This window comes from Macaca nemestrina, chromosome 10 (assembly GCF_043159975.1).
Source record: "Macaca nemestrina isolate mMacNem1 chromosome 10, mMacNem.hap1, whole genome shotgun sequence".
Lineage (NCBI taxonomy): Eukaryota > Metazoa > Chordata > Mammalia > Primates > Cercopithecidae > Macaca > Macaca nemestrina.
This window is the reverse complement of record NC_092134.1, coordinates 28,137,668-28,276,986: the sequence shown is the minus strand read 5'-3', so window position 1 is coordinate 28,276,986 and position 139,319 is coordinate 28,137,668. Positions and strand designations below refer to the sequence as shown.

Below are 139,319 nucleotides of genomic sequence, written 5' to 3'. Positions count from 1 at the left end.
TATGTTGAGTTTGATACCTCTATGAGACATTCAAGTGAAGATACTGACTCTGTTTGAAAAATAAATCTGCAACTCAAAGTAGAGATCTGGATTGAGATGAATCAAAACTAAATTTTAGGAGAGCATGTATAATGAACTGTTCATAAGAATTTAACCTCTAAACTTCAGAGAAAACCTGAGCAGACCGGGTGTGGTGGCTCACGCCTGTAATTCAGCACTTCTGGGAAGCCGAGGCAGGTGGATCACTCGAGGTCAGGAGTTCGAGACCAGCCTGGCCAACATGGTGAAACCCTATTTCTACTAAAAATACAAAAATTAGCCAGGTGTGGTGGCATGAGCCTTTAGCCCGGCTACTCAGGAGGCTGAGGTATGAGAATCGCTTGAACCTGGGAGGTGGAGGTTGCAGTGAGCCAAGATCACGCCACTGCACTCCAGCCTGGGTGAAAGAGTGAGACTCCATCTCAAAAACTGTGGGGAAAAGAAAGAGATCAGCCTGTTACTGTGTCTATATAGAAAGAAGTAGACATAAGAGACTCCATTTTGTTCTGTATTTGAGATGCTGTTAATCTGTGACCCTACCCCCAACCTTGTCCTTGCAAGAGACATGTGCTGTGGTAACTCAAGGTTTAATGGATTTTGGGCATGCAGGGTGTGTCTTTGTTCCTAGAAAAGCTAGGTATTGTCCAAGGTTTATCCCCATGTGATAGGATGAAACAATGCTGCTAAAAGGTTTATCTCAAGGCACAGGATTTTCCTTTAAACTTATTCCTGTCACAGAGATCCTTGTTCTTATGTCTTACTGCTGATTTCCTCCCTAAAAACAATCCTATTGTCCTGCCACTCCCTTATCTTTAAGATGGTAAAGATAATTATCTATAAATACTAAGGGAACTCAGAGACCCAGCGTGGGTCCTCTGTAAGCTGAGCGCCGGTCCCCTGGGCCCCCGCTTGTCTTTCTCTATACTTTGTCTCTGTGTCTTATTTCTTTTCTCAAGTCTCTCGTTCCACCTAACGAGAAACACCCACAGGTGTGGAGGGGCAGGCCACCCCTTCAAAAACAAAAACCTGAGCAGAAGCAAAGGGAATCTAATATTTACTATGTATGAAACACTTCGCATAGATGATTTTCTTTAATCCTGACACTCTATAAAATGATATTATAATCTCATTTTAAATATGAGGAAACCGAGGGTTAAATCCTTGCTCAAAGTTACTCAAATTCCCAAGTCCTACCTCAGACCCATTAAATAAGAATCTCTGTGGGTATTTCTGGTGATTACTGAGGTTCAAGAACCACCATGTGGCCTACTTAAAAGTGGTCCCACAAACCATATAAAATGCCCATAAAGAAAATTAACTAGAGAAAAACCATCATTCAGGGGACATGCAGCCCATGCAGCCAATGTTCCAGACACATGTGCTAGCTTCTGCCCCTACCTCCATTATCAGTGCCCTTCCTGGGAATCTCTACAATATTCATTTGTTCGTTCATTCAACAAGTAGCTATTGTGGGCCTCTTTTGTGCCAAATATAAATCATCATTCATTCATTTATAAATATTTTTTGAGCACTCAGCTAAATGCCGTGCTCTGTCCTATGCTCTGGGAATACAGTATTGAACAACATAAAGCAATGCCTGCCTTACGGCGTTCATGTTCAAATGGGGAAAGACAATAAACAACTAATAAATAAGCAAATATATATCTAGGTATATGGTGATAACTACTATGAAAAGAAATAGAGTTAAAGAGTTATTACTGAGAGTTTGGGGGCAGGGGTGGGGAAGGTGTGGAGAGGAGTGGGGACTGTTTTATATAAAGTAATCCAGGGAGACCTTGATGGCTTGAACAAAAAGGAGTGAGGGAGCAGTAATGATATCTGGGGAAAGTACAGCAAGCACAAAGGTCCTAAGACAGGAGTGTGTATGTTGTGTTTAAGAGACAGCAAGGAGTCTCCTGTGACTGTAGTGAAGTAATCAAGTGGTTGAGATGAAGCAAAATTAAATTTGCAGGCCAGGTGCTGTGGCTCATGCCAGTAATCCCAACACATTGGGAGGCCGAGGTGGGTGAATCACTTAAGGTCAGGAATTCGAGACCAGCCCGGCCAACATGGTGAAACCCCGTCTCTAACAAAAATACAAAAATTAGCCGAGCCTGGTGGTGCGTGCCTGTAGTCCCAACTACTTGGGAGGCATGAGAATCGCTTGAACCCGGGAGGCGGAAGTTGCAGTGAGCCAAGATTGTGCCACTGCTCTCCAGCCTGGGCAACAGAGCGAGACTCCAGGAATAAAAAAAGAAAAAATTAGATTTGCAGATGCAGTCAGAGAAGTGGCTAGGGGCAGCGCTTGCAGGCCATTGGCTTTGACTCTGAGCAAGGTGAGGGCCACTAAAAGGATCTCAGTGGAAGTGGCCCACTCTGGCTTAGGTTTCAGTGGGATCACTGTGGAGAGCCAAGTGCGGAAGCCAGGGCAGAAGCAGGAAGACCCCTGAGGAGGCTTTTGTAATAATCCCAATGAGAGGGATGGTAGCCCAGCCCAGGGTGGGCACTGAGGAAAAGCACTGGACTCTGATACATTTGTTTGAGAGTAGAGCTGAAATACAGGATTTCCTAATGGATTAAATGTAGAGTTCAACAGGGAGAGAGGAGTTAATGATGCCTCCAAGGTTTTTGGCTCAGGCAGCTAGAAGAATGGAATTCGCATTTGCTGCAGTGGAAATGACAGTGAGAATAAAGTCTTGAGGCAAGTATGAGATCACCTACTGAGGGCTTACTGTTCTAACCGCCTTGTCTCTATGAACTCCTTCAGTACTCATGACAACTCTCTAAGACAGGTACTATTTTCATTCCTGTTTTATAGATGCGGAATAGAGGCTTTACCCTACAATGTACCTCAGATTCCATGTCTGTAAAATGGGAATAATACTCCTGAGTTTACAGCTGCATTGCCTATCAGGGAAGCCAGACAATTAGATAAACAATATAATATCAACAGTGATGGTCGGGAAAGTCTGAGGGGCTATAGTTACACAAAACAGAAGCATCATTCCAAGTTTGGGGGTGGGGGCAGAAAAACATCAGGGAAGACTTCTAAGAGGATGTAATATTAGACTAAGAGCTAAAGAATCAATAGTCATGCTGCTGTGCTTTGAATGTATCCCCCAAAGCTCATGTGTTGGCAGATTAATTCCTGATACAACAGTGTTGAGAAGTGGGTGATTAAGAGATGATTAGGTCATGAGAGTTCTGCCCTCCTGAAAAGATTGTTATCTTGGGAGCGGGCTCATTATCACGAGAGTGGGTTTGTTATAAAACTGAGTTCCGCCTTCTCTTGCACACATGCATTTTTGCTCTTTCACATACATATGCGTGCACACACACACACACACACACACACACCCCGCTTTGTGATGCCTTCTGCCATTTTATGAAGCACCAAGAAGGCCATCGCCAGATACAGCCTCTCAATCTCAGACTTTCCAGCCTCCAGAACTGTGAGCCAAATAAATTTCTGTTCGTTATAAATTACCCAGTCGGTGATAATCTGTTACAGCAACTTAAAACAAATTAAGACACATGCTAAGAGAAATTTTAGGACTTGCGATAAGAAAGGAAGGAAAGAGTATTCCAGGAAGAGGGAACTGCTTGTACAGAAAAAAGAGAGGGGCGACTTTTAGTAATTGAAAGGATTTCAGTGTGATGTTTGTACTCTCTCAGAGCACCTTATTCATTGGTCCCTGCTGCGAGTTTTTCTCCACAAGTACATGGTAATGCTGAGGCACGATAGGTAGTCAAGGAAACGACCATGTTCTTGGAACGCAGCAACCATGGTGACTGTACGGCCAACACAGTCAGTATTCGCATTGGAATTGAGTTCATTCAAGCAAAGCTATCTTCAGTAGGGATTCTGCCTTGTAAAAAGCATGCATATTTTAATTTTACCTGTCTTCAAACTGACGCTTTGCTCAGTATAATAGTAAACACACTCCTGGGTGGAGATTTCAGATGCTAATGAGACATGCGACATATGAACAAGTATGACCAGCTACTGTGCGTGTGCACCCAGAAGACCACCCAGAACTTGCTTACTAGTAACACTTCTTCCCATCTCCTTATGAATAACCATGTAAGACTCTCATAAAGGGAGTTTCTCCAGCAATAATCAACGCTGCACCACCCTTACGAGCAGCCCACCCTGAATTCTCTCTCTCTCAGGGTGTACTGTCTATTTCTGCATGTAACTTTCAAAATACTCTTTTTCTTTTGCAATAAATTACTCTACGCCATGTGTCTCCTATTTAAATTATTTTAAATTAAGAAGCCAAGAAATGAGGTTCAAAACAGCTGTCAACAGTGCTTCAAAGGATTTCTGTTTCTGCTGTCCTTACAATGTATCTCTGAGGAGGCAGAAGTCCACCGTCCTTGAATGCTCACTGGGTCCCTGTTGTTCCTTAACCATGCCCACGAGTTCCTGCCTCCAGACTTTAGACTGTTCTCTTTAACTAGGACATTCTCTTCTCCCAGAAATCTTCCAGGATCCACACCCACCATGTGGACTTAAGGGTATCAGTCCTCTTTATTTCCATAACAGCCATTGAATAACATGATCAACTCTTTAAAATACCAAATCATAAAGGTTTGCTTATCTGTCCATTTCTCTACTAGGTTATCAACAGGTTCTTTATATCTCGGGCTAGCATGATGTTGTTAGCCCCAAGTGAATACTCAATAACTTTCCCCCTGCAATCAATGAATGGATACATTTACCTCCCTTTACCATTAGTGGTGCTGCTACTGGCATTTTGATTTTCTATTCTGGTTCTAGCAGAATTATTAATTTGTTTTAAAATCTTAACTATATATTACAGTATCTTGGCTTTCTTAACCTGATTTTGTTAGGTTTTTGCCAGGAGACATGATTTCCACAACACTGGGATGTTGAAGGCTAAGATATTTTTCAGGAACATATAGGCATTGACTGCTTTTCTGGGGGGTGAGAATGTGCGCTTCCCTATACTGTTTGGTTTAAGGGCTATAGAAACTCAGTATCTGATACCATTCCCTTAAATGGAGGCTCATCTATCCACAAAAAGACTTGTATAAAACTGCCGATAGCAGCTTTATCATAGTAGTACATAACTGGAAAGAACTCAAAAGCTCATCAACAGGAGAATGAAAAAACTAACTTGGGTATATTCATCCAATGCAATACTACTCAGTAATAAAATGAAACAGATTATGGATATGCTTAACAAAATTGTGAAACTCACTAACATTATTCTGAAAGAGAGAAGGCCCTGATAGTAAAAACAACAACAACAACAACATACTAGGCTTCTGTACCAAATTACCACAAACTTAGTAGCTTAAAGTAACACAGATTTTTTATCTTACAGCTTGGTAGGGTAGAAGTTCTAATACATGTCTCATTGCACTAGAATCAAAGTGTCAGCAGGGCTGCATTCCTTGTGGAGGTTCTAAGGGAGAACTTTATTCCAGCTTCTAGAGGCCACTCACATTCCTTGGCTTGTGGGCCCTTTTCTCCCTCTTCAAAGACAGCAATGTGTTAGGTTGGTGCAAAAGTAATTGCGGTTTATGCCATTACTTTCAAAGGCAAAAGCCACAATTACTTTTGCAACAGCCTAATAGCATTTTTGAGCCTGCTTCCATCCTCACATCTTTCTCTGCCTCTTTCTCTGCCTCCCTCTTCCACTTTTAAGGGCCCTTGTGATTATATTGGACCCACCCAGATAATCCAGGAATCTTTATTTTAAAGCCATTAGCAAACTTAGTTTCATCTGTAACCTTAATTCCTTCTTGCCCTGTAACCTAACAGGTTACGGAATCAGGACATGTACTTATTTGGGGATTGTAGGGAGCATCATTATGCCAACCACACTGTGTGATTTCATTAAGTTTTTAGAGAAGGCAAAACTCAGCTATGGTTTAAAAAAAAGAAGAAAAAGAAGAAAAGGGGAAAAAGAGAAAAAAAGACCAGGAGAAGGGAACGGGGAGGGGTGAGGGGAAGGAGAAAGAGAAGAAAAAGAAAGGTGATTGCCTTTAGGTGGGAGGAAATTGACTAGAAAAGCACATGAGGGAACTTTCTGGGTTATGGAAATATTCTGTATCATTAGAGGCATGTGGGTTAAACATACACATGGACTTATCAAAACTCATCAAATTGTAGATGTAAGATTTGTGCAATTCACTGTATGTAAATTATACCTGTAAAAAAAAAAAGAACTGTAAACAAATATTGATCTCTAGATTTGCTTTTCATAGTGCTATGTATGAGCAGGTCTGAAACTAGTTTCTGAGTATGCTGAATGACAGTAAGGTTTCCAGTGGTGTGCTGCTAAACTGGCTCTCTGGGGAAAAAAAAAAGCACACACACACCCCCACACCTTGATTTGTAGCATTGGCTAGTTGCTATGTTGTGAATAGTCCCATAGCTGATTTCAAAACCAGCTCGCAAAATTACAAACCTTTAGTAATCAGTCCTATGAGCTGATTGAAACTGGCATACATGCCGGGCGCGGTGGCTCAAGCCTGTAATCCTAGCACTTTGGGAGGCCGAGACGGGCGGATCACAAGGTCAGGAGATCGAGACCATCCTGGCTAACACGGTGAAACCCCGTCTCTACTAAAAATACAAAAAATTAGCCGGGCGAGGTGGCGGGCACCTGTAGTCCCAGCTACACGGGAGGCTGAGGCAGGAGAATGGTGTAAACCCGGGAGGCGGAGCTTGCAGTGAGCTGAGATCTGGCCACTGCACTCCAGCCCGGGCGACAGAGCGAGACTCCGTCTCAACAAAAAAAAAAAAAAGAAACTGGCATACCACTGCAGGTTTCCCCTTGTTTAAGTTTTAAAACATGCATTAATAGATATAGAAATATAGATATATGAGGAGATGAGTGTGTGTGTGTGTGTGTGTGTGTGCATGTGTGTATCTGTCTCCTTGCCCTCTGCAATGAGAAGACCTAAAAGTTAGGACATATTGGTAGCAAGTGCACATTTTGCTTCCAGATATCTCTTTCTAAATACCATCATTCTCCACTTGAAAAGGAACCAGTGTTCCTTGGCGAAAAGGCTAGTTCCAGGGCTGGAGTATAACAAAAGTACAAAAGGAGCTTGGAATAATGGATTGCACCAGAAATTAAGGAAGTGCTTAAAGAATGATGGGCATTGGCCAGGTGCGGTGGCTCACGCCTATAATCCCAGCACTTTGGGAGGCCAAGGAGGGCGGATCACTTGAGGTCAGGAATTTCTGGCCAACATGGAGAAACCCCAGCTCTACTAAAAATGCAAAAATTAGCTGGACGAGGTGCTGGTGTGCCTGTAATCCCAGCTACTCAGGAGGCTGAGTCAGGAGAATCACTTGAACCCGGGAGGCAGAGGTTGCAGTGAGCCAAAATTGTGCCACTGTACTCCAGCCTGGGTGACAGAGCAAGACTCCATCTCAAAAAAGAAAAACAAAAAGAAAGAATATAGACATATATAGAAAGGAGATATTTGCATACTGAACAAGTTCTACTTGGACAATTTTAGTACCAAGTGTAATAAAATTACTGTTGTATCAAATATAATAGTAATGGACTAAAGCTCATTAAATGAAGTTACATGTGTCAAAACTGATATAAATAAATAAATAAGTAAATGGGAGAACAGAAAGCTCTGCCTCACAGTGGAATATTAACTAACACATAAAGAACAAATAAAAGCATTAGAAAATCATTAGTAGATGGAAAAATTCAGGAGTGAAAGTTTGATAAGGGACAGGATGTTGACATATATCCCCACAAATACTTGTTAATTACAAAGAGGAAAGTAGTAATTCCTTACTACTTTCTTTTTTTTTTTTTTTTTTTTTTTTTGAGATGGTGTCTTGCTCTGTCACCCAGGCTGGAGTGCAGTGGTGCAATCTCAGCTCACTGCAACCTCCGCCTCCCGAGTTGAAGTGATTCTCCTGCCTTAGCCCTCCTGAGTAGCTGGGATTACAGGTGCACGCCACCACACCCGACTAATTTTTTTTGTTATTTTTAATAGAGACGGGGTTTCACCACATTGGTCAGGCTGGTCTCGAACTCCTGACCTCATGATCCACCTGCCTCACCTCCCAAAGTGCTGGGATTACAAGCATGAGCCACTGTGCCCGACCATGCCTTACTATTTTCAAGGGGGATTTGTAGTAATCACCCTTACCCATGTGATTAAAGTTAACATCACCAGTAATGAGACAAATCTACATCATGGGCCTCCCGATATGATGCAGTGAGAAAGACCCAGTATCACTTCTGTGGTATTCCTGGCAAAAATGTATAATCTGAATCTAATCATGAGGAAACAGCAGACAGACCTAAACCAAGGGACATTCTGAAAATTCTCTAGCCTATCCTCTTCAAAAATGTCAAAGTCACAAAAGACAAAAAGGATGAGGTATTGTCACAGATTGATGAGAGAAGACTGAGTGCAATGCATGATCTTATGTTGGATCCTGTACTTGGAAAAAATTAAGCTATACATGACGTTATTGAGACAATTGCAATTTGAAGACACACACTAGATTCCATGGTAGTACTATATGTTAAATGTTCTGCTTTTGATCATTGTACTCTAGGTATATGAGGATATTGTTGTACTTAGAATTTACACACTGAAGTATTTAGGGATAAATAGGCATAAAGTCTACAACTTGCCCTTGAATTTTTTTTTTTTTTTAAAGTTTGGCAGTAGGAAGAAAGAGATAGAAAGAACGAGATGTGATACAACAAAAAACAAACGGAGCACAATGTACCATTTTTAATCTATTTAAAAGGTATACAGGAGTTATAGTACTATAGCAACTTGTTTGTAAATTTGAAATTATATCAAAATAAAAAGGAACAAAATAGGGTACCTGTAGTGCCAGCTACTGAGAAGGTTGAGGTGGGAAAATTGCTTGAGCCCAGGAGTTTGAGGTTACTGTGAACTATCATCATGCCACTGCACCAGCCTGGGCAACAGAGGAAGACCCCATCTCTAAAAAAAAAATAAATTAAAAAAAAAAAAAATTGTGACAGGCACATAGCAAGCTTCTTTGGCAGGGCAGAGAGGTAAAAGCCCTACAAAGGTAAAAGCCAATGCGAAGAGGTAAAAGCCCTACAAAGATATGCCGTTTCTGTTCCTGTTCTCTGTAGTCACCTCTTTTTCCCATATTCCCTGTATTCTTGGCTAAATAAATCAGGAACTGATAGGCAGTGTGTAGGTGGTGTGTTTGGGCAACTTCAAAGGGAAAGACAGCTATTGTGACTATATGAAAGTATTCATTTTGAAATAATCTAGACCTCTCTGTCCCAGAGAGCAACTAGGGGCCCTGTAACGGTTTGTAATCAGAATATGTAAACTTGCAAAATGTTCTTAACATGAAATAGATAAAAAAAGGTAGTGTAGGATGAGGAAAAAGGAACAGTACAAACTGTACACAATTTACAGATGTAAAAAAGAAAGTTTCCTTGTAGTCCTCTCCCATTATTTAATTATTCTATGTAGTCTCTCTTCTGATAGTTTCTATCAGATTGTACACCTGTCATAAAACAAATCATCAGAATGCATCGTTATCGGCCTAATTATTCCTATGTCTCCTAAATACTTTTGAGGAAATGCTAGTGACCTAGCCCGAGATACTTTGTTTTGCTAGAACAAGATCCTGGAGAAGAACTACAGGGAATAAAAATAACTAAAACTGATTAAAATGGAACAAATACTGTTGATCAAAAACCAATGAATTATATAATAGGAAATTGTTCTCTCCTGCTATAAATCTGAATCTTTGTTTCCCCCCACCTCAAATTCATATATTGAGACCTAACCCCCAAGGTGATAGTATTAAGAGATGAGGCCTTTGGGAGGTGATTAGGCCATGAGGGCTCTGTCCTCAAGAATGGGATTAGTGTCCTTATATAAGAGGCCCAAGGGAGCTTGTTCACCCCTTCTGCCATGTGAAGACTCAGCAAGAAGGCACCATCTTCGAAGCAGAGTGAGCCCTCCCCAGACATTAACTGCTGACGCCTTCCTGACCTCCAAAATTGCGAGCAATACATTTCTATTGTTTATAAATTACCCAGTCCAAGATATTTTGTTACAGCAGCTTGAACAGAGTAAGACATTCCCCCTGGCCAGGCACCGTTGCTCATGCCTATAATCCCAGCACTTCGGGAAGCTGAGGCAGGAGGATCTGTAGAGGCCAGGAGTTCACGACCAGTCTGGGCAAAATAGTGAGGACTCATCTCTACAAAAAAAAAGAATTTAAAAAATTAGCCAGGCGTGGTGGCATGCCCCTGTTGTCCTAGCCACCCAGCAGGCTGAGGCGGGAGGATTGCTTGAGTCCAGGAGTTCAAGGCTGCAGTGAGCCATAATCACACCATTGCACTCCAGCAGCCTGGGCAACAGAGCAAGACTCTCAAAAAAACACTGCCCACCCACTTCCCTGTGCACATTCTCACCCTTTGTTACTAAGTTGTCATTTCTGATTCACTGATATTTAGCAGAATTGAACACCAGTCTTTTTTATGCCATGCCATGGGTGAAATTTTGAGGAAGAAATGATGCCCTATGCTATGTTCAAAATTCAACACTGAGCAAACTAATTTAAAAATTCCAGCACATGAGGCAGAGAATCAAGCTAAGTCCAGTTTAAGATGGCTACTCTTCAGAATAGTAGTCTACTAGAAATAAAATCCTGCTTCTCCAACAGTGAAAATATTATGTTGCTAGAAATCAAAGCATTTCTTTGACACAAATGTTTTATTTTATCCATACGATCAAAATAGGTTAAGAGCTAACCAAAATAAATGATTTGCACTATAATTACACCATAATTTTCAGCATTAATATACATGTCTCTAGAGATAAAACAGTTTTAATTGGCAAGATTAGGTAATTAAATTAAATAGATAATTGTTCCTAAGGGCCAGGTAATAGCCCTTTGAAAACTTACCGGCCTAAATACTCAGTTTGGTTAGTCTCCTGAAGATAAAAACTGAAGCTGAAAGATGAAAAATGACCTTTTAGAAAAACCTCAAAATTATCAGCCCAGAATTACAAATTGCAAATATTATTGTCTATAGTCGACCTATGGGTCGACTGATTTGCATATATGTTATAGTCTTTTTTTTTTTTTTTTTTTTTTTTTTTGAGACGGAGTCTTGCTCTGTCGCCCAGGCTGGAGTGCAGTGGCCGGATCTCAGCTCACTGCAAGCTCTGCCTCCCGGGTTTACGCCATTCTCCTGCCTCGGCCTCCCGAGTAGCTGGGACTACAGGCACCCGCCATCTCGCCCGGCTAGTTTTTTTTTTGTATTTTTTAGTAGAGACGGGGTTTCACCGTGTTCGCCAGGATGGTCTCGATCTCCTGACCTCGTGATCCGCCCGCCTCGGCCTCCCAAAGTGCTGGGATTACAGGCTTGAGCCACCGCGCCCGGCTATAGTCATTTTTATGGGCAAGCTCTAATCATATGAAACTGAAGCTGGACCTTATTGCCGATTGGCTGATTTCCTTGCATCCTCCCCTAAAGCTACAGCTCCGCCTTCTGGGTGGGATTAGTTCCCTCCCTGGCCAGCTGCAGGGGTGGGACCTGATTCAGATAATTCCACTTCCCTTGTCTCAGCTAGTTCAAGGGTGGGCCTATGACTCAAGTTGGTTACTTTGACATTTTAACTTTTAAATGCCAGTCTTATTTTACCTCATTTCCCTCAATTTCCTGAAAAAAGTTTCAATTTTTTTTCAAAAAGAAAAAAGAAACTCAGGAATGTATACACATATTGCCAATTCAAATTCAAGATTACAGGAATAGGGCAGTTACTTATTTTTTTTTTCTTGCACAAAATATCTGAGATGTGGCTGGGCGCAGTGGCTCATGTCTGTAATCCCAGCACTTTGGGAGGCCTAGACTGTGGGGAAAAGAAAGAGAGATCAGCCTGTTATTGTGTCTATATAGAAAGAAGTAGACATAAGAGACTCCATTTTGTTCTGTATTTGAGATGCTGTTAATCTGTGACCCTACCCCCAACCTTGTCCTTGCAAGAGACATGTGCTGTGGTGACTCAAGGCTTAATGGATTTTGGGCTGTGCAGGATGTGCTTTGTTAAACAAGTGCCTGAAGGCAGCTTGTTGGTTACAGGTCATCACCATTCTCTTAATCTCAAGTACCCAGAGACACATACAGGGCCAAAGGTCACAGGGACCTCTGCCTAGGAAAGCTAGGTATTGTCCAAGGTTTCTCCCCATGTGATAGTCTGAAATATGGCCTCATGGGAAGGGAAAGACCTGATCGTCCCCCAGCCTGACACCCATGAAGGGTCTGTGCTGAGGAGGACTAGTACAAGAGGAAAGAAGGCCTTTTGGCGGATGTTGGCAGTTAAGGTAGAGAAAAGCATCTGTCTCCTGCCCATCCCTGGGCAATGGAACATCTCGGACTGAGACCCGATTGTATGCTCTGTTTACTGAGATAGGAGAAAACCGCCTTACGGCAAAAGGTGGGACTTGCTGAAACAATGCTGCTAAAAGGTTTATGGAGATGTTTGCATATGCATATCAAGGCACAGCATTTTCCTTTGAACTTATTCATGTCACAGAGATCTTTATCCGTATGTCTTACTGCTAATTTTCTCCCTACAATGATCCTATTGTCCTGCCACTCCCTTATCTTTAAGATGGTAAAAATAATTATCAATAAATGCTAAGGGAACTTAGAGACCGGTGCTGGCGTGGGTCCTCTGTATGCTGAGCGCTGGTCCCCTGGGCCCACTTTTTCTTTCTCTATACTTTGTCTCTGTGTCTCATTTCTTTTTTCAAGTCTCTAGTTCCACCTAACGAGAAACGCCCACAGGTGTGGAGGGGCAGGCCACCCCTTCATAGACGAATGGATTGCTTGAGCTCTGGAGTTCAAGACCAGCCTGGGCCATATGGTGAAATCCTGTCTTTACCAAAAATACAAAAAATATTAGGAGTGGTGGCACATGCCTGTAATCCCAGCTACTTGGGAGGCTGAGGTGGGAGGATTGCTTGAGTTGGGGAGGTGGAGGTTGCAGTGAGCCAAGATCCTGACGCTGCACTTCAGCCTGGGCCCATCTCAAAAAGCAAACAAAACCCAAAACAGCCGGGCGCAGTGGCTCATGCCTGTAATCCCAGCACTTTGGGAGGCTGAGGCAAGTGGATCACAAGGTCAGGAGATCGAGACTATCCTGGCTAACACGGTGAAACCCCGTCTCTACTAAAAATAGAAAAGATTAGCCGGGCGTGGTGGTGGGCACCTGTAGTCCCAGCTACTCGGGAGGCTGAGGCAGGAGAATGGCGTGAACCTGGGGGGCGGAGCTTGCAGTGAGCCGAGATCGTGCCACTGCACTCCAGCGTGGGCGACAGAACGAGACTGTCTCAAATAAAACAAAACAAAACAAAATCTGAGATCCAAATATTAATATAATTATTTGCGTTATTCAAGAATACCCATATAGCAGTTTTTAAATAACCATACAAATAATACTACTAAAAATTAAGATGATTCAATTCATTGTAACAGCCAATCGACAATAAGGTCCAGCTTCAGTTTCATATGATTAGAGCTTGCCCATAATAATGACTATAACATATATGCAAATCAACCAACAAATTTCTTATATTTATATTCCTTTCAAATATCGTAAAATTTATTTTATTTTATTTTATTTTATTTTTTATTTTATTTATTTATTTTTTTTTTTGTGACGGAGTCTCGCTGTGTCGCCCAGGCTGGAGTGCAGTGGCGCAATCTCGGCTCACTGCAAGCTCCGCCTCCCGGGTTCACGCCATTCTCCTGCCTCAGCCTCCCGAGTAGCTGGGACTACAGGCGCCGGCCACTGCGCCCGGCTAATTTTTTCTATTTTTAGTAGAGACGGAGTTTCACCATGGTCTCGATCTCCTGACCTTGTGATCCGCCCGCCTCGGCCTCCCAAAGTGCTGGGATTACAGGCGTGAGCCACCGCGCCCGGCCAAATATCGTAAAATTTATAACAGTTTATCTTTTTTCATATTTTCCTATAACAGAAGCAGCTTCCTTCGCCCTGCATTGCTCTTCTTGTTCAGAGCCTGTCTTATGGCTATTGTCTATCTTTTTATACGAACTTTGTAATCCATTTTCTCACTCAAAGGGAAAAAATACCTGATGAGATTTTTATTAGCATTGTGAAATGTTCACAGACTACTTTGGGATATTGACATATTTTTTATGTTTGGTCTTCCATCTAAGACCATGGTGTATCTTTCTACTTCCTTAAATCTACTTTTTATCTTTCAGGAATGTTTTGTGGTTTTCTTGATGTGTGTTTTGCATGTTTCTTGTTAAGCTCATACCTAAGTATTTCACTTTATCTTATTCCTATTATAGATTTTCTCTTCCAACCTGTTTTCTTTTTTTTATTATTTTTTTATTTTTTATTTATTTATTTATTTTTTTGAGACGGAGTCTCGCTCTGTCGCCCAGGCTGGAGTGCAGTGGCCGGATCTCAGCTCACTGCAAGCTCCGCCTCCCGGGTTTACGCCATTCTCCTGCCTCAGCCTCCCCAGTAGCTGGGACTACAGGCGCCCGCCACCTCGCCCGGCTAGTTTTTTGTATTTTTTAGTAGAGACGGGGTTTCACCGGGTTAGCCAGGATGGTCTCGATCTCCTGACCTTGTGATCCGCCCGTCTCGGCCTCCCAAAGTGCTGGGATTATAGGCTTGAGCCACCGCGCCCGGCCGTTTTCTTTTTTTTAAAAGAAAATTAATTTTTTGTGGGTACACAGTAGGTGTGTATATTTATGGGGTACGTGATGTACTTCAATACAGGTATGCAGTGTATAATAATCACATTATGGAAAATGGGGTATCCATACCCTCAAACATTTACCCTTTTTGTTACAAACAATCCAATTATACTCTTTTAGTTATTTTTAAATATACAGTTGAATTATTATTGACTAAAGTCACCCTGTTGTGTTATCAAATACTAGGTCTTATTCATTCTATTTCTTTTGTACTTATTAACCATGCCTACCTCCCCCACGCCCTCCTACTACCCTTCCCAGCCTCTGGCAACCATCCTTCCATTCTCTATTTCCATGAGTTCAATTGTTTTGATTTTTAGATCCCACAAATAAATGAGAACATGCAATGTTTGTCTTTCTGCTTGGTTTATTTCACTTAGCATAATGACCTCCAGTTCCATTCACGTTGTTGCAAATGACAAGATGTCATTCTTTTTATGGCTGAATAGTGCTCCATTGTGTATAAGTACCACGTTTTCTTTATGCATTCATCTGTTGGTGGACACTTACGTTGCTTCCAAATCTTGGCCATTGTGAACAGTGCTGCAACAAACATGAAAGTGCAGATATCTCTTTGACATATCGATTTCCTTTATTTGGGATTATATACTCAGCAGTAGGATTGTTGGATCGTATGGTAGCTGTATTTTTAGTCTTTTGAGGAACCTCCAAACCATTCCCCATAATGCTTGTGCTATTTACATTCCCACCAACAGTGTACGGGGGGTTCCCTTTTCTCCGCATCCTCACCAGCATTTGTTATTGCCTGTCCTTCAGATAAAAGCCATTTCAACTGGGGCGAGATGATATCTCATTGTAGTCTTGATTTGCGTTTCTCTGATGATCACTGATGTTGAGCACGCAGCTTTTCATATGACTGACTGCCATTTGTATGTCTTTTTTTGAGAAATGTCTATTCAGATATTTTGCCCATTTTATTTTATTTTATTTTATTTTTTTTTTTTTTTTTTTTTTTTTTGAGACGGAGTCTCGCTCTGTCGCCCAGGCTGGAGTGCAGTGGCCGGATCTCAGCTCACTGCAAGCTCCGCCTCCCGGGTTTACGCCATTCTCCTGCCTCAGCCTCCCCAGTAGCTGGGACTACAGGCGCCCGCCACCTCGCCCAGCTAGTTTTTTGTATTTTTTAGTAGAGACGGGGTTTCACCATGTTAGCCAGGATGGTCTCGATCTCCCGACCTCGTGATCCGCCCGTCTCGGCCTCCCAAAGTGCTGGGATTACAGGCTTGAGCCACCGCGCCCGGCCATTTTTGCCCATTTTAAAATCAGATTATTAGATTTTTTTTCTGACAGTTGTTTGAGCTCCTTATGTATTCTGGTTGTTAATCCCTTGTTAGATGGGCAGTTTGCAAATATTTTCTCTCATTCCGTGAGTTCTCTCTTCACTTTATTGACTGTTTCCATTGCTGTGCAGAAGGTTTTAACTTGATGAGATCCCAACTTGATGAGATCCCGTTTGTCCATTTTTGCTTTGGCTGCCTGTGCTTGTGAGCTATTGCTCAAGAAATTTTTGCCAAGACTGATGTCCTTGAGAGTTTCCACAGTGTTTTCTTGTAATAGTTACATAGTTTGAGATGTTAGATCTAAGTCTTTAATCCACTTTGATTTTTGTATCTGGTGAGAGACAGGGGTCTAGTTTTGATGCAGAGCAGGGGAGCCCCAAAGTGGAGTTTAGCCTGCAAGTGTTCTTCATTTTGCCCAGAAAAGAATTCAAGGGCAAGCCAGAGGTAGAAGAAAACAGCTTTACTGAAGAGGCAGTGTTACAGCTCTATGACTGCTCCTGCAGAGCAGGGCTACCCCATAGGCAGAGGGCAGGAGTTCAGTGAAGTTTTGCAGTCATATTTATCTCCACTTCTAATTACAAGCAGATTAAGGGCGGTTTTTGCAGAAATTTCTAGGGAAGGAGTAGTAACGTTTGGGTCATTGCCATGGAAAGGGGCAGTAACTCCCAGGTGTTGCCATGGCAATAAGTTGACATGGCACACTGGTGGGCACATCTGATTGGAAAGCTGCTTCTGCCCTGGCCCTGTTTTAGTCAGTCTTCAATCTGGTCCAGTGCCCCAGCCCCACCTCTGGAATTGAGTCCTGCCTCCTACCTGAGTGTTATCTTCTACATAGTCTTCCTGTATTTTCAAACTGCATAGAATTTGTATGTATGAAAACTATTACTTTCTGTACATTTATTTTCTTTCCTACTACTTTACAAGAGTTTCTAGTTATTTGTAGCAGTTTTTCTGTTGCTTTTTTCCCCTAGATATGGGATCGTAACATATGTATATACAAATAGTGTTACTTCTTCTATTCCAATTCTTATGTCTTTAATTGTTTCTCCTTATCTAATTGTTTTGGCTAACACTGCCACTTCAATATTTAAGTAGTGGCAAAGATTGTGAACATCCTTGTCTTTCCTCTATAGACGTTAGCAGGAAAGCTTCTAGCGCTTCCCCATTGAGTTAAATGCTGATTTGGGGGCAGTGATATACATACTCATATAAAAATATATAAATATGTGTGTATGTATATTTATATACACAAAATATATATGTGTGTATATATACACAAAACATATATAAAGTGTCATTTAAATATATATATTTTGTGTGTGTGTATATATATACACATACACTCATATTTATATATATATTTTTTTAGGCAGAGTCTTGTTCTGTCACCCAGGCTGGGGTGCAGTGGCTCAATCTTGGCTCACTGCAACCTCTGCCTCCCCTTCCAAGTTCAAGCGATGCTCGTGCCTCAGCCTCCTGAGTAGCTGGGATTACAGGCACATGCCACCACACTCGGCTAATTTTTGTATTTTTGGTAGAGACGGGGTTTCACCCTGATGGCCAGACTGGTCTTGAACTCCTGGCCTCAGATGAACCACCCACCTCAGCCTCCCAAAGTGCTGGGATCATAGGTGTGAGCCACCTCGTCCGGCTGGTATATACATTTTATGATGCATAGTAAGTATCAGTTTTCATCTTACGGAATGTTGAATCATGTGAAATATCTTTTGGGTATCTATAGAGATAATATGATTTTTCTTCTTAACTCTTAAATTCATGAATTGTATTAATGAATATTCTACTATGTTAATAATTATATCAATATCCACTCTTGCCCTCCTGTAATAAGAACCACTCATTGTCAATCACTTATATTACAACTATTTTTAATGTGCTTTTGGATTCTGTTTGTTAATATTTAGTTTGTTGCATCAATATTTACAATTAAGATTGATTTGGGCCAGGCATGGTGGCTCATGCCTGTACTCCTAACATTTTGGGAGGTGAAGGCAAAAGAATCACTTGACCCAGGAGCTTGAAGCCAGTCTGGGCAACATAGCAAGACCCTGTCTCTACCAAAAAAATGCTTTTTTAAAGTTAGCCCTGCTTGGTGGTATGTGCCTGTAGTCTCAGCTACTTGGGAGGCTGGGCTCACTCGAGCTGAGTTCGAGGCTGCAGTGAGCTATGATACTGCCATTGCAGTCCAGTCTGGGTGACAGAGCTGAGGCAGGAGAATAGGGTCTGGAGGCAGGGAACCTAAGGCCAATTAATGCTGATTTCTAAGAACTGAGTCAAAAAGAAAACCTCACCTCTCCACACCCAAGTAACAAAGGATCAGAGGCTACTTCCTCTGCACTGCATCATAGATGAAAAATGGAAAGTACCTCTGATTGGCCCCCTCCTGCAACCAATCAGACTGGTCACAGGCCTCTCCTTTATTTACCTAGGGTATAACCAAGTAACCAATGGGAAACCTCTAGAGAGTAGTTAAACCCCAGAAAATTCTGTAACCATCGTTCTTCAGCTGCTTGCTTGAGCCTGCCCCTGCTCTGTGGAATGTACTTTTGTTTCATTAAATCTGTGCTTTTGTTGCTTCATTCTTTCCTTGCTTTGTTGGTGCATTTTGTCCAATTCTTTGTTCAAAACACCAAGAACCTGGATGACTAGTAGCCAAGACCCTCCACCAGTAACAGAGCAAGAACCTGTCTCTAAAAAAAAAAAAAAATAGTTAAGTCTGTCAGTGCCTCACCCATACTGCAGTGGCACTTACTATCTGGCACACATCTTCCCAACTTACAATGAACATCATTTGCAATTCTTTGCTTTCTTTGGCCAGTTAATTAGCAAGCAAGAAACGCTAGGAAATCTGCGCCCCTTAGGAGCAGCCCTCAACCAATGACTGACATGAGCTAATGGATAAAATACCTAGGCCCTCCCAAAATAACTCTGAGGCACCCAGTCGTTATTATTTGCCAGAGTTCCCCATCAGGAGGAACTTCCAAGTGCCCGAAGCAGCAGTTTGCTTGATAGTAACACTTTATTGGTCACCTTCCTTTCCAGGGTTCTCTTTGTCATTCTGGGCTCCCAAACTACTTGCACTTGAATTCTTGTTTCTAAGTTAGCTTCCAGGAAAACCCAAATAAACCAGGTTTATAATTTTATTTTTTGTACAATATTTGTGAGGTTTGGGTATCAATGTCATATTCATTTTTTAAATTTTGGAAATTTTACTTTTATTTTTTATACTCTAAAATGATTAAAGTAGCATTGAATTTGTCTGATCTTTGAAGGTTTGGTAGAAATCCCCTGTGAAACTCTCTGGACATGGTGTTTTTATGTGGGAGTTTTTACAACCTTCTCCATGTCTTCTATAGAAATTGGTCTGTTTAGACTTGCTACTCATACTGGGGAAATATATTTCTGGAACACTGTCCATTTCAAATGTTCTTGTGAAAGCTGATTATATGAAGTGAGTCATTCTTGTCATACCCAACTCAAATAGACTGGAGGTTAGGGGAGGCTTGGGGGTGTGAATGTCCCTACCCCCCACAGTGGGGGGAAGAGGAGGGATGGAAAGCATTCAGGATGCATAACATTGCTCCCAAAGTGTAATTCTCTCCAACTCCAGCTGCTGAAACTGTCAATTGTAACCTGTGACCAGTTCGGTTTTATCTACAACTGAGGAAATAACTTGCTGCAACTCTAGAACTAATTTTGCCCACTGCGGTCACTCACCAGTCAGAGCTTGCCAGTTCCCCAGTACCTTACTAGTGCCAACTAACTTTCCCAAAGATCAACATCTTTCCTTTTTATAAAACCTCCAACCTCCTCTCTGTTCTTCCGACTTGATACCGAAGAAACACGGTCTGCGCGTATCCCTGTATTGCAATTTTTTCTTCTCAAATATATCATTTTAATTTCAAAGATTGTCTCTGCATTTTTTTGACTTTGACAGTTTCATATAGGTTTTCAAATTTATTTGCACAGAGTTGTACAAAGTAGTCATTTAAAATTTTTTCCAAATTTTCTCTGATTTTATAGTTATTGTTCCATTATTATTTATTTAATGTATTTATGCCCCCAAACCTTCCTTCCTCCCTTTTTTGGTTTAGGTGAGTTACTGGCTTGTCTATTTTGTTGATTTTAAACATAATTAGCTGTGTTTGGGCACTGTGGTTCACACCTGTAATCCTAGTACTTCGGGAGGCCAAGGTGGGCAGATCGCTTGAGCCCAGGAGTTCCAGACCAGCATGGGCAACATGGCAAAACCCTGTCTCTACCAAAAAAAGATGTAAAAATTAGCCGGGCAAGGTAACATGGGCCTGCAGTCCCAGCTACTCGGGGAGCTGAGGTGGGAGGATTGCTTGAGCCCAGGAGGTGGAGGTTGCAGTGAGCCAAGATCATGCCACTGCACCCCAGCCCTGGAGACAGAATGAGACCCTGTCTCAAAAATAATAATAGTAAAATTAGCTTTTTTTTGCAGTTTTATTTTACTATTTCTTTTCGATGCAGGGATTGCTTAGTAATATGTTTTTACAGTTTTAGGCGGAAGAGACTTTTATTAAAAATGTCATTGTTTTAAAATTGTATTTAATTGTGGTCACAGAATATAACATATCCTTTGTATTTTTGGAATTCATTGAGATTTTCTTTGTGGCCTATGATATTTCTTTTTTTTTTTTTTTTTATGAGACGGAGTCTCGCTCTGTTGCCCAGGCTGGAGTGCAGTGGCCGGATCTCAGCTCACTGCAAGCTCCGCCTCCCGGGTTCCCGCCATTCTCCTGCCTCAGCCTCCCGAGTAGCTGGGACTACAGGCGCCCGCCACCTCGCCCGGCTAGTTTTTTGTATTTTTTAGTAGAGAAGGGGTTTCACCGTGTTAGCCAGGATGGTCTCGATCTTCTGACCTCGTGATCCGCCCGTCTCGGCCTCCCAAAGTGCTGGGATTACAGGCTTGAGCCACCGCGCCCGGCCTGATATTTCAATTTTGTGAATACTCCATGTGACTTCAGAAGGAAGTTTAATCTCTATTATCAGAGTTCAGTGTTCAATATATATTTACTAGATCTACTTTGTCGATTTTGTTTAGCTGCTCTAAATCCATACTTTTTTTTTTTTTTGTCTAACTAGGTCTATTCTTTTCTGAGAAAGGGTATTAAACTTCCAATTATTAGCATTTTTGCTTATTTCTCTTTTTATTCCTTTTACTTTCTGCTTTTTAATGGTTATTGCTGTGTTATTAGGCACACAAATATGAATGATGGTTGTCTTGTTTAGATCATGTCATTTAGCATCATAAAGTGTCTTTCTGTCTCTTTTTGAATTTTTGCTTGTCTAATAACAAAATTGTGCCTCCACTTTGTTTTTACTTGCATACGCCTACTTTATATATAACCACTCTCTCATTTGTACTATTTTATCTTTTATTTTAGATGAGAGTTTCACTCTTGTCGCCCAGACTGGAGTATAACGGCGCTATCTGGGCTCACTGCAACTTCTGCCTCCTGGATTCAAATGATTCTACTGCCTCAGCCTCCCAAGTAGTTGGGGATTATAGGTGCGCACCACCATGCCCAGCAATTTTGTGTGCGTGTGTGTGTATTTTTAGTAGAGACAGGGTTTCACCATGTTGACCAGGCTGGTCTTGAACTCCTGACCTCAGGTGATCTGCCCACCTTGGCCTCCCAAAGTTCTGGAATTACAGGCGTGAGCCTAGATGAGTCATTTCTATCCAGCATAGAATTGAATTTTGACTACTTCTCCAATCTGAAAATTCTTTTTCTCTTATAAATGAGTTAAGTCTATTTGCATGTAGTAATACAATTGATATGCTTCATCTCAGTTTTGTCTTTATAAATCATATGAAGTCTTTCCTATGAAGTCTGTTTTATTTGCTCTCCTTTTTCTGTTTTTTATTTTATTTTATTTTAGTATTTAGGAAGATTTGTATTTTGTTCTAATAACTTTATATGACACTATTCAGACTACTCTTATTTTGATATTGTCCTTTATCTTCCTACTATCAACAATATTAAAATTAGCTAGTAACCTCCTCTTTTCTGTCTCCCCTTGCCCCAAATGCCTAATTTAACTTTTTATTTCATTTTTTAAAAGCAATTTTTCTCTTCTCAGATAGTTTCTGCCTTCTCCCCATTTTTTATTTTTGTATTACATCTACATTATCAATACCTATAAAAATTAAATACTTTTTTTTTTTTTTTTTGAGGGGGACTCTCACTCTGTCACTGAGCAGTGGCACTGTGTTGGCTCACTGCAACTTCTGTCTCCTGGGTTCAAGCAGTTCCCCTGCCTCAGCCTCCCAAGTATCTGAGATTGCAGGCGCCCATGGCCACACCCAGCTAGTTTTTATATTTTTAGTAGAGATGGGGTTTCACCATGTTGGCCAGGCTGGTCTCAAACTCCTGACCTCAGGTGATCTACCCGCCTTGGCCTCCTAAAGTGCTGGGATTACAGGCATGAGCCATGGCGCCCGGCCCATTAAACACTATTCTTTCAAACTTATTCCCATTGTTTAGCGTCAATTCTACTGTAAAATGCTCACCACCATAACTGGGTGACTCTAGTTTAAGGTCTCTCAAGAGGTTGCAGTTAAGCTGTTGGTAGAGCTGTAGTTTCATCAAAAGGCTCAACCAGGTTTGGCTCACGCCTGTAGTCCCAGCACTTTGGGAGGCAGAGGCAGGAGGATAGCTTGAGCCCAGGAGTTTAAGACCAGCCTGGGCAGCAATGTGAGACCCCACTTCTACGAAAAATTAAAAAATCAGCCAGGCATAGTTGGCATGTGCCTGTAGTCCCAACTACTGGGGAGGCTGAGGTGGGAGGATCATTTGAGCCTGGGAGGTGGGAGGTTGCAGTGAGCCGAAATCATGCCACTGTACTCCGCCTGGAAGACAGAGTGAGACTCTGTCTCAAGAAAAACAAAACAAAACAAAAAAACAGAAACGGTTTCACCAGGTAAGGACCTGCCTCCAAGCTCTCTTACGCAATAAACTCATACAAGGAACTGACAGGATTCAGTTCCTTGTGGGCATTGAACTGAAAGTCTCAGTTCTGCCTTGGGTATTGGCTGGAGGCCAATCTCAGTTCCTTGCCATGTGGAACTCACACAAGGTAACTCACAACACGCCAGTTGGCTTCTCTCAGAGTGACAGAAAGCAGCAAAAACAGAAGTCAAAGTCTCTTTGTAGTCTAATTTCGGATGTAACACCCCATTACTTTTACTATATTCTATTCATTAGAAGCAATTCACTATATTTAGTCTACACTCAAGAGGAGGAGATTACATAAGGACATAAATACCAGGAGATGGGATCACTGGAGGCTATGCTGGAGACTGTCTGCCATATGACAAATACCTAGGAATGGAATTGCTGTGTCATAGGGTACACGTACATTTATAAGAAACTGCTAACCTATTTTCCCACGTGGTTATACTATTTCATTTTCCCTCCCACAAGGTATAAGAGTTCCCAGTTTCAAGGTTTCTTAACCTTGGCACTATTGAAACTTTGGCCCAGATAATTCTTTGTTCTGGAAGCTGTGCTTTGCTTTGTAGAATGTATAGCTGCATCTTGGACCTCTATGCATTAGATGCCAGTAGCTCCCTGCTGACTGTGATGCCCTACAATGTCTCCAGGAATTGTCAAATGTCCTTTGGGGCAAAATGACTCACAGCTGAAAACCACTGAATTGCCCCACATCCTAACCAACAAGGTATTTGTAATCTTTAGTTTTAGCCATTCTAATAGAAATGTAGTGTTTTTTTCATTGTAGCTTTAATTTGCATTTTTATAACGACCAATGACGTTACACCTCTTTCTATTTATTTTACATTTGTATGCCTTCTTGATGACGTATCTATTGAGCTTTTCTGCCCATTTTTATTGGATCATTTGTCTTCTTAATACTGAATTGTAATAGTGTTTATATTTTTCAGATACAAGTACAGTCATGCATCATTTAACAATGTTGGATACATTCTGAGAAATGTGCTGTTAGTTGATTTTGTCATGTGAACACGGGAGAGCATACTTGCATAAACCTAGATCCTATAGCCTACTGCACACCTAGGCTATACCGTGTAGCCTATTACTCCTAGGCTACAAACCTAGGAGCATGTGCAGCATGTTACTGGACTGAATACTGCAGGCAATTGTAACACAATGGTATTTGTGTATCTAAACATATCTAAACATACAGAAGGTACAGTAAAAAATGGCGTTAAAATCATATGGAAACACCTTTGAATATATGGTCCACTGTCGACTGAAATGTTACTGTGCGGTGCAGGCCTGTATTTCATTAGATGTAGGTTTTGAAAATATATTCTCCCAGTCTTGGCTTATCTTTTCATTTAGAGTAGCATGTTTCAAAAGCAAAAGATTTTAATTTTGCTGGAGAAAATGTATCCGTTTTTCTTTTTTTTTTTTTTTTGAGACAGAGTCTCGCTTAGTCGCCCAGGCTGGAGTGCAATGGCGCGATCTCGGCTCACTGCAAGCTCTGCCTCCCGGGTTCACGCCATTCTCCTGCCTCAGCCTCCCGAGTAGCTGGGACTACAGGCGCCCGCCACCTCGCCCGGCTAATTTTTTGCATTTTTAGTAGAGACGGGGTTTCACCGCGTTAGCCAGGATGGTCTCGATCTCCTGACCTCGTGATCCGCCCTCCTCGGCCTCCCAAAGTGCTGGGATTACAGGCGTGAGCCACCGCGCCCGGCTCCATTTTTCATGTATGTTGATAACTTTTATGTCTTGTCTTATTCCATTCCAGCTGCTGTAACAAATTACTATAAACTGGATGGACTACAAAAAATAGAAATTTCTTTCTTTCTTTTTTTTTTTTGACCTCCGAACTTTTTATTTTCCTCCTGCTCCCCAAAGGGTACCCTGTCTTCTGCTGGATTAATGCCTCAGAACTTTGGTGTCCTTCATCTCAGACAACACTTTGCCATCCACTATCTGGCGGGTGGTGGTCTTCTGGATGGTTTGCATGGAGTTGTTGCTGTCCAGGGCATCACCAAGATTGAACTCCTCGCCATCTTCCAGCAGGCGGTGGCAGGTCACGATCTCAGCCTCCATCTTGACCTTGATGTTCAGCAGGGCCTCATACTCCTGGGCCCGGCGCTGTCCCTCTGCCAGGGTCTGTGCCAGCTCTGATTCCAGATGCAGCAGGACCCCGTTGAGCTGCTCCATCTGCAGGGTGTGGCGGGCCTCCACCTCCCTCAGGCTGCCCTCCAAGCTGACTTTCAGATTTCTCATGGAGTCCAGGTTAATATCCAAGGACTGGACTGCATGTCTCAGCTCTGTGAGCGTCATCTCAGCAGCTCCAACCTTGGCGCACTGTGTGGTGACCACTTTGGTGCTCTCCTCATTCTTCTGAGACCAGTATTTGTCCAGCTCCTCTTGGTTCTTCCAAGCCAGCTCATCATATTGGTCCCAAATGTCTGCCATGATCTTGGCGAGGTCCTGAGATCTGGGGTCATCTACCTCCATGGTCAACCCAGAGCTGGCAATCTGGGCTTGTAGGCCTTTTACTTCCTCTGCGTGGTTCTTCTTCATGAATAGCATCTCCTCCTTGAGCGCCTCGATCCGTCTCCAGCTGTGGCCGAGTGACACTGGTGTCATCAATGACCTTGCGGAGCCTATGGATGTCACGGGCCATGGCCAGCTCTGTCTCATACTTGACCCTAAAGTCATCAGCAGCAAGACAGACATTGTCGATCTGCAGAACGATGCAGGCATTGCAAAGATCTGAGCCCTCAGGTCCTCAATGATCTTGAAGTAATGGCTCCAGTCTCTGACCTGGGGTCCCTTCTTCTCCAGGTGCTCCCAGATTTTGCTCTCCAGCTTCTGGTTCTTGGTCTCCAGGCTCTTTGCTCTGTACAGGTAGGAGGCCAGGCAGTCGTTCAGGCTTTGCATGGTCTTCTTCTCGTTCTGGATGCCTCCCATTCCTGCCAGACCCCCAACCATCCCCACGGCCAGGCCCCCAGACCCCATGCCGCCCAGAAGCTGGTCAAGCAGGATACGGAAATCCAGGAACCAGAGCCCCTGGTGCCTGCATAGACGCTGACCATGCTGCTGACGGGCCAGGCACCGTAGCTGGGCGCCTGGACAGAGCCCAGGGACCGGTAGTTGTTGAAGGTGGAGCGAGTGGTGAGGTTCATGGTGTCCGGGGAGGCGGGTAAGAGGACAGGACTCAGACTTTCCCGATGACCAAAAAGTAGAAATTTATTTCTTAACGTTTCTGGAAGCTGGGAAGTCCAAGATCAAGACACTGGGAGATTTGGTATCTGGTGAGGAAGAGCTTGCTCTCAGGTTCATAGATGGCTCCTTCTTGCTGCATCCTCACTTGGTGGAAGGGGCAAGATTGCTCTCTGGGGCTTCTTTTATAAGGACAATAATCTATCCATGAGAGCTCTGTCCTCATGACCTAGTCACCTCTAAAGGCCCTGTCTCTTAGTACCATCACATTGGCAGTCAGGATTTCAACTTATGAATTTTGAAAGGATAGTAGCATGTTTTATCTAAGAAAGTTCTGCCTGAATGAAGGTTACAAATATTTTCTCTTTTTTTCTAGAAGTTTTATACTTTTAGCTCAAGTTTGCCTTTCTGATCCATTTAGATTTAAATTACATTTCTGGTGTGAGGTAAGAGTCAAGGTTCATTATTTTGCATATGGATCCAATTATTCCAGACCATTTATTAAAAAGAGTACCTTTTCCCAATTATATTATCTTGATACCTATGTGGAAAATCAATTAACTATACATGTGTAGATCGATTTCTTGGATTTCTATGCTGTTCCACTAGTCTAATAGTCTGTCTTTACACCAATACCACTCTGTTTTGACTCTTGTTATCTTTATAATATGTTCTCAAACCAGACAGTGTTACGTCCTACAACTTTATTCTTCTCTGTCAGAAATGTTTTGCCTTTTCACTTTCATATAAATGAAAGTTCTTTTCATTTTCATACAAATTTTAAATCCATTTTCTCAATTTTTACAAAATAGCTTGCTGAGATTTTGACTAGACTGCATTGGGCCTATCTATTAATTTGAGGTGAATTGACATCTTAACAGTAATGAGTTTTCTGACCCATTAACATGGTATACATCTCTATTTAGCTGTTCTTTAATTTCTTCAACCAAGCTCTTATAGTTTTCACTGTAATCATCTTTCATATATTTTGATAATTCTATCCCTATGTATTTTGTGTTTATATTATGAATAAAATTATTATTATTATTATTATTATTTTTTGAGACGGAGTCTCGCTCTGTCGCCCAGGCTGGAGTGCAGTGGCGCAATCTCGGCTCACTGCAAGCTCCGCCTCCCAGGTTCACGCCATTCTCCTGCCTCAGCCTCCCAAGTAGCTGGGACTACAGGCGCCCGCCACTGCGCCTGGCTAATTTTTTCTATTTTTAGTAGAGACGGGGTTTCACCATGGTCTCGATCTCCTGACCTTGTGATCCGCCCGCCTCGGCCTCCCAAAGTGCTGGGATTACGGGCGTGAGCCACCACGCCCGGCCGAATAAAATTATTTTAATTTCCCATTGCTTGTTGTTAGCATATATAAAAATGGTTGATTATGTATATTGACTTCATATCATGCTACCTTCCCATATTTATTTATTAATTCTAATATTTTTTGTAGCTGGAACTTTGGAAAAAATCAATAAAACTGATAAACCTTAGGATTTTCTATATAGATGATTATCTCATTTGTGAATAAAAACAGTTATAATCCCTTCTTTCCAATCTTTATGCCTTTTATTCTTTTTCTTGCCTTATTGCAGAAGTAAAGACCTCTAGTTAATTGATAAGTAGAGGTGGCGAGAATGGACTTCTTTGCCTTATTCTCAAAATTAGAGGAAAAATATTTATGATGTTAGCTGTTGATTTCTCATAGATGTTCTTTATTGGGTTATGGAAATTCTCCTCTACTACTAGTTTGCAGAGAGCTTTTTTATCATGAATAGGTATTGAATTTTGTCAAAAGTTTTTTTGCGTCTACTGAGATGGTGATATAGTTTTTTTTTTGCCTCAGTTTGCTATTAGGATAAATCACATTGATAGATTTCCTAAAGTTAAAACAATCTTCCGGCCGGGCGCGGTGGCTCAAGCCTGTAATCCCAGCACTTTGGGAGGCCGAGACGGGCGGATCACGAGGTCAGGAGATCGAGACCATCCTGGCGAACACGGTGAAACCCCGTCTGTACTAAAAAATACAAAAAACTAGCCGGGCGAGGTGGCGGGCGCCTGTAGTCCCAGCTACTCGGGAGGCTGAGGCAGGAGAATGGCGGGAACCCGGGAGGCGGAGCTTGCAGTGAGCTGAGATCTGGCCACTGCACTCCAGCCTGGGCGACAGAGCGAGACTCCATCTCAAAAAAACCAAAAAACAAAAAACAAAAAACAAAAAAAAAACAAAAAAAAAAACAATCTTCCATTTCTTGGATAATTATACTTGGTAACAATATATTATCTTTTTTATACATAAAGAAATTTATTTACTAAAGTTTTGTTAAGAATTTTTGCATCTATAAGGAATATTGATCTATACTTTTCCCGTAATGTCTTTGTCTGATTTTAATATCAAGCTCACCTCATAAAATGAGCTGGGAAGTGTAATCATTTCTTTTATTCTCTGGATGAGTTTATGTAGAACCTCCATTATTTCTTTCCTAAAAGTTTCCTTTAACATATCAGTGTTGTGGCTGATGTTTTCTTTCTGAGAAGATTTTCAAATATGAAATTTTTAATAGAAGATATGGGGCTATTCAGATTACCTATATTTCTTTAATGAATTGTGGCAGTTTGTGTCTTGCATAGAATTTATATGTGTCATCTAAATTAAAAATTTTTTGCTAAAATTTTTCAGAATATTCTCTTATCCTTTTGATGTGTGCTGAATTTGTAACAATATTCCTCTTTCGTTTTTTTTTTTAACTGATAATTTGTGTCCTCTCTCTCTCTTTTCTTTTTTTTTCCTGATTAGTCCGGATACAGTTTATCAATTTACAGATTTTTTTTCCAAATAGTCAGTTTTGGGTTTTTAAAAATATTTTTCTATTGTGTTTATTTCTTATTTTAGTCTACTCTTTATTATTCTCTTCCTTCTACTTGCTTTGAATTTAATTTGCTCCTTTCTTTCTAGTTAATGCTGAAGCTTAGATAAATTTTTGAGATTTTCTTTTTAAATATAAGCATTTAACGCTATAAATTTTCCTCTTTGCACTGCTTTTGCTTTATCACACAAACTTTGATATTTTGTGTTTTCATTTTAATTTTGCTCAAAATATTTTATAACTTCCCTTGTATTTTTTGACTCATGAGTTTTTTAGAATTGAATTATTTAATTTCCAAATATTTGGAGGTTGTCAAAATATCTTTTTGTTATTGATTTCTAGCTTAGTTAAGATCAGATAACTCTGTATTATTTAAGTTTAGTTTAGTTAAGATCAGATAACTCTATATTATTTCAGTTATTTTCATGTTTTTTGACTTGTTTTATGGCCTTGCATATGATCTATGTTACTGATTGCTGTAAACAGTTCAAACAATGTATATTCTGCTGTTGCAGGGTCTGTATGTCAATTAGGTTAAGTTGGTTGATAGTAAGTCTTCTTTATACTTATTGGTTTTATGTCTACTTGTTCTATACCAATTTCTGAGAGAAGAGGGTTGAAGTCTCCAAAAGTGATAAAATATTTGTCTATTTCTCTTTTTAGTTCTATTAGTTTTTGCTTCTTATTTTATAAAGCTCTGTTATTAGGTGCAAACACAATTATTGTTATATCATCATGACAAGTGTATCTCTTTATCATTATGAAAAGTCCCTTTTTACCCTTGGTAATATTGTTTTGAAATCTATTTTGTCTGAAAGCAATATAGCTACTTCAGCTTTATTTTTGTTTAGTATTTGCATAGTTTATCTCTTTAAATCACTTCACTTTTACCCTAACTGTATCTCTCCAGTTAAAGCAAATTTCTTGCAGAGAGCCGACAGTTGGGTTTTGTTTTATCTAGTCTGTCAATTTTTTTTGCTTTACGTCTTAGAACAATTGCTATGGTCTGAATATTTGTGTCCTCTCAAAGTTCATATGTTACAATCCTAACCGCCAAGATGATGATATAAGAGGTGGGAACTTAAGGACGTGATTAGGTCATAAAGGTAGAACCCTTATGAATGGGATGATGCCCTTATAAAGCTGCCTTGTCCCTTCTGCCATCTGAGAATGCAGCAAGAAGGGGCCATCTATGAATCAGAGTGTGAGTCCTCACCAAAAACCAAATCTCCCTGTACTTTGGTCTTGCACTTCCAGCCTCCAGAACTGTAAGAAATAAATTTCTTTTATTTATTTATTTATTTATTTATTTATTTATTTTTTTTTTTGAGACGGAGTCTAGCTCTGTAGCCCAGGCTGGAGTGCAGTGGCCGGATCTCAGCTCACTGCAAGCTCCGCCTCCCGGGTTCACGCCATTCTCCGGCCTCAGCCTCCCGAGTAGCCGGGACTACAGGCGCCCGCCACCTCGCCCGGCTAGTTTTTTTTGTATTTCTTAGTAGAGACGGGGTTTCACCGTGTTAGCCAGGATGGTCTCGATCTCCTGACCTCGTGATCCGCCCATCTCAGCCTCCCAAAGTGCTGGGATTACAGGCTTGAGCCACCGCGCCCGGCCTAATTGAATATATTTTATGGCTTCATTTTTTTTTTTTTTTTTTTGAAACCGAGTCTCACTCTGTTGCCCAGGCTGGAGTACAGTGGCATGATCTTGGCTCACTGCCAACCTCCACCTCCCAGGTTCAAGCAATTCTTCTGCCTCAGCCTCCCAAGTAGCTGGGACTACAGGTGCACGCCACCATGCCCAGCTAATTTTTTGTAATTTTAGTAGAAACAGGGTTTCACCAGGTTGCCCAGGCTGGTCTTGAATTCCTGAGCTCAGGCAATCCGCCCACCTAGGCCTCCCAAAGTGCTAGTATTACAGGCGTGAGCCACTGCGCCCAGCCTATGGCTCCATTTTATCTTCACTATTGGCTGATTAGATATCCATCTTTTTAAATTTTTTTGTAGTTGCTCTAGTATTTACAATGTAAAATTTTAACTTGTCACCATCTATTTTCAAACCCTACTAAAAACACTTCACATAAAATATAAGATCCTTACAACATATATTTCCATTTACCACCTCCGTTTTCTGTGCTATTCTTGCCATACATTTTGCTTCTATATTTGTTATAAACCCCACGATACATATTTTTTTGCTTTAAACACTCAATTATCTTTCAAAGAGATTAGAAGTAGAAAAACTATGTTTTATATTCACCTTCATATTTTACAAAACTGCTCTTTTAGTTAACAACATAATTTTCTGGAAGGGTGACTAAATTCTGCCAGTGCATTTTCTACACTATCTTGGCAAGATATGAATGTCTTCATTTCTCATTTCTAAGTTATTCTTACAAACTAGCAGTGTTGATATAGTTTGGATGTGTGTCCCTGCCCAAATCTTGCACTGCACCACGTCTGGCCACCTTGCTCAGTCTTTCTTGCTCCTGCTTTGGCCTTGTGATGTGCCTGCTCCCCCTTTGCCTTCTACCATAATTGTTGGTTTCCTGAAGCCCCCACCAAGAAGCTTAGCAGATGCTAGCATCATGTTTCCTCTACAATCTACAGGATGATGAGCCAATTAGCCTCTTTTATTTATAAATTTCCCAGTCTTGGCTATTTCCTTATAGCAATGCAAGAACAGCCCCATTCATTTTGCATGGCGCTGTACCTGTGGGATACTTCAGATCTCAACCAACAATTCACAAAAGTGATTGAGGACATTTCCAGTGGCTAGAATCCAGGTTTGTCGAGGTGGTCAATCAATAAAACAGTTAATTAACAATTATTCGTTTGTTCATCTTCTTTTTGTTCTTTCATTCATCAAACACAGATTAATCATTAACTGTGTACCTATTACAAGCTCAGTGCTGGGAATGCAAAGGATCTCTAGATTTAATAGGTTTTAACTGGAAGTATGAGATTTAATAGGTTTTAACTGGAAGTAGGAAGATAGTGAAATAACTTTTAAAATGCATTAATCAGTGTTTTCTTCCTCAGTGTCTACTGTTATTTCTCTCATAATTCTTAAGGCCTAGGTTTTGTAACTTGGTATAATATAGTGTTATTTTATGATGATGATCATCATAATGCTGCTACCAGTGAGACGGGATTATTCCCTTGACCTTGACCCCCTTCATGGGCAGGAACTGGAATGGCTCATTTCACTCAGCCTGCTGCTTGCCACTCCTCACGAGAGGGAGCGTGCAAGTGAGTCAGGAACCAGAGCGAAAATATGAATGCTGGAACTGACCAGTCACTCCTCTCTGGTGAGAGCAGGCTGTGTGTGGGCTCTGGAGCAATGTCCCAGCCCCTGCCCTCATGGGCTCTTGTCTGGTATCCAGAAAGAATCAGGTCACATGAACAGATCGAAGGGTAGTATATGTGGAGGATTTTCTTGGGCAATGGATGTGGCTGTCAGTGGAATGGGGAATTGGAAAGGGAATGGTGGGGGAAGAAGGTGATCTTTCCCTGAAGCCACACCATCTGAAGTTGACCGCATTTATCTGTAGTCTCTGCTTGTATCCCCAACACTTAGCCATTTATATTGCTCTTCCAGCTGAAGTCTTTTTATGGGCACAGGATAGGGGCATGGCGGGCTAAAAAGGCAACATTTAGCTGAAAAATGGGGTCAGCTATTGTCACTTAGGGCCACAGTTCCATGCTTTAGAGTGGGGTTTAGCCGGGAGCCCAATCATTCTGTGTCACCAGTGCCATTACATACATTTTACTCCTTTTCTCTTTTATCCCTTATAACATCCCCAGGAAGTATTATTTTCCTGATTCTACAGAGAAGGACAGAAGCTCAGGGAGTGATCTGCCCAAAGTCACAACTACTATATAAATAATATGACACTGGATTTAATCCACTCCAGGCTGACTCTGGAGCCTCTGCTCTGTCAGAAATAAGCAGAAAAGATTGGTCCAAGATTTCTGCTGCTTCTGCTTTGAATCCTGTGTAAGAGGGGTCTGGACATACTGCAGGTGGTCAATAAAGACTTAACAAAGAGGAAAGGACACAATAGAGTGAAAAGGCAACCTATAGAATGGGAAAAATATTTGTAAATCATAATATATCCAATACAGGGTTAATATCCAGAACATATAAAGAACTCCTATAACTCAACAACAAAAACACAAATAACCAGATTTTAAAAATGGGTAAAGGAGTTGAATAGTCATTTCTTCAAAGAAGATACATAAATGGCCAACAAGCCTATGAAAAGATGTTCAGCATCACTAAATCATTAGAGAAATGCAAATCAAAACTTCAAGATATCACTTCACACCTACTGGGATGCCCACTGTCAAAAAGAAAGAAGCAACCACACAGAAAAAAGGAAATATTGACAAGGATATGGAGAAATCGGAACTCTTGTGCACTGTGGGAATGTAAAATGGTACAGCCACTATGAAAAACTATATGGAGGCTTCTCAACAAGCTAAAAGGTAGAATTACCCTATTATCCAGTAATCTTACGTCTGGGTATGTATCCCAAAGCAGTGAAAAGCAGGGTCTCTAAGAGATATTTGTACAACCATGTCCATTGCAGCATCGTTCGCAATGACCACGAGGTGAAAGCAGCCTGCACACCTGCTGAGAGATCAATGGTAAGAAAATGTGAGGCTCTAGAACTAGAAATACCATTTGACCCAGCCATCCCATTACCGGGTATATACCCAAAGGATTCTAAATCATGCTGCTATAAAGACACATGCTTACGTATGTTTATTGCGGCACTGTTCACAATAGCAAAGACTCGGAACCAACCCAAATGTCCACCAATGACAGACTGGATTAAGAAAATGTGCCACATATACACCATGGAAAACTATGCAGCCATAAAAAAAGGATGAGTTCATGTCCCTTGTAAGGACAGGGATGCAGCTGGAAACCATCATTCTCAGCAAACTATCGCAAGAACAGAAAACCAAACACCGCATGTTCTCACTCATAGGTGGGAATTGAACAATGAGATCACTTGGACACAGGAAGGGGAAAATCACACACCGGGGCCTGTTGTGGGGCGGGGGGGAGGAAGGGAGAGGGATAGCATTAGGAGATATACCTAATGTAAATGATGAGTTAATGGGTGCAGCACACCAACATGGCACATGTATACATATGTAACAAACCTGCACCTTGTGCACATGTACCCTAGAACTTAAAGTATAATAGAAAGAGAAAGAAAGAAAGAAAGAAAGAAAGAAAGAAAGAAAGAAAGAAAGAGAAAGAAAGAGAAAATGTGGTATATACATACAATGGCATATTATTCAGGCTTAAAAAAGAAGAGAATCCTGTTATGTGCTACAACATGTCTAAACCTTGAGGGTATAATTTTAAGTGAAATTTAGTCACAAAAAGACAAGTACTGTGTGATTCCACCTACATAATGTATCTGAAGTAGTCAAGCTCATAGTAACAGAAAGTAGAACGGTGGCCGGGCATGATGGCTCACGCCTGTAATCCCAGCACTTTGGGAGGCCAAGGTGGGTGGATCTCCTGAGGTCAGGAAACCAAGACCAGCCCAGTCAACATGGTGAAAACCCGTCTCTACACAAAAATACAAAAATAAGCCGGGCGTGGTAATGTGCACCTGTAACCTCAGCTACTCGGGAGGTTGAGGCACCAGCCTGGGCGACAGAGCAAGGCTGTTTCAAAAAGAAAGAAACAAAGAAAGTAGAATGGTGGTTACCAAGGGACTGGAGTAGGGGTAAATGGGTATAGTTTCAGTTTTGCATGATGAAAATGACCCAGAGGTCTGCCACCACTGAATTGTACAACTAAAAATGGTTAAGATGGTAGATTTTGTTACGTGTTTTTTCACCAATTAAAAAATAAATTTAATAAAAAAGGATAAAGAGGAGGGCAGCCTAATGTTATGCTCTTTATGCCCGAATTTGGCGAAATCGAGCCAGCTCTTTTTTCCTATGACAGGGTCTGAACCTTACTTTATCCCAGGGATAGGAATGGCCCCAGCTCCCGCGCAGCCTCCGGGCTGCACCACGCTCACCCCGGAGTCTCTCTCCGCTCCTTACTCCGCCCACCGCAGTTTCCTCCAATCGTGGCCCTCGCCCCGCCCCCTTACCCGAGCCTCTTTCCTGCATCCGGGCCTGAGAGGGCAGGCTTGAGGGAAGCATGGAGGTCCATGGCAAGCCCCAGGGTAGCGCGAGTTGCTTGTCGCCCACCCGGGACTCCTCTAGAGTCCCAGTGTCCAAGGAGCTGCTGACGGCGGGAAGCGACGGCCGCGGAGGTGACGGACGGGTGACAGAGGCATGGGCCGCACACGTGCGGCGGAGGCGGCGCGGCCGGTGCAGCCCGGGGCCTGTGGCTCCCTGTCCGTGCTCCGTACCCTCGAGGGGAGTCCCGGGGACTGCTGCGGGATTCCGGCGTGCTTTGCTGGCGGCAGGGGTGGGGGCTTTGGGGCGGGCACCCGGCTGCGGGCCCGGAACAGTTTCCCCAGCTAGTGGTTCCTATTCTACAAGGTAGTCAGCGCCCACCCTGCCTGGCGCCGCTGCTAGGCACCTCCCCTGCACTGAAAGCTGGGACGCTCTCGAACTCTTTTGGAGAAGGGAGGGCTTTTGGTCTGGCTGCCTGGGTCAGAGCAGTTGGCTGGTAGGGGGAAGCGGAGTAATATTATGCTAACAGTCTCTTCCTCCTTCACACCCACACCGACCACCCCTTAGTGTTGCTGTTTTGTACAGGATGACATGCATCCGGGAAATCCACACAGCATTTCAGACACTATAGGTAGAATTTAAAAGCATGAATTCGAATCCCAGCTCCACTAGTAATTAACTGGTGGGACTTATTTTCATTCCCTACGCCTCAGTTTTTGCATTTGGAAAATGGTGGTAGTAGTAATGCCAGTAGAATTTTTGTAAGGAGGAGAATGCGTAAAAAGGCTTGGGCATGTTGTCAGTAAATACTAGCTTGAAGAAGGGTTTTATGAGAACCCAGAGATTCCGAAGGAAGTATAATAATGATAACCAAAGCTTATGTAGTCCTTACTATGTATGCCCCAGGAACTAACTCATCTACTCGTCACAACAACCCTTTGCAGAAACTCTGTTATCTCTGTTTCATAGTTGAGGAACCTGAGACATGATTTATCATACAGGTAATTTACTTTCTGGAGATCATGTGGCTAGAAAATAGCAAAACTGGGATTTGAATTCAAGTAGTCTGGCTCTAGAGTCTGTGCTCTCATCCCGAATCCAGTAGGCTTTCAGTAGTAGGCATTCAATGGATGTTTGTTGCGCTCTGCTTTGCTGATTTGTTTTTTAACCAGAGAGTTAAGGGATTTTCCGGGTATTAGAAATAGGGTGTGCAAAGCCTTGAGTTTCGTAAGTTCCCCTCTTGGAACTCTGATGGGGTAGAGAGTTGGGATGATTCAAGTGTGAGAGATGAGGGTGAAAAGGTAGAGTGGGTGACAAAATCGCCAAAAGGCTGTTTTTCTTGGGTTGAACATCTTCAGAGAAGGGAAAATACCAGGCAAGCGTGTTTTACTAATGAAGAAACAAATGCTTTGAGATCAGGTGAGTGGCTCAGTGTTACACAACTAGTCACCATTTCTGCCTTCACTTAACCATTGTTATGCTCTGTACTGCTTCCTCCATTCTGTCATTGCAGACCCACGTTTGTCTACTGATGAATTTCTGATCCAGAAAAGTGCAGATTAATGTGCATTTATTACCTGGCATTGGTGTTAGAGGTGAATGAGACAGGCTAGATGTAAGAAAGGAGAGGTGTCTGTACATAAAGAATTAAAATGTTGTAATGGAGCTTGGAGTGCTGCTTTAAAAAAAAATCTTGGGGTGTGTGAACAGTCAAGACTTAAAGACTGGTCATGTGAGAGGCTTACTGGTGGGCCTTTGCTTTTTTGTGCAGTAGTAAATTAAGGGTGTTTGTGTGTCTGTATTTTCAGGTATATGGGACAGGTTACTCATCAACTCCCAAAATAAGTCCAGGAAGACCTCCTCTCTTCAAACAGTTCGGATAGAGAGGAGTCCCTGTAAGTACCTCTTCCCCTCTCTCACGCGCTCTAATGCTGAGTTTTGTCTAATTAAGCTGTTATTTGTTGGGACGGTCTCTGCCTTTATGGTCAGGTATCAAACCACAGATAGTCCAGTGGAACAAGTCTTACTTGGGATTTACATGATAAAGTCGGTACACAGGATAGAATTTCTTACATTATTTCTCTACCTTAAGAGGGTAGCTTTTTTGTGAAAAACTGCTTGTTGGATGAATTTTGGGAAGTCAAAAACAATTGTTAATCTCCATGGCAAATTTTTTTAGAGGTTACTGAGCTTCAAACTTAATATATATGGATGGAAAACCACAACCACATCCCATTGAATTGGACGCAATTATTTAAATGATAAATATTACTTAGAATACAGCATAATGGCCAATTCTCTTTATTAATTATTCTGTATGTTGCTGTACTGCACATTCGTAAGTATGTCCCACACTCAGACTTTAAGTATTACATGAATGCCCTCTCTGTAATTCACTCTTAATGTTAAAAAAAAAGGCAAAAATTCAATAAAAACAATGTAAATAAGCATGAAGGTTATCACATCAATAAACTAAGAAATCATGAGTACTCTGAAAGGAAAATTTAACTAGCATTATTACTGTAGCACTAAATCTACAATAGCTAAAATGACGACATGGTGGCTGTCCATCCAAAAACCGGTTTTTGTGGACATAGGTTTTTGTTTTGAGGGGTTCCTTACCTAGGAGTGGAATTGCAGGTATATGGAAGGTGTGAATTTTTTTTTTTTACGAAGAAGAAATTGCCATTGTGCATTTCCACCAGCAAGGTATGAGAGTTTAGTCGCTGCATATCCTCACCAAAATGTGGTGTGGCCTTTTTAATTTTAACTAGTCTAGTGTGGATATAGTGGTATCACGTTGTGATCTTAATTTGTTTATAATGGCTAATAATGTTGAGCATCTTTCCGTGTATCACTGTTTGTATGTCTTTGGTAAACAGCCTGTTCAGCACATTTAAATCTTCAGCACATTTAAAAAATCAGGTTTCTCATTGTAAACATCATTCTTGATAGTGCAGCTCCGTTGGTGATAGACTTACCAGCCCTGTGTGTCTGAGAAAGTCTTTATTTTGCTTTCAGTTTTTGGAAGATGCTTTAATGGATTTAGAATTCTAGGTTGACAGTATGGGTTTTTGCTTTTTCTTTTTTCTCCAGTACTTTGAAGACGTCACTACACTTTCTTTTCAGTGGCATTGTTTCTGATGCCTGTGTCTACTGTCAATTTGTGTCATGAATATGGTGTTTCTTTTCTTCTCTGGCTGCCTTTAAGATTGTCTTCATTACTGGTTTTTACTGATTTTATGGTGATGTGCCCTTTGTAGTTTTCTTTGTGAGTCTTGAGCTTGGGTTTGTTGAACTTACTGGATCTATGAGTTTATAATTTTTATCAAATTTGGGAAATTTTTACGGATGTTGTTGCTTGCTCCTGTCTTGCCTCTCCTGAAGGGACTCCAGTTACACCTAATTTTGACAGTTGGGGTTGTCCCACGGCTCATTCATTGTTTGTTTGGGTCTTAGGTTTTGTGCGTTTCAATTTGGATAGCTTCTATTGCTGATTTCCTTGAGTTCACTATTCTTCTATATTGTCTAATCTGCTGTTAATTCTGTCAAATGTATTTTTTCAAGGTAGATACAGTTTCCATCTCTAGAAGTTTGAGACTGTTTATATCTTTTGTTTCTTTCCTTGTGTTTGTGCTTTTCTTTTCTTCCTTGAACATACAAAGTATATTTATAAGAGCTGTTTTAACATTCTTGTTGCTGATTCTATTGTCTGCGTCACTTCTGAATCTTTATTTTTTTCCCTACTCTTTATGGATTATGTTTTCCTGTTTATTTGCATGTTTGCTAATTTTTTATTAGATGCTGGACATTTTTAATATTACAGTGTCGTGTGTTGGATATTATTTAATTTAGAAGAACTACGACTGGACTAGCCTCAGCGTTCAGCATATACTCTCCTAGAGTACCATGGAATTATTTGGCTTCTGAGGATCAGGGTTCAGGCCACACTTTTTTTTTTTTTTTTTTTTTTTTTTTTGAGACGGAGTCTCGCTCTGTCACCCAGGCTGGAGTGCAGTGGCCGGATCTCAGCTCACTGCAAGCTCCGCCTCCCGAGTTCACGCCATTCTCCTGCCTCAGCCTCCCGAGTAGCTGGGACTACAGGCGCCCGCCACCTCGCCCGGCTAGTTTTTTGTATTTTTTAGTAGAGACGGGGTTTCACCGTGTTAACCAGGATGGTCTCGATCTCCTGACCTCGTGATCCGCCCGTCTCGGCCTCCCAAAGTGCTGGGATTACAGGCTTGAGCCACCGCGCCCGGCCAGGCCACACATTTTGGTACTTGTTTTGCTCTACTTGATTCATTAGTTGGAAACAAAAGCGGGACCAGGTTTTCTGTCTGTAGCAATAGATTTAAATCTGAGGACAGAAAAATACCTTTTATTTGTATTAGTAATTTCTCTTTCTGTATATCCGAAGGGGAATGAGAGCTAACATTCCCTATTGTGTAGGGCTTTATTTGTGTACATGCTCTTAGGGAGTCCTTCCAGCACCTTATTTTACAAATAGAGGTCGTCTACTTGACCTTGGCCGCTATTTTCTTTTCTTCTTCCTTACGCTGGACATTTTAGTCATCTGTTATGTAGCCATAACAGTTACGTAAGTTCTGAGAGCTTGTTATATGCATGATTATGTGCTGGGCCTCTTTTGAGAGAGAAAATAAATATTCTTGTTTGTTGACTGCTCTGTATTTGGCATAGTGACTGACAGTTGTCACTCCCTTTTTATAGATTAGTACACTGAGGTTTCAAGTGGTAAAATTAAATGTATTAATTAGGATTCTTGGTTGCAAATGGCTAAAATCCAGCTCAGATTGCCTTAAGCAGAAAAAGAAATTATGTTGGCTCTTTTTATTGGGGGAAAAAAAATACTCCAGGTGCAGTAATTTCAGGTGCGTCTGGATCCAGGTGCTCAGTGTTCTCAGAGGTCAGCCACTCTGTCTCTTAGTCCTGCTTTCCTAGGCATTGGGCTAATCTAGAGCATACTCTTCCCCCACGTGTGGCGAGTTGCCAGTTTATCAGCAACTTCAGCCTTATATTCAGCCAACTCAGTCATTCACTCAGAAAGATTTCTCTCTCAACAGTTCAACAAAAGGTCCCGAGTAATCTCTTATTGGCCTGACTAGAGCAGCGTGTCACTGTGATACCACTAAAGCACAGTACAGTAGCCAAGGATGTGGAGGATGTAGGCATGGGGTGAGGGGCAAGAGTGACTAAGAGTGACACCAGCTTAAAAGGAAAGCAAGGGTTATATTATCAGAAGAAGGGGAACAGATGTTGGGTAGGCAGAAATAATCACTACTTAATTAACTGGCCCAGGGTAATTCAGATAGAGGTAAAACTAGGATTCTGTATATACCTAGTCAGTCTTACCCTAAAGCCTCAGAACCTGGTGCTCTTAACTGTTAAGTCACACTGCCTCCCTATTTAGTTACTATTCGTTGAGTGCTAGCCTTCTAGGAGTTTACAGTCCTGGGGATATATGAGAAACAAAACATTTGAGAAACAATTAATTGCTGGATTGTGTAATCCTACTGCTTTATTCAGAAGAGGATGGAGGGTTTTTAAATGAAGGGAACTAAAAGATATGTAATTATGATTGCTATTATTAATACTCAATTCAGAAGTGTTTATAGGAAATCCTAGGTTTCAGAATTTACTATCATAAATGTTGATATGCTGTATTTACTTTCCACAGTATTGGACCAGGTGCAGACCTTTCTCCCGCAGATGGCACGGGCAAATGAAAAGCTAAGAAAAGAAATGGCAGCTGCGCCACCTGGTCGTTTCAATATTGAAAACATTGATGGGCCTCATGGTAAAGTTATACAAATGGTAACTATGCTTTGTTTTCATATGGTGAAATTACTAGTCTACTTGTCACCTAAGAAGAAAACTTTTCCATTTTATTTTCAAGTTTTCATTGTCCTGGTGTTAACTCATGTTTCCAATGTTGTATAGGTACATAGTCATTTTATGATTTAGTCATATGATGTCACAGGAAGGTTTTTTTTTCCTAAGTCAAATGCTATATTTGTTATTCTGAAGCATTAATCTACTCAATGTCCTAACTGGATTTTTTTTTCTGTCCAAGCCCCAAAAGAGGTGATCATAGTCTGATTTATTGAGTATGCAAAAATAAATGATGTGTAGAAGAGAGCAATTGATTACATAAGCTATGTGTAAAAATGTTCTCTCAGTTTATAGTCATGTCTTGTTTCTGCACTGGAATTCCCTTTATAATATCTGTGTCTGGACAGAGCTGAGACAATTGTTAATAATATCTAATTCATTAGCCAGTCTGGTCAGCTCTCCCTCCAGAATATATCCCAAATCTAACCACTTTGTACAACCTCTGCTGTTCCTTTGGACCTTTGTTGGCCCAGGTAATTATGGTCTCTCCTTTGGAGTATTGCAGCAATTTCTTAACAGGTTTTCCTGCGTTCACTGTTTCTTCCCTGGGGTCTGTTCTTCACACAGTTTGGGACCTGGGGGCTTCCCATCACGTTTCAAATAAATTAAGTCCTTCAAGGGGCCCATATGATCCTGCCTGCAGTTCTCTTATCTCAGAGGTTCCCAACCCCCAGGCTGTGGACTGGTGCTGGTCTGTGGCCTGCTAGGAAGCAGGTCACACAGCAGAAGGTGAGCAGTGGGTGAGCGCGCATTACCACCTGAGTTCTGCCTCCTGTCAGATCAGCAGCGGCATTAGATTCTCATAGGAGCACGAACCCTATTATGAACTGTGCATGTAAGGGATCTAGGTTGTGTGCTCCTTGTGAGATTCTAATGCCTGATGATCTGAGGTAGAACAGTTTCATTCCAAAAACATCCCTGCCAAGGTCCGTGGAAGAATTTTCCACAAAACCGGTCCCTGGTGTCAAAGAGGTTGGGCACTGCTGCTCTGTCTGACCTTATCATTTACTACACAGTCCTCATCATTTACTGCCCTCCAGCACCAGTCTCACTGTGCCTGATCTTCTCCCCCATGGTTTTCTCAGGTAGAATGCTTTTCCCTAGATTTCTCCATTTCGACTCCCTCTGTCTCTTTTCAGTTGTCACCTGATCGAGAGGTCTTCCCCCATAGCTCTATTATTATTTTATCTTGCTTTATTTTTCCATATTTTCACAATCCTACATTATGCTTTATATGTATTTGTTTATTGCCTTTCTTTCGCCTCTGGAACAAGAGTCAACAAATGTTTCTGTAAGAGGCCAGATAGTAAATACATTAAGTTCTGTGGGGCTTACTGTCAACTCTGCTGTCATAGTGTGAAAGCAGCCATTGACAATACATACATGAATAAGCAAGGGGAAAACATTTTATTGGGGAAAAAAAACTCCAGGGGTGGTGATTTCAGGTGCACCTGGATCCAGGTGCTCAGTGTCCTCAGAGGTCAGCCGCTCTGTCTTTTGGTTCTGCTTCCTAGTGTTGGCCTAATCTAGAGCGTGCTCCTCCCCCACCTGTGGCAGTTTGCCAGTTTATCAGCAGCTTCAGCCTTAGATTCAGCAACTCAGAAAGATTTCTCTCTCAACAGTTCCAACGGAAGGCCCCGAGTGATCTCTTACTGGCTCAGTTAGAGTAGTGTGTCACTGTGTATGGGTGCTGAAATGAGAATTTCATACAATTTTCACCTTTCGTGAATAGCAGTATTTTAATTTCTTCCCCTCAACCACTTAAAAATAGAAAAAACTTTCCTACTTTGTGAGCTGAACAAAAATAGGCAGTGGGCAGGATTTGGCCTGCAGGTTTTAATTTACGGGTCTCTGCCTGAAAATATAAATTTCACCAAAGCGAGAGGTTTGTTTTGATTTTTTTGTTGTTGTTGAGTCTCTGGTACCTAGTGTAGTGCCTAACTCATGTTAGTATTTGCAGAATGAATGTTGTTGAATGTGTTTAAGGTATATAGAATTAGGCCATAGCAGATGTTTTAGACACTTATTGTAAATTTAAATCATCATTATGGCAGACCCTGACAACTAAAAGTATAAAAGAGCCATGTTGTATTAAAAACGTTTCTTATCCTTGTGGCCTGGTGTGCTGTCTCACACCTGTAATTGCAGCACTTTGGGAGGGCAAGGCAGTGGATCATTTGAGGTCAAGAGTTCAAGACCAACCTGGCCAACAGGGTGAAATCCCATCTCTATTAAAAATATAAAAATTAACTGGATGTGGTGGGGCACACCTGTAGTCCTAGCTACTTAGGAGACTGAAAGGTGCAAGAATCACTTAAGCCCAGGATGTGGAGGTGGCAGTGAGCTGAGATCACGCCACTGCGCTCCAGTCTGGGCAGCAGAGCAAAACTGTCTCAAAAAAAATTCTTATCCTTTATGTTTCAGTATTTTTGCTGAGTATTGGTTATTCTCAATATTGTTTTATTATGACTTTTTAAGGAATTGCTCTGAAATAGATTTCCTGCCCACTACTTTTTGCAGGATGTGGCTTTGTTTGAGATGAATCAGTCGGATTCAAAAGAAGCGGACAGTTCAGAAGAGAGTTCACAAGACAGTTCAGAGAACAGTTCAGAATCAGAGGACGAAGATGACAGCATCACATCTGAAGTCACCATAGATAACATTAAGCTTCCCAATTCTGAAGGTGGAAAAGGCAAGATTGAAGTTTTGGACAGTCCAGCAAGTAAAAAAAAGAAATAGTCAAATAAATTATCTGAAAAGAAACAGGTGACATATGTCTGCAAATTCTGTGAAAAAGAATGATTCACTGACTTTTGCTTTTCAGGCACCTATAGTGCTTTTATGTGTTAAAAACTTCAGACAAATTAAATTTGACAGTTTATTTGATCAAAGAATGATTCATGAGTTAGGTAGCATTGTAAACTGAAAGGGGTTCAGAGACCTCCACTCTCCAGCATGGAAAGTGTGCTTTTATCAGCTGAACACAGAAGTAGAGTACAGAAATAACTTGATGGGTTACAGCTAGGTGTTTGCCTAAATAAGGCAAAGAGGAGACTTAAGGCTGCCCGATGTCCCATAGGTATGATCTGATCTAAGGAGACCTGAGGCTGCCTCGTCTGATGGGCTGAGGCTTGGCTGTTTGTGATTGGCTGAACTTGGCTATTTGCTATAAAAATACACTCCTGAGTTAGGTTTTGGTGTGTTCATGATTGCGGTTAGTAATGGCCTCCTGCTTATTTAACAGTCCTTTTTATCAGTCTCTGGATCTTGAAGAGATTGACCAAAACCTTAGGCATTGATGCCACTCTCCATCACCATTATAATGGACTTGTTTGGTCTCAGGATGGAATTCACAAGTCATGATGTCAGGTCAGTAAGACCATTTAGCACATAATGGATGGCTGTATAAAAGTGCTTAAGACTCTTGAGAGGGTATCGCACACCAAAGAGACTATTACGATGACTTTCAGGAGAATAATACCAAGAAACTGAAGTGTACTGCTTGACAGGAGCGCCTATGAACCATACTCATCAAAATCAAACAAGTCAAAGTTCAGGCAATATAGACGGTTCACAGTATTTGAGAACAGTTAATCATGGTATTTGTTTGGGAAGTGATGGGGATTAAGGACTGTGGTTGCTGTAAATGGTCTTATTTAAAGAGGTAGCCGTTTTTTGTCATTAGCCTTATAACAAAAGTCATAGGAATCTGGAGACCCCCTGGAAGAAACATAAAGATTAGAAAACCTTGGAAAAGCCCAGCTTGTCATCCACCATTTGGGATGCCTGCAAACTTACTGTTAGCTCTTCCTGCAAACATCATATGTTCTGTTCCCTTGAGAAATGTATTTCATGCGTATGGTGGCAGTGTCCAAAGAAACAACAGTATCAGTTACATTATTGTATTGAATTTTCTGTAGTAGCAAAATCTGGAAAAATAGGTACAACATTCGGTTTTGTTTAGCACCACACATAACTCCCAACATGAGCAAAGAGGAGATCTAAGGCTGCATGATATCCCATTAAGTGCTTTTGTTAAATACTTTCAGAGGGTGACTTCTACCCCAGGAGGTCTGGTTGGCCGTAAAATAAGATTTTTCCCTATCTGTGCATTAGTTTTAAATTCCATATGACTAGCACCCAACCACCACAAAGAGTGAGTCCCCAGGAGCCCCACTGCAGTCTTTCCTCAGTGGAAACTAGCTTATCTTTTTTTTTTTTTTTTTTTTTTAGATGGAGTCTTGCTCTGTCGCCCAGGCTGGAGTGCAGTGGCGCAATCTTGGCTCACTGCAAGCTCTGCCTCCCAGGTTCACGCCAGTCTCCTGCCTCAGCCTCCTGAGTAGCTGGGACTACAGGTGCCCGCCACCATGTGCAGCTAATTTTTTTTTTTTTTTTCTGTATTTTTAGTAGAGACGTGGTTTCACCGTGTTAGCCAGGATGGTCTCAATCTCCTGACCTCGTGATCCACCTGCCTCGGCCTCCCAAAGTGCTGGGATTAGAGGCATGAGCCACTGCCCCTGGCTGGAAACTAGCTTATCTTTATTTTCATCTATTCCAAGGTTGGTGCTAATTTCAATTGCTAAGCATTTTAGACTCTGATAATAGGAGGTATTTATGGGGACTTTCGGGGAAGCTATTTGGAAGGCAGGATTGAACCATGCCAAACAGTAAGATCCTAACCAGTGGGGAGCAAAATGGAGTAAGCATATTTTCTGTAGACCAATACAGGCAGACCCTCTGAGACTGGAAAAGAGGGCTACCTAGTAGTAATTGAGCATGAGTCAGTTCAGTTCATCCACTGGTACATATGTATAGTTCCTGAACAAGGTCTAGAAGGAAACTTACTTTTTTATAGTTCCTCTCCTTTTAAAAAAATATTCTACATTTTATTATTTTCTTTTTTTTTTTTTTAACTTTCAGGTTCAGAGGTACATGTGGAGGTTTGTTATATAGACAAATTGTGTATTGTGGGGGTTTGGTGTACAGATTATTTCGTCACCTGGTGATAAGCATAGTGCCCAATAGGTAATTTTAAATCCGCACCCTCCTCCCACCCTCCATCCTCAAGTGGGCCCTGGTGTCTGTTCCCTTCTTTGCGTCCATGTGTACTCAATGTTTAGCTCCCACTAATAAATGAGAACATGTGGTATTTTTCTGTTCCTGTGTTGGTTGCTTAGGTCCTGATTATCTTTTTTAGTTTTCTGCCTTGAAGATCTGCCTGATATTGTCAGTGGGTCTCCCAGTATTATCTAAATCTCTTTGTAGGTCTCTGAATGCTTGCTTTATGAATCTGGGTGCTTCTGTGTTGGGTGCATATATGTTTAGGATAGTTAGGTCTTGTTGAATTAAGCCCTTTACCATTATGTAATGCCCTTCTTCGTCTTTTTTTTTTTTCTTTGTAAAATATATTTTGTCTGAAATTAAAATAGCGACCCCTGCCTTTTTCTTTTGGTTTGGTTGGTAGATTTTCTCCATCCCTTTACTTTGAGCCTCTGGGTGGCATTGCACGTGAGGTGGATCTCTTGAAGATAGCCTACCATTGGGTTTTGCTTCTTTATTCAACTTGCCACACTGTTTCTTTTGATTGGGGCATGTAGCCCGTTTACATTCAAGGTTATATTGATAAGTGTGGATTTGATCCTGTCATATTGTTAACTGGTTACTGTGCAGACTTGTCAGTGTGGTTGCTTTATAGTGTTACTAATCTGTGTACTTAATTGTGTCTTTGTAGTGGCTGGTAACCCAGTCTTTCCTTCTTATAGTTAGCACTCCCTTCCAAAACTCTTGTAAGGCAGGTCTGATGTTAACAAATTCCCTTAGCATTTGCCTGTCTGAAAAGGATCTTATTTCTCTTTTGCTTATGAAGCTTAGTTTGGTCAGATATGAATTCTTGGTTGAAAATTATTTTCTTTAAGAATGCTACTATAGGCCCCTGATCTCTTCTGGCTTGTAGAGTTTCTGCTGACAGTTCTGCTGTTAGTCTGATGGGGTTCCCTTTGTAGGTAACTTGTCCCTTCTCTCTTGCTGCTTTTAGCATTTTTTCTTTCATTTCCACCTTGGAGGATCTGATGACTATGTGTTTTGGGTTGATCTACTTGTATAGTATTTCACAAGGGTTTTCTGCATTTCTTGAATTTGAATGTTGGCCTCTCTAGCAAGGTTGGGGAAATTTTCATCGGTGATATCCTGAAATATGTTTTCAAAGTTGCTTGGTTTCTCTCCCTTTCAGTCACAGCAGTGAGTCATAGATCGGGTCTCTTTACATAATCCCATATTTCTCGGAAGTTTTGTCCATTCTTCTTTATTGTTTTTTTTCTCCAAGTTATTTCAGAGAGCCAGTCTTCAAGCTCTGAGATTCTTTCCTCAGCTTGGTCAATTCTGCTGTTAATACTTGTGATTGCATTATGCAATTCTTTTAGTGTGTTTTTCAACTCTATCAGATCAGTTTGGTTCTTTCTTATAATGGCCATTTTGTTTATCAGCTTCTGTATTGTTTTATTGTAACCCTTAGATTCCACAGATTGCGTTTTGACTTTATCCTGTATGTTGATGATCTTCATTCCTGTCTGTATTCTGAATTTTATTTCTGCCATTTCAGCCATCTCAGCCTGATTAAGAACCATTGCTGGGGAACTACTGTAGTTGTTTGGAGGTAAGAAGACACTAGTGCTTTTGAGTTGTCAGTTTTTGTACTGGTTCTTTTTTATCTTTGTGGGCTCATGTGCCTGAAGTTGCTATCCTTTGGATGCTTTTTTTTTCTTTTATCCTACTTTATGTCCTTGTGTGTATGATTGTGGTATGAAGTGGGTTTAGCCAACTGATTTCATTTCTAGAAGGTTTTCAGGGGCCAAGGCTCAACTCAGGACTCCTAGACTATGTGCTGTAATTCTGCAGGGGGCTGATGTCAGGTCCCCGGCTTTGTTCTCTGGCCACTGGAGGTTAGGAACCTGCTCTGCTAGAGGGGCCAAGATATTTCTGGACCACTGATCAGAACACTTCAATGGGTGGTCCCAGCCAAAGTGCTTTGTATGGCAGTGGCAGTGGGATCTGTCCTTATATGCACGTGCCAGCAGTAGCAGTGGGGTGCGGTGCACACTCACCAGCTTCGGAGGGGTGCTGGCAGTTGCAAGGGTGCTGTTTTTGTGCAGGCTTTTGCAGTGGCTGTGGTGTTAGCATGGGGGTGGGGCGCTGCGGCCACTGCTAGATTGTGTGTGCCCTCTGTGCATGGCCGTGGCCACTCAGGGTATGAGGGCAGGCCGCTGGTCTCCATGCATAGTTTCACACCACTGGCAGTGTTGACACAGAGGCAGGGTACTGGTGGCTGTGGGACTGGTGCCAAATGTGTGCACATTCTTGCTGGCAGCAGTGACTGCGCAGGGTGCAGGGCAGGTCCACTGGTCACTGTGCCTAGTTTTGCAACTGGTGGCTGTGTTGGTGTCGGGGTGGGGTACTGGTGGTCTCTGTACCTGCAGATGCTCCAGTGGCAGTGGCAGCATGGTGGTCGGGTGCAGTGCACTCAAGCCAGCAGTAGTGGCATGGCCGAGTGCACTGGCAGGAAATTGAAAGCAAGGTCTGTGCACAGGTGCTGGGAAAGTGATTCGGGTATTGGCTGCATACGAGCACCTGCAGGCAAGGTGGCATGGGGGAGGCTGCAGTGGGAGGAGACAGTGGGATCAGGTGGTCTGGTGCACGGTCTGTTGTGGGTGGGAGTGGTGCTGGAGTTCTCCGCCATTCAGGCACGATCTGCCAACTCAGGTTGGTGTAGGCCCCCAGGACCCATCCCACCTGGGCATCCAAGGCTGCACTGCAAGCAGGGACAGCCAGGCTGAGGCCCAGGAAGAGGCCAGGAAACTGAGGAGTGCTTAGTTCAGATTGGCCAGGTCTCATAGGAAAGACTGCCCTGCATTTTTTAGGTCTGATAGTTCCTCTAGGGTTGAAGTCTCTTAGGGGAGCAAGGTGAGTCATGGGTGATGGGCATCGCTGGCCATGATCCACTACAGATGCTCCTGCACCAAAGCCTCTGGGCTCGGCACCAGCTAGAGTTCTGCTCCTACCACTTCTCTAAGAAGCTCTCCCTGCAAGCTCAAGTGTTCATGGGGATCCTGGGGTCTCCTGCCAGATTCCAGAGGCCTGTGGTGAGAGTCACTTGCTGTTTGCCTGCTCAACTCACCCCATTTCCAGGAGTCAGGGGCCAGGAACGAGTCCTAGTGTGTGGTAGCCCCTTGCAGCGTTCCTCGTTCCTCCCTCTTCAGCCCAGCACCTGTGTCTTCCCTTCATCCACTCTCAATGCCCTCCCCCTGAAGATCTGCTACGAGTGCGCCAGTGTTCCTGATATCCCAGGCCCTTGGTGGCAGGTGTTCCTTCTGGCAGCATCTAGCTGATCATCTTGCCTCCGACCTGTTCCCTTTGTAGCATAAGTGTGCATAACCACATTTAGTGGAAAAGCACCTTACTATATTTAATCCAATGACATTATACAAATAATCACAAGTGCCCACATAGTCCCCGAGTCTTGAGTATGTGATGCCTGGAAGCATAATATACCTTTTGTAGGCATCGCTTGGTTTGATGTTCTTTATTTGATAGTGGTTAGGTTGTTAATTGGAAAGGTTAGGATATTGCTTTCAGTGAGTGTAGGCAGGCAAATAGCAGTGACATTTAGAACATCAAGGATTGCTTTCTCTTCCTTTGGGGTTTCAGGGTAATTCTCTTTGGGAACTCAGAGAGGTGTTGGCATTAGTGGAACTGTTTCCTGGTTTTTACTCATTAGCCCACAAACCCAAATAGTTGCTCTGTTTTTTTTTGCTAGAGCATGAGCCTTACCTAAAGCGGTCATAAATTATGGTCCTATGGATTTTCCTGTAAGAAAAAGGAAAGATTAAGGCAATAGGAAATAAGGGAAAAAGAAAAGGGACATAGTTTTCTTTTTTTTTTTTTTTTTTTTGAGACGGAGTCTCGCTATGTCGCCCAGGCTGGAGTGCAGTGGCCGGATCTCAGCTCACTGCAAGCTCCGCCTCCCGGGTTTACGCCATTCTCCGGCCTCAGCCTCCCGAGTAGCTGGGACTACAGGCGCCCGCCACCTCGCCCAGCTAGTTTTTTGTATTTCTTAATAGAGACGGGGTTTCACCGTGTTAGCCAGGATGGTTTCGATCTCCTGACCTCGTGATCCGCCCGTCTCGGCCTCCCAAAGTGCTGGGATTACAGGCTTGAGCCGCCGTGCCCGGCCAGGGACATAGTTTTCATGATGACAGAGAAGAGAACTCTTGATCCATGATCAAATTCTTACCATCCATACTGCAGCAAAAGTCTGGAGGCTCTGAACTTTTGCTGCAGTATGGGTGGTAAGAATTTGGTATGGTCCCTTCCATAAGGGTTTGAGGGCAGTGTTTCACTCATGTTGTTTTCAGAAGACCCACTTTCCATGTTCCAGATTGTGAAAGATTTGGTTGTCCTCCATTGATAGATCATGAAAGGCTTTTTTTTTAACCTGGTGAAAATACACTTTGGCATAATACATTAAGGCCTTGCAGTATTTAGTCATGTCAGTTTATAGGAGCAGGAGATATATGAGGTTTTGTTATTAGGGGCATAGGTTTTTCAGTAGCTATTTCATAAGAAACTAATTTATTTTGTATTTTCTGTTGGAGTGGATCTAATTGCCCATAAAGCCAATGGTAATACCTTTGGACAAGGCAATTCAATCAATTTGGTTAACTTTACCAATTTCAGTTTAAAGTTTCATTTATTCTTTAGACCTTTCCAGAAGATTAAGGGTGTTAGGGATGATGGTAATACTATTGTGTTTGATGAACTGTTTTAGCTGTTTTATAACTTGTCCACTGAAACAGGTTGTTCTATTGCTGGAGAGTCCTCCAGGGAAGCCCTAGAAGGAACATACTTTCTAACAACTTCTTAGTTATCGTCATAGCATTGGCCTTCCTACATGATAAGGCTTCTATCTGACTAGAGAACACACAGACTTTTGTAAGAACATATTGTTATCCCATTAAAGGTGGCAATTGATGAAATCCATCTGTAAACATTCAAATGGCCCAGCAGGCAGTAGAAATGTACCACCTAAAATTTTGATTATCTTTCCAGGATTATGAGCTTGATAAACCAAACATTGGTTGTAAACCATTTAACAATTTTAGAATACTCATCCCACCAATATTTTTTCAGTTTCTGCCTTTAGAGAGCATAACAGTTCTGGTTCAGGAGACTGTAAGATTATTTGTCCCTCTGAAAGAGAATTTTATATGCCCTTTTGCCTTGGAGAGCAAGTCTTGCCCCAGCAGATTTACTGGGGCAGTATCACATAGTTAAAAAGTATGATTTTCTGTAAATGACACCGATGTCAGCTGGATGGCTTCCACTATGGGAACCTTTTGAACTTGATTTGAAACCCAACCACAGAAATGATGTTTCCACAGAGTACATGTTTTTACTCTGAGGGATGTATTAGCTTATTAAGGTAGAGTTTATGGTAGATGAAAGTGGCTCTAGTATCCACCAGAATTGTGTAAGATCTTTTATTTGTTTTAACTTTTGTTTTTCCATGTTTATTTAAAGGTATTATGGGGAGCAGTTTTCTGGAGAATTCCCTGGATGCTCATCAATGTTGATTATTATCTCTAGAGTTAAGACCTTGTGGACTCGCTCTGGTGGGGGGGAAATAGTATAGCCCAAAGGAAGGAGGCTTACTGGTATACTGACATAAGAGTGTGAAATCTCTTTTCCAGCATCCTAGTTGTTTGCAATGAAGGGCGACACCTTAGGGCAAATAATTTATTGGTCTAAGATCTCTTGGTTTTAGCTTGAAATAAGGGAGAGGAAGTCCCTTTGGTCTTGGTCTTTGTGATTATTGTAATTAGAGAGACAAGCTTTTTGACCTTTGGTCTTTTACTTACTCTAGAATTCTAGAGTTTAGCTAGGGCTATCAATTCAATCACATCTGTAACTTCTCATCCTGGTTTGTGTTTTTTATTCAGGTTACTAAGTTCAAGATGACCCCCATTTACAAATAGAGCAGTTAATCCTGTTTCAGGCATTGCCAGAAGTATCCCTTGGTGTATTGGAACCTGGAATGTTTTGCAAATAGTCTTTCTGAATGGACCCTGTAATCTGAAACTGGTTCATTCTATTTTTTGTCTATGAGATTGTACGATGGACCAATTAATTTTTTGTAGCAATATCTTAGGAATTGAATTTTAAAGGTTTTCGACAATTTTTCCAGCTCTCGTTGGCCCTACTCTTGATGAGGTTTTGGGGGAGTCTTTAATATCCTTATTAAGTTTTTCCCATTCTGTTGTCATACATTTTCAAGCTTTGCTGTGTCCCAGTATCATATGAATAAATTGGTCGGGGAGTCCTGGCTTGTAAGCTCCTGTGAGAATTCTAAAATCTTCAGTACATTTTTGGGGGTTTTCCCCTGGGCTAGGGAAGTCTTTTACCATGTCTGGAAGCTTAATTTTTGACCATGGAGTAAAGGTGGTTATGACAGGCAGGCCTGGCTGATCAGAGAATCTCGTTTTGTAAGGCATTTGTCTAACTTGCTTTTTTTCATTATCTTTAGAGTGAAAGAGTAGTTGAGCAAAAAGGTTATTAGACTCAGAGTATTGAGGTAAGGATGGGTAAAGAGAAAGAACAAAACAGGTTTGAATCAGTCAAGTTAGTCTTTTTTTGTATCATCCTTAAGCTTCTTAAGCTTTTCATTTGCCTTCTCTAAGGACTCTTTTAGCTGCCTGTGTGTACCAATTTAAAAAATGCATCTCATTGCTTATGAAGCATTTTGGATTCTTTCTTTTGTAATGTGCCTTGCAAGTGAACAAGTTTATGTAGGTTAAAACTTTCCCACTGTGGGCCACTGGAATTCTAAATTATTTTTTGTAAGTTTCACTCATTTTTTAGAAAAGCAACATGCCCCGAGTCTGTAGTTCTTATACACAAAATTGGCTCTAGTTCCGGATGGAGGAGTTCTAGACTCCATGGATCCAGATGAACTCATGATTCCCTGTCTTCTTGGGACTTACCATAGGCCTTCTAGTGGACCCAGTCTCTGGACCCTGTTTGGTAAAAGAATTGTTCAAGTAAATTTGGAGAGCTCAAAACATAAATCTATGTAGCTATAATCTGAAAGGGAAATCATGTACAACCTCCAGTTGCTGTGAGAGAGGAATGGATACAATGGGCTCAGCAAATACATTCATTTGGTCACTAGGGTGCTCCTGGGTGGTTGCTGGAAGTCACCTTTGGATCCCACTTCTGACACCAAACACTTAACTGTTAAAACCTCTAGACAAATTAAATTTAACAGTTTATTTTAGCAAAGAACAATTTTACGAATTAGCACTGAAAACTGAAAGGTTCAGAGTGTTCCACTCTGTGGCACGGAGAGTATGGTTTCATAAGTATAAATCAAACGTGGAAGTAAACTACAGAAATAGCTTGATTGGTTACAGCTAGGCATTTGCCTTATTTGTGCATGGTCTGATAACTTGACTGCCTATGATTGACGGAAGCTCAGCTGTTTCTCTCTGGCTTAAACCTAACTATTTGTTACAAAAGTATACTGCTAAGTTAGGTTTTGGTTTGTTTATTACTGAGTAAGATTGCAGTTTGTATATAGGAACTACAAGTACCAAGGGAGTCTCAGGCTAATAGCCTCCTGCTTATTTAATTTCACATATGTAATATTGGATGTGTTTTGTTTCTCAGAGAAACCAGAGCTGGTTTTTAAAGAGTTGGAATATATAGCATTTGGATGTCTTCCCAGAGTAGAATGACCTTTACTCTCTTCTAAGGTAGAGTTTAGAAAGCTTAATTTTGTGCATGGTGATGAGTGAATTTGTTAGCATCTTTTTTCTTCAGCATGGATTTCAGAAACATCAATTTTGTTTTAAAGTAAAAATAAAGGCCAGGCGCGGTGGCTCATGCCTGTAATCCCAGCACTTTGGGAGGCTGAGGTGGGCAGATCACGAGGTCAGGAGTTTGAGACCAGCCTGGCCAACATGGTGAATCCCCATCTCTACTAAAAATACAAAAATTAGCTGGGCGTGGTGGCACATACCTGTAGTCCCAGCTACTTGGGAGGCTGAGACAGAAGAATCACTTGAACCCGGGAGGTGGAGGTTGCGGTGAGCCAAGCTCGCACCACTGCACTCCAGCCTGGGTGACAGAGCAAGACTCCATTTCAAAAAATAAATAAATAAGTAAAAATTACAAATTTTGTTTTAAATGATCCCTTTGAATAAAATAACCTAGTTTTTTTAGGTTATTATGAAGTCAAACTTATTTGTCACCATCAAAATGGGTTTAATGAGGGAGAAATATGTGAAAAAGAAAAAAGATTTTACAAAAGAATTACTTATACAGTTGATCCTTGAACAATGCGGGAGTTAGGGTGCTGACCCCCTTTGTGGTCAAAAATCTATGTATAACTTTTGACTCCCCGAAAACTTAACTACTAATAGCCTACTATTGACCAGAAGCCTTAGTGATAAGATAAATAGTTGACTAACACATATTGTGTATGTTATATATATTACATATTGTATTTTTACAATGAAGTAAGCTAGGGAAAAGAAAATATTACTAAGGAAATCAGGAAGAGAAAAATATACTTATTGTTCTTAAAATGGAAGTGGATCATCATTAAGGACTTCATCCTCATTTTCTTCAAGTTGAGTAGGTTGAGGAGGAGGAAGCAGAAGGGTTGGCAGAGGTGGAGGAGGTAGAGACGAAGAAGGCACACTCATTGTAACTTTATGGAAATACATTGTAATTTCTGTCTGACTTTCTGAGTTATTCATTTTGTTACTAGTGGAGGATCTTGACTCTGAGTCATCTGGGTTCTTGGCGTTTTGAACAAAGAATTGGATAAAACATGCAAATCAATGAAAGGATGAAGCAACAAAAGCACAGATTTATTGAAATGAAAGTACCCTCCACAGAGTGGGAGCAGGCTCAAGCAAGTGGCTCAAGAGTACTGGTTAGAAAATTTTCCGGGGTTTAAATACCTTCTTGAGGTTTCCCATTGGTTACTTGGTTTACACCCTATGTAAATGAAGTAGTGGTCTGCAGCCAGTCTGATTAGTTGCTGAAGGTGACCAGTCAGAGGCTGAAGTGAAGTTACTGCATTACACCCTATGCAGGCATCTGATTGGTTGTGGAAGGTGAAGTGAAGTTACAAAGTTATAACCCTGCGCAAATGAAGACTAGGCCTGTGACCAGTCTGATTGGTTGCAGGAGGGGACCAGAAGTACTTGCCATTTTTCATCTGTGACACAGTAGTGGGGTAGTTGCAAAGGGAGTAGCCTCTGATCCTTTTGTTACTTGGGCATGGAAAGTTGGGGTTTTCCTTTTGATTCAGTCTAGGAAGTCAGTGTGGATTGGCCTTAGGTTCCCTGCTTCCAGACCCTATTCTCCTGGCTCAGTTTCTCTAAAAATGTTTCTATACAGTACCAATCTTCTTCTACCATTTGCTTTAGTTTTAGCGTGTGTGTCATAGATCCATGTTGTGAAAGAAGTCAAAAGCAACCTTGAATGATCAGAACCCTTCTGCCAGATTGTCTAATGTCATTGTGTTTTCTGGTACTGATGCTTCTCCACCTTCCTCATCGTCTGGCACTGTGGCTCAGAAGCATTCATCTCTATCAAGCTGTCTTCTGTTAATTCCTCTGGTGTGATGTCTGTTAGCTTTTGAATTTCTCCGAGATCCCTGTCTTGAAACCCTTCACTTCACCTGCCCCACCTTTTTTGCCACATTCACAATCTCATGATTTCCTTGATTGGCTCCATTGTGAATCTTATGAATTCATGTATGATATGTGGACACAGTTTTTTTCAGCACAAATTTATTGTTTCAGGCTTGATGGCTTTTACAGCTTTTTCTATAACAATGATATTGTCTTCAATGGTGTAATCCTTCTAGAATTTCATGATGTTCTATCAGTGTTCTCTTGCATAGCTTTGAAAATTTTTTCCATAGAGTATCATGTATAATGAGCCTTAAAGGTCCTCATGATCCCCTGACCCTAGAGGCTGAATTAGAGGCCTTCTGTTTGGGGGAAAGTAGACCACTTTGATACCTTCAGAGTTGAACTCATGGGTTTCTAGGTGACCCTGGGCATTGTCTGATATCAGAAGAACTATAAAAGACAGTTCTTTATTGGCAAGGTACTTCTTGACTTTAGAGACAAAGCATTGATGCAACCAATCCAGGGAAAGGGGTCTTGTCCAAGCCTTTTTGTACAATCAGAAGACTGGCAACTGGTGTTTATCTTTTCCAGGCGCGGGGATTAGCAGCCTTACAGATAAGGGCAGCCCTGATCATAAATCTGATTGCACTTGCGCAGAACAGTAGAGTTAGCCTGTCCCTTCCTGCCTTAAATCGTGCTCACTTCTTTTACTAATTGATGTCTTTTGTGGCTCTTTTTTTTTTTACTTTTAGGTTCAGGGGTACTTGTTTGCAGGTTTGTTATATAGGTATTTTGTGCATCATGGGAGTTTGGTGTGCAGATTATTTCGTTTGTGACTTTTTTTTTCCCAGATGAGGGTACTTTTGTTTGTATTAAAAACCTGTTTGAGAAGGTATCCTTTCTTCTCCGTGATTTTTTTTATTGACACCTGGGAACTTGGCTGGTGCCTCTTGGTTAGCAGAAGCTGCTTCTCCTGTTATCTTGACTGTTTTTGTTTTTTTTTTTAAGTCAAACCTCTAAAATTCTCAAAGCATCTTATGCTGGCATTGAATTCTCCAGCTTTAGAACCTTCACTTTCCCTTTGCTCTCAGTTGTCATTTAATAACTTCCCTTTTTTTCAAATCATATTAGAGTCTAGCGTTTTTGATAGCAATCCTGCACCCACATAAAAGCTGCATTTTCAATAGGAAATAAAAATGTATTTCACAAAAAGATTTTTGTGCCCACTGGCACAGCTGCAGCAATGGCTTCACAAATTTCCTTTTCTTTTTTAACAGTGGTCCTTATGGTAGATTCATTTATCTTGAAATGGTGGGCAACCACAGATGCAGACCTCAGTCTATGGTGCACATCAAGCAATTCATATTTTTCTTGTAATGTCATGACTTTTCTCTGCTTCTTGGAAGAAATTCTAACATCACTAGTAGCACTTTATATGGTTCCTACCTATGGTGTTATTCAAGGTTTACAATATTGCACTAAAGATGAAGAACATGTGATAACCATAAGAGATCATTTGCAGGTTTGTTACATAGGTATATACGTTCCATGGCGGTTGGCTGCCACCACCAACTCGTCATCTACATTAGGTATCCCTCCTAATACTATCCCTCCTCTAGGCCCCCACCCCCCAACAGGCCCCAGTGTGTGATGTTCCCCTCCCTGTGTCTGTGTGTTCTCATTGTTCAGCTCCCACTTATGAGTGAGAACATGTGGTGTTTGGTTTTCTGTTCCTGTGTTAGTTTGCTGAGAATGATGGTTTCCTGCTTCATCCCCGTCCCTGCAAAGGACATGAACTCATCCTTTTTTACGGCTGCATAGTATTCCATGGTGTACATGTGCCACGTTTTCTTTATTCAGTCTGTCATTGATGGGCATTTGGGTTGGTTCCAAGTCTTTGCTATTGTGAACAGTGCTGCAGTAAACATACGTGTGCATGTGTCTTTATAGTAGAATGATTTATAATCCTTTGGATATATACCCAGTAATGGGATTGCTTAGTCAAATGGTATTTCTGGTTCTAGATCCTTGAGGAATTGCCACACTGTCTTCCACAATGGTGGAACTAATTTATACTCCCACCAGTAGTGTGAAAGCTTTCCTATTTCTCCATATCCTCTCCAGCACCTGTTGTTTCCTGACTTTTTAGTGATTGACATTCTAACTGGTATCTCATTGTGGTTTCGATTTGCATTTCTCAAATGACCAGTGATGATGAGCATTTTTTCATGTGTCTGTTGGCTGCATAAATGTCTTCTTTTGAGAAGTGTCTGTTCATATCCTTAGCCCACTTTTTGATGGGGTTGTTTTTTTCTTGTAAATTTGTTTAAGTTCTTTGCAGGTTATGGATATTAGCTCTTTGTCAGATGGATACATTGCAGAAATTTCTCCCATTCTGTAGGTTGCTGGTTCACTCTGATGATAGTTTATTTTGCTGTGCAGAAGCTCTTTAGTTTAGATCCCATTTATCTATTTTGGCTTTTGTTGCCATGCTTTTGGTGTTTTAGTCATGAAGTCTTTGCCAATGTCTGTGTCCTGAATGGTATTGCCTAAGTTTTCTTCTAGAGTTTTTATGGTTTTAGGTCTTACATTTAAGTCTTTAATCCATCTGAGTTAATTTTTGTATAAGGTGTAAGGAAGGGGTCCAGTTTCTGTTTTCTGCATATGACTAGCCAGTTTTCCCAGCACCATTTATTAAATAGGGAATCTTTCCCCATTGCTTGTTTTTGTCAAGTTTGTCAAAGATCAGATGGTTGTAGATGTGTGGTGTGAATTCTGAGGCCTCTGTTCTGTTCCTTTGGCCTATATATCTGTTTTGGTACCAGTACCATGCTGTTTTGGTTACTGTAGCCTTGTAGTATAGTTTGTAGTCAGATAGCGTGATGCCTCCAGCTTTGTTCTTTTTGCTTAGAATTGTCTTGGCTATACGGGCTCTTTTTGGGTTTCATATGAAATTTAAAGTAGTTTTCTAATTCTGTGAAGAGGGTCAATGGTAGCTTGATGGGGATAGCATTGAATCTATAAATTACTTTGGGCAGTGTGGCCATTTTCACAATATTGATTCTTCCTATCCATGAGCATGGAATGTTTTTTCCATTTGTTTGTCTTCTCTTATTTCCTTGAGCAGTGGTTTGCAGTTCTCCATGAAGAGGTCCTTCACATCCCTTGTAAGTTGTATTCCTAGATATTTTGTTCTCTTTGTAGCAGTTGTGAATGGGAGTTCACTCATGATTTGGCTTTCTGTTATTGGTTTATAGTTATTGGTTTATAGCAATGCTTGTCATTTTTGCACATTGATTTTGTATCCTGAGACTTGACTGAAGTTGCTTATCAGCTTAAGGAGTTTTTGGGCTGAGACGATGGGATTTTTGTAAATATCATGTCATCTGCAAACAGGGACAATTTGACTTCCTCTCTTCCTGTTTTTTTTTTTTTTTTTTTGAGACAGAGTCTCGCTCTGTCGCCCAGGCTGGAGTGCAGTGGCGCAATCTCGGCTCACTGCAAGCTCCGCCTCCCGGGTTCACGCCATTCTCCTGCCTCAGCCTCCTGAGTAGCTGGGACTACAGGCGCCCGCCACCGCGCCCGGCTAATTTTTTGTATTTTTAGTAGAAACGGGGTTTCACCGTGGTCTCGATCTCCTGACCTTGTGATCCGCCCGCCTCGGCCTCCCAAAGTGCTGGGATTACAGGCATGAGCCACCGTGCCCGGCTTCTCTCTTCCTGTTTTTATATGCTTTATTTCTTTCTCTTGTCTGCTTGCCCTGACAAGAACTTCCAATACTATGTTAAATAGGAGTGGTGGGAGAGGGCATCCTTGTTTTGTGCTGATTTTCAAAGGGAATGCTTCCAGCGTTTGCCCATTCAGTATGGTATTGGCTGTGGGTTTGTCATAAATAGCTCTTATTGAGATATGTTCCATCAATACCTAGTTTATTGAGAGTTTTTAGCATGAAGAGGTGTTGAATTTTATTGAAGGCCTTTTCTACATCTATTGATATAATCATGTGCTTTTTGTCATTGGTTCTGTTTATGTGATGGATTATATTTATTGATTTGGTTATGTTGAACCAGCCTTCCATCCCAGGGATGAAGCCGACTTGATCGTGGTGGGTAAGTTTTTTGATGTGCTACTGGATTCAGTTTGCCAGTATTTTATTGAGGATTTTTGCATCGATGTTCATCAGGGATATTGGCCTAAAATTTTCTTTTTTTGTTGTGTCTCTGCCAGGTTTTGGTATCAGGATGATGCTGGTGTCATAAAATGAATTACGGAGGAGTCCCTCTTTTTCTGTTGTTTGGAATAGTTTCAGAAGGGATGGTACCAGCTCCTCTTTGTACCTCTGATAGAATTCGGCTGTGAATTCTTCTGGTCCTGAGCTTTTTTTGGTTAGTAGGCTATTAATTACTGCCTCAATTTCAGCACTTATTATTGGTCTATTCAGAGATTTGACATTTTCCTGGTTTAATCTTGGGAGGGTGTATGTGTCCAGGAATTTATTCATTTCTTCTAAATTTTCTAGAGGTGTTTATAGATTTGTATAGAGGTGTTTATAGTATTCTCTGATGGTGGTTTGTATTTCTGTGGGATCAGTGGTGCTATCCCCTTTACCATTTTTTATTGTCTGTTTGATTCTTCTCTCTCCTCTTCTTTATTAATCGGACTAGTGGTCTATTTTGTTAATTTTTTCAAAAAACCAGCTCCTGGATTCATTGATTTTTTTGAAGGGTTTTTCATGTTTCTATCTCCTTCAGTTCTGCTCTGATCTTAGTTATTTCTTGATCTTAGTTATTTCTTGTCTTCTGCTAGCCTTTGAATTTGCTTGCTTTTGCTTCTCTGGTTCTTTTGTGATGTTAGGATGTCAATTTTAGATCTTTCCCACTTTGTGATATGGACATTTAGTACTATAAATTTCCCTCTAAAACACTGCTTTAGCTGTGTCCCAGAGATTCTGGTACATTGTGTCTATGTTCTCATTGGTTTCAAATAACTTACTTATTTCTGCCTAAACTTCGTTATTTAGCCAGTAGTCATTCAGGAGCACGCTATTCAGTTTCCATGTAGTTGTGCGTTTTTGAGTGCATTTCTTAATCCTGAGTTCTAATATGATTGTACTGTGGTCTGAGAGACCGTTTGTTATGATTTCCGTTCTTTTGCATTTAGCTGAGGAGTGCTTTACTTCCAATTATGTGGTCAATTTTAGAATAAGTGCAATTGTGGTGCTGAGAATAATGTATATTCTGTTGATTTGGGGTGGAGAATTCTGTAGATGTCTATTAGGTCCACTTGGTCCAGAGCTGAGTTCAAGTCCTGAATATCTTTGTTAATTTTCTGTCTCATTGATCTATCTAATACTGACAGTGGGATGTTTAAACTCTCCCACTGTTATTCTGTGGGAGACTAAGTCTCTTTGTCGGTTTCTAAGAACTTGCTTTATGAATCTGGGTGCTCCTGTATTGGTTGCATATATATTTAGGGTAGTTAGCTCTTCTTGTTGAATTGATCCCTTTACCATTGTGTAATGCCCTTGTTTGTCTTTTTCTGATCTTTGTTGGTTTAAAGTTTGTTTATCAGAGACTACAACCCCTGCCTTTTTTTTTTTTTTGCTTTCCATTTGCTTGGTAAATATTCCTCCATCCCTTTATTTTGAGCCTATGTGTGTCTTTGCACATGAGATAGGTCTCCTGAATACAGCACACTGATGGGTCTTGACTCTTTATCCAATTTTCCAGTCTGTGTCTTTTAATTGGGGCATTTAGTCTGTTTACATTTAAGGTTAATATTTTTATGTGTGAATGTGATCCTGTCATTATGATGGTAGCTGGTTATTTTGTCTATTAGTTGATGCAGTTTCTTCATAGTGTCTTTGGTCCTTACAATTTGGTATGTTTTTGCAGTGGCTGGTACCGGTTTTTCCTTTCAATATTTAGTGCTTCTTTCAGGAGCTCTTGTATGGCAAACCTGGTGGTGACAAAATCTCTCAGCATTTGCTTGTCTGTAAAGGATTTTATTTCTCGTTCGCTTATGAAGCTTAGTTTCGCTGGATGTGCAATTCTGGGTTGAAAATTCTTCATTTTAAGAATGTTGAGTATTGGCCCCCACTCTCTTCTGGCTTATAGAGTTTCTTCATAGAGATACACTGTTAGTTTGATGGGCATCCCTTTTTGGGTAATTCAGCCTTTCTCTCTGGCTGCCCTTAACATTTTTTCCTTCATTTCAACCTTGGCGAATCTGACGATTATGTGTCTTGGGGTTGCTCTTCTCGAGTAATATCTTTGTGGTGGTCTCTGTATTTCCTGAATTTGAATGTTGGCCTGTCTTGCTAGGTTGGGGAGGTTCTCCTGGAAAATATCCTGAAGAGTGTTTTCCAGCTTGGTTCCATTCTCCCCGTCACTTTCAAGTACACCAAATCAAACATAGGCTAGGTCTTTTCACATAGTCTCATATTTCTTGGAGGCTTTGTTTGTTCCTTTTCATTCTTTTTTCTCTAATCTGTCTTCATGCTTTATTTCATTAAGTTGATCTTCAATCTCTGATATCCTTTCTTCTGCTTGATCAGTTAGGCTATTGATACTTGTGTGTGCTTCACGAAGTTCTCATGCTGTGTTTTTGAGCTCCATCAGGTCATTTATGTTCTTCTCCTAACTGGTTATTCTAGTTAGCAATTCCTGTAATCTTTTTTCAAGGTTCTTATCTTCCTTGCACTGGGTTAGAACATGCTCCTTTAGCTCGGAGGAGTTTGTTAGTATCCACCTTCTGAAGCCTACTTCTGTCAATTTATCAACCTTATTCTCTGCCCAGTTTTTTTCCCTTGCTGGCTAGGAGTTGTGATCCTTTGGAGGAGAAGAGGTGTTCTGTTTTTTGGAATTTTCAGCCTTTTTGCTCTGGTTTTTCCTCATCTTTGTGGATTTACCTACCTTTGCTCTTTTATGTTGGTGATCTTTGGATGGGGTTTCTGTGCAGACGTCCTTGTTGTTGATGTTGATGCTATTCCTTTCTGTTAGTTTTCCTTCTTTTTTTTTTTTTTTGAGACGGAGTCTCGCTCTGTCGCCCAGGCTGGAGTGCAGTGGCGCGATCTCGGCTCACTGCAAGCTCCACCTCCCGGGTTCACGCCATTCTCCTGCCTCAGCCTCCCGAGTAGCTGGGACTACAGGCGCCCACAACCGCGCCCGGCTAATTTTTTGTATTTTTAGTAGAGACGGGGTTTCACCGTGGTCTCGATCTCCTGACCTTGTGATCCGCCTGCCTCGGCCTCCCAAAGTGCTGGGATTACAGGCGTGAGCCACCGCGCCCGGCCTAGTTTTCCTTCTCTAACAGTCAGGCCCCTCTGCTGCAGGTCTGCTGGAGTTTGCTGGAGGTCCACTCCAGACCCTGTTTACCTGGGTATCAGGTAAACAGCAGAGGCTGCAGAACAGCAAAGATTGCTGCCTGTTCCTTCCTCTGGAAGCTTCGTCCCAGAGGGGCACCCACAAGATGCCAGCTGGAGATCTCCTCTGTGAGGTATCTGTCAACCCCTGCTGAGAAGTATTTCCCAGTCAGTAGGCACAGGGGTCAGGGACCCACTTGAGGAGGTAGTCTGTTCCTTAGCAGAGCTTGAGTGCTGTGCTGGGACATCTGCTGCTCCTTCAGAGCTGGCAGGCAGAAATGTTTAAGTCTGCTGAAGCTGCACCCACAGACAACTGTTCCCCCAGGTGCTCTGTCCCAGGGAGATGGGACTTTTATCTATAACCCCCTTGACTGGGACCGCTGCCTTTCTTTCAGAGATGCCCTGCCAGACAGGAGGAATCTAGAGAGGCAGTCTAGCCACAGCGGCTTTGCCACACTGTAGTGGGCTCTGCCCAGTTCGAATTTCCCCGTGGCTTTGTTTACACTGTGAGGGGAAAACTGCCCACTCAAGCCTCCGTCATGGTTGACACCCCATTTCCCCACCAAGCTCGAGTGTCCCACGTTGACTTCAGACTGCTCTGCTGGCAATGAGAATTTCAAGCCAGTGATCTTAGCTTGCTTGGCTCTGTGGGGGTGGGATGTGCTAAGCTAGACAACTTGGCTTTCTGTTTTCAGCCCCCTTTCCAGGGGAGTGAACAGTTCTGTCTCGCTGGTGTTCCAGGCACCACTGGGGCATGAAAAGAAACTCCTGCAGCTAGCTCGGTGTCTGCCCAAACGGCCGCCCAGCTTTGGGCTTGAAACCCAGGGCCCTGGTGGTGTAGGTACCCAAGGGAATCTCCTGGTCTGCAGGTTGTAAAGACAGTGGGAAAAGCACAGTATCTGGACCAGAGTGCACTGTTCCTCACGACAGAGTACCTCACAGCTTCCCTTGGCTAGGGGAGGGAGTTCCCTGACCCCTTGTTCTTCCCGGGTGAGGCGATGCCCCAGTCTGCGTCTGCTCCCCCTCTGTGGGCTGTACCCACTGTCTAACCAGTCCCAGTGAGATGAGCTGGGTACCTCAGTTGGAAATGCAGAAATCACTTGCCTTCTGTGTTGATCTTCTTGGGAGCTGCAGACCAGAGTTGTTCCTATTTGACCATCTTGCCAGACAGCCAAGAGATCACTTTTTACTGTGATAGGCAATTTACTGTAGAGAGGAACTGTTCACACAGAGATGATTAGTGTCACATGGTATCGTGAGTAGACACTTGCAACACGAGCTCATCGCAATAGCAACAGGAGATGACCACAAAGTTATTACAGTACCAGAGTTAATTTTATGTAATTATGATTTAATACTGTGTCTTTGTACTTGTTTGTATTTCTTTCAACTGCAGACAGCACTAAGTACCATCTATAAGTGTTTGTGTGGGTAAGTGCTGATAAATTCTAACTTTTTATAATATATTTATATATTTTTTATGGTAGAAATGATGAGATGGACTGGTATCTACATATATTTTATGCATTTTTTACATACCTAACTTCTCAAATTTTTTTATATTTTAAGCCATGCAGTTCATCTGTGAATTTTTTCAGATTGTCACAAATCTCCAAAAATGTTAAAAAATATATTTATTGAAAATAATCCATGTATAAGTGGACCCACACAGTTCAAATCTGTGTTGTTCAAGTGTCAGCTGTATTTAGCTATTCTGAATCTATTTTTATTTTAAAAATTCCTTTCTAGTTTGAGTTGGAAAACTGATGCTTTATAGTGTAATCACTGTTGGTGACAGTGCAAGTCATACAATGCACGCAGAATTTACTGGTTGGAAAAATTAGTTTTTAGTTGATTTTTTTTTTTTTTTTGTAAAGCAAAACTTCTTAGCTATTAAAACTGTTCCACACAGTTGCCCACAGCTCGAAACCTATCAAATGTAGAAAATAGGGACATCACAGGAAAATTTGGAGGGCATAATACAAAGAAGGGCGACAGCTGGTTTTCCCTTCCAAAGGTCAAAATGACCTTAGGCTGGAGTTGCCTTTCTGCCCTATCCTTGGTTTTACTAAATTTATTTGGGACCTCATCTACCATGAGCCTGACTTTTGCTCAGGAAAGAGGCCTGAGAATTTAAGGACTATCTGTGAGTGGGTAGAGCTGATAGAACTTTGTCTGCTAATGTTTTCGGGTTTTCTTTGAATTTTATTCTTTCCGATTCCTCACGTTGGCCTGAGGCTTCTTGTGATTGCTGTGAAGATGATTATCCAGGTCCTTTGTGATCTTTCTTATTGGACGTTGGAACCAGCTCTCCTTGCCTGTGACTCACTCGCTAAATGTGTAAAGAAATGAACAGATCTGAAACAGGATTTTTTCACCTGGAAAAGAGTACACCTGAACTGTACACAGCCGTGATGAGTTACTGGCATAAATACTTATTTAAAGATCTTCTTCCACTGGATGCTGTGCTACCTTGTGTGAACAGTTGCATTTATCTATTTCACTACTTAGCATAGTGTGTGGTACACAGTAGGCATGGAATAATGATAATAAATGGATTAAATGGATACGTGAAGGTATACAGGAGACTTTAATAAGCCATTGTAGATGGTTCCAGGCAGGAGAATATGAAGATGTAATTTCAAGTACAGTTGTTATTGTCAGTTTTGCTTTCCACAGTTTCAGCTACCCATAGTCAACCACAATATAAAAATATTACATGGAACATTCCAGAAATAATACATAAGTTTTAAGTTGCTGAATAATGTGATGAAATCTTAGGCTGTCCCAGTTCGTCTCGCCTGGGACATGAATTGTCCTTTTGTCCTGCATATTCATGCTGTATGTGTTACCCACCCTTTAGTCACTTAGTAGCCTTTTGGATTCTCAGATTGAAAACAGTGTGTATAGGGCTCTGTTCTATCAAATGTTTCAGGCATCCTCTTGGAATGTATCCTCCATGGATAAAGGGAGACTACTTGTGTAATCTGGTAAAATGGATGAATTATTCATAAACAATGTCAGAACCAGCTATTTCAAACAAGATTAGATTCTCTAGCCTCATATCATATGCCAGGATGAATTTTATATGGATTAAGGATTTAAATGTAAAAAAAAAAAATTTTAAGAGTTCCATACTAAAATACAGGTTTATATTTAGTAAAATAGTCAAGAAAGGTTTTTTTAAAAAAAGCATAACATCAAAGCCTAAAATTACAAAGGAAAAGAGTGCAAAATTCATCCTCATAAATATTAAAAACTAGTGTGTTGCAAATAAATTCAAAAGATAAGGGAAATACTGGGAAAAATATCTGAAATATGACAGAGTGTCATTAATATATCACAGGCTTTGACATTTTAGAAAAAAATGACTGATAATCTCAGTAGTGAAAAGACCATAGGAAATAAGGAAGTAATTCACAGAAAAAGAGTTCAACTCCATTTATCAGAGAAATGCAAATGAAATCAAGATTGCATTCTTCACCTATCAAATTGGCAGATGCAACAACAGCTGGTACTTACTGAGCCCCTTCTGTGTTAGCAACTATTCTAAGAGTTACCACCACTCATACATTATGTAAAGGCTAATGGGTTGTAAATTTAACTTTTGAGGACTTTATTGTATGTATGCATATTAGTCTGTTCTCACACTGCTAATAAAGACATACCCGAGACTGGGTAATTGATGAAGGAAAGGAGGTTTAATGGACTCACGGTTCCACATGGCTGAGGAGACCTCACAATCGTGGTAGAGGGTAAATGGGAAGAAAGTCATGTCTTACATGGCAGCAGGCAAGAGAGCTTGTGTAGGGTAGCTCCCCTTTATAAAACCATCAGATCTTGTGAGACTTATTCACATGAGAGCAGCATAGGAAAGACCTGCCCCCATGATTGAATTACCTCCCACCAGCTCCCTTATGGGAGCTACAGTTCAAGATGAGATTTGGGTGGGGACACAGCCAAAACATATCAGTATGTTATGGCCTTATCTTAAAAGTTGTTTTGTTTGAAAGCAGTTTGCCCTACAGTGTGTGGAAAGTACATTACTGTTGTGCTTTGGTTTTCCAACCCTTTGCTTACTCTGGTGCTTAAGTGTGAGTTGATGGCAGTCATTTGGAGAACAGTTGCACTCCTAAAATGAATGAAATGTTCTCTTCAAACTTGTGACGTACCGTCTTTCTATGGCGCTGTGACAGTTACAGATCCGAAAATTAGGTATAATGGCTTTTGAAGCAAAAATCTCATTCTGAATAAATCTCCCATCTGTTCCAATAACATTTTAATTATGCATCAAATATGGTAGTTATTTTTAAAAACTGCCTAGCAGGATAGTTTGTATTACTCTGCCTGTATCCATGACTGTGATAAGAAATGTAAGAAAAGGCCAAGCATGGTGGCTCACACCTGTAATCCTAGCATTTTGGGAGGCCGAGGTGGGTGGATCACCTGAGGTCAGGAGTTCCAGACAAGCCTGGCCAGCATGGAGAAACCCTGTCTCTACTAAAAATATGAAAATGAGCCAGGTATGGTGGCGTATATCTGTAATCCCAGCTACTTGGGAGGCTGAGGCAGGAGAATCGCTTGAACCTAGGAGGTGGAGGTTGGAGTGAGCCAAGATCATGCCACTGCACTCCAGCCTGGGTGACAGAGACATTCTCAAAGAAAAGAAAAAGAAATGTAAGAAAAGAGGTTGAGTCTTACTTTCATTTGTATTTCTCTCACTGCCTAGCATAGTGCCTTTCACTCAGTTGGAACATACAATAAATGTTCATTAAACTGACTTGTTTCCTTTTCTTTATGTCAACAAAATAATTCAGCTTAAATATCAGTTCACAATCCTGGGTCAAAATCCTGAAGCAAAAATACAGGATATATATGATTTATAGACTTTTCCCAAAAGTTTTAATGTTGGAATCTTTGTGTTTGACTCCCCACCATCTGTTCATGGAAAACTCTTGCCAGTTACTGGTTTAGGAATGGGCACGTGATGTGAGCCTAACCAGCAAGGCTTCTGGAAGGTCTGTAGACTTTTGGGAAGGAAAGTGCAGTCATGTGCTGCATGATGATATTTTGGTCAATGATGGACCACATATACAACCGTGGTCCCATAAGATTATAATACTATATTTTTACTGTACCTTTTCTATATTTAGATATTTTTAGATATACAAATATTTACTGTTGTGTTACAGTTGCCTACAGTATTCAGTAGAGTAACATGCTGTACACGTTTGTAGCCTGGGAGCAATAGGCTGTATTATACAGCCTATTCGCATGACACAATCGCCTCATGATGCATTGCTCAGAAGAAATAGTGCGACACATGACTGTATTTCTCATTCCTAGAAAGGAGGCACATGACAAGATGATGATTGTATCATACAGCCTAGGTGTGTTGTAGGCAATACTATCTAGGTTTGTGTAAGTACATTGTGGTGTTCACGCAACAAAATCGCCTAATGTTGCATTGTTCAGAAGGAATCATGACACATGAATGTATTTCTCATTCCTAGAAAGGAGGCACATGACAAAATGATTCCTTTCTTTTAGAAGAAAGGACAAGATAGCAAGGCAGGAAATTTTCCCTGACCCCTTCGTGGGAGTGCACAGGCACTAGAACTAGCCAGCTGCTTCAGTGCCAGAAGGGGCAGACTCCACTCACTCTGTCCCACTGTGTTCCACCCCTTGCAGGAAGGGGAGTACAGGTGAGCAGGTGCAGGAGCTGGGTGAGCGCTTTTGGGCACTGGCAGGAGCAAAACTCCATGTGGCCTCACAGCATCATCTAGAGGGCTGCCTATGACCCGTGAAGCCCCAGAAAGAGGGTTACAGTCCACACTCTTTTAGCTTTACTGTCCATAGATGGCTTAAGTGTTAACAGCTCAGTGGAGGGTCAGTGTGACAGCCTTTTGCACCTGCACCCAAATTCTTGTCCAGTGTCCAGGAGGAATGAGGGTGCATGAAAATTGGAGAGGGTAAATGCAGGGGATTTTATGGCCGATGAAAGCGTCTTTCGGCGGGAAGGGGAGCTGAAAAAGGGACGGAACAGGAAGATAATCTTCCCTTGGAGTCCAGCTGTCCCTGGCCTGGCTGGGCTCCTTTTTGAAGCAACACTGTCAAGCTGTCCTTTTGAAGTCACGCTGCTTCTCTCCAACATCCAACCATAGTCTTTGACGGCCAGCTGCTGCTCCTGTTCTCTTTCTGCTTGCAGAGGTTTTTGTGGGCACAGGATTGGGGTAGGGCGGGCCATGGGTGGTTTTGGAAAAGGCACCATTCGAGCAGGAAAACAGAAATGCACGTTCTCATTTTGGGCTGTGGTTCCAGGCTTAAGGGTGGGGCCCTCACTGGGGACCCATCCTCTTCTGCCCAGAATTTTCCTGTCTCCTGTCCCTATCATTATGATGGGATATGATTCCTGGAACTCCTTTCTCGTGGCCATGAATGGAGCCAGCTCTTGAGGGTAAAGTGAGCACACCACAGATAGCAGATAAGAGCAAAGAACATTATAGAGTCACTGCATCAAATAACCTGTGTACTGCACTATTGCTGGACTCTGTTTTCGGTGGCAGAATAAATTTCCTTATTTTTTTAAAAAAGGCTATCACCTTATGAGATACGCTTATATTCACTTCACAGCTGAGAAAATTGGCATAGAGATACTAAGTGCATAACTTGTAATACACAATGTTGGCAAAGATTTGGGAAAATTGTCAGTGGGATTATTGATTCAGGAATTCCACTTCCAGGTATTTGTTCTAATTACATAATTATGACTTTGGTCATAAATTTTATATAAGATGTTTTGTGACATTTAAAATAGCAAAAAGCAAATCTAAAAATCTAAATGTCCGACAATCATGTTGAATTAAAGCCATTGAAATATGCAGAATTGTGTTTATTGACATAGAAAGATGCTTATGATATATTGTTAATTGAAAAAGCAGGTAACAATATTATGTTAATTTTGTAAAAAAAAAGTACACATATTCATAGAAAAAGTTTGAAACAATCTCAAATATCATCTGTAGGCTATTTCTGTTTGGAAATAACCATAGATTTTTGGGTTGACTCAACAAATTATGGTTGAGTCAATCTTACTTTCCTATTTTATAAAATTTGTTTTACATAATTGGGTATTTAATCATTTTAAAAATCAGGCATCATTTGTATAATATAATAATCTAATCCCCCTTATCTCTCATGTCTCATGCCTTATCCATCATCCCTCATGCCCTACTCTTAGCGCAGATTTTCCTTGACAGCTTTATTTTCTTGGAGGGCAGGTATGGGGAACCAAATTTGGTTCTTTACCCTAGCTCTAGCCACTTCCACAAAAGATTTTACAGATAATGTCCATTTTGCTTATTTTTTTTTAAGTTTAATTCTTAATATGTGCCCACAGCTCACTACCCAGGCCCTGATTTAGGCATTAGGAATAAAAACTATCTCAACTTAGTTAAAACCACCAGATTCATTGCTTGAAAACCTGTTCTGCCACTTAATAGCTGTGTGATTTCAGCAGGTTACTTAACCTCTCCATTGGAAAGCAAACATTTATTGAGCTCCTGTTACATATTAGGACTGGAGATACAGTATTAAACAAAACAAGTACCTGTTCATGAAACTCACATTCTAATGGGAAAAGATCATTGATTAATATACAATAGGTAGTGATAAGTGCTATGAAAATAATGCACTTATAAAGAGAATAAAGAATGACAGCCGATGGGGTATGAATGTGGGAGCATATGGCCTATTTTAGACAGCGTAGTCAGGGAATGTGTCTCTAATCATGATATTTGAGGAGAGACCTGCAGGCAGTGAGCCAGCCAGCCATGAGGTTGTGTATGGGCAAGAGTTGCAGGATGAGGCAGTGGTGTGCTGGTGCTGGCTTGCATTTGTTCTGATGGCATGCATCTCTTCCCAAACTCTGTGTTCAGTGAAGGCAAATTAGTAGCTCAAAAGTAGCCTTGATGAGAGTATTTACACACAGATACCTGCAAATGCTACAAATTAGGGTTGTCTCCCCCGCCCCTGAGAACTACTTGTTAAATATTTTACCAGCACACCCCTGGGAAGAAGAACAGTAAGGACGGAGGCCCCGAGGCAGTAGCAGGCTTGTACTTTTGAGGAAGTCAAGGCAGTCAGGATGGTGGAACAGAATGAGAGGGAAATTGACAGGAGATGAGGTCAGAGGTAGCCAGGACCAAGATCGGTAGGCCAGGTAAATAAGCTGGACTTTGGTCTACGTGAAATGGGGGCCATTGAAAGGTTTTAAACAGAGGAGTGACACTGTCTGACTTAAGCTTTGAACAGGACCACACAAGAGAGGAATCCAGAAGACCAGTTGGGAGACTTGAGCAAAATTGTAGGAAAGAGGTAATGGGCTGGGCACAGTGGTTCATGCCTGTAATCTCAGCACTTTGAGAGGCTAAGGCAGATAGATCACTTGAGGTCAGGAGTTTGAGACCAGCCTAGCCAACATGGCGAAACCCCATCTCTACTTAGCCAGGCATAGTGGCACATGCCTATAATCCCATCTACTTGGAAGGCTAAGGCATGAGAATCGCTTGAACCCAAGAGGCAGAGGTTGCAGTGAGCCAAGATTGCACCACTGCACTGCAGCCTGGGCAACAAGAGCAAAACTCCGTCTCAAAAAAAAAAAAAAAAAAAAGAGGTAATGATGGCTTTGGGGTAGAGGTAGTAAGAAAAGCACCTCGATTTCTTCATTTTTTTCAGACATTGTCAGCTTTAAAACATGCTTAGCCTAAGGTCTTGCACACAGGAGGCCCTCAATAAATGGTAGCTGTTGTATTATTGTTGACAGAAGGCCCATCCTGGAGTGGGGGAGGGTTGCTTATATCTAATTAGGAAGGCAAGTAATTTTAGTACAAGTGATAAGTGCTATGTTTGAGAAAAGTGGGAGCATTAAGGAGAGACAATTAGCCCAGCTTGGGGTAGGAATATCCAGGAAGAGTGTTAGAGCAAAAGGGGACAGCTTTAGCAAAGGTATGGGGATAGGGAATTAGAAGGAAAATGGAACTGCTTAAAGCATCCACACCTCCCGATTCAGGTGATAATAAGATCACAGCTTCATCCTTAGCATTATTAGCAAAATAATCTGTGATCTGAAGCACGTGATGATTTTATTACTCTGTGTGTTAAGTAAATCACCCAGCAGGCTGGGGATCGTGATGTTCCAATTCCAGCTGACTTGGTAACTTTATGTATTACACAGAGCCTTTGATTCTGATCAGCCAGATCTAAAAATGTAAGCTGGTAAGAAATGTTTAAAACTTGCTATGGAGAAAGGAATTCTTAATCTGGGGCCCAAGCATGGCCTTTGGGAGGTCTGTGAACCCCTTGAAGATATTTGCAGAATTCTGTGTGTGCACATGAATTTGGGGGTAGAAGCGGGACACAGGGAGTGTGTGTCATAGCTTTTATCAGATTCCCAAAAGAGTTTTGCAGCCCAGAGAATATTTAAAACACCGCTACTGAGATGAACATTAGAGGGTAAAGTAAAATCAGTCTAGAAGAACAGGCATGTTTTTGTTTGCCATTCCATCCATCATTAAAATAATTTGATTAAATCATATTCTAAATCACATGAAATCAGTTAAAACATTTCACTTAAAAGTGATTACTTATAAAAAGGCTTTTGTCACTTTTATTCAAATATGAACTGTCATTTTGGCCCCAGTGAATATTCATTCCAACTTAAAATTTCAGCTGTGCCAAACTCTGGGATGGTAAATGAGCTATAGTATAATCAAAAGTGCTTCCAGGCCAAATTCGCTCTATTTATCATGCTAGAATCAAACCTGCTATTCTTCCTTTTGAAAATGTTCTCTGCCTCTGATTTTGTTGTTTAGTTTTTATTGATTCTCTAATCTCCTCATGTTATTCTGCCAAGTCTCCAAAATGACAAATATTCCCTAAGGGCTTCTTCAAAGCCAAAGAAAAAGGAATGTTGACTGAAATTTTATTTTTAAAGGAGGATTAATAGAATTTAACTTTCCGGCTATCTTCTGGAGACTCCTGTGATTCAGAAATTTGCCACCTTCTAGTCACACATAGATGGTGAAAACTTACTCACCTGACTACTTCTGTCTGCCAACGGGAAATGGGCTGTTAATAGTTTCCATTTCTTCAACGCTATGATCCAAATGCATTGTTAAGTGCATTATGTATATTATCTCACTGATTCCTTGCAATGCCTACTGAGATAGAGATTTGATTCTCATTGTATAGATACTCAACCTAGGCTCTGAGATATTAGATTACTGTCTTGCCCAAGATCACACAGCCAGTGAGTAGCAGAACCAATAGATGGAAAAATGGAAAGTAAGATGTCCCATGAAGGACAAGCGAGTTGCCTAAAGAAAAGCACCCCTTTTCCTTGTACTATTGTCATTTTTCATTATGTGGCATTTTTCAGTGCTGCTGTATCAGGCATTGTGTCAGAACAATGGATGAGAAAAATAGGAATTGATGATTGAAAAGAGTTGTGGGAAATGAATTCATCTAGTTAATTAAACTATCTCAATATCTTTTAAGAATAATGACGGAGGAAATCAGAGTTAAATTTGAGTACTTACCATGAACAAAGCAGTAATGTGAGGTGCTTTACTTACATTACCGCAAGGAATTCTCCTATTAAGGGTCCTGAGGAAGGCATTTACTATCTCTGTTTTACCCATAGGGAAGCGGAGGCTCAGAGGAGTTGCAACAGTTTCCCAAAGTCACACAGATAGTAAGATGGTATGATACAAACCAGGATCTGCCTTCAAAGGCTGTTTACTTCCTACTATACCACACGTAAAATTCACTTCAAAAGCTATTTACTAAAATTTATGTGGGGGCCAGCCATCATGTCATTAAATTCTGTATACTCCTCAGAACATAATATAGTACCTTGTACCTAGTAGGCACTCAAGATAATGTTTCTAGGTTAATCACCCATCACAGTGGGTTAAAATAAAATGGAACATCAAAGGCACAAAGATGTATCTTATTTCCAAATACTAAAAAAGAACTACCTTCACATTCCTTACAAGTTACACTGTTCCTTAGAAGCAAATTTATAGAAAATCTTTTTAATAACCCCCTATGTATAGTTCAGAGGTTAAAAACCTGTACATATTATACAAAGTTTCCAGTAAATGCACTTTGTGTATTATACTGCATGGTACTGACATCTTCAAGATGGAAACCATGAATAGATTCCTCTAGGTAGGGGAAAAGCAGCTTGGTATTTTAGAAATGCATATGATATACAACAGTGAAAACCCAACAACTGCAAATCACTGGACGGTGTATTAGAAATAGGCACGTGTGTAAATGCTTTCGCAGGGCCTGACCCTCTTCATGGTTCATCTGTGTATTTTTTGGTTTGTGGCTGACACCTCCTGCCTCAGCACACCCAATCTTCTTAAGTGTGTCCCGAGTTGAAAAGGGCTGTCTGTCAAGGCTTTCCTGATGATGGTGTTGCTCTAATATTCCAGCGTCACCGTCTTGGTTTTGAGATACTCATTTAGAGCTTCCTCACCTAGGGCAGAGAAAAGCAGTTGACAAACCACACTCAAAGGCAGACGTGATGTCTTCAGACCTTCAGACATAGGTATATGCAGGTGTACAGGTCACTAAGTAAATGGAATGTGGCCTAAGCCAGTGCTTCTCACACTTTGAAGTTCATACTAACCATCTAAACACTTTGTTAAGCTGCAGATCCTGATCTGATTAAATCTGGTGTGGGCCCAGAGGTTATGTGTTTCTAACCATTCCCTGATGATGCTGACGCTAGTGGTCCATGGACCACACTTTTATGGTAACAGCCCAGACCAGCTACCAGGCTTTCTAAGGAGCGGAGAGTGTTGTCTGGTCAGCTTCAAACCAAAACCCTTCTCTTTTATTTCCCTACTTGATGACAGACTCTGCCTTTTTGTCCATTTAAGCTAAACAGAAGTAACCAGGATACTGTCCTCTAGATTAAATTAATTAAAGCAGAACTGAGCACAGGAAAGTTTGAGATCATTTGGTTTAATCTTATTTTAAAGATAAGGAAAATTCAGTTTATATTGTTTGTTAGAAACACAGGGGAACCTGTCTAGGCAAAAAATAAATAGGTCTGCCTTTCTTTGACTCTTTCTATTTTGAACTATACCGTCATCAATCTCTACAATGGTTAAAGGACAGTGAATACCATGGGGAAACTAATGAGTGCATGATTCTGGAAGTTGAGCTAAAATAAGAGCTGTCAACTTCGTCCCCACATTAGAATCACTCAGGGAGCTTTTAAGACTCCTGACCCCAGGTCACACCCTAGACCAATTAGATCAGTATCTCTGTATTTTTTGAAGCTCCCAGGTGATTTGAATCCACTGTGCAGCTAAGGTTGACAACCACTGGGCTAAGGGGTTTTAAAATCGGGGAGGAAGAAACTATTAGAAAAACTGTAGTATTTTATAGTAAAACTGACCTGAAGCTGGTCGAATACACTCTCTCAAAAGACGGGTGAAACAGGGATGCCTCACTTTCTAATGATAAGTTCCCTAAGAAAGTCTCCCACCGTGATTTGGATTCAGGCATGAAAACCAAATTAAAGACATGGAAAAGCGGGGGAAACAAGCCCTTACCTTCACCCAGTGGAATTTAAAGTGAGAACTGCTTTTACTGTTGCAAATACATTGCCACAATTATTAGTAAAGAGAAAATGTAACCAAAAAAAAAAAAAAAAAAACTCCAAATGAACTAAACTTATATTTGCAGACTGTCATTTCAGTAAATCACAAACGTTTCAGTTTTTGAAACAACACAGCAGACTGAGGGTATAAGAGATGCGCTCTACAGCCAGACTGCCCGGCTTTGAATTCTCTCTTGCCAGTGCCTGGCTCTGTGACTTGAGGCAACTCACCCAGCCTCTCTGAGCCCCATTTTCCTGTTCTGTACAATAAGATAATAGTAGTACCTATTCCTCTGAGTTCGTGTGAGAATTGCTTTTGCTTACGCAGGCTAAGTGGAATGGGGCCTGGCATGGGTTTGGCACTGAAAGTAAGCTATTGCTTGAAAGGTGTGAGTGTCACTGCTCACAGTGAATTACATTTTGGGCTTTTTACAAACTCTTAAGTCTTATTGCTCAGACTCCCCCGAACCCTGCCAATTGCAGGGTTTTTCAGTGTTGACTCTGAAAGCCTGCCAAGAAGCTCCAAGACAGGATTTATTCTTGGAGCTCGCTGGTTATTGCTCCCCACCCATTTGCCTCTCTCGGTTCCATTTAGTCTCGTGACAGCTAACCCGAGTTCATGCCAAATGTCAGATTAAACACCAAATATATTTCAGCTAAAGTATATTGTTGCAATTTCTTTTTCCTTTCAAACATTACTCTTTTGAAAAGGAGTATCTTTCCACACTATGTGTGCGCTTTTCTGTGTGTATGGTATATTCAATAGAAATGTTTAGTATTTTAAAAAACGAGTGCCCTTCTAAACCCAGATCTAACTGCCATGTAGGAAATGCCTATCAAAATCATACACGAGTCATGAAACATAGAGCAGATTTTTCTGTGATGTGACAACAAAGGGAATGTGAAGCAGAAAAGTAAAGCCATACCTAAGTCTTTTCCAAAGCCAGATTGTTTAACTCCGCCGAATGGGGCCGCCACATCTGTCTTGTTGTATGTGTTAATAAAAACAGTTCCTGCTTCTAGTTTTTCACTCACATACATAGCTTTGTTTATGTCTCTTGTAAAAACCCCTGAGGCCAAACCATACTCTGTATTATTTGCTCGCTGCAACACTCCATCGATGTCCCTGTGTTTTTAGGAAGACATAAAACTTCGTTAAATGTAAAGTAAAAGATTCATTTTATGTTCTGAAAATTTTCCCATCTATGCTAGAAACAGGAAAACATTACTGCCATCTGCTTAAATGATTTTTTGTTGTTGTTGTCACTGTTGTTGTTTTTTAGAGACCAGGTATTGTTCTGTCACCTAGGCTGCAGTGCAGTGGCACAATCATCGCTTACTGCAGCCTCCATCTCCTTGGGCTCAAATGATCCTCCCACCTCAGCCTCCCAAGTAGTGGGGACTACAGGCATGTGCCACCATGCCCAGCTAATTTAAAAAAAAATTTTTTTTTGTTTTTTAGAGACAACATCTCCCTGTGTTGCCCAGGCTGATCTCAAACTCCTGGCCTCAAACTGTCTCCCAACCTTGCCCCTTGCAAAGTGTTGGGATTATAGGCGTAAGCTACTGTGCCCAGCCTGATTAAATTTTTATAAATGAAAAATATCAGGCTCACACCAAAAGAAAGTCCCCAAAAATATTACAAGTCTAGTATTACATTTTTCATATATATCATGCAACACCTTTTAAAATCTGACCCAAAGTCATATATTCAATCTTCTTCAATGGTTCTCATTCATGATCTCCCACTCCCTCCCCTCTCCCATGAATCCCATGAATCCACTTCTAGATGGATTTTCAGAGTGTCCTCCCTATTTCCTTCCATCTCTTCCAACTTTGCACACAAGGTTCAAGCCTCCTTCAGTGCCTGAAGCCGTTTCAGATCCCACCAGTGCCACTGTCGAGGTGGGAGAGGAGGGTGGTTCTGTGAGAGGGCCCTGCAGCCAGACTGCCTGGTGACCTTGGGTAAATGACTTCATCTCCCCATGCCTTCATTTATTATTGTGAAAAATGGAAATAATAATAAAAGGACCTGTCTAGTTGTCATGAGGATGAAATGAACAAATCATGCCTGGAACACAATAAATGTTCAATAAAAGCCAGCTACCATCAGGTAGTACATATATTTCCAAACTTGATATTTTGGTAGAACCAACTATATAGTGCTGACTTAACTCTTCCTGTAGGTAATGGTTCGCCATCCATAAATTGGAAGATAAAAGCTCCCTGAGGGCAGGGATAACTTCATGTCTCATATACCTCTTTATGCTATGGTGTTGCATCGTCGAATGAGAGTGAATGGGATTACATGTGCTTATTCAACAAAATAGGTCCCGTGATTTCCCCGCCTTTTGACTTAGTTTGTATACACATCCAAGTAGGTGAAGACATGAACCTACTCTTGTCTCAGTTGAGTCAAGTTCTAATGTGCCGTCATAGTGTATGTCCCCTTCTTCTAGCATGATCCTAATGCTTAAAAACACACACATTTTCTACCACATGGCCAGCAAATACAAGCCAAGTTGTTGTTGTTTTTCTTTTTGAGATGGAGTCTCACTCTGTCGCCCAGGCTGGAGTGCAGTGGCGCAATCTGAGCTCACTGCAACCTTTGCCTTGCAGGTTCAAGCGATTCTCCTGCCTCAGCCTCCCAAGTAGCTGAGATTACAGGTGCATGCCACCACACCCAGCTAATTTTTGTATTTTTGGTAGAGATGGCGTTCCACCATGTTGGCCAGGCTGGTCTGGAACTCCTGACCTCAAGTGATCCACCCGCCTTGGCCTTCCAAAGTGCTGGGATTACAGGCATGAGCCATTGCACCTGGCCAAGCCAGGTATTTCATCCGGTGCTCCAGCAACGACACAGGATCTGTTCCAAAACTGGAGGAAAAAATCGTGCTGAATTTATTGAGACAGCACAGGTTTCATGTAGTGCCTTATGAAGGGATTTTCAAAGGCATCTTGACTATTCAAAATTTTAAACTTGCACAAGAAATCTGGAACCTAACCTGGAGTGAACTTGGACTCTGCTAAAACTCTCACACTTCCTGATGCATAGGGACCCAAATATTTATAGAATGGACTAGAGGGAGAAAGATGGTTTTATGCCATTTCTCGAGGACCATCAGGATATCACCATAGCTCCATAGTACATTGTTTACGTCTACAGCAATGACAAGCATATATTGATGGCAGTAGCAACAGCAAATACTTGACTTAGTAATACTCAGAATGACCTAAGGAGGTAGACATTGTTACCAAACCATACTCTGTATTATTTGCTTGCTGCCACACTCCATCGATGTCCCTATGTTTTTAGGAAGACATAAAACTTCATTAAATGTAAAGCAAAAGATTCATTTTATGTTCTGAAAATGTTCCCATCTATGCTAGAAACAGGAAAACATTACTGCCATCTGCTTAAATTTTTTTTTTTTTTTTTTTAGAGACCAGGTATTGCTCTGTTGCCTAGGCTGCAGTGCAGTGGCGCAATCATAGCTCACTGCAGCCTCCATCTCCTTGGGCTCAAGTGATCCTCCCACCTCAGCCTCCCAAGCAGCTGGGACTACAGGCACATGCCACCATGCCCAGCTGATTTTTTAAAAGAATTTTTGTAGAGACAGGGTCTCCCTGTGTTGCCCAGGCTGATCTCAAACTCCTGGCCTCAAACTATCCCCCGACCTTGGCCTTGCAAAGTGTTGGGATTATAGGAGTGAGGTGCAGAGTGGTTAAGTAACCGGCCCAAGCTCAGAGAGGTAGCGAGGGGAGCGGAGGCAGAGTTGTCCTCTGACCCACTGCACCATCCTGCCTCTGACCCTCTGTGGACTAACTGTCATCTCTGTCTATCTCCCCTGTTAGATAATAAACTCCTTAAGGACAGGGGTTGTGACTTAGCCATGTTACAGGAGATTCCCTCAAACCTGACTTCTATTGTCTGCACGTTTAGCACCAACACCATGGGAGAACGTATAATGAGAAATGGGATAGTATGCATCCTTGGATGGATATATCCAAGGGTACTCACTATACCTTATAGTCCCCTGAAGTCTTTTATACTGTATCTATCAAAGACCGAGAAAGTCCATTCTTTATTTTTTTTCAAGTTCTCATTGGCTGAAATAAATCTAAAGCCATTCTGAAGAATTTTGTGCGGTATACCATGAGACCCCACTCTATTAAGTATTGTTTTAGGAGCTCAGTTACCACTTGGTCCTCTTCGATAAGCTGAACTCTTTGCCAAGTTTCATGTAGTATCACAAACCAGCATGCCATTTACTGTTGGTTATATGATGGTTGTGAATATTTCCATGAAAAGTTGAGTATCAAGCTTTGGGGGGCAATATCCCCTATAATAACAGCACTCTTTCTCTGGGGAAATAAGATTTCACAGATGCCACCGACCATAGGAACGTAAATGTGAAAACCAGTTTTGTTATTTCTCAGTTATTTACTCTGTTCCACAGACACCTCAAATGTCGAGTGCAGAGAAACCAAAATTTAATCAGCTAAAAGCCCATTATGTTGGCCATTAATTGAAGCTGGAAAGCAAAAATATACTATGATCTACGATGTTAGCAAAAGCATAACTTCTAATTATTTAAGTTAATTATTCTTATGGTAGAAAATTACATGTTCATTAATTTTATGCTGTGTATATAGCAGAGTGGCAAAGGGGAAAAATGACTTATCTAGTCAGAACATAAGTTAAATTGTGTCTGAAGAACCTACCCATTTTGGAATTTAGAAATGACCATAATAGGCCCAAAGGATTCCTCTTTGGCAAGGTACATGTGGTCTTCCACATCTGTGAACACGGTCGGCTCCATGAAAAAGCCTTTTTGGAAAAAACAAAGAGAAAAATGTCAACTATAGGTTAAGTCATTTTCAATTAATAGTCCTCTCACTTAATTACATTATAATTTTTTCTTTCCCTCTGGCTCAGTAAAACCAAGAAGAGTTGCATTTCTCTATTTGGTGCTGGCATGCCCAGGTTCTTATTTTTTAATGTCTTTATTATGAAAATATCAAACCTATGTAAAAGTAGAGAAAACAGTATAATGAAGGGTAAAATAAATATCCATGTTTTGCTATATTTATCTTTTCCTTATTGAAATATTTTAAAGCAAATTCCAGATATCATAATTTTAACACCTCAGTATTTCAGTACAAATCTGTAAAAAATGACATTTTCTTATATAACCACTATACAGTGTCATGCTTAACAAAAGTAGTAAATATTCTTTATTCAGAATTTATATTTTAATTTCCTTAATGTCTAGAAATTAGCTTTTTTGCAGTTGGTTTGTTTGATTTAGGATTCAAATTTTTCTACACATTGTATTTGGTGTTTAGATTTCTTAAGGATCTTTTACTCTAAAACATTTCCCCATTTTGTCCTGCCCTTATTTTTTATTCCATTGTCATGTTAAAGAGATGGTCAGTTGTTCTATACATTATCTTTCTTTCTGGATTTATCATTGCTTCCTTTGGGTGATATTTGTTTCTCTATCTCTTGTATTGCTTTTTTTTCCCCAATGACTTTTATTGTGGTAAAATACACATAACATAAAATTTACCATTGTAACCATCTTTAAGTGTATGGCTCAGTGTTATGAAATTCATAATATGCAACCTTCCCCACCATCTATTTTCATAACTATTTTCAGCTTATAAAACTGAAACTCTATACCCACTAAAAAATAACTTCCTGTTCCTTCCTCCCTCCCTACTGCAGTTCTTATGAATAGAAAGATTGGCCTAAATGTGTAATTAGATTCAGCTTAAGCTTTTTTGGCAGGAACACTTCATAGGTGATACTGTGTGTTACACATTTCATTCCATCAGGAGACACGTATTATCCAGTTGTCTCTCCTTTTGTTTTGTTTTGTTTTGTTTTGTTTTGTTTTGTTTTGTTTGAGAGAGTCTCACTCTGTTGCCCAGGTTGGAGTGCAGTGGCTTGATCTCAGCTCACTGCAGGCTCCTCAGCTCACTTTAACCTGCCTCCTTGGTTAAAGTGATTCTTGTGCCTCAGCCTCTCCAGTAGCTGGGATTACAGGTGCGTGCCACCACACTGGGCTAAATTTTGGTAGAGATGGAGTTTCACCATGTTGCCAGGCTGGTCTTAAACTGTCGCTGTTTATTCCAACTGAAGAAGGCGGGCACCCAGTAAACCCCCACAGAGGTGATCTTACCTGGCCTTTGGACTTGTCTTCCTCCATACACCAAAGTGGCCCCCTCTTTCACTCCAGTTTCACAGTACTGCAGCAGCTTTTCCAGATGGGCCTTATGATTTTGGGGCCCATGATCAGTGGATCTGTCAAGTGGATCACCAATTTTCATCTTTTTAATTTCTTCTACCTGTATGTTACCAGTCCATAAAAACACAATTCACTGTTAATAACAATAATAATGGAGTTTCTACCATGTGGTAGGTGTTGTGCTAAGGTGTTTATAGATGTATTGTCATTTAGTCTTTACAGTAGCACTAGAGGTAGTGGTTGTTTTGTTTTGTTTTTTTCCCTTTATGGAAACGGGGTCTTACTCAACCTGTCGTCCATACTGGATCACAGTGGCATGGCACGGCTCACTGCAACCTCGAACTTCTAAGCTCAAGTGATCCTCCCCCCTCAGCCTCTCAGAAGAAGAAACTGAGGCCTAGAGGGGATAAATAAGTGACCACACCACTAAATACTGTAGACTTTTTTCCACTTGAAATCCCAAGTCCTTAGCCACTACCTACTAGTACAATATAAGCTACCTATACTATATGAAAATTATCCTAAATGTTAATCCATTAAGAATAGCAAACTGATGTTCCGAAATATTTATTAATATCACATACTTACACTCTTCATGGCAAAGGAATTTCTAAAATGGTCACATTGTTATCTTTTTTTTTTTTTCCTCCTCAAATGTGGTAGACTGCCCTTGTAAAATTCTCATGGTATAGCCATGCCAGATGACTCACTGGAATGCTCTGATGAAAAACAATCTTTGCTGCACAATGTTCATCACTGACATGTCTTTGTAATTACCTCTTGCACTCCTCAGTTATCTTAACCTACTTCTGCATCTTCTAATGTTAAGTCCAATTCTGGTAAGAAGAATGGGAGTTATCATGACCCAGCAGGTCCATGACTTTGAATTTAGGCCTGGCCATAATCTCTTAGTGCATTCCCCAGGGTTCTGTGCTGGATGAGAAGTTCTGAGTGGCCAGGGACCATGTCTGCCTTGTTCACCTTTATATTCCCAGCATGCAGTGTTTGGTACCAAGTACCAAACACCGAGAAATGCTGCTGAAGAATGAATACGAACAGCCTGTTTGTAAAACATGCTTGTTGATGTACTAATACAGCAAGTCCTTGATATTTCTGGTCTCAGTGTTTGAAATTTCAACAAGTTGTAGCTGATTGTGAAAGCCCATGACATGTAGCACTGCAGACTTTACTTTAGTGAGACACAAAATTAAACTACACTGTGATGTTCAGGAGGCAGCCACTGCCTACCTGACTGCCCTCCATCTGCCTGTCTATATGACTTCCTTGTTACTCCTTCTCATGAAGAAAGAATAAAGAATATCTTCGTTTTTTTGGTGGGTGGGGGTATAGGGAATTGGTCTGGGGAAAAAAATCACTGGGTGCTGGTTTTGCAAATATAAGCAAATTCGTGATTAATACTACCTTCATAATAACATATTATAGTGTAAGTTAGAGTTTATTTTAGCCACATAATTCATCTTAACACTCCTATAGATGACTTTTAGTCCCATGTTTATGGAGTTATGATCAATGTACTGGGGCTGTTTATTTATTTAGCTAGTTATTTTAGTGGAAGGAATTATATGCTATCATGTCAACTGCAATTGGGGATTCGTGGTGTATCTCTCATAGTTTATTTAGAGATTTATAAAAATCTAGGAGTGTAACTCTCACACGTGTCAAGGATCTAATATATTACAAATGTACAGTAAGGTATCATAGCTCTTCAATATACTTTATCAGGTTTTTATATAAACCTCTTTTTTACTAAAAAAAAGTCATAAGCACATGTGAAAGTAGACACATAATACAGTGAAACCCCATGTACTCATCACCCAGCTTCAACAACTACCAACTTCTGGCCAATTTATTCCCCTACTCTTTTCCTGTCCTCCAGGGTTATTTTGAAGCAAATTTCAGACATCATATAATTTAATCTGTAAATATGCCAGTATGTAGCTATAAAAAAAACTAGGGGCTGATTTTTTTTAAAACATAACCACAATACTGTTATCACACCTGAAAATTCATGAACAATCCTAGAAGTATGATTTTTCAAGTAAAAGCAAAATCTCTAAACGACTCAGAGTAAATGTGAAGGTGCCTCACCACTCTTGTCACAAATTCGTCATGGATGGATTCTTCCACAAACAACCGCCCAGCAGCAATACAGTTCTCTCCTTTGTTGAAAAATACTGCTCCCATGCCCTTCAGTGGGAGAAGAGAAAATACTGCTAACATCATTTGAGAAGTCAAGATTCCCATAAAGTTGGACACAGAGGGAATTAGTTGTTTTTGGAAGACAGCAGACAACATAGATAAGTCATAGACAATCCTCTTGGCCTTGTTAGTGATGAGAGATTCTTGGAGATACTCTGTTTTGATTTAGCATGATTTGAGAGATTTTGCTTCTCCTTTCCCCCTTTTGGTCCATGAGCATTTTAAAAAAAAATGTATGTGTAACAATAAAGATGTACCATTAGAAACAAATTTTGTGTTAAAAGAAAATCTAGGCCAGGCGTGGTGGCTCACGCTTGTAATCCCAGCACTTTGAGAGGCTGAGGTGGGCAGACTACGAGGTCAGGAGTTCAAGACCAGCCTGGCCAACACAGTGAAACCCCATCTCCACTAAAAATACAAAAATTAGCTGGGTGTGGTGGCAGGTCCCTGTAATCCCAGCTACTCAGGGGGCTGAGGCAGGAGAATCGCTTGAACCCGGGAGGCAGAGGTTGCAGTGAGCTGAGATCACACCACTGCACTCCAACCTGGGTGACAGAGCTAGATTCCATGTGACATTCCATCTGTGACAGAACATAGATTCACTATGTTGCTGAGGCTGGTCTCAACACCTGGGCTTAAGCAATCCTCCTGCCTTGGCCTAGAAAATCTAGATTATTCTATAAATTTAAATGCAATAACTTGAATACCAAGTTTTGCTTTTAAAAATTTCTACATTAGATTGTATAATCACAATTTTTAAAATTTTTTATTTGTATTTATTTATTCATTTAAGACAGTGTCTGTCTCTGTTGCACAGGCTGGAGTGCAGTGGCGTGATCATGGCTCACTGTAGCCTCAACTTCCTGGGCTTAAGTGATCCTCCCATCTCAGTCTCCCTAGTAGCTAGGACCACAGGTGAACACTACGCTGGGCTAATTTTATTTTTTTGTAGAGACAGGGTCTTGCCATGTTGCTGGTCCTGAACCCCAAGGCTCAAGTGATCCTTCTACCTCGATCTCCCAAAGTACTGAGATTATAGGCATAAGCCACCATGCCCAGCCATAAATCATAAATATTTAGAAAGCCTCTCTTTTTTTTTTTTTTTTTTTTTTGAGACAGAGTCTGGCTCTGTGGCCCAGGCTGGAGTGCAGTGGCGCAATCTCGGCTCACTGCAAGCTCCGCCTCCCGGGTTCACGCTATTCTCCCGCCTCATCCTCCGAGTAGCTGGGACTACAGGCGCTCGCCACCACGCCCGGCTAGTTTTTTTTTTTTTTTTTATTTTTAGTAGAGACGGGGTTTCACCATGTTAGCCAGGATGGTCTCGATCTCCTGACCTTGTGATCCACCCGCCTCGGCCTCCCAAAGTGCTGGGATTACAGGCTTGAGCCACCGCGCCCGGCCTAGAAAGCCTCTCTAACCCCCTCATGAAAAGAAATACCAAGGAGAAGTTTGAGAAATCTTTGAAATGAAGGCACTCAAAAATGACAGATTTGGAAAACTGATGCACTTTGTGCATTTTTCCCTTTTTAGAAATCCAGTTTCTAATTCACCTGCAGGAAACCTCCCTGTGCTGTATATATTAAAAAAAAAAAAAAAAAAATGGATGTGGCTGGGTACAATGACTCACACCTGTAATTCCACCCATTTGGGAGGCCAAGGCAGGAGGATCACTTTAGCCCAGGAGTTTAAGACCCGCTTGGGCAAGACAGTGAGATCCCATCTCAAAAACAAACAAAAAGTATAATGAATGCTTTCAAATAACATGCTTTTCCTGTGCATACGTTTTATCTGGAAACATTGCAAAAACATGTTGACCATCTTGGGTTTGGGGTTCTTAAATGGTTAAAACAGACTCTTTAAGGTTATATATTCCTAACCCAGACATTCAGGGGAGTCCCAACCCCCAATGGCAGTTTGAGTACCCCCAGCCATTATGTGTCACTGAAACCTCCAGATGGTCCATTCAAAGGCCCTGACCACAGGGGTACTTGGTTCTTCTTCACTCCCAGGCCACTCCATTCTCTTTGGGATGCTTACATGATGAAGTTTGGCTGTGAGTGTGCATTAAAATTACAGTTAAGGGCAATGGGGAACAGAGTCTGCTTAGTGCACAGGCTGGACAGTTGTATAGAACTGGGAAGACTGTAAGTTTCCCCCACAATTACAAGAAAGCTTAGCACAACCCATGCCAAGCATTGACTCATTTTATGCCTGTATCCCAGAGGTGAAGAATGACAACTAGGCCAATGTTTATTTGTTTTAACCTTTACATTTTATTTAAAATAAGCCTTTATCCTTTGAAATGGTTTAAGACTCACACGGTGTTGCAAAAATAGTGTGAGAGTTCCTTTGTGCCCTTTACCTAGCTTCCCCCATGATAACATCTTATAAAACCATAGTACAGCCGGGCGCGGTGGCTCAAGCCTGTAATCCCAGCACTTTGGGAGGCCGAGACGGGCGGATCACTAGGTCAGGAGATCGAGACCATCCTGGCTAACACGGTGAAACCCCGTCTCTACTAAAAAAAAAAAATACAAAAAACTAGCCGGGCGAGGCGGCGGGCGCCTGTAGTCCCAGCTACTCGGGAGGCTGAGGCAGGAGAATGGCGTGAACCCAGGAGGCGGAGCTTGCAGTGAGCTGAGATCCGGCCACTGCACTCCAGCCTGGGCGACAGAGCGAGACTCCGTCTCAAAAAAAAAAAAAAAAACAAAAAAACAAAAAACCATAGTACATTGTTAAAACCAGGAAACTGATGTTGCTAATTACTTGTTAAATATTAAACCCTTTGTTGTGTCTAAAATGCTTACCAGAAGCTCAATGTGCAAAACAGGTAAAAGTAGGACTGTTCAGGTTGATGGGGTGAGATATTGTAGGGAAAGGAGGGAGAAGCTAGAAGCCCTAATAGAGTATCTTTTGAACTTTTCTACACACCTGCTATGACTTATATCCTGTTTTAAAAACACCTTAGTAGGGGAATTATAAAGACATTATTTTTAAAAACTAAGTGCTCTGAGTATTCCCAATTCTAAGCATAAAAACGATGGTTTTAATTTATGACTAGACAAAAACCAAATGTCATTTAAGACCTGCGATAAAGAAAGGTGAATTGTGTTTTAGAAGCAAGCAGCTATTTTTTTTTTTTGAAATGGAGTCTCACTGTGTCGCCCAGGCTGGAGTACAGTGGTATGATCTCAGCTCACTGCAACCTCTGCCTCCTGGGTTCAAGAGATTCTCCTGCCTCAGCCTCTTGGGTAGCTGGGACTACAGGTGCCCACCACCATGGCTGGCTAATGTTTTTGCGTTTTATTAGAGACAGGGTTTCACCATGTTGGTCAGGCTCATCTCGAACTCCTGACCTTAAGTGATCCACCCGCCTCGGCCTCCCAAAGTGGTGGGATTATAGGCGTGATCCACCGCACCTGGCCCAGGCACTTATTTACTTGAATCTGACCCTCTCTTACCATTCGCACAGCCTTTTCAAGTTCACAGTCATTAAATATTATAAGTGGAGACTTGCCACCAAGCTCAAGGGAAACTTTCTTCAAGTTGCTTACAGCACAGCTAAAGGAATATAAATGAGAAATGAGCATTTAGTTAACATCTCTCTCTCACACACACACACACACACACACACAGAGACACACTTTTTAAGCTGTAAGTTACCACCTGCCATGGAAAACATATTGAGCCTCAATAATATTAAGAAACTTATTCAAGGCCAGGCATAGTGACTCACAACTGTAATCCCAGCACTTCAGGAGACCAAGGCAGAAGGGATCCTTTAATGCCAGCAGTGTGAGACCAGCCTGAACAACATGGCAAGACCTAATCTCTATAAAAAAACAAGAAAATTAGGCAGGCATGGTGGTGTGCGCCTGTAGTGCCAGCTGCTTGGGAGGCTGAGGCAGGAGGATTGCTTGAGCCCAGGAATTCGAGGCTGCAGTGAGCTGTGATCACCACTGCACTCTAGCCTGGGTGACACTGTGAGACCGTATCTCTTAAAAAAAAAAAGAAAGAACGAAAGGAAAAGGGAAAACTTATTCATAGATAAAACATAGAAGGTAGAATGGTGATTACCACTGAAGCTGAGTGATGAGTACATAGAATTCATTTTGCTTTTCTGCTTTCTATATATTAGAAATTTTCCATAATAAAAAATTTTCAATAATGTTGTCATCAAATGATTAGAGATTCTCATAAGTTAATTCAAATTCTTTAGAAATTTTGGTTACATAAAAGGCTGGCAAGGAATTAAACCTCTAACCAGACTATTGAAGCATTGGGAGAAAAAATATCAATTTTTAAAAGTATGCCGTTTATTTTTCCTTTCTTACAAAAGTATTTTTATTTAAAACACTTTGAAAAGACCTCCCCCAAAATGCAAACAGAAGAAGAAAATCACAAAATTCCGTTCCATGCCTCAGTGACCATTGTTTTTACCATTTTGATATACTACCTGTGATCTGTCCTACCATAGCTTTTGCCTTGTTTAACATAGTTGAGATCATCCAGTATATACAATGTTATACTTTATTTTTATTTCCATTTATTATTTTAACAACAGTTTTCAATGTTATTAAAATTCTCTATGAACGTGACTACACAGTGTTCCATTACATTGACATATTTTAACAACTGGTTTATTTTGGACATTTAGATTGCTTACAGTTTAAAAAAATATAGGGGGACTCCATTTTATGAATAATCCAGGTTTGTCATATAAAATATATAAATTTCACATGTATGTATCTTTTCAGTTTTTTACCCATACTCTGAAAACAATTTGGGCCACAGCTTTAATACAGAAAGCCTTTTGTGCTGAATTGTTAAAACTACCAGTAGGGTGTAGAATTTCAACATAGCTTTGGTTTTATTGACTCTGGGCTTTAATGCTTTGGAAAGTATTTTATTACTTTCAAATATTTCAGTACTCAGCAGTGATAAGTAGATTTCCTTTCCAAAGTAGATGTAGTTTTCCTCACTCAAAAAGTACCCTGTTTAAACAAAAATTGAAACCTAGTTTAACAGGATCTGCAGTGAATCAACATATTAAAACCAATACCTCTTCATGATCTGTTTGCCAATAGGAGTGGAACCAGTGAAACCAAGTTTGCGAATGTCAGGATGTTCAGACAGACGTTGTCCTGCTATGCCACCTGTAGAATTAGGGAATAAAACATGAATTAAAACATACTCAAGGCTGGGCGCGGTGGCTCACGCCTGTAATCCCAGCACTCTGGGAGGCTGAGGCAGGCGGATCACAAGGTCAGGAGTTTGAGACCAGCCTGACCAACATGGTGAAACCCTGTCACTACTAAAAATACAAAAATTAGCCGGGCATAGTGGCACACATCTGTAATCCCAGCTACTCAGGAGGCTGAGGGAGAATCACTTGAACCCAGGAGGTGGAGGTTGCAGTGAGCCAAGATCGCGCCATTGCCCTCCAGCATGGGCGACAGAGTGAGACTCCGTCTCAAAAAACAAAAACAAAAACATACTCAAATTCTTATAGTGAAGATGGCTTTAAATTCATGAAAGTAGATATTCTAAGCTCTTATCGACACCTTAGTTTTACATTTTCTGTATTAATTGCAAACTGATGAAAGTCTAAAATAATACCCTTTATGAAATTATCAGACTCCCAAAATAATGATGGGTAAACCTTGATTTTTATCTTGAAAATCAAAATGGAACATCTTAGGGTAATTTTACATGATTGTACAACCCCCCTCCCCACTGCCACTCACCCACCACTGTATTTCCATTTTAAGATTTTAGCACATGGTAAGTATATTCATCCTTAACTGTTTGGTAAGTTGTATTTAGTTTTAATACAGTTATAATTCAGGACAAGTCTCTAGTGGTAAAACAGTCACTCGGCTTCCCCAGTACCGTTCATTAGTTATTGCACAGTGAGTCATTTAGTGGCTTGCCTGAGCCGGGAATGATGTTGATGACCCCCTTTGGAAAGCCTGCTTTCACAGACAGTTCTGCAAACTTCAGAGCAGTCAAGGGCGTGACCTGAGGAGAAGCAGACAGCAATTACCTTCTTCAGGCTCTCATCTGACCTTTAGCCCAGAACCCAGTTTTCCCTTGATAGCTGCACTAGAGCTTATTTTATTTTATTTTATTTTATTTATTTATTTTTTTTTTGTATTTTTAGTAGAGACGGGGTTTCACCATGTTAGCCAGGATAGTCTCGATCTCCTGACCTCGTGATCCACCCGCCTCGGCCTCCCAAAGTGCTGGGATTACAGGCTTGAGCCACCGCGCCCGGCCGCTTATTTTATTTTTATTGTACATTGTCTTATTTTTTTATTTTGCCATAATTTCAGACTTACAAAAAGATGCAAAAATAGTACAAGTATTCCTTATATACATTTCCATTCAGATTCCTCAAATGTTAACATTTTACTGCATTTGCTTTATCTTTCTATATATTTTTTTCTAAACTATTTTTTAAAGATACCTTTAAGGGGTATCTTTTTCTGAACTGTTTAAGAATACAGTAAAGACATACGCCATACTTCTAAATACTTCTGTGTGCATTTTCTAGAAAACCAGAAATTCTTTTACATAACCATAGTACAATTATCAAAATCAGGAGATTAACAACTGATAGAATACATGATTTGCAGACCATATTCAGATTTCACCAATTATCCCAATAATGTCTTACAGCAAAAGAAAATCCAACATCTGCATTACATTTAGTTCTATCTGTAGTCTCCAGTAATCTAGGAGAATTTCTGAGTTTTCTGTTTCATTACACTGACATTTTTGAAGAGTACAGGCCAGTTATTTCATACAATGTCTCTTTGTTTGCATTTGTCTGATGTTTTCTCATGATTAGATTCAAGTTATGCACTTTTGGGAACAATACCACTGGAACGATGCTGGGCTTTTCTCAGGACATCACATCAGGTGGCACGTGCTATAGAATAGTTCCAATACTGGAAAGTCGATTTTGATTATTTGGCAAATGTGGTCTGCCAACTTCCATCGCTATAAGTTACTATTTTATACATTGTAGTTAATAAATATTTTGTGGGGAGGCACTCCTCAAATTTTTATCTACTAGTTTTAGTATCCATGGATAATTTCCGGATGATAATCATAAATAGTATTATGATGGTTGCCAAATGGTGATTTTCCAATTCCATCATTCCTTTTACATGTACTTGTTGGCTCTCTAAGTGTTTTCCTTTCTGTTTAATTAATTAATATCAGTGTGAACACATAGATTCTTACTGTAATCAGCAGGTTGTCATCTTTTACTATTGTTATTGATTTTGATGTTCAGTCGTTCTAGATTTGGCTGAGGCAGTCCCTTTAGTATGGCCCCTTATCATTCTGCCATGCCCCTATTACTCTTCGAGCATTACATTGCTTTCAGGCCCAACAAGATATTTTAGATTCATCTTGATTCTTCCCTACTCCAGCTCCTTCTCCAAGGAGCCCAAGTTTCTTTGAGAGAAGAATGGTATTTTAGAAACCAAGATATCTGGACATTATTGAGGGGTCATCGCTTCTAGGCCCTTGTAGCAGACAGAGCTGGGAAAGAGATGTATGTATACACCACACACACACACACACATGTAAATATATGTGTGTATCTATCCCACATATGCCTATATCCATTTCTTTATTTAACTATCTAAATTTAACTATCTAAATACATGAGTTTACACTGATACCTTTATCCGATATCTCAGGGTCGATTCTATCCTTCTGCCCTTTTTACATTAGTCATTCTCTTCTCCAAGAAAGAGAGACATGGCTCCCATTATCCACAATATATTTAATTATTTGCTTAATCCTAAAACATAGAGAAAGTCATTTGAGAATTGTTAAGCCATGTCCCTGTGAAAAAGAAGCCTATTAATTAGAGTTGAATATGTATTTGGGTTTTGTTGTTGTTGTTGTTGGTTTGCGTTGCCTTTATCCTGAGGACATATAGTCCAAAGTTAGTCAAAAGTGACTTGGGTTCATGGTTCCTCACTCTCTTCAATGGGGTCATGTTATTCATTTGAAATATGGCTTGATTTGTTTTGTTTACATTTACTTTTAGGATTTTGGCCCCATCTTTGTTGATTTTATTTCTTTTTCTTGTTGTCATTGAATATGGGGAATATGCTTCCAAAAGTCAGGACTATTCAAACGTCCATTCAGAGAATGTCGTTCTCCCACCCTCCTTTCCACCCCATTCATCCCATGTTCTATAGATAATCAATTTCATTAGTCTCTAGTTTATCTTTCCTGTGTTTCCTTTTATTCAAATCAGCAAATACATATTTTCTTATTTTCCCTTCTTTCTCACATAAAAAGTGGCATAATATGGATCTCACCTTAAACATCTATCATAGCAATGCAAATCTCCGAAGCAAAATGAAAGCAATACCTTCACACTCTTAAAAACCAACGTCCATTCAGTCTTAAGTCAGTACTTGGTTAGCTTGGACTCTAAAAATGGGATGTGCAAGAGGATCCATTGAGGTGCGAAAAGAAGATAGTGGAACTTTTATTTATATATTTTAGCTGACAAAGATATGAAGTAAATGAACCATGACTAACATTTATTGTATGGCTGGATAATGCTGCTGTCACACAGTCTGAATGAAGGTCATATGGTCATGGGCCACAAAGGTATGGGCAGTGTCCTAGGAAAGAATACAGGCTCACAAGGCCAAGGGGTAGCAGTGGTTCCTTCCCTTGCTCATTTGCTTTCAGAAGATTGCCCTCTCATGAAGTTTACAGGCCGGATTACATGGTTTCACAGACTATGTTGTCATTTTAATTAAGTTTGTCTTCATAAAACGGACAAGTGGCCAAAAAATGTGCATAGAAACTGCACAATAAATAATAATGTTAACAAGCAAACAATAAAGAGGCAGGGCTACCACTTTTCCTCCTTCTAGTAACAGGTCCATGACAGTCGCATTGTGAGGTTTGTAAAATGTCAATGTAGATTTAACTTGATGAGAAGTTGGCCCAAAATATTTGAAGTTATCAAGACTGTTAAAATAGTGGATTTACATCTAGTATAGTTGAAGATGATTCTAGCCCAAGTATATCTGATTATGCCTTGGTATGAAACCATCATAATTAGAAAGATGTTTAAAAACTATCCTGAATTAATGATAATTCTTTTAAAGTAAGAATATAAAGGTTTTAAAATGTCATTTATAAATAAAATAAATGGTTTCATCTCTATCACAGCTCTTTTCATTTCTATTGGTTTTCTTCCATTTGGCTATCCAGTGTCCCTGCAGGATTATAGATTTGCATAATATATAGGAAAGCCTCTAGTATGGTTCTGGGCAAGTGTAGGTCATTGCTAAATATGAGGTTAATAAAGTCAGAACTTGTCACACCTGGACCAAACCACTGTAGGCCATGAAAATCTGTGCTTTCTTTTGTATGAAGCCAGGAGGGAATCTTTCACACATATAACAAAGCAGACAGCCGGTTTAAGAAGAGTCATCTCAATTCAGTCCTCTTGACATTCACACAGAGCCCTAATATTATAAATGCATCACTGCATAATATTATCCAATAAAATTAAAAAGTCCAGCATAACAATGGCACCTTTGGGTCTTTCATTCTCAGGATTTAAATTATCTTCAACTATAAAACTGCCAGTTTTAAACTGCAGATAGAGCCAGACTGTAATTTCCATGGGGACAGAAACCTTGTGTGTCTTCATCACTACTACCTGCCTGGCAACTGGTATGCACTCAAAGAATGTTTGTAATTTTTGGACATTATATATACTCATTGCCATTCCTCAGTAATTAGCATTCTCATTGGATATCATTCAGTGGTTCTCCACCCTGGCTGTGCCTTGGAAAAACGTGAAGCTTTTAAGCAATACCAATGCGTGGTCTCCAACTCAGACCAATTAAATCAGATCTCTCTTTTTAAAATGCTGATATGGGGCCCCATCTCTGCCAGTGGGGCCCCATATCAGCATTTTAAAAGGAGAACTTTAGGTGATTCTAATGTACAGCCAGTGTGGAGCTCTACTGGGCTAGATTATCTGTCTCCTCACTTCACTCAACTGGCTTCTTGCTGTTTAATGTGTTGTGCACCCATTAAACAAGAGTGGGAAACAGTAGTCTTGTATAATGCTGGTGAGCTAATACGACCCCCATGGATGGCTTTGTCAATATCTATCACACAAATATATGTATCTTTTAACTGAGGGATTCTGCAATTAGAAACATATCCTATAAATATACTTGCACATGTGCATTATAAGGTTTATAAGGTTATTAACTGTAGCATGGTTTATACAGCAAAAGGAGAGAAAATCTGAATATCCATAATTATGGATTGGTTAAGTAAAATATGTTTTATCTATACGATGGAAACTGCTAAAAAAAAGGAAGAATTTTTTTTTTGGTAAGTATATAAAATGCTACTTTTTGTGTGTGTTTTTAAAAATTTTATTTTATTGTGGTAAGAACATTTAATGTGAGCTCTACTCTCAACAAATTTTGAAGTGTAAAATATAGTAGTATTAACTATAGGTACAATGTTGTACAGAGGACCTCTAGAACTTATTCATCTTATATAATTGAAGTTGTTTTTTTGTTTGTTTCTTTGTTTTTTGAGACAGAGTTTCACTCTTGTTGCCTAGGCTGGAGTGCAATGTTGCGACCTCGGCTCACCGCAACCTCTGCCTCCCAGGTTCAAGCGATTCTCCTGCCTCAGCCTCTGGAGTAGCTGGGATCACAGGTGCCTGCCACCATGCCCAGCTAATTTTTTGTATTTTTTAGTAGAGATGGGGTTTCACCATGTTGGCCAGGCTGGTCTTGAACTCCTGACCTCAAGTGATCCACCTGCCTTGGCCTCCCAAAGTGCCGGGATTGCCGGGCACAGTGGCTCAAGCCTGTAATCCCAGCACTTTGGGAGGCTGAGGCGGGCGGATCATGAGGTCAGGAGATTGAGACCATCCTGGCTAACACGGTGAAACCCTGTCTCCACTAAAAATACAAAACTTAGCCAGGCGTGGTGGCAGGCGCCTGTAGTCCCAGCTGCTCGGGAGGCTGAGGCAGGAGAATGCCGTGAACCCAGGAGGCGGAGCTTGCAGTGAGCCGAGATTGCGCCACTGCACTCCAGCCTGGGTGACAGAGCGAAACTCTGTCTCAAAAAAAAAAAAATAGACGAAGTGCTGGGATTACAGGCGTGAGCCACCTCACCTGACCAGTAGTTGAAACTTTATGCCCATTAATTAGCAATATATACATATACGCATATATAATATCTATATCTACATATAATAATATATCTCTCTATATATATACATATAAAACTACATATTCATAAATATACACATATATATGTACAGACTATCTCTGGAATATTTAAGCCACTAATAGATAACAATTAATCCCATTGGTTGTCTCTGGGAGGTAAACTGGTTGGCTGGGGAGTAATGATAGAAGGGAGACATTTCACTATCTACCTCTTTGTATCTTTTGAATTTTGAAAACTTTGAATGTATACCTACTTTCTCAAATCGTTTTTAATGATTAAAACAAAATGGCCATGGTCACATGACCATGTAGCTATGCCAAATGAAACTGTATTTTTTTAAGCTCTGAAAGAAGAAATGAAAGAATTGAGAGGTAACAAATTATAAACTCTTCTAGAATAAAGACCAAGTTTTCTCCATGAATTATGCACCTCAGAATGCCTACTACATAGTAAAGTTACCTGCATATAACAGAAACCCAATTAAGAAGTTTGTTTTTCTTCTTATTTTGCATAGTGCACTTTATATAGTAAAGTCTCAGCCAGTGTTAACTTGGCTGCCATATTTTTTTCTTAAAAAGCTATTGTAGCATTAAAATATTTTTTTGAAAACTACCTTAACTATTTCTTAAAAGTATTTTCTTGTTATCCATCTAGATATATATTTATAATTACAGATGTTCTTTTACATGCTTTTCCCTCATCTTCTACATCTTCACTATATATATATATAGTGAGCTAATATATATATAATGTAAGATATATATATAATATATATTATATAGTGAGCTAATATATAATACATATAAATATGTTTTATGTAATATATATCATATATAATATATATGATATATAATATAATATGGTGAACTAATATATAATACATATAAATATATTATATATTTTATATATTTTTAATATATTTTTTGAGACAGTCTCACTCTGTTATATTATATAATATATATAGTGAACTTATATATAATACATATTATATATATATTTTTTTTGTTGTTGTTGTTGTTTTTTGTTTTTGTTTTTGTTTTTGTTTTTTGAGACAGAGTCTTGCTCTGTTGCCGAGGCTGGAGTGCAGTGGCAAGATCTCGGCTCATTGCAACCTCTGCCTTTACAGTATTTTTGACAATTAAATTTGAATACCTGCATAATACTTTTTCTGATATCTCATAATTACTCTAAATAATTCCCTAAATGTTGGGCACTTGGCATTTTGGAAGAATTGAATTGGTTTGTAGAAAGTCAGTGGACTTCACTGATGTGCACCATGCTTGCTTCTATTATTATGAAAATTTTAAATTGTGGAATCTCCATACAATGTTATTAGGTAGCTATTAAAAATGAGTATTTACTGACATGAAAAGTTGTCCATGATGTATGAGAAAAATGCCATACGATCTCATTTTTGTTTGCTATTTATAAATATATGTCACTCTTTTGAAGTACTGGATGTAAGAAGGAGGCGATTCTGTACCTGGCCCTTTGTGGCCTTACCTGTGCTGGCTTGAGCACTAAGGTATTGCCTGCTGCCAAACACGCAGCACTCTTCCACGCCAGCATCATCAGCGGGTAGTTCCAGGGAATAATAATGGCACAGACACTGCCGGGGAAGAAATTCGACACGCTTAGTTGTTTCAAATAACACAACTCATGATTCACTCAGAGGCACTCTCCTTATCTTACCCGAGTGGCTCTTTCTTGGTGAAGGTCAGATTGCGATTTGGACGAGCCTGGTTGATTGGAATAGTAGAACCCTAAAGAATAAGAAAAGTTGATACTTATTTTACTAATTTAAATAAGTAAATTTCATTTCAAAGGATCCATTTTCTGTCTTCCTCTCTTACTTTTTGTTAGCTGATATGAAAGAGTGTTTGTTGATAAGAACTATATCCATGCCAAAGAAGGAACAGCTATTTGTTTCTCAAGAGAACCATGAAACACAGGAGAATAAACATAATTCTCATTTTGTCCATTCCCAATTGCTTGGCCTGGCAGAGAATGTGAACTGCCTGCCTATTATCCACTCTCCCCTCTGTCCTTAGTAACAGAATCCCTGTACTAATAATGGAACAGCAATATGCCTATCAAATATTATGGTTCCCATTCTCCAGGTTAGGGATGGTCAGTGGAAGATATAAGCACAAAGCATTTGAAGGTGACTGCTATTTAAACCAGACTAACTCAACTCCTTTATTCTTCCCTCCATGTCTGCTTCCTCCTTCTTCTTGTTTAGACTACTGCTGAAATGGCTGGCACTGCAGTGATTTTCTTGAGATCATGAGTCAACCTTCAGGGTGGAGGTCACATGGTACTAAAGATGGCCTGGCAAAGACAGAAAAAGAGTTTGCATCTCCCATACTAGTCCTGACTGCCTTTCTTTGGACTCCTTGAAAGAGAGAGAAAAATAATAGGGTTAAAAAACAGGATTAAGTTGGCTGTTATATGCAGCCAATTGAATCCTAACAGATTCACAATAGTAGGCTTTAATGAAAGCTATTCATTTGCTTTGCCACATAAAATCTTATTGCTACTACTAATAGAGTGTACAATTTCTTAAAATACTTGTAGCCAGTTATGTCTTGGAATTCATAATTTTTTGGACTGTAGAAACGTAATATAGTGCATGTACCTTAAATTATCTGCTACCCCAGCAGGATTTGAATAAGCCTCCCATAATCAAACACACTAGTATTTTTTTAAATGTACTTTAAGTAGACGGGCGGATCACAAGGTCAGGAGATCGAGACCATCCTGGCTAACACGGTGAAACCCCGTCTCTACTAAAAAATACAAAAAACTAGCCGGGCGAGGTGGCGGGCGCCTGTGGTCCCAGCTACTCCAGAGGCTGAGGCAGGAGAATGGCATAAACCCAGGAGGCGGAGCTTGCAGTGAGCTGAGATCTGGCCACTGCACTCCAGCCTGGGCGACAGAGCAAGACTCAGTCTCAAAAAAAAAAAAAAAAAAAAATGTACTTTAAGTTCTAGGGTACATGTGCACAACGTGCAGGTTTGTTACATAGGTATACATGTGCCATGTTGGTTTGCTGCACCCATTAACTCATCATTTACATTAGGTATTTCTCCTAATGTTATCCCTCCCCCAGCCCCCCACCCCTGGACAGGCCCTGGTGTGTGATGTTCCCATCCCTGTGTCCATGCAAACACACTAGTATTGATTCACTGAAACATATGAATATTCACTCTAAGTGATGTAAATAAATATTATTAATAGATTATGTTCATTCAAGTCAGGGTTTGGCATCAAATCAGTTTGAACTAATCAAACAATTTTCAGGTTTCTGAGCTATTTGGATTTCATAATTGGGGATAAGAGATGGACCTGAACTACCATTAGTAAATATCAATATATGCATGACTTTGTGGCTGAATCACAATAAAAACTTCATTTTTGTGCAAACCTGCTATGTTGCAGAGTTGTCTAATCCTGTAGTGTACAAATACTTGTTTCCAGTCCTCAAAACATAACTTGCAAAGTATGTATTATTGTGACCATTTTATAGAGGAGGAAAGTAAGGTTCTGGGAGATAAAATAACTTTAACAACATTGGCTGATACGGGCCAAAGCTGACTTGGACTCAGGTCTGTCTGACTGTACATTAACATTGGTGGCAACAATGTGTTCAGATGAATACAATGTTTCCCAGTCTCCTTAGCAGATAGAGATGGTCAAGGAGGGATATGAGCAAAAGGTTCTGGGAAGGTAAGAATGCTTTGTGAAATTCCTCTTGCCACTCCCCCTTTCTCACTTGCTTCTTTTTGCTGCTGGGAATGTGGTTGCAATAACTGGTACTGCAGTGGTTATTATGAGTCTATGAGGAACATGCATACTGCAGTTTGCTACAAGCCCTACCTCTCCCTTTTGTATCCCCAGTGCTGGAGCTAGTGTTGTTGCCATTGATCACCCCATGTTTGCTATTTATTATATAGTAAAAGGAAAATGAAATATTTATTATTCCTGTGTCTTTATCAAATTTTTCCTTAAAAAAATTTTTTTTGGCTAGGTGCAGTGGCTTACACCTGTAATCCCAGCACTTTGGGAGGCCAAGGCAGGCAAATCACTTGAGGTCAGGAGTTCGAGACCAGCCTGGCCAACATGGTGAAACCCCGTCTCTACTAAAAATACAAAAATTAGCTGGGCGTGGTGGCACACACCTGTAATCCCAGCTACTTGGGAGGCTGAGGCAGGAGAATCGCTTGAACCCAGGAGGCAGAAGTGAGCTGAGATGGCGCCACTGCACTCCAGCCTGGGTGACAGAGCAAGACTCCATTTCAAAAGAAAAAAATAAATAAATTTTTTAAAAATTTATTTCTACTAGGACACATGTTCAAAGACAAAGTTTTTCTTATACTCAGTCTTCTTCCACCACCTATGTTAGCTCTCTGGCCTCTGTAGGTATTTGAATTTGTACACCCTTCATGATACTAGGCTTCTCCAAAATGTCTAGAAAAATATTCAACACCCTCAGGAGATATTATAGTAAAGTGCAAAGAATGCCATTAGACTTTAGATTCAGAAAATCTTGAGTTCAAATCTGGTCGTATGGGTTACTTTCTACGAATTATAGGAAAGGCATCCATGTCCTCAAGCTTCTGTTTGCTCACATGTAATAAGGGGATAAGAGCTATCCATTTACTTCCTGTAGTTGTTATAACCATTGCTAGGGTCTGAAAGTGTCCCCTAAAATGCATGTGCTGGAAACTTAACCCCCAATGCCACAGTGTTGGGGGGCAGGGCCTAATAGGAGGTGTTTAGGTCATGAGGGCTCCACCTTAATGAACGGATCAATGCCGCTATAAAAAGAGCTTGCAGGAGTGGGTTCACTCTCTTCTACTCTTCTGCCAGGTGAGGACACATCATTCCTCTGCACCAGAGGATGTACTATAAGGCACCATCTTAAAACTAGAGGCCAAACCTGCTGGCACCTTTATCTTAGACTTCCCGGCCTCCAGAACTGTAAGAGAATAAATTTCTGTTCTTTATAAATTACCTAGTCTCAGGTATTCTGTTATAGCAGCATAAAATGGATCGAGACAACCCTGTTATGTTGGTGTAAAAAAATCTACATAAAAAGAGGATCTGACACAGTGCCTGGTACAAACTAATCAATGTTAATCCCTTTTTCTTTCAGAACAAATAGTATTTGTGCTTACCTGAATTTTGTCGCACCAGCCAGCAAAATATCTGAATGTTTGCACAGACATTCCGATGTGAGTCTTCAGAGCCAAAGTATAGACAGCCCCTGAATCAAGGGCTTCAATGGTTGCCAGCTCTTCTTGGTTCTCTTCCAGTAGGTCTGCAAGTCTGCGTGGTCAGTGAAAGAAAGAAATTCAACAAGTATTGATTGAGCTCCTGTTACATACAATGCAGTATCCTAACGATGGAGGATTCAGAGGTAAACACATATGGATCAGATCTCTGCCCTTATGGAGATCATGGTCTAGTAGGGAAGAAAGACATTAAACAAATAATTTCATAAATCATTTGTTTCAAGAATTACAAAGGAGAAGCAGAGGGTATTGGAAGCGTGTATAATTTGCCTCATCTATGTGTAAGAAGTGGAACAATGATTGAGCCAGTACCAGTCACTGGAACCACATTCCCAGAACCCACACCTTCTGAGAACCCATGAACATTTGAGGATATCCAGTTGGCACAAAAATATTTCCAACACTAACTGAAGAGACAAGATAGCAACGTACACAATGAATTACAAACACTGCAAGAGATTTCTGTTTGGTATTCGGTTTTATGGGAAGGTAAGTGCAGGACTGTATAATGACTGTGATACAGTAAAAATTCATCTTTTGTGGTCAACTTCTCTATTTGTTTTTCTTCTGTATTTGTAGTGGTTCTCGGAGCTGTTCCTTTGGGGCCACTCTAGAGTCCAGCTTGAAATCCCCCTCCCACAATATTCGTTCCAGATCTTGCTTGTATTAGTTCTCACGCTGCTCATAAAGACATACCTGAGACTGGGTAATTTATAAAGGAAAGAGGCAAGAGAGCATGTGCAGGGGAACTGCCTTTTATAAAAACATCAAATCTCATGAGACTGACTTACTTTCATGAGAACAGCACAGGAAAGACTTGCCCCCATGATTCAATTACCTCCCACTGGTTCCCTCCCATGACACGCGGGAATTATGGGAGCTACAATTCAAGATGAGATTTGGGTGTGGACACAGCCAAATCATATCATTGCTCTGAGATCTATTGATCTAGGTCAGATATTGGATTTTAGGTAAACAGCAAATGGAATTTATGATTGAATCTAGTTATTCCTGGCATCCTTCATTACTGATTTAAAATATTCTTCTCAGTCCTTATTATTTTTCTTCCTTGTTCCTATTCCTTACAGATCAAGTTGACATAAAATGTTTTTTTTTTTAAACAATGGGGTACTGGATATTTTCCACTTGCCACTCTGTATCCATTCTCCACCCTGCTCTGTGACCTTGACCCTGGTGAATGACCTTTATAGATTACATCACCTGGCTCCCTTGCTCTCCCATTGGGCTTGGCCAGTGAGAGGCCACTGGGAGACACCCACAGAAGATTGGTGAACTGAAGGAAAAAGTGGTTGGGGAATTGGATTCCCTGGCTCCCTCGCTGATGGACTGTGGTTCAGAAGCTGCCATGCCCCTCCACTGGAGTGTGGTTTTCTCCTATAGCTACAGATCTCGCCAGATTCCAGTAACAGCTCCTTCTCCTGTCCCTTCAGACCTTGAAGACGTAGCAGCTTCCCCCTGCTGCTAGCCCTGCCTGGATGTTTCAGTATCCTTTATTGGATTTCTTTGACCTAGCCCACGTCTTTGTAAACAGTTCTTTATTAAACTTCTTTTCCAGCTGGGACCTGCCTGGTGCAAGCAATACAAACATAATCAACATATGTAGGATTTAATATGAGTCAAGTAACAGAAGACATATTTCATACTAGGTGAATACCAGAATGTTTTGCAGGAATTTTTAAAATGTTGGCAATGTTAGCCAATATCCAAAGGTAGTAGACTTGTTTTTCTTTTCTTATTTTTTATTTTTTTTTTTTTGAGACAGAGTCTTGCTTTCTTGCCCAGGCTGGAGTGCAGTGGTGCGATCTTGGCTCACTGCAACCTCCACCTCCCAGGTTCAAGCAATTCTTCTGCCTCAGCCTCCGGAGTTGCTAGGACTACAGGCACGTGCCACCACTCACGCCTGTAATCCCAGCACTTTGGGAGGCTGAGGCGTGCAAATCACCTGAGGTCAGGAATTTGAGACCTGGCCAACATAGTGAAACCCCATCTCTACCAGAATTACTTTTCTAAAAAATAAAAAATAAAAATACCTGTACATCAATCTTCCTCTTTCTCTTGCATTCATTCTTCCCCATTCACCATTTTCAAAAGCATCTTTTGCTGCTGCTACTGCTTTATCAACATCCGCCAAAGAAGCGTAGGATACTTTGCATATTGTCTATTTCAAGGTAAGTAAAAATAGGTCACATGAGAGATATGAAAATATGGTTCTTGGAATTAATATTCTATTAATAGAAAAAATAGAGTATTACTGATTTTAAAAAAAAATGTTATGATGAGAAATGAGTATATCCAGTACTACGGTAAAGAAAAAGAACAATTTTAATATGGAAATTGTGAACCAGAAATTCGGTACTTCTCATGTCATACTACTTTATGGAAGAACACATTTAGGAAGACAGAGGACTCTGTAGTTCTTCCAGTGCCTTGGGAAAGCTGAATTTCTTGCCATGAGTCTTCAAAGTCTGAAAAATTTTTTCACATGTATCTCTATGCAGATGAGTGCCTCTGATGTTTATAGGCAAAGCTACCTGTCTAAATTTATCATAAATGTTCTATAAAATAGGTTACTACAGTTAATAGCAGCTAGTACCAGAACTGAGTCTTTGAAAGAAAAGCATGAAGTACATTTGCATCAAGTGCTTAGAGGCAGAGTGAGAGAATTAATGGGCTTCTTAAGACTGCCTCTTTTACAATGGTGTATAAACTAAAAATCCACCACCGGTGATCACTACTAACACTACAGAATTACTCACAGATCCATCCGTTGGGTTGATAGTGTCGTAAGTCTTTCCATCGTCTGCATCGGTGAACTGTCCATTTATGAAACACTGATACGGCATTTTTACCATCATTTCATTGACCTCCTTTGAAACCTGAGAGAATTATATTAATAGAGTCAGTGGATTTCCGTGTTTACTAATTTGATGTCAAACAGCACTAAAGAAGCATATTCACGAATGCAGAGGAAGAAGTCAAATTCTAGTTCCAACCATACAGAAGACATGCATATGTGAGATTTGGGTCTCAAGATGCTTGCCTTGGCAACTGGGGCAGGAGGGTAGAAGCTGTAAAGACAGAAGTGCTCTAGGCCAGGCTTTTTACAGATTTCAGATTTTCTTTCTTAACAGGTAAAAGGTAACTCACAAGACCTCTAGATAATGGAAACACCACCATCTAGTGGCAGCATTGGTGGAGTGCAGCTATTGCTTTCATTGAAATCCTTGAAAATGCCTTTGTCAATAGGTTTCCTTTTTACACTGGTGCCGTTTTAAGTTTGCTTTCCTTAAGTTCCTCTCGGTTTTCACTTTTTGTCTGTTACACATGTGTTGCCTAAATTGTACTCTGCCAGTGGCTGGCAAGCAAATTGAGGTTAGTCAATGATCTTTGATGAGGATCAGTTTTTTTCTTTTTTTTTTTTTTTTTTTTGAGACAGAGTCTCGCTCTGTCGCCCGGGCTGGAGTGCAGTGGCCGGATCTCAGCTCACTGCAAGCTCCGCCTCCCGGGTTTACGCCATTCTCCTGCCTCAGCCTCCCGAATAGCTGGGACTACAGGCGCCCGCCACCTCACCCGGCTAGTTTTTTGTATTTTTTTTTAGTAGAGACGGGGTTTCACCGTGTTAGCCAGGATGGTCTCGATCTCCTGACCTCGTGATCCGCCCGCCTCGGCCTCCCAGAGTGCTGGGATTACAGGCTTGAGCCACCGCGCCCGGCCGAGGATCAGTTTTTTTCAACAATGCAATGGGAATAATGATACTGGCTTCATACAGTTATTGGGAGGAAAACTGAGGTAATATATCAATGCTAGGTATTCAAAAGGAAATTTATTTATTTAAAAAATTATTTCACAGGGAGGAATTGTCAGTGCTTTAAAAAGAAACAAAAAATAGCAAGAAGGTCTCTTGCCTTTTCCCACACTGAGTGCTCATGATCTATGAACTATTTCCATTGTGTTTATGTGGGATATAATGAAGGAAATTTCATGGGAATTGATGTGTTCAGTCTCTACAAACAGTCCACTTTTCTTAAATTATCATTCTGGGAATATGCTGAATGTCTTACATATAGCACCTAATTTGATTCTCCTAACAATTCTCTGAGGTAGATATTATCATTATTATATAATATATTATTATTACATAATATATTATTATATAATATTATTACATAATATATTATTATATAATAATATTACATAATATATTATTACATATTATTATTACATAATATATTATTATATAATATTATTATTACATAATTTATTATTATATAATATTACCCTATAAATTGGGTGATATGAGTCAAGTAACAGAAGACATATTTCATGTTATGTGCATACTAGAATGTTTTGCAGGTGATAATAATTACCCAATCTCTAGAGTAATAATAATAATGTCCACCACAGAGAATTGTTGGGAGAATCAAATTATACTCTATAAATAGAGTAAAAATAATGGAGGAAATAATAATAATGGAGGTAATAATAATGGAGGGTAATAAACTGTGGCTTAGGGAAGTTAAGTAACTTGCCCAAGATCACACAGCTAGTAAGCCATGATACTTGGATTCAAACTTAGGTTGGTCTGACTCCAAAATTCATGTTCTTAACCAGATGATGCTAAACTGCTTTCCAGATTTGCCTAATTCTTATTAAAAACAAATGGGTGAGAAGCACTTCTGGGACAGTAAAGTAAGGACCTCTGAAAATCCACTCCTTCATAAAAGCAATAAGAACACTAGAAAATATTGTTAAAAATCACTTCTCTCAGGACTCTGGAAACTAACCAAAGGCTTGCAATAATCCATTTCAAGAAGAATAGCTGAATCACACTAAGAAAAGTGAGCTTTATGGTGTATTAACTGCCTTATTCCCATCTTTCTCAAAAGCTCTGCCATAGCCTTGAGAAAACCATCATTGCAAGTATGGTAGCTGTGAAAACCAGCAGCCTAGTAGCCCCTGGTGGGGATGAAATGGGTTTGGAGCTCTTCAAAAGCCTCATCCCAAAGAACTATTACTATTTGGCCTACCTGGCAGCTCCCTGAAAAGCTCCACTCCCAGAGATTTTCTGTCTTTAGAGGCAGAGTCTCACTATATTGTCCAGGCTGGAGAGTAGTGGTTGTTCACAGGTGTGATCAAGTGCATCACAGCCTCAAACTCCTGGACTGAAGTGATCCTCCTGCCTCAGCCTCCTGAGTAGCTGGGACTACAGGCACATGCTACCATGCCTGGCTTGGGCTTGTCTTTATTTGATCTGACTCAGAGCTTGTTATGCACAAACATCCCTATTCCTGGGACATTTGTCAAAAATAATCAGTGGCAATTATTTAATATTTCAGCTGCCCGCAGCCACTAACAAATGGCTGACCAAAAAACTTAAGAGGAATAACTGGGAATGAGATATCCATTGGAGGCATTGAAAAGCTCTGACTTATTCCTGGGAATCCAGAAGACCAATATACATGCAGGGCTTGTGCACGTGCCAGGAAAGACCTCAGAAGGCCCTTATGTCTTAACGCTCGATGACTCTTGAGGCCCTGTGCAGGCAGGAAGTGTGAAGGCTGAGGCAGAGCTGTAAACTGCCTGCTGGAGCACTGAAGGTGTATCCCAGCACACACACACAGCCCCCTCGCAAAGGCTGGGAGACTTATTGGCTCAAGGTGTATAAGAAAATATATGCCCAATCATTAGCTGACCATTAAGGTAACTGAAAAGAGACTTCAGTGGTGGCAAACAATAAAAAATACGGACTTTACAGAATTATCGAGAAAGTCATTGAACAACAACAACAAAGCAGCAGCAGCAACAGCAACAAATGTTGTGAAGGGAGATGAGGGGAAAGTCTGCTTTCCAGAGTTACGACATTCTGTTCTTTTGAATGACCACCTGTCAACAAAAGATTACAAGATGTGCAAAGAAACAGGAAAGTATGGCCTATACACAGGTGGAAAAAAGCAGCTAATAGAAACCATTCCTAGAGAAACCTAGACACTGGATTTGCTAAAGAAAGATTTTCAATAAGCTTTTGTAAATATGTTCAATGAACTAAAGGAAACCAGGTCTAAAGAATTAAAGGAAAGTAAGAGAATAATGTCTTGCTGAACAGAGAATATCAATGAAGAGATAAAAATTATTTTTAAAAGAACCAAATAAAAATGCTGAAGTTGAAAAGTGCAATAACTGAAATAAAAAATTCACTAGAGGGACCCAATAGCAAATTCAAGCAGGTAAATAAAAGCCTGAACAACAGGAAGGAATAAGAATAAAGAAAAATGAACAGAGCCTCTGAGACTTATGAGACACCATCAAGTATACCAACACATGCATAAAAGGAATCCCAGAAGGAGAGGAGAAGGAAAAGGGAAAGGAAAAGGAAAAATATCTGAAGAAAGAATGGCTGAAAACTTCCTAAATTTGATGAAAAACATTAAGTTGCACATTTCAAGAATGCACAATCCAAGAAGCTCAACAAATTCTGATGGGAAAATTCAAAGGCCCCACACCTAGACATATCATAACAAGTAATCAAAAGACAAAGATAAAATCTCAAAAACAACAAGACATAAGGAACTCATCATACAAAAGAGTCCTTAATAAAATTCACAGTTGACTTATCAGAAACCATGAAGGCCAGAAGGCAATATGATGAAATATTTAAAATGATAAAAGAAAAATACCATCTAAAAATTCTATACCCAATAAAAATATCCTTCAGAAATGAAGGAGAAATTAAAACATTCCCAAATGAACAAAACCAGAAAATTGATTGCTAGGATACCTGGCCTACAAAAAGTACTGAGAAGACTCCTTCAAGTTGAAATGAAAGGACACTGGACAATTAACTTGAATACACATGAAGAAATAAAGAGTACTGGTAAAGGTAACTACATAGGTAAATACCAACATTGGTATAAATATATTTTTAACTCTATCATTAAAAATACAACCTCATAAAGCAGTAATTATAAAATTGTGTTGGTGGGCTCATGATATATAAAGATGTAATTCGTATGACAATAATGGCACAAATTAGGGAAGTACACAACAATGTTACAGCAAAGCTTTCCTATGCTATTGATATTAAGTTGTTATTCATCTGAACTAGACCATTTTAAGCAAAAATGTTAATTATAATCCTCAAGGCAACCACTAAGAAAATAGCTTAAAATATAGTAAAATTAAAAATAAGGGATTAAGGCAGGGCACGGTGGATCACGCCTGTAATCCCAGCACTTTGGGAGGCCGAGGCATGCAGATCACAAGGTCAAGAGATCGAGACCATCCTGGCTAACATGATGAAACCCCGTCTCTACTGAAAATACAAAAAATTAGCCAGGCGTGGTGGCAGGTGCCTGTAGTCCCAGCTACTCGGGAGGCTGAGGCAGGAGAATGGTGTGAACCCAGGAGGTGGAGCTGGCAGTGAGCCGAGATTGCACCACTGCACTCTAACCTGGGCGACAGAGCAAGACTCCATCTCAAAAACAACAACAACAACAACAACAAAATAATGGATTAAAAAGGCATACTAGACATATTTAACAAAAAGAAAGCAGTGAAGGAGAAGTAGAGGAATAAAAGGTGTCAGACAAGACATATAGAAAACATAAGTGGTAAAAGAACGTAGATAAACTAGACATCATTTAAATTAAAACCTGTTGTATGTCAAAGGACACTCAAAGTTTTCAATAAATCTACAGAATGAGAGAAAACATTTGCAAATCTTATATCTGATAAGGATCTTGTATCTAAAATAGACAAAGAACTCTAAAGACTCAGCAATAAAAAGACAAGCCAGTTTTAAAATGAGCAAAGGATCTGAAAGAAAAGACATTTCTGCAAGAAGAAATTCAAATGGCCAACAAGTATATGACAAGATGCTCAACATCAGTAGTTACTAGGGAATACAAATCAAAACCACAGTGAGACCCCGCTTTACACCCACTAGGACAGCTAAAAGAGAAAAGACGAGAGCAAATATTGGCGAGGATATGGAGAAGTTGAAACCCTCATACATTGGTGGCATTATATAATGGTGTAGCCACTTCGGAAAACAGTTTGGCAGTTACTCAAAAAAGTTAAACATAGAGTTACCATATGACTCATCAATTCCACGCTTAGGTACATACCCAAGAGACTTGAAAACATATGTTCATGCAAAAACTTGTATGAGTTTTTCATAGCATTATTCATAATAGCCAAAAAGTAGAAACAACCCAAATGTACTTCAACTGATGAATGGGTAAACAAACTGTGGTATATTTATACAATAGAATATTACTTGGCCAGAAAAAGGAATGAAATGATGATACAACATGGATGAACCTTGAACACATTATGCTAAGAGAAAGAAGCCAAAAACAAAAAGCCACATGTTAAATGATTCTATTTATACGAAATCTCTAAAAGAGGCAAATCCAGAGAGACAGAAAAGAGATTCGCATTTTCTAGGAACTATCATGCTATCCAATTTTGGAACTTTTTTTGTACGAGGTAGTCCTGGAAGAGTAAAGAATGACTGCCAATGGGTATAGGGCTTCTTTTTGGGATGATGAAAATGTTCCAAAATTGGATGACATAATAGTTGCACAACCCTGTGAATATATTAAAAAGCACCCAAAATGCACATTTTAAAAGGGAATTTTATGGCATCTGAATTAAATCTCAGTAAAGCTGTTGTTTTTTAAAGGTCATAAATATAAAAACAAATGGGCAACAGGCACAGCAGTCTTTTATAGTGTATGGATCTCACTGATTTAGGGTTGTAACATCGAGGAAAAGCTTACATAATCTACAACCAGCTCCGCCTCTTGATCTTCTCCTCTCAGTTTCCTCACGACCTTTTGGATAAAGTCTTCAAACTTGGTGGCCATATAGACATCTTCATTCTGCAGCTGAAGCCCACCACATTTCTGTCTGATCTCTTCAACCAGCCTTAAAGTAAGAACCAGCTTCGCGTTACTTCGATTTTTAAAAGGGGTTAGGAAGACTGTTATTCGCATTTGTCAAGTTGTTTTGAGGTAAGACTTACATCGCATGCCTATTTATATCCTATGAGATCTGTGATACTCATCAAAGAAATTGATAAGACTAGGGGCAAGAAATTAAAAATATATCTTGAAGGACAGTGGCAGTTTTTTTTAAAACTTTATCCGTGACTAAAAATAAAAGAAATCAAGGCAAAAATATTTTAATTACTTATAAGCAAGATAGCAGGGAGCATATAAAGTCAACTCCTTTGCTTTCATATATACTCAAAGAATAAGAAAGAAAGACACTTTCTTAACTGTAAAGATTGTGAGAGATGAATGTCATATTGTAGAATATTTTCTCTAATTTACAAGTATAAGATGGACATTTGTTTGTATTATGTAGTTAACACAAGTACTAGCTAGAACCATATGCAGTAGGTCAATACAATTTTTGAAGTCCTTTCCAATCCTTTGATTTCCACTGTTAGTTTGTCAAATTACAGCGGTTATCTGACATTTCTTGAATAGCAGTGGTGTATGAGGTACTGTGTAGAAAGTCCACCATGGTTGTGGTTCAATCATTTATTCTCTAAAAGAGATGATACCTTCGTAATCAAGATAATAATATCAGATGATTATGATAAGTCAGACACTCAAACAGAAAATGAGTAATTCCTGCAGGAGTATCTTGCTAGCAAAAAAAAAAAAAGTATTAATAATACAGTACTGGCCAGGTGCGGTGGCTCACGCCTGTAATCCCAGCACTTTGGGAGGCCTAGGCAGGCGGATCACGAGGTCAGGAGATAGAGATCATCCTGGCCAATGTGGTGAAACCCCATCTCTACTAAAAATACAAAAATTAGCTGGGCGCGGTGGCGTTTACTTGTAATCCCAGCTACTTTGGAGACTGAAGCAGGAGAATTGCTTGAACCTGGGAGACGGAGGTTGCAGTAAGCCAAGATTGTACCACTGCACTCCAGCCTGGCGATAATAATACAGTACTGAGGCCAGGTGTGATGGCTCATGCCTGTAATCCCAACTACTAGGGAGGCTGAGATGAAAGGATGGCCACCCCAGGAGTGCAAGGCTGCTAGTGCAAGTGAGCTGTGATCACACCACTGCACTCCAGCGTAGGTGGCAGAGTGAGGCCCTATCTGTAATAATAATCATCATAATATAGTATTGAAATCTTTAGTTAAGCTAATTAGAAGTTTCTGGGAACTCATGAATCACAGCTGAGAAATCTATAATTTGAGGAGCCGAAACTCTTGACTTTTGAAAACACTACGTGCTCTTGAAATGATTGTTTTTGATTTCTGGAATAAAACCTCCAAGAATAAAGGGACCTTGTCTAGTTTACACTGTATCTCCAGTGCTAAAACTGTTCCTGACACATAGTAAGTGTTCAATCAGTGTTGTTAAGTAAATGAGTGAATAGATAGAATATTCATCAGGAACATTGCTTTGTCAATATGAAGGATTTTGTCAAGAGGAGGAATATTTTTGCCTTGTTTAATTAGTGAATGGCCACAATGTGGCCTGGAATCAAATCCTCTTAGCTTCTATTCTCTATACCCACCATTAAGGGACTGAACAGTCCCTGGTGAGCTCCCAGCTGTCTTGTTATCCACGTTACTCCAAGAAAAACCCCTCTGCAAGATGCTGCGCCAGTAGGATCCTGGTCCTGTTTCCTTGTGATAGAGGCTTTCTGGGACTCCAGCCCTTTCAACTTGCTCTAAACCTCTGTGGAGAAATTCTGACTGTTGGGTGATTACAATTGTCCTTGCAAGTAGCCTGATTACCCTCATTCTAGATCTATCTTACTGGGTAATTTGCGGGGGGGTGGGGGTAGGAGAAAAAAGATTTGGGGGAAAGCATAATATCAGGTATCAGATATTTTTCTGGTAATATTATTAATATTAGGTATCACATATTATTCAGATAATATTCTGGATCAGGCTGCATAGGAAATTCCCTGTTAGCATTCTCACCCAGAGCTTCTCAATTCTGATGTCATATTGGAGGAAAATTAGCTAAGAAACTGGAAGAACAAATTTTTAAAAGATGCAAAGAATTCTAAGGGTTGCTTTTTTAGGTATACGGAAGATATGAAAACAACTTCTGGTTAGCAACAAAGATAAATAAATAGATAGATATATCTGCTTGACCATGGAAACAACAGCAAAAAAGATAAAGAATAAAGATGTGTTGGCCGGGCACGGTGCCTCACACCTATAATCCCAGCACTTTGGGAGGCTTGAGGCAAGCGTATCATCTGAGGCCAGGAGTTCGAGACCAGTCTAATCAACATGGAGAAACCCCATCTCTACTAAAAATAAAAAATTAGCCGGGCGTGGTGGTACATGCCTTTAATCCCAGCTACTCGGGAGGCTGAGGCAGGAGAATTGCTTGAACCCGAGAGGCGGAGGTTGGGGTGAGCTGAGATTGCACCATTGCACTCCAGCCTGGGCAACAAGAGCCAAACTCCATCTCAGGAAAAAAAAAAAAAAAATGTGTCATAGATAGGTATGATAGGGTAATCACATCCAGAACAAAGGATGTGTGTGGATTTCACTGTCAAAGCCAAAGTCAAAATCTCTAGTGAGGGAATCCCTAGTGAGTCAATAAGGTCATGGTTTTACCTGGCAACATCCATTGAGCTTGCTCCGGATTTAAAGAAGTCTGTTGAGTCTTCAATAATGGGGACATTGCTTAAAATTCCAGCCCAGATGACCTACACAAAAAGGAAACTCTTACGAGGGAAGTGCCATGTAGAACAATGTGGCAGAGACTGGGCTAGCTCTTCACCAAACCAATTCCCTCTTCATCTTGTACACACAGCTGGACCACATTTCTCAGCACCTCTCCAGGTTAGATGCAGCCAATGAACAGGAGTGGAAATGACCTGCACCACCCCAGTCCTAGCCCATGTAAACGTCCTCCACACCATTCTACATGCTCCTTTGCCCTTCTGGCTGTCTGGAATGGTGATACCCCCCAGGGAGACCTTGAAAATAACAGAAACTGAGTTCCTGAACGACTTCACCCCTAACCCCCGTGCCAACCTGGAACTGCCTTGGATGTCTTATGTGAAAAATCAGTTTGTATATACTGTGTTTGAGCATATGAATTTGGAGGTTGATTTCCTCTTGCAGCTAATACATAAAAAAGAGGAAATAAAGTTCTGATCCCACTACTTTGAGGACTGATGGTACCAGTTACAAACATGCTTCAGTTTTCCAAGGTAACAGTAAAATTAAAGTCATCATGTGTTCACCTTGATGGTCTCTGCCACTTTCACCTCTTCGGCTGTCAGTTCTACCACTGACGTCTCACCCGCTGAAAAGTACTGAGAGGCAGGGATCATTTTTCCATCTTCAAACTGCAGATTTCTCACCATCAGCTACAAAATAGCAACAAAACAAGCATAAAAATCGAGGATTGAGACAATACAAAAGTGAGGCTGGCAGGAGTCCTATAGATTATATGCATATAAGGGCAAGTTTATTTGGAAAAATATAAAAATATGGATTAAAAGCATTCACCATTATGTGTAAAAGGGCTGAAATGGCAGTTGAATAATGACAGCAGAAAGAAAAAAGTGAGGTCTAGGGATAGATACATCTCAAAATGGCAAATAAGTCCTGGTAAATTTGACACTGGGATGTAGGTATTTGAACTAGAATCTATTGTGAAAATAACAGACACCACTAGTGCTGTGCTGCCTCTGAGCACTCGCTCTGCACCACACTCAAGAATGCATGGATAAGTGCTTGCTTTGGCAGCACATATACTAAAAAAAGAATGCATGCATGTGCTGAAGGATCTTACCTAATTTCATAAATGCCAGTGGAGGTGGATGCCATTATTATTCCCATTTTACTGATGCAGAAAGGGAGGCTCAATGAGGTTCAGTAATTTGCTCAGTGCCACACAGATAGTAAGTAACAGAGCTGGGAGTAGAATCCGGAACTAGCGGGACTCTTAAGCCTACAGTCTTAACTGATTTATCCTGCAGCAACTGGAAAATATCTGTAAGGTACAAATTCCCTTTGAACGCTTCATTGGGAAGCTTCGCAAGGGCACTCTGAGGCCCAAGGCCAACCCTCCTGAGCATAGGCAGTGTAGGTGGCACCTGCCTGGTGGATCAGTGGCAAGGGGCATCTGAGGAGGGCCACATCCATTTCTCTTGATCCTCCCAGAATCTGGCACTGGGAAGGCAGACAGACGAGATTCTCCTCTCTGTCATATAGATGGCAAAACAGACTCAAAGGGAAGAATCATCCTGCCCAAGACCAGAAAGTGGAAAGCAGTGATTCACATCCTTACCTCCCCACTGAATTCCTCTCTCCACTTTACACAAGGCAGCCTATGCAGATCTGGGGGGCGTCTCTTGAGACACCTCATCTCCATCAGGGCACTCAGAGCCAGCTCCTCCCCAGCCAGCAATGGAGGCACAGATGTCCTAGCCTGCCCATATCCCAGTGCAAATCCAGATTAACTTGTGATAGCTATTCCCTTAATAGCTTGGGTTATAGAATAAAATCAAAAGGTTATTTCATAGGCAGCCATATTGAACACTCACTGCTTTTCCATCGTTACCAAAAAGAACAAGTCCATTTTTGGTAACGAGACCAGGCTTCTTGGCACCTTTAATTTCCAGTGGTTCTCCAGGAGGCACAGAGCTATTGAGTAATGTCGAGCCATAGAAAGTGACCATCTAGTAAAGGGATCAAACACAGATTGTAAAATCAGGAGAAAAGCTGTTCATAGCGGTATGTATAAGCATCATTCTCTGCAAAAATGCTGAAGTTCATATTATCATCTGTAATAAAATTGAGACACCACAATGGGAGAAACTGTCCCAAACATCCATGGAAATGACACAAGGCAAGAAAGAGTCTGTGAATATGTCACTGGAGAGTCCAAAATGCCCCACATCCAGGTGACATGAATATGCATTTATCACATACTCGCATTGATACAAAGGTGAATGAGATCAAAAGCTCTCAGCGTTTACAGCCTGAAGGTAGGGTTTGGGTGGGGTGGGAGGTGCTGGGAGTGGGCATCAGTGATGGGCAATGCACAGTGGTAACCAGACTATTACAGTGCAGGGTGATAAGTGATGAGAAGCACAGGGTGCTTTGTGAGTCCGTTCATGGAAAAAGGACTGGATCCAGACAGTAACCAAGAGACACTGACGCTGACTGAGTTTTTATTGCAATTCTAGGATGATCAGCTATATATATATGGAGCCTATTATGATTATGCTGTAATGGTTTGTTGAATACATACTCTAGGCCCAGGGCTAAGTACTTAAATGAGTTAATATGTATTAATTCTTTTTTTTTTCTTTTGAGACAGAGTGTCACTCTGTCACCCAGGCTGGAGTGCAGTGGTGCAATCTCACTGCAACCTCTGCCTCCCGGGATCAAGTGATTCTCCTGCCTTAGCCTCTCAAGTAGCTGGGATTACAGGCACAGGCCACCACACCCAGCTTTTTTTTTTTTTTTTTTTTTAGTAGAGACAGGGTTTTGTCATGTTGGCCAGGCTGATCTCGAACTCCTGACCTCGGGTAATCCTCCACCCTGACCTCCCAAAGTGCTGGGATTACAGGTGTGAGCCACCGTGGCTGGCCAACTCATTTAATCTTCACAATTACCCGTAACCTAAGGGAGGCAGTATTATTAGTTCCATTTTACAATGAGGAAACCAAGGCACCCAATGGTTAAGAAACCTGCCCGAGGTTACACAGTAAATTTTCACAGAAGCATTCTGGCTTCAGATCCTGCACTTTTAACCATTACACTAAACTCCCTCCCTTGGTCACCCATCGAGCCCATGGATTTTTATTGGCACTTAGTATGTACCCAGACTCCTGCTTAACTGCTCAGATTATCAAGACAATTTCATGAAGTGCTTGTCCCTAAGGAGTTCACAGGCTAGTATGGGGGGAATAAAGAGACCCTCACAATATATGATGTGCCATACCAGAGGTAGGCAGAGTGTTGCTGGAACCCAGAGGTGAGCCATCAAACCCTGCCAGGCTGGGCATGTGAGATCAGGAAACCTCCTGAAAGAGGTGAAACCTGAGAGCCTGGGCTGAGTCAATTACCCATGGATAGAAGACCCTTCAGGCCCCTGCCCGCCTCTCCTGCCTCAGCTCTCCCCATGCCTGTCCTCACAGTCCAGACCCCGGCTTCACTGAACTCCTTTTGCAAGTCCTTGACCAGGTGCTGGAGTCTCTTATCTCTGGGGCTTCGCCTACTTGTCTTGCTCTCAACCTGGTTAACTCTTCTCAAGGTTCGAGCAAAGCAGTGAGCTTTTCTAGGAAGCCTTTCCTAATATACCTGAGTCTCAGCCTCCATGATAGCGTTTATCGTACTGCACTGAGAGTGTTTATTCACTTCTCTGCACTCCCCATAAAACTGCAGGCTCCTGGAGATCAGGGACTGGATTTAGCGTCTGCTGCACAATAAATGCTCAATACATGCTGAGTAAAGGGGAGAGTGAATCACAGACCCGCCTCATGACCAAGGAAGAACCATGGGAAGCCCAGATTTATCTGTACTGTCTCTTACAAAGGTAATAATCGGGGAGGGGAGCAGGGGGAGTGGTCCGTAGAACGTACCTGTCCATTTATCTCTGTCCAGGCTCCAGGGACTTTATCATGACCTCGAATCCAGTTATGTAAAACTTCGGCAGACTGGTCCCAAGAAATCTAGGAAGGCACAAAACACAGGCTGAGCCTCCTATGGCTGTGAACCTCAAAGGAATAAAAACGCTTCTCGTCATCAGAGGCAGAAACGAGTATGTTATTGGGAAGTAAAGGAATTTTTGCTTCTTAGTTTTATTTGGAGTATTTTGTCAGGTGGCTGATTTAGTAAAAAAGAGACTTTATTGAAGGAAAATAAAAAGCAGAGGGTTATTTAAAGGGACAGTATGCTTTGTAAAGATGACGTAGAGCGGGCTGTTGAGGGGAGGAGGCCAGTAGCTGCTGGAGAGTTTTATGTTGGGTTTTTATTAGGTTGAACTTTTTTTTGAAGTTCCCACCTCTGGTAAGTCTCTGCCTCTTTTATTTATTTATTTATTTTTTGTCTAATTTGTTTGTGTCTATCTTAGCTCTCTGCTTTGTCTGCACCTAGATTTTGTCTCAGGTTTACAGGACCCCCCATATTATTATTAGTTGGTGTGTATGTGTGGGTTGGTTTTGGGTATGAATATGACCTAGTGCCTGTATTGTTTACTATCGTCACCACAGGAAGGTTGTATAGTGGCCAAATCTATACCTACTGCATCTGTATTTTTTTTTTTTTTTTTGGAATTTCTTTCTCTGCCCTAAGCTGTATTTATGGCTCCAGGTTTTCATTTTTTGTTTTTTGAGACAGGGGTCTCACTGTGTTGGCCAGGCTGGTCTCGAATACCTGGCCTGGAGTGATCCTCCTGCCTCAGCCTCCCAAAGTGCTGGGAATACAGGCATGAGCCACTGTGCCCAGCGCACCTAGCATGACATTTTTTTTTAAGGAATATCCCTTTTGCCCTTTTCATTAGCATGTAGCTGGCGCTATTTTGACATTTTAACTGCAGAGTGAAGGATTATTGAGCAGACTTAAGAGGCGTTTCTGGGCGGTTTTAATTTGCTTGCTTGTTTGTTCGTTTGCATAGTATCTCCTCTCCTTTCCGTGCACATTTGGCTAAGTGCCCACCCATTCCAGCATTAGAGATACTATTAATATGCAAATTTTGGGTGCTCTCTCAGACATGAGTCTTCCCAGACTTTATTTTCTTTAGGGGACTCCCCTCTCCTGCATATGTCTGGCCACCTGTCTAACAGGTAGGGCTAGGGCAGGCTGGCTTATCTTTTGGCAAGATCATAGTACGTGGGGAACTACTGAAAGGTGGAGGGCCATGAACTCTGAGATGTGTTATTGAGTTGATATAAATACCTCAGCATTTTCCTTTTTCTGGATACCTTCATATGTTGCCCCTTCTTCTGGCTGGGGAATACGAGGAGCTTTTCCATCGGCTATGAGTTGAACAGCTTCTACCTAAGGCCAAAGACGTCACCTGTGTTACAGCCCAATGATCAACAATGGCATAGTCTATTTGACTAAAGTTTCTGCGTAACAGAATTACTACCTATAAATCTGTTCAGAGAGTCAAGAGTATGATGATAACTACCATTTCTTCAGGTCCATCCTGACAAGCATTGTGGTAGCTACTTTATGTAAAATATCCCTTGAAAACATAACAAGAATCCTGCAGGGTGGATATTGTTATTACTGTTTTACACCTGGGGAAACTGTCTGATAGCCACAGGGGAACAGAGCCAAGTTTACAGCTCATTCCACCCACCTCCATCTAGGCTATAACTTGGTCTAGAATCTGGGCTTCAGCAAATATCACTGAACACACAGAATGCTACATTGATTGTAATGATCATTTTGTGAGCAGCTACTGTGGGCCAGATGCTTTACACAAATAGTGTCACTTAATTTTCACAACCGCCCTACAAGTCAGATGGTATTATCCACACCACATAGATGAAGAAACCAAAGCTACAGAGGCTAAGTGACTTGCCTGTGGTCATACAACAAAGAAGAGGTAGAATGGAAACTTGAGCTTAGGTCTTTCTGACATCAAAGCCCTACTCTCTTAATCATTAAATGATACAAGCAAAGCACTGCTTTCCTGTCTCCTAAATCAATGGCTACTACTGTATATAATCTTGCTACTTCTCTCATACTAGCTCTGAAAAAAATTTAAATGACATCAAAATTATCGGCTAAAGCTTTCAATATTTTTACAAGTATTTCAATATTTTTATTTGATGGTATACATGTTTTGGGATTTTTTTTTTTTTTAACCCCAGAGCACCTCTGAATAAATACAGCAACACCAAATTTCACCCTGTTACAGAGGCTAATTTAAAGTACTTTTAAATTTCCATAACAAATTGCGTAGCAATATTTCTTAAGATTCAATATACTTCTTTACAATTAATCATTATAGGCAGGGTTGAAGATTCAAGTATTTGGCAAAAGAATGGAGCAGTTTAAATGCTACTGCATGCATTGGATCAATGCTCTCAGAAAAACAAGTCAGTTTCACAGACTAAGAAATTGAAAAGTTCAGATTTCCATCCTAAATATACCATCCCATTAGTTAAAAAAAAATCTAATTTTGTTTTTAAACTTTAAGTTTTTGGTGAAAATTCATATGGATACTTTCTTGCTAAAAGAAAAAATATTTTCAAAACTTTAAAGGTTTACTAAATTCTGGGTGGCAAAATATACTAACCATGGCCTTGATTCCTTCAGGAAAAAGAAACCGATTATAAAGTGCATCCACTGTATCATTGGGTTCAACATCACATGATCTCTGAAGGAGGATGGGTCCTGTATCCAAGCCATCATCAGCCCAGAAAACAGAAAACCCAGCTTTCTTATCTCCCATAATTAGAGTCCTGTGAAAAGAAGAATTTCAATTTAAAATGTTGGTTAACTGTATCATAAAGTGATGAATTAGTGATATTAAAGTATAAGAGTTATAATGGAAAGGTAGACAATGAATGAAGCTAGCATGAGAAATTAACAGTAGAACTGGGAGACGTCAGGGCTCATAAAAAGCAGTGTCTAATGGTACTGCTATTTTATATCATACATCCTCATATCTTCACTCTTTCTTGTTAATGTATAGTAAGGACTTGCAGTGAATTCAAAAAGGCATTAGAGTCTATCGTTACTACCACTCATTGACTCTCAGGGGTCAGCTTTCTACTTCAAGATCAAGTAATTTGCCCACTAGGTCCAATTCCTACATCGTGCTTGACCCTGTATTAGGCAGAATAAGAACAGATAGGATACTCTGTGAAGGACAGAATGTGAAGCGAACGTGAAGGACAGAAGTGATTATGAATTCAAGCTAATACAGAGACAGTATGATAATAGGTCAGCCATGTAATAATTTAAATATTTTTTACTTTTGAGTACAAATCAAGACCTAAATCAATCCATCAATCACTAACTCTTCAGAAATACTAAGAAATTAACTGGCATTGTTATCAAGATCCTTGAAAATACTGATATGCTTTGATCCAATGATTCTGCATGTGGAAACAGTGTAAACTGAGAAAAAATACAAGTTTAAGTGCGAAGATATCTACTAAATAATAGTGTGTTATTTATAAGAGCCAAAAAGAAGTCAACCCATGTAATCAAAGTTTAAATACAATTAATGTTTTTCATCACATTTAAACCAAGTGTAGGCTTCCAGCTTATTCCAACAACTTGACACCGAGGAATATTAGGAAGATGTGCAGGTAAAGGACAGAAAGCAGAAAGGGTAGGAAGGCCCACCTCAACCCACAGCATTGTGTCCCTATGGTATTAGGTACCTACAGTGTACCAGCCACTGTTCCTGACACTGGAAAATAGCAATACAAATGTTGTGCAAAGTCCCTTTCCTCAGGAAGCTTAGAGTTGAATGGGGAAGATGGACAATGAAGGTGATCATTTCATCATTTCAAGTAATTACTTGATGATTATTTCAAGTAATTCAGCGTTTCCTGAAATGTACTTGAGAAGCTCTATGCAAAAAAAAGTTCTGTGGTCAAATAAGTTTGGGAACATTGTGTATTCAGACTCCCTCTAGGGGATTATGATACTGACATTAAAGCCCGTATTAATAGCTCAAATGAATCCTGCAATTAAAAATCTGGCATCAACCAAACTTACTGACTATAAAACCTTTGTTTGCTCAATACCTAGTAACAGTCAATGGAGCTAGTACTCCATAGGCTATTCTTGGTAAATGCTGTCGTGGTTCGCACTGTATGTCTAGATCTCAGGGGAGTTCATGCAATAGTAGTAACCGATCAGGACCTCACAATTGTTCAGGCATGCCTAGTTTCTTGTCTTGATCACCTTGGTAAAAAACAGAAAGAATGTAGGCAATTGAAATACACTCACCCTCTCTGTAATTAAAAAAGCCTCACTGGGTATTGTGGCACACTCCTGAAATGTCAGCTACTTGGGAGGCCAAGGCAGGAGGATCATTTGAGGCCAAGAGTTTGAACCCAGACTGGGCAACATAGCAAGACCCCATCTCAAAAACAAAAAAGTAAGAAGAAAAAATCTCACCAATTGATAGCAGAGGCTCCTCTGTGCCTGGGCAGGATGGATGGGTGATAAATGATAGAGCCATGCTTTGGACTATCAATTATATCCATGGGGATGAACTGAGTGCAGAAAGGGAGCACATTTAGGTCTGCACCCACGGATCTGTAGGCCTCTGCCACCTCTTTGATGGTCTTGCCCTTGACTCTCCATTTAGGAAGCTTGAACACAGGAGTCCCATCTTTCTCTGCAGCCAAAGCTGAGCATAAAAAAGATTTTTTTTTTAGAAGTTAGCAGTAATTTTATATCACTATGAATTCACATATTGTGATTTTGCAGTTTCATGAAATATTTATAAATAAAACATGGTGAAGAACAATTTAGATTGTGACTAGAATTTCACCTGTTGTAATTGGATCACACTAAGGTGATACATATCTATATACTTAAGGCATAATAAATTAGAACTGAAAAGATTTTGGCTAGATGATATTTTAAGATTTTAATGAAAGCTTTTTCTTTTTTAGATCAAAAATGGTACCTTTATTACTGATACAAACTTTTAAGAACATAGCATCAGATTTGGAGGCATGCGCCAATGCTTCACCCACTAATTTGACACACTCACCTCTGGCACAGTTAGAAAGCCATGAATCTCTTCCCTTCCTACACAGAACAAACTGTAGACCAGAACACGTTCTCCCTGCCAAGTGCTGAGCTGAACTTTTCTACTTCCTTCTCCCAAATTCACCAAACAAATAAGTTAACAAAGCTGAGAGGCCAAGAATGGAGAATACATGCTCAGCTCCTGCTAAGGGCTTTGCCACACTGAACAGACCAGGATCTCCTTCCTGAGAAGAGCACTGTCCCCTCCCAAACAAATGGCTCCATCCTAATGCCATAGGAAATGGCCCACCAAAGTGCAAACAGCACAAGCCTATTTTTTTCATAATGAAATGTCGTTTTTACTATGCGTCTTATATCTTAAGTATTTTTATATATATATATATATATATATTTTTTTTTTTAAGTATACAGGTCTTTTTTTGTTGTTGTTGTTTTGAGACGGAGTCTGGCTCTGTCGCCCGGCCTGGGGTGCAGTGGCCGGATCTCAACTCACTGAAAGCTCCGCCTCCCGGGTTTACGCCATTCTCCTGCCTCAGCCTCCCGAGTAGCTGGGACTACAGGCGCCTGCCACCTCGCCCGGCTAGTTTTTTGTATTTTTTTTTTTTTTTTTTTTTTTTGTAGAGACGGGGTTTCACCATGTTAGCCAGGATGGTCCCGATCTCCTGACCTCGTGATCCGCCCGTCTCGGCCTCCCAAAGTGCTGGGATTACAGGCTTGAGCCACCGCGCCCGGCCAAGTATACAGTTTTATATGTAAGTAGTATATATTTAAAAAAATAGGTTAGGCACAGTGGCTCACACTTGTAATCCCAGCACTTTGAGAGGCCAAGGCAGGAGGATTGCTTAAACCCAGGAGTTCGAGACCAGCCTGCACAACATAATGAGACCTCCATCTCCACCAAACAAAAAAAATTATTTTCAAATTAGCTGGATGTGGTGGCACGTACCGATAGTCTGAGCTACTTAGGAGGATCACTTGAGCCCAGGAGTTCCAGATTGCAGTAAGCCATTATCACGCCACTATACTCCAGCCTGGGCAACGAAGAAAGACCCTGTCTCTAAAAAAATTTGTTTAAGTGTATAAAAAATATATATACACACACTATTATTAATATATAATTGTATATATTAATATATTATAGAAATTATGGTATATATTAATATATAGCATACCTGTTTTATAATATATTACTTTTATAATAATAGTATATATTTTTATATACTATATATATTTAATATATAATAGCATATATGTTAATTTTAGGCAATTTCCAGAAGTCTTAACTAAAGCTTTCTATCTGCATTTTTGTGTCCCTTCCTTTCTCCTACATCTGAACAACAAAATTCATTGACTCAGGATGAGATGATGCCTCCACCATGAAACCTAAATTCTGAAGCCTAAGGAAGTCCTGAAGGACCCTAGCCATCATGATTAGCCCCTGGTCAATCTGTTTGGAAGAATCTGAGAGACCAGCACAATAATGTTCACAAAATGTGAATGTTCATAAAACTGAACTCACATGTCAGATGACAGGAAAATGGATAAATGGTGGTAAAAATATGTGACCATGGGAGAAATTGTGAAAGATCATATGGCAAAGAAAACTGGGGTGGAGGAAACTTAGAAGTCTTCATTGTAAAAAATGTACTCCAGGCCAGGCGTGGTGCCTTACACTTGTAATCCCCAGCACTTTGGGAGGCCAAGGCAGGTGGATCACCTGAGGTCAGGAGTTCAAGACCAGCCTGGCCAACATGGCGAAACCACGTCTCTACTAAAAATACAAAAATTAGCCAGGTGTGGTGGTGGGTGCCTGTAATCCCAGCTACTTGGGAGGCTGAGTCAGGAGAATCGCTTCAACCCAGGAGGTGGAGGTTTCAGTAAGCTGAGTTCGTGCCACCACACTCCAGCCTGGGCAACAGAGTGAGACTCTATCTCAAAAAAAAAAAAAAATGCACTCCACTGAGACTGGCTGAGACATCCAGGTGTTAGGCTTCGTTTCAGTTTTTGGCTGCCCCAGAGCTATTTTTGGCTGTCCTCGCTGACTATTCTAACAAGAATACTCAGTTACTGTCATTAGTGCTTCCTTATTATGAACCAGGCATACTGTGAGCACTTTGTGTACATTAATCTAACTTAATCTTCATAGCAGCCACATGAGGTAGCTACCGCTGAACGGAGGCTAAGATTAAGTAACTTGCCCAAGGTCATACAGCTAGTAAGTGGCAGAATCAGAATTCATTCCTTGATTCCAGAACATATGCTGCTACCCACATGCTGTACCACTTCCTCATATAGTTACTCTATAAGTGAGGTTGGTAGTTTTTCTGAGTTATGCCATGAGCCCAAATGGCCATGACCAATGGAAAGGGGGTCCTGACCCTGGGACCAGGCACCAAGGAAGAGTTCACATCCCAGGATTCATTCTGAAAAGAGGTCTAAAAGTCATATGCTTGCAATGCTTCTGAAGTCCACATATATGGCTGAGACTGCTAGTTGTCCCCCTTCATCCTTTAGCAGTGGATTCCCCTAATTTAGCTGAACGCATAGCCACCCCAAATCAAATCTATATTTCTCAGCCACTCTTGCAAATAGATTTGGCCTGTGACTAAATTCTGGCCAATGGGATACAAGTGGGAGTAATATGTACAACTCTGGATTACGCCCTTAATAAAACGCTTTCCCCTGATTCCCACTCTTTTTCCTTCCTGCTTGCTGGAATGCAGATGTGATAGTAGGGGCTGAGGCAGCTACCTTGGACCATGAGATGGAAGTCCAGCATTGGTGAGGGTGAAACAACAAACAGAAGGAGCGTGTATTGTGATGAACACAGAGTTGCCACACCAGCTGATGGCCAACCTGCACCTGAGAATTCTTGACCCAGTCGTCCCAAGATGCACTCACCCAGAGGGTCAGCTTTTCCATCCTTGTCTGGAACTGTGAACACCCCTACTACTCGGTGGCCCTCTTTGCGGAGGTGGCTATAGACTTCTTGTCCAAAGAGGCTCTGGCCAATTAGTGCCAATTTCAGCTTGTTTTTGAAATAAACCTGTGAAACAATTAAATGACGAAGACATAAGCATGGATAGAAGACATTGGATGAGGGTAAGGGTTAAAAAAGTAGCTATTGGGGGCCGGGTGCGGTGGTTCACGCCTGTAATCCCAGCACTTTGGGAGGCCAAGGTGGGCGGATCACAAGGTCAGGAGATCGAGACCATCCTGGCTAACACTAAAAATACCATCTCTACTAAAAATACAAAAAATTAGCCAGGCGTGGTGGCGGACACCTGTAGTCCTAGCTACTTGGGAGGCTGAGGCAGGAGAATGGTGTGAACCTGGGAGGCAGAGCTTGCAGTGAGCCGAGATCGTGCCACTGCACTCCAGCCTGGGGGACAGAGCGAGACTCTCTCTAAAAAAAAAGTAGCTATTGGGTATGATGTTCACTCTTTGGGTATCAGGTACACCAAAAGCCCAGACTTCACCACTACGCAATATGCATGTAAGAAACCTGCCTTTGGCCAGGCACAGTGGCTCACGCTTATAATCCCAGCACTTTGGGAGGCCGAGGTGGGTGGATCACCTGAGGTCAGGAGTTCAAAACCAGCCTAGCCAACATGGAGAAACCTCGTCTCTACTAAAAATAGAAAAATTAGCCAGACGTGCTGGGCTGCACCTGTAATTCCAGCTACTCGGGAGACTGAGGCAGGAGAGTCTCTTGAACCCAGGAGGCAGAGGTTGCAGTGCCCGAGATCGTACCACAGCACTCCAGACTGAGAAACAGAGCAAGACTCTGTCTCAAAAAAAAAAAAAAAAGAAAGAAAGAAAGAAAAGAGGGTAGTCAGAGGGTCATGACTTCCTATGAGCTTCCTCTCTTGGCAGTGTCTCCACAGAACTCTCTCTGCGTTACATTCTTCCATGTTAGCATGTGGCTCCATGGGATCTGAACTTAGGATGTTTATCCCCCTCCGATCTAAATGGGATTCTCTAATGTTCTGGCAAATAATTCTAAATTACTAAAGCCTCACTAAGAAAAATCTGTTTATGAAGAAATTTAATTTTCCCTTATTTCCCACTTTATTAGAGGCATACATAGCATCCTGTTTTTAGGTATGAACTTAAAAGGATACCAGATCACAACTTCCCTGTAATTGAGCTGATAATAAAACAAAGTTTTAAGTAATTTAACTAATTAAAAAAAAATCCTAGGGTCAGCCAAACTTTCTATCCCCAAGTAACCTAATTAAGCTTCAACAAATATTTGCAAACAAACAGATTAACTCTGTAACAACCGCAAATTCACCTGCAGATAATGCACGGCTGACCATTTAATTTTCTCTTCTCAAAAAAATCAAAATGTCCTATATGCTATCTTCAAATCCTATAACTAATGCTGTCGCTTGAAATAGAATCTACATGTTTGCCACCTTACAAAAATTTTTGCTTTACCACTTACCATTACCAATGCCAGATATTCAAGACATCTAAAATACTGCTTTTAAAACACACAAGAGCCAAGAGACTGAGATGACTCAAATGTAATGTGCCGCTCAGTTGTCGTCTGGTTATTTGGAGTTCAATTCCAGATTCAATCCTCTCTGAGAAATATAGCATTAAAGAAACCATGTTGGCTGGGCGCCGTGGCTCACGCCTGCAATCCCAGCACTTTGGGAGGCTGAGGCGGGTGAATCACCTGAGGTCGGCAGTTCGAGACCAGCCTGACCAACATGGAGAAACCCTGTCTCTACTAAAAATACAAAAATTAGCCAGGTATGGTGGCAGGCATCTGTAATCCCAGCTCCTCGGGAGGCTGAGATAGGAAAATCGCTTGAACCCGGGAGGTAGAGGTTGCAGTGAGCTGAGATCGCGCCACTGCACTCCAGCCTGGGCAACAAAAATGAAACTCCATCCCCCCTAAAAAAAAGAAACCATGTCAGTATCTTTGGAAACACTACATTCATTGAAACACTTTCTGAGCTTTACGCTGAAGCTGAAGCTGAAGCTACAAAGGTGAGTTTCTAACACTGAGAAGTTTTCAGATTTTATGACTATAAATATGTTTATAATGAGTTAGCAAGATTCCAGGAAATTGGACTGAGATATTTTACTTTATTTATTTATTTTGAGATAGGGTTTCACTCCATGGTCACCCAGGCTGGAGTGAAGTGGCGCGATCTCAGCTCACTGCAGCTTCCGCCTCCTGGGTTCAAGTGAATCTCATGCTTCAGCCTCCCGAATAGCTGGGATTACAGGCACACACCACCATGCCCAGCTAATTTTTCTATTTTTAGTAGAGATGGGGTTTCACCATGTTGGCCAGGCTGGTCTCAAACTCCTGACCTCAGGTGATCCACCTGCCTCGGCCTCCCAAAGTGCCAGGATTACAGGCTGTTTTACTTCAGTCTTATTTCTCCGGGTGTGGTGTCTGCCTGTGTTGGCAGAAGTAACTGGGAGAATATGTTTAAAATGTGGATTCCTGGGCCCTACTTCAAATCTACTGAGCCAGAATCTTAAGCCCAGGAAGCTGCATTTTAACAAACTATTCAGTGACTCGTAAGTACATGGAAGTCTGAGAATCTCTGCTGTGTGAAGAGTGACATGTCTGCCTGCACGAACAAGATTCCGCCCTGGGGAGTTCGGGTCAGGAAGAAAGGGTGGAAATAAGAGCAAACATTTTAATGAGACCCTAGTATGGGCCAAGTATTTCACATGATTGTCTCATTTGATTGCACAATGACTCGTGGAGACAGGCATTATTAAGCCACTTTATGGATAAATAAATTAAAGCACAGAGAGGTTAAGTAGCCAGGAGTCAAATAGCTACTAAGAGGCAGCCCTGAGATTCCAACTCTGTTTATTATCCTAGTACCTACTGTTTTTCATACACCAGCTGTGCAGTCTTGAACTGGGCTTTATTTTCCATCATCAATTAAAATCAGGATAGTAATAGTACCTATCTCATAAGGTTGTTATAAGAATTCAATGGGATAAAGCGTGTAATGCATTAGCACAGTGCATGGCAATAGTAAATGCTCAGTAAATGTTACCTAGTATTATTATCATACCATAAGCAATATCTAGGTACATAAAAATAATGATAATAGATATCTCCTATTGGAAATACACCATGAGCCAAACACTATGTTGAGCCCTTTTCATTAATTCAAAAAGTATTTATCAAATGCTTATTATACATCTTTAATCCCCCCAGTGACCCATGTTGCAAATGAGAAAACAAAGGGGTCAGAAAAGTTAAGTAACCTGCCCAAAGGCAGAGCTAATAAGGGTCCAGGGCAGGATTCAAACCTGGGTCTATCTTACTTTAGCAGATGTGTTTCTAAGGCTTTCCTACGCTGAAAGTTCCCCCTCCTACTTTAGAAAAACATAGCGACAGTTTGACCGGTCAATTGGGAATAGTTCCATCAGCCTGTTTAAGGAAATGCCACGCTGAAAGTGACATGGGAGACAGCACCATTCTTTAACTGGCTCTCACTATAGGTGTCTGTTGCATTAGTGAGAAAGGGCATAAAATGACGCACAGCCATTTCCAAATCTGAATGATAAATTCTATAATCTTGTTTCTTTTTTTTTTTTTGAGACAGAGTCTCACTGTGTTACCCAGGCTGGAATGCAGTGGCACGATCTCGGCTCACTGCAACCTCTGCCTTCCGGGTTCAAGCAATTCTCCTGCCTCAGCCTCCCAAGTAACTGGGATTACAGGTGCACGCCATCATGCTCAGCTAATCTTTTTTTTTTTTTTTTTTTTTTTTTTTTTTTAGTAGAGATGGGGTTTCACCGTGTTGCTTAGGCTGGTCTCAAATTCCTGAGCTCAGGCAATCCACCCGCCTCGGCATCCCAATGTGCTAGGATTACAGGTGTGAGCCACCATGCCTGGCCTTGTTTCTTTAGAGAGAACATTCTGCACTAGAGGAGAATTTTGGAGGGAGCAGAGCCTTTGCTTTTCAAATTGTCAAATAATGCATTCCCAGGCTATCTACCCTCTGGTGGAATTCTTCAGGAAGCAAGTTAATATAGACCCTGACTATGTTCCAAGAATTAAAAAAAGTACACACAGCTTTCCATAGAAAACTTCAAGGCACAGTGCGAAGAGTCTGCCCTGATCTGAAGCCCTTTGGCCAGATGCTAATAGAACCATTTGGGGAGGGTATAAAGTAAGGCCAAAGCTATCCAAGTAAGAATTGGCAGTTTCACACAGAGGACCTTCACACAAAAGAATAAAACAAAGTACGTTTTCCTGGGACCCTGAGACGCCTAACACTTCATGGAGCATCCGGCACACAGTGTCCCACACTGTGCCTGACTCTGCGCGAGACTCATCCAACAAGCCTGGTTTCAGGCTTTGCCATGCTCTGGGCATAGTGCATGGTAGAGGTGGCACATTACTGTCCTGGCAGGGGTGTTTTATTTGGCCCACAAAGCATTTTTAAGAGGACTCTGTTAAGATTTTTAGGAGGTTTCACCTCAGAAGGCACAATTTGTAACTTGTCTTTAAAACTCAGGAAGTTTGGCTGGGCACCGATCACCTGAGGTCAGGAGTTCAAGACCAGCCTGGCCAACTTGGTGAAATCCCATCTCTACTAAAAGTCCAAAAAAGTTAGCCGGGCGTGGTGGCGCATGCTTGTAGTCCCAACTACTCAGGAGGCTGAGGCAGGAGGATCGCTTGAACCTGGGAGGCAGAAGTTGCTGTGAGCTGAGATCGCACCATTGCACTCCAGCCTGGGCGACAGAGCAAGACTCTGTCTCAGAAAACAAAAATCAAAAAAACTCAGGAGGTTTGTCAACCCTGGTCTATGGTCCCATATAGCAACAGTCAGCTAGTGCTGAGCAGTGGTGGCCCCTTTACCCTAGACATGGTCTTGCCCTCCATCCAGCTCAAATCCCTCTTTTGCTTTACCTGTTTGGCCTCTGTGGGAATTTCTCTTTGCGACCCCTCCACTAAAGATACAAAGAAGTGGTCCCTGTCCTTGGGAATCCACCAACTAGCAGGGAGGGCACACAAGTTAAGACACAGTAACACAGTGCTAGAATAGGAGAGCACAGTTTGGTTAAGAGAGGAGAAGACTTCTCCAGAAGGCAACTCCTTAGCTGAATCTTAGAGAAGCCATCTTGGGAGTTGGCAGAGAAAAGGGAGAGGATTGTAGGAGGTCCTTGGGAAGTGCCAGGCGGAGGGTGCAGGATTTACAAAGAAACAAATGCATGTGCACAGCGTGTCCAATACTGGGAGTCAAGGAATGGCGACAAGTGACAACGTGGAAAGAGGGCTTTGTGTCAAATAATTTGGATCTTATTGTGAAGACAATGAGATTCACTGAGCGTCTTTAAGCAGGAGAGTTAATTGAAAGCAGGAGAGTCTAATTCCTATGCTAATAGACTGCTTAGGCAACTGTGGAGGCATGAACTAGCTCTGGGTAGGCACACCTCTTGTGTGAGAATGGAACAGAGCGTGAAAATCAAAGCTGACCTAGCAATCCACCTTCAGCATATAGGATATAGTTTGGAGTAATGTAAAAGCTCTTGCAACCGATTATAACAACATACTAATAGAAGCAACATGTTACACTTTACATAGAGGTAGATCTGCAAGATTCAATCAAGATTCAGGATACCACCATAAATGCAAACTTGTGCAACTTGATTTTCCTATTGCCTCCTTATATAAAGAAGATATCAGCAAGGGCTTTCTTGGATGTCTGGCCAACTTTTGTTTTTTCATCATAAAAAGGATAAAAGATTTTAAAAAGAGGGATGTCAATACAGGGGCCTATGAGCAGGGGATGTCAGAGGGGGATGCCCAGGACTCAGAGACTGGAGAGAGCTCCTAGGCCGAGGCTGGTGACCACAGAACACTTCAAAGACTTTGAGTAAAGGGAGAGACCGTCCAAAGGGCTTGAGTCCAGAAACGGACTCCAGTACTAGAGAGGCAGGATTTCCGTGCACAGCAGTTACTATAATATTTTAATTGTATAAAATTTTTTAAACTAATTTTTAACTATGCATATTACATATACACACAATCTCCTTATTAAAAAAAAAAAAAGATCACAGGTAAGACTACAGCCCCTTTTGACCATCACTCCCAATCTGCATCCCTTCCTCACTCCCCAGAGGAAACTACTCTTGTAGTTCGGTGTGAATTCTACAGACCTTTCCTAGGCATTTAAAAACATGGAAATACGGCCGGTAATCCGTACAGGCTCACGCCTGTAATCCCAGCACTTTGGGAGGCCGAGGGGGGCGGATCACAAGGTCAGGAGATCCAGACCATCCTGGCAAACACGGTGAAACCCCGTCTCTACTAAAAATACAAAAAAAAAATTTAGCCGGGCGTGGTGGCGGGCGCCTGTAGTCCCAGTTTCTCGGGAGGCTGAGGCAGGAGAATGGCGTGAACCCAGGAGGCGGCGGAGCTTGTAGTGAGCGGAGATCGCGCCACTGCACTCCAGCCTGGGCGACAGAGAGAGACTCCGTCTCAAAAATAAAATAAAAATAAAAATAAAAACATGGAAACATATACAAAAAGTATTATTTTGTGTTTTCAAAAATAATTCAAATGTAATAATATTATATGTAATGTTCCATAACTTTCCTTGTTAGTACATATAATTCATTCTTTGAAATCGTTGCACAGTATTCCTTAGTGTAGCTATATCTCAGTTTACTTGTTCATGTCCCTATTGAGAAACATTTTGGCCTTCAATATATCATTATTACAAATCCCATGGCAATGAATATCATGGTACATGCTTCCTGTGCCCATGTGGAAGTATTTTTCTCAGATACCTACAAGTGAAACTGCAGGATCATTTTTAAACCTAAATTTAATTGAAGTAGATAGCATCAAATTGACTTCTACAGTATTGGAGGAAATGTTTTCCCCTGAGAAACACACAATATCATCAAATTTACAATTTTTGCCACCCTGATGAGTGAAAAATGGTATCTTGTTCTAAATTGCATTTGATTACTAGTTTGGTTGAGTGTATTTTCATATTTTATTGTTCATTCATATTTCCTTTTTGGTATATCATTTTAGTTAGTGTATTATGTATTATTATTCTTTTCATAAAAACACAGATTTAATAGTCTATCCCACTAATCTATGAACTCCTTGAAAATGGGACTATTTCTTTCTTGCTTATTGTTTTATCTTTGGGTTATGAGAGTCTGAAGAAGTTAGTCCACTTCTCTGGGTCTCAGTTTTCTTATCAGTAAAATGGTCATAATAATCTAGGTTGAGAATCCTTTATCCAAAATGCTTCGAACCAGAAGTGTTTCAGATTTTGGATATTTTCAGATTTTGGAATGTTTGCATTATACTTACCATTTGAGCATCCCAAATCTGAAAATCTGAAATCCAAAAGGCTGTCATGATCATTACCTTTGCGTGTCATGTCAGTGCTCAAAAATGTTCAGATTTTAAAGCATTTCACATTTCAGATGTTCAGATTTGGGATGTTCAACCTAGTACCTACTTCATTGGGATGTCATGAGGATTAAAGGAGTACACAGTCGCCCTCTGTATTTGTGGGTTCCGTATCTGTGGATTCAACCAACCATGAATCGAAAACATTTGGAAAAAATTGCATCTGTACTAGACATGTATAATTTTTCTTGTCATTATTCCATAAACAATACAGTGGGACAATTATTTACATAGCATCTACTTTGTATTCATTATTATAAGTTATCTACAGGTGATTTAAAGTATACTGGAGAATATGCATATGTTATATACAAATATTACCCCGTTTTATATAAGGAACTTGAGCATCTTCAGATTTTGATATCCATGGGAGGTACTGAAACCAATCCTCTATGAATACAAGGGACAAGGAATAACTGTATATGTAAAGCATTTATTAATGCTATCTATTAATATTATTATATCCTCAGAATTTAGAGTCCTCAGAGTATAATTGACAACTAAATATGGTTTGAAGTTGAATTTGGAGATCCTGTGAACAGGTAAGACACCAGAGCAGAGGTCAGGCAATGAGGAAACGAGTTAAGAACCTGGTTCCTAGAACTGAGAAATAAAGCAGGTACTTGGTTCCAAAGACCAAGGAAGTCTCCTGCCTCTTTGGGCTGGATCAGAAGGTAACCTCAAGTTACCTGGAGCCAGGCTATAAACTCAGAGCTACCAGACAGACCTGACCTAGACACTGGCAGAGAAAGCTAAACAAAGGAATGCCACATGAATAGAGGTCTAAATAACTCCTACCATGGGGAGAAGAAGCAGTGAGCCAGGCAGGATATCAGAGGTGGGCAATAATACCTAATTGACAAAGGGTTTTAAAACAAACGATTGTTTTAGTTAAAAAGATCCAGCCATATCACTAAGCTGAAATCATTAAATGTTTCTAAGTCCCTTTATTTAAGACAGAGGATGGAAAAAGGAATTCTATCAGGAAGTGTTATAAACTAATTTTCCCCTTGGATTTTGCTAGGTTCTGAAAGCTTTATTTTTATTCATCCTTCATTCTGCTTTAATACTAAACTTAAAAGCATTGTTTGATTTTTCAGTTTTTAAAGATAAAGGGATAATTAGGCCAGGCGCAGTGGCTCATGCCTGTAATCCCAACATTTTGGGAGGCTGAGGTGGGCAGATCACTTGAGGCCAAGAGTTCGAGACCAGCCTGGCCAACATGGTGAAACTCCGTCTCTACTGAAAATGCAAAAATCAGCTGGGCATGGTGGCGCATGTCTGTAATCCCAGCTACTCAAAAGGCTGAGGCACGAGAATTGCTTGAACCCTGGAGGCAGAGGTAGCAGTGAGCTGAGATTGTGCCACTGCATTCCAGCCTGGGCGACAAAGATTCTGTCTCAAAAAACAAAAAATTAAAATTAAAAGATAATTTGCATACAGTAAAATGCACCCTTTTCAGTGTACCGTGCTGTGAGTTTTAACACACAGTCACGTAACCACTACCACAATCAAGATGCAGAACAGTTCCATTACCGCCCAAATTCCTTTATGCCTGTTTATAATCAATCCTTCCTCCTATCTCCAGCTCCAGACATCACGAATCTTTTTTCTGTCCCTATAGTTTTACTCTTTCCAAAATGTCAGATAAATGAAATCATAAAATATGCAGCATTTTGAGTCTGATTCTTACACTTAGCATACATATTTGAGTTCCATCCGTGTTGTATGCGTCAGTAGTTCATTCTTTCCCCCCCTACTGAGTAGAATTCCATTGTATGGAGGGATATACCACAGCTTGTTTATCCTGTCACCAGTTGAGGACAATTTATTTCCAGTTTTTGGCAATTATGAATAAAGCCTCTATAAACATCAACGAACAGGGTTTTATGTGGGCAAATAAGGGTTTCATTTCTTTTGGGTAAATACCTAGGAGTGTGATTCCTGGGTCATATGATAGGTATATGTTTAACTACATATAAAACTGCCAAATAGTTTTCCAAAGTGGCTGTACGATTTTGTATTCCCACCAGCCGTGTATCTGTTTGATTTTGAATAACTCATAAAACACGGTCCAGAACATTTTTCACAGGATAAAACATCCCACATTTTTCATTCATCACTCAGTAGCTTCCTTTTGACCATTGAGGAAACTGTCTTCTTCCCAGCCATACGTGTCACTGCTTTTCCACACGCACCCCTGGGTACAGTCAGATCCTGACCACGCCAGTGCTTCCCCACATCCATGGCTTTGTTTATGCCATTTGCCACCTAGGATGTTTAACTTTTATTACTGAAATCTTAGCAAACTCCACTATCAAAATCTTTTCATTCCTCAAGACTTCCTTCTGCTCTCCAAAAAAGACAAGTCAATGAAAGGTGTTGACAGAGGAGGCCCACAAAACAGGCTCGGGCACTCGGCACAGCCCCTCGCTTTCTGTGCTATCCATCTGGGATCTCATGTGCCACATGGTGGGGGGAGCTAATGAGGGGTCCAGCAGAGCAGGCAAAAGTCCTAGCAGAGCAGATCTTCCCCACCGCCCCCCCCCCCCTTTTATAAAAGGTGAATATACCTCGAAGTAACTAGAACTGGTTGCAAAGAGTAAAACGAATTCTTATTATTTGGGGTTGTCTGGGATACAGAAAGCTTTTCCTTTAATGCAAGTTTGGGCCAGTTTTTGGTGCTACTCAAGACTTCTCTCTGCCTCCAAGTTTTTTACATCTGAATATATACATGTGTACATATGGCTTTGGCATGACCAAGAAAAAGAATCGATAAGCAAATTCTTTTGTGTACTTCCTATAAAAGAGATACGATACATAAGACAGTTTTTATTTTTATTTCTCTCTCTCTCTCTTCCCTAAACAGTCCCGAGGTCCCCTGGGTGCTGAAGGCAGCACCACAGTGCAACGTGTCCGCTCTCGGTTCCATTTCTGGAGGAGCTGATGCAATTCCAAGGCGCGGGGCTGGGCCAGAACTCGGTTCTTGTGCTACAGTAGAATAGTGTTCCAGCGTGGCTGCCTCTGCAGCGCCTGGCAATTCTAGAAATTTTGCCATCTGTCGCTCAGCTCAGGAATACTGAGCTTGCAGCCATCGGCTTTCAGTGCCATTATCTGAACCGGCCCTGAGTGCCAGTCTCGAGCGCTTACACCTCCCAGGCCGCCAATGAGGACCCTACTGACTTGATACTCCCCTCCTCTTCCAGCAGACGGTCTCGGCCCCATACGGCTCCGGCTCTTGACCAGGGATCTCATGATTGAAGTGAAAAAGGAAAGGAAGCAGACTCTGTCCTCCTTACCAAGTGACCGTTCCCACCTTGCCATCCCAGCCAGACTTGACACGTCCAAAAACTGCATCCTCAGCCCCTTTCCGGCAGTAGACAATGGCTTGCGTGCCAGTTCCCATCCGGGACCCTCCCCAGGCCCTTCTCTGAGGTCTGTTTTTGTTTGTTTGTTTTAAACGCTGTCTTGCTTTTTAGCAAAGTCTAAGTATCGCTGCTCATCCCCAGCCCCACCGCCCCGGCCCTCCCGCCCCGGAGTCTGGAAACCAGGACAGGGTGACAGCCGGGACGCTCGCCCGGGCGGGACTCACCCGGCCAGTGGAGAAGCGCCGGAGCGCCTGGCTGCCCCACCGCAGCATGCTGAAGAGGAGCGCTCGCACTGGCGGCGAAGCGGCGCGGGAGGCAGGCTAGCGGCGCAGCCTGGGCGCGGCCTGCAGCCTGGATGCCCCGGACTGCCTGGCGCGCGGCTCGCGGCTCGCGGCTCGCGGCTCGCGGCTCTTGGCCTCAGCTAGTCCGCGCCCGGCCCGCGGCCCACCACCCGCGGCCCGCCCCACCCTACCAGCGGCAAGGCCCCGCCCCCGAGCTGGCAAGGCCCCGCCCCCAGCTGGAAGGCACCCGCCCCGCCAGCTGGCTGGGCTCCCGCAGCCAACCTAGTGCGACGCGGCGGAGCGCGCGGGCTCTCCGGAGCCTGCCTGCCCTGACCTTGGTACCAAGAGCACGCCCAGTCCCAGGGACCGCACCTCTCCGCTGCCTGGACTTTCCGCCAATTCCGGCCAAGGTCCAGGTGCTTTCTAACTGTGGGAGCCTCTACCAGTTACTCAACCCCGCAGCAGTACATACGGATCTACCTTATTAGCGGTCAATCTGACATCCCAAGTGCTGTCCACAGCAGAGCCCGCAGAAAGCACGCCTGTAGACAGATACGTAGTGGGGGCGCCTTCGCTGTGTAGGGATCCTGATGCCTACCTCGTAGGATGGTAGGCCGGGAGCTGTGGCTCACGCCTGTAATCCCAGCGCTTTGGGAGGCCGAGGAGGGCAGATGGCCTGAGCTCAGGAGTTCGAGACCAGCCTGGCCACCATAGTGAAGCCCTGTCTCTACTAAAAATACAAAAAGAAAAAAGAAAAACAAATTAGCCGGGGGTGGTGTCGCATGCCTGCAGTCCCAGCTACTCGGGAGGCTGAAGCACGAGGACCACTTGAGCCGGGGAGGCGGAGGTTACAGTGAGCCGAGATCATGCCACTGCACTTCAGCCTGGGCAACAGAGCGAGACTCTGTCTCAAAAATAAATAAATGAATAAATTGGTGCAAAAGTAATTGTGGTTTTTGCCACTGAAAGTAATGGCAAAGCCACAATTAGTTTTGCACCAACCTAATAGATACATGCCCTGCTCCCTCACCTCTGTGGAAAAAACGCTCAGACGTGCTTTAGCTGGACGTTTGTCTCAAACCAGACTTCTTAGCCTAGCTTTCAGGGCCGTCTGCAATTTGCCATTTTCTCTTATTTCTCACTGCTCTTTTGCATATGTAATTCTGCTTGACTGCAGTTCTTGCCTATTCCTTCTTGGACAATGTTTCCCAGAAAAGCTTGTGATCTGTCACTTGTAATTATCTTGGCATCACCGTTTCTTTTCTGAAAAGTACTGCTTACATGTTGCCTCCTGGAGGTGCTTTTTTTTCTGATTCTTTTCTCCCTTAGTCTCCTTATTCCTCACAAATAATTGTTCACTGCTCTTAACAGGGAAGAATCTTTGTCTATGCATCTGTTATGGCTGTCTCCATCTGTTACTGGTATTTGTATACCTGTTAACGTCTCTGTTGGAAGCTTGTTGCAGGCTAAGTCCATGTCTGATTAATCAGGATTTACAGTATCTAGCACTAACCAGAGCTTTAAAAAACCAACCAACCAACCAAAAACAAAAAATAACTTGTTGAAATAGATGAATGTGTTTAAGAGAGTAAGGAGACAAAAAGAACAATCTCTAAAACTTGGAGAATTCCAACAAACATCCAGGGTTTCACTTTGAGCACTACATCTTGCCAGTCCAACCCACTTTCCTGACTGCATTTTGTGACTTCTTGCTCTTTTAAACTTCCAAATATTGATATTCACTTTATTTATTCTGATCTGTGTATACTAGAAGGGTGCACAAGGAGAGTGTGTTTATTTATTTATTTTTCCTGAATGAGGTTCCATAGTTATATATTTTTATTCCCAAGTTTAGGAAATGTAGAATTTATGTTCACTCCAATATAATGAAATATTCATTGTGTCTACTTTTTCCCTGGAAGAATCAAAAGTAGAGTTTCCTTGATAATTGGAAATTAGATCAGATGCAGTTACAGAGTTTGACAAACAGACCAATCCCTGCCAATCTAGATTTCTATACCCAGCAAAAATCAAAATGGAGATAAAACAAAGCCATTTTCAGAAACAAAAACTTGAGAAAATTTGTCATCAGCAGACAGACAATAAAGGAAATGTGAAAGAGTATCCTTCCAGCAGGGGGAAAAAAAAATTACCTACATGGAAACCTAGAAATGCAAGAAGCCCAACAAAAAAGGCAAAGACGTGAGCAAATTTAGAGTGAACATTGGACTAGGTGTGGTGGCTCACACTTGTATTCCCAGCACTTTGGGAGGCTGAGGTGGGCAGAGTTCAAGACCAGCCTGGGCAACATGGTGAAACACTGTTTCTACAAAAAAATACAAAAATTGTACAAAAATTAGCCAGGTGTGGTCCGGTGCCTCTAGTCCCAGCTTCTCGGAAGGAGGATTGCTTGAGCTGGGAGATCGAGGTTTCAGTGAGCTGTGGTTGTGCCACTGCACTCCAGCCTGGTGACAGGGTGAGACCCTGTCTCAAGGAAAAAAAAAAGTAAACATTGACCACATGAACAATAATAATATATTATTATAGTTAATATAATAAAATATTGTCTGTTTATATATGTATACATGAAAATACACAAATATCCAAACAACAGCAGAAAATTATTGGATAAGTTTGTAGGAAAGAAAATAATCCCAGATGGAAACTCAGAGATGAAAGAATGAATAGTAATGTAAAGGGTTAATATGAGGGCAAATTTAAGTTAATATTGTATAGAGCAATAATAATGTTTTATGGACTTCAAATATACGTGTGCATGTGCATAGACTGTTTAATTCACTTTGTGCCATTTTTGTAAATACAATCATTTGGATAACTTTTTGTAAGTGTCTGGATTTCACACTTTAGAAAGTATATAGATGATGTGCCAAGTTGAAACCCAAGAATTCCCACACAAAACTCTGTATGGAAGTTAGAGTTTTATGTAAAGTTTGCACAGTAAGAGTGGCTATGGTCTTGGGTTTACGGAATACTAAATTGGAATCTTTTTTTTTTTTTTTTTGGACTTGGTGTCCCTGGAATGCAGTGGTGGGATCACAGCTCTTTGCAGCCTCGACCTTCCCTGGCCCAGGTGGTCCTCCTACATCAGCCTCCCGGGTAGCTGGAATTACAGGCACGCACCACTATGATTAGGTAATTTTTTAAAAAGATTTTTTAGAGACGGGGTTTTGCCCTGTTGCCCAGGCTGGTCTCAAACTCCTGGCCTCAAGCGATCTGCCCACCTCCCAAAGTGCTAGTATTACAGGAGTGAGCCACCGCACTCAGCCCTAAATTGGAATCTACTCGTTCTGCCATAGATAAATGTTTTGTTTAGTGACTAATATCTGTGACATTAGGGGCCTTGTGCAAATATAATACATTGATTAGGGATCTGTTTTGTCCTGGACACAACGTTCGCTCAGAATTTTATGAAATTGCAAGTCATATAATTTCTAAACTTCTAAAAGTGTGT

General features: G+C 41.0%; 2 protein-coding genes and 1 pseudogene across 7 annotated transcripts; 1 reads left to right on the top strand and 2 right to left on the bottom strand.

Moving 5' to 3' along the window:
* Positions 1 to 25,020: 25,020 nt before the first annotated feature.
* LOC105497710 (keratin, type I cytoskeletal 18 pseudogene) lies at positions 25,021 to 26,562 on the bottom strand (annotated as a pseudogene).
* An 8,763-nt stretch (positions 26,563 to 35,325) lies between these two features.
* On the top strand, positions 35,326 to 68,097 carry NOPCHAP1 (NOP protein chaperone 1). Of its 4 annotated transcripts, none has more exons than XR_011608901.1 (6): positions 35,326 to 35,479; positions 37,154 to 37,240; positions 41,041 to 41,177; positions 43,776 to 44,021; positions 45,663 to 45,814; positions 63,288 to 68,097. XR_011608901.1 is itself a non-coding variant. In XM_071071203.1 (5 exons), the coding sequence occupies exons 1-4, from the start codon at positions 35,365 to 35,367 to the stop codon at positions 43,992 to 43,994; spliced, it is 558 nt and encodes a 185-aa protein (XP_070927304.1). In that variant the 5' UTR covers positions 35,326 to 35,364; the 3' UTR covers positions 43,995 to 44,021; positions 45,663 to 57,363. The 4 variants fall into 4 exon arrangements, 2 of the variants coding, with proteins under 2 accessions (XP_070927304.1, XP_070927305.1); XR_011608900.1 differs by having other exon boundaries at positions 45,663 to 47,907; XM_071071203.1 differs by lacking the exon at positions 63,288 to 68,097 and having other exon boundaries at positions 45,663 to 57,363.
* Positions 68,098 to 74,141: 6,044 nt separating this feature from the next.
* On the bottom strand, positions 74,142 to 135,952 carry LOC105497706 (aldehyde dehydrogenase 1 family member L2). Of its 3 annotated transcripts, XM_071071200.1 has the most exons (23): positions 135,791 to 135,949; positions 124,665 to 124,809; positions 121,161 to 121,395; positions 119,320 to 119,485; positions 117,966 to 118,067; positions 116,651 to 116,740; positions 114,605 to 114,739; positions 113,297 to 113,422; positions 112,662 to 112,753; positions 109,834 to 109,981; positions 103,810 to 103,929; positions 103,084 to 103,211; positions 100,916 to 101,066; positions 97,428 to 97,498; positions 97,239 to 97,344; positions 90,407 to 90,494; positions 89,536 to 89,629; positions 87,935 to 88,034; positions 84,363 to 84,461; positions 82,188 to 82,353; positions 80,725 to 80,830; positions 76,926 to 77,125; positions 74,142 to 74,865 (listed from the first exon to the last, which is right to left on the bottom strand). In XM_071071200.1, the coding sequence occupies exons 1-23, from the start codon at positions 135,836 to 135,838 to the stop codon at positions 74,810 to 74,812; spliced, it is 2,772 nt and encodes a 923-aa protein (XP_070927301.1). In that variant the 5' UTR covers positions 135,839 to 135,949; the 3' UTR covers positions 74,142 to 74,809. The 3 variants fall into 3 exon arrangements, with proteins under 3 accessions (XP_070927301.1, XP_070927303.1, XP_070927302.1); XM_071071201.1 differs by lacking the exons at positions 74,142 to 74,865; positions 76,926 to 77,125 and adding an exon at positions 78,775 to 79,303 and having other exon boundaries at positions 135,791 to 135,952; XM_071071202.1 differs by lacking the exons at positions 121,161 to 121,395; positions 135,791 to 135,949 and having other exon boundaries at positions 124,665 to 124,750.
* Between the last annotated feature and the right edge of the window lie 3,367 nt (positions 135,953 to 139,319).

Bases quoted from the DNA above. Each gene is read 5' to 3' on its own strand.
- NOPCHAP1 (XM_071071203.1), top strand. From the start codon at position 35,365: ATGGAGGTCCATGGCAAGCCCCAGGGTAGCGCGAGTTGCTTGTCGCCC. The intron at 35,480-37,153 runs GTGACGGACGGG...CTGTATTTTCAG, and splicing joins GGGAAGCGACGGCCGCGGAG to GTATATGGGACAGGTTACTC. The intron at 41,178-43,775 runs GTAACTATGCTT...TACTTTTTGCAG, and splicing joins ATGGTAAAGTTATACAAATG to GATGTGGCTTTGTTTGAGAT.
- LOC105497706 (XM_071071200.1), bottom strand. From the start codon at position 135,838: ATGCTGCGGTGGGGCAGCCAGGCGCTCCGGCGCTTCTCCACTGGCCGG. The intron at 112,754-113,296 runs GTGAACACATGA...CTTTTTGTGTAG, and splicing joins AAGTGGCAGAGACCATCAAG to GTCATCTGGGCTGGAATTTT. The intron at 80,831-82,187 runs GTAAGATCACCT...TTTTCCAAAAAG, and splicing joins AAGACAAGTCCAAAGGCCAG to GCTTTTTCATGGAGCCGACC.